This window comes from Cygnus atratus, chromosome 13, assembly GCF_013377495.2.
Source record: "Cygnus atratus isolate AKBS03 ecotype Queensland, Australia chromosome 13, CAtr_DNAZoo_HiC_assembly, whole genome shotgun sequence".
NCBI classification, from domain to species: Eukaryota; Metazoa; Chordata; class Aves; order Anseriformes; family Anatidae; genus Cygnus; species Cygnus atratus.
Genome location: NC_066374.1, coordinates 21,070,547 through 21,207,355, shown reverse-complemented (window position 1 = coordinate 21,207,355; position 136,809 = coordinate 21,070,547). Strand labels below are relative to the sequence as shown.

General features: G+C 43.0%; 3 protein-coding genes across 7 annotated transcripts; 2 read left to right on the top strand and 1 right to left on the bottom strand.

Moving 5' to 3' along the window:
• The first annotated feature begins 21,930 nt into the window (after positions 1–21,930).
• MSN (moesin) lies at positions 21,931–68,010 on the top strand. Its single transcript, XM_035542010.1, has 13 exons — positions 21,931–22,095; positions 48,483–48,566; positions 57,558–57,653; positions 57,985–58,259; positions 58,702–58,785; positions 59,176–59,322; positions 59,792–59,888; positions 60,917–61,080; positions 61,549–61,679; positions 62,326–62,486; positions 62,974–63,066; positions 63,493–63,726; positions 64,805–68,010. The coding sequence occupies exons 1-13, from the start codon at positions 22,084–22,086 to the stop codon at positions 64,967–64,969; spliced, it is 1,743 nt and encodes a 580-aa protein (XP_035397903.1). The 5' UTR covers positions 21,931–22,083; the 3' UTR covers positions 64,970–68,010.
• A 588-nt stretch (positions 68,011–68,598) lies between these two features.
• Positions 68,599–80,008, top strand: LOC118245637 (adrenodoxin-like). Of its 5 annotated transcripts, none has more exons than XM_035542011.2 (7): positions 68,599–68,828; positions 71,211–71,313; positions 73,338–73,387; positions 73,965–74,196; positions 78,666–78,790; positions 79,344–79,473; positions 79,721–80,008. In XM_035542011.2, the coding sequence occupies exons 3-7, from the start codon at positions 73,348–73,350 to the stop codon at positions 79,839–79,841; spliced, it is 648 nt and encodes a 215-aa protein (XP_035397904.1). In that variant the 5' UTR covers positions 68,599–68,828; positions 71,211–71,313; positions 73,338–73,347; the 3' UTR covers positions 79,842–80,008. The 5 variants fall into 5 exon arrangements, with proteins under 5 accessions (XP_035397904.1, XP_035397906.1, XP_050569475.1 ...); XM_050713518.1 differs by having other exon boundaries at positions 68,603–68,828; positions 73,338–73,391; positions 79,721–80,001; XM_035542013.2 differs by lacking the exon at positions 71,211–71,313 and having other exon boundaries at positions 79,721–80,001.
• Positions 80,009–81,946: 1,938 nt separating this feature from the next.
• Positions 81,947–120,998, bottom strand: LOC118245639 (rho GTPase-activating protein 20-like). Its single transcript, XM_035542015.2, has 15 exons — positions 120,789–120,998; positions 101,433–101,515; positions 98,667–98,837; positions 97,956–98,105; positions 96,159–96,200; positions 95,314–95,398; positions 94,392–94,469; positions 93,200–93,266; positions 90,549–90,737; positions 89,912–90,087; positions 89,388–89,549; positions 88,082–88,191; positions 86,972–87,161; positions 86,223–86,340; positions 81,947–85,659 (listed from the first exon to the last, which is right to left on the bottom strand). The coding sequence occupies exons 2-15, from the start codon at positions 101,510–101,512 to the stop codon at positions 83,933–83,935; spliced, it is 3,345 nt and encodes a 1,114-aa protein (XP_035397908.1). The 5' UTR covers positions 101,513–101,515; positions 120,789–120,998; the 3' UTR covers positions 81,947–83,932.
• Between the last annotated feature and the right edge of the window lie 15,811 nt (positions 120,999–136,809).

Below are 136,809 nucleotides of genomic sequence, written 5' to 3'. Positions count from 1 at the left end.
AGGAAAATCACATCACAGCCCAGTCTGCCAGTATAAACACTTGATGATTTCCTGTTATTGTAGCCTAAAATGTACCATGACATCATCTGTGGGCCTCCCAGAATCACCCAGAAGGAGGAAAAGCCAGCATTCCCAGCCCGCCCCCAGTGTGAATCCAGGGAATTCAGACCCTATAAGGCAGTGAAGCTCTGTGAGCAGCAAAGATGGAGTTTCGAAAGCTTTCTTGTTCTTGGCAATGTGGGGATTTCACAAACAGGAAAAACTGCTTTTACTTTTCCTACAGGGGAACTGTTTATGCCTCATGACATATTGATGCCTGGAACTGGCTCTGCTTGAGAAGCAGAGCTGAAATATAGTAAATGCTTTCTGCTGAGGACAAGCAGAGGTAACCCCCCCCCTCCACAGACACCCTCACCACAGTCATGACAGCTCATTGTTCTGGACATTCACTTTTTATACTACCAACCTCTATTTCCACTCTACAACGAGGATAGTTAGGTCAAAAGCTGTGGATTATATAAAACAGACCAATACAGAATTAATTTGATCACTTTGAAAGATGAAGCTAACCCTGAATATAGCAGCGATTGCCAGTGAAATGTTCTTCCTCCTTTCCTGTGCATTACATCAGGAGGCATTTGTCTGAAAAACGAAGAGCCAAGCTATTCTGAGCCTGGATACATGAACTATCCTGGAATTTGACTCAAAGGGGCAGATTTTTGTCTCAGTTACAGTTAATCCTGAATCACTGTTCTCAGTCTGCACCACTGTAAGGAAGAACAGATCAGATTCACAGTGATGGGTTCTCACAGCTTTTCTGAGAGGGATAATAATTTCGCTGATTCCATACCACACCTTTCAGCCACAATTTCTGTGGCCAGCCTTTCAGGAAGACTACAGTGAGATATCTGCAAAATTTGTATTTTCATAAGCAGGGTAATAAAATTCAGAATCACAGTACTATAACTGTAATCGTTTAGACTCATACCCTCCCTTGCACATCTGCCAAGTGCTTTGCAAACATCAATAATTATAGTGTAACTTTTGTTCTTGAAACAGGAGAAATGACTATTTTCACTTTATATGTAAACAAATGGAGGCACTGAGATTAAATGAAACACTACCTTACAGAATAGAATGTTTTTTCTTATTGCGGTTTTATACTAATTCCATACTGCCAAATATGATCAGCAAATTATATTTGTTTTACCGTGAAGTAGATTTTAAAAATCTGGAGAAAGTCAGCCAAGAGAAGAATGATAAAAACAAGTCTAGTAAATAAAGCATGCTTGGGACTGACATTAAAAAGAAACAGAATGATCTTGCAGTTTACTGGATGAATATAAAAACCATGTATAAATTCTGCTGTTATTACTCTAGCTTGGACTTACTGGAATAAAAAAGTGGGTTGTCCCACATGCGCTATTTTTGGATAGGAGAACCAAGCCATTCAATTCTTTACCATGCTGAGCTCCTTTGAAAGCTATATATACAAGATGACTATCACTCATTAAGTAGTTTACTATTCATTGCCAATGCCGCAGGGTGCAGCACTGGGAACTTAAGTGAACTTAAGTTTATGCACAGTTATGACAGGACCCCGTGTCCACTGAAATCAAGAGCTAGGAACCCAGAAGCATGGCACCAGGAGAGCAAATTGTTCTGATACCACTGTGATAGCTGTGGAGCACTGAAGCCATGAATTTACTTCTATTATTCTGTATCTCATCTGAGGACTGAGGTTGTCATGTTGGCTTGGCAATGCAGGGGAGGAGAGGATGGTTCTTCTAAGCATTGAATTTACCAGATCTAGCGTGCAGTAGTTCTGGCTCAGGGATTTTTGCTGAGTCATATGAAAACATGCAACCTGCTATATGGCAGAGGAACAAGAAGCAGAGATGCGTACCTGATGATAGACAGATGATTGCAGTATGTGGGTAGCTGCTGAGTTTGGTGTGGTGTGAATGTTCATCTAAGATGTCATGTTGTGTGTTTCTAGGATATCGATCTCTTCTCATGCAGGAAAAGATTCAGGCTGGTTCTCTCTCATTTTTTTCCCACAGCACACGAATGGCTTGCTTTACACAACGTTGGTCTTCACTTTGTGTGTGTTCACTGCAGGCTACTAACGTTCTCTGCAGGGCAAGTTAGTGTCACAAGGTTTTTGACACAGCTAGCCTTTGATGATAAATACTTCCTGTTTCAGCTTTATGGCACAATGCCATGTTTCCTGGGTATGACAAAGATAAAAATGGGAGAGTACTGTGCTATAATATCATGGTGACTTTATGAAAATACTTGACCCTTTCTGACAAATAAAAAGTAGTGTAGAGAGCAGATTAGTAGCAATGACAAAGTAGAAGTGATAGCAGTTTGTACTATGAGGACCAGGGTCGGAGAACAGCAACATATGCTTGATTCCCAATGATTTGTACAGGATAATGTCTGCTCATATCCACGGTGAATCATCCTGGAAAGTTTGACTCCATTTATTGTGGAAAGCCAGGCAAAAACAAAGTGGAAGAGAATCTGGAAGAGCAGTCATTCATCAGTGCAGGAAATCCAGTTTTAAGGCTGTAATATCTGACTGGAAACACCTCAGCCTGGTGATACAAAGAGATAGACAAGAGGAAGGTCTTGCTTCTGGTTCAAATTTATTTAAAACAACAACAACAAAACATTGCTGAATTTGATTGTCCCAGGGAAATGGATCAAACATCACCTGTCCACCTGTAGATTTACATCAGATAATCTCTGCTGAAGAGTGCTAGCATAAAAGCATGAAGTCAGCAAAACTCAAAATGACCTGGCTAATCATACAGACATATCTTTGCCTGCTCCAGATGAAAGGTTTACTGTCAGTGATCCAGAACTGTGTGGATCTGGTATTAGTGTTTGCAGAAACATAGCCTGTGTTCAAGGAAGTCCTCTAAAAAGAAATAAATGCCTTATATATTTTGTTAGTCTACTTCCTCTAAATACTGTAAAGTAGAAACTGCAAGAAAATGCAACAGAGAGAAACTGACACACTTTACATGTGTGGTTTGGCAAACCAGAAAGTACTAGAGAATAGAATCATAGTATGATTTGGGTTGGAAGGGACATTAAAGATCATCTAGTTCCAACCCACTGCCATGGGCAGGGACACCTCCCACTAGACCAGGTTGCTCAAGACCCCATCCAGCCTGGCCTTGAACACCTTCAGGGATGGGGCACCCACAGCTTGTCTGGGCATTGTTCAACATTCAATGTACATTTTTTCCTGAAACCCTAAGACTCACGGTGAAAACCATTGCCCCAGTGTTGATGATGTAGTCACTGAGACACAAAAAAGACATATGAATTCTTCACATTAGGGCAGATTTGGGATCAATACCACCACCTCAAGTATACCACCATACAGGGACAACCCCATAGCTATCAACGAAGAAAGGAAATATGACTCTGAAAAAGATGACTAAAAATCCATTTGAATGAACATCACACAAACCAGAGGGTTTAGGCTGTGTTGAAGAAGCTAGCCAAGATTTTTCTTGGGTTGAACTTCTCCAGACAATGTTGTAAATGCTGGTTTGACATTATTAAAGGTCACAATAGGGAACTGCAAAACATTCTCAAGCTGTTTCATCATCTACCTGCTAACTTAGAAGAAGAAAAAAATATTGCCAAAGGAGCCTATTTTAAGATTTTATACTTCTGTATTGTATATTCACTAAAAGAGTCCACTAAGCTGGATTTTTGTGTCTCTGGCTTTCACATTTCTTAGCAGGAAGCAGGACACCTTCTCTGCATTTTGTTCTTAGCATCCAAAATGGTGAATGTCATTGAACGGTATCACAGACGAGGGAAAAGAAAGTCACTTGTTACCTAAGAAGAGAGCCATTGGACTGTTTGGATGGTGTGGCTGTACAGATCAGTGTCTTTCTCTGAATAAGCATGTTAAGTAACTGTGACTCCCTGAACCCCAAGGGCACTCTGTGTCTAGGTATGTGAACACAAGTGAGTAGCAAAATTCAAGCAGAGAGATAACAGAAGATTGATGTGCCTGATTAAGGCCCTTTTCATGGGGTTTGGAAGAAGATTCAGGTAATTTGAACACGGATTCAGTTATCACACATGGTCTTTTAGGTGTTCCGAAGTCTATGGACAAGATTCACTTGACAAGTGGATAGGTATAAAATTAATGTCTATGTCCAAGAAATGGATCTCATGAAGTAATCTGAGACAAATCCAGGGAAGGTGTTGGCTTTTCAGTCTTTGTAGTTTACAGATGTGTTTGTGTTTTGATCTGCTGCAGGCTTGCAGAGGCCTGGGGAAGAGAGTGAACAAGTATGGCAGGGTATGGTTGTAGGACTAATAAATTATGTTAGACCATGCAGGTTTGGGTCTTGGGGGCTGGAAGGGGTTATCTGTAACATTTTCAAGTTGAAAAGCCAGGATATATGTTGTATCATGTGGCACAGAAAACTCTGAACGCTGCCTGAGACTGTTGTGGTTTAACCCAGCCGGCAGCTAAACACCACACAGCCATTCGCTCACCCTCCCCCCTCCCTCTCTGGGATGGGGGAGAGAAATGGGAAAGCGAAGCCTGTGAGTTGAGATAAAGACAGTTTATTAAGACAGGAAAATAATAATAATAATAATAATAATAATAATAATAATAATAATGTGTATGAAACAAGTGATGCACAATGCAATTGCTCATCACCCGCTGACCGACGCCCAGCCTGTCCCCAAGCAGCCAGCCCCCCTACCCCAGCTAGCCACCCCTATATATTGTTTAGCATGACGTCAGATGGTATGGAATACCCCTTTGGCCAGTTTGGGTCAGCTGTCCTGGGTCTGTCCCCTCCCAGCTCCTGCTGCACCCCCAGCCTGCCTGCTGTCAGGACAGAGCGAGAAGCTGAAAAGTCCTTGGCTTGGTGTAAGCACTGCTCTGCGACGGTTAAAACATCAGCATGTTATCAGCACTCATCCTAATCCAAAACATAGCACCCTATCAGCTACTAGGAGGAAAATTAACTCTGTCCTAACTGAAACAAGGACAGATATCCACCCCTTATTCCATACCATTTATGTCATGCTCAAGTTACACTCTTTCCAATACATTCTAATTAATCATCATTTTCATTTATGGTATATAGCAATCATGGTAGTGATGACATACAGTATTATATATAATTAACATACTACAATTCAACTCATAGGCTATTCTCACCCAGTATTAAATCCCCCTGAGGTACACACCAGACCTCCCCATTCTTTTGCATTACCCACCAAGTGCATCCAGGTCCCTGAGCAAAAGCAATCCCATGAATGGGTTTGCCTTTTCCTGAGACAGGAGTAGCCCAGACTGTTTTACCCAGCATGTTTCTTACGTGCACTACAGGAATGTTATCCCCTTCTACAGTACGTAACAGGTTTGATTGGGCAGGTCCAGCTCGGTTGGCAGATCCCCTAGTATTGACTAACCAGGTGGCCTTTGCCAAATGTGTATTCCAATTTTTGAATGTCCCAGCACCCATTGCTTTCAGTATAGTCTTTAACAGTCCATTGTATCGTTCAACTTTCCCAGAGGCTGGTGCATGATAGGGGATGTGATACACCCACTCGATACCATGTTCTTTGGCCCAAGTGTCTATAAGGTTGTTTCGGAAATGAGTCCCATTGTCTGACTCAATTCTTTCTGGGGTGCCATGTCACCATAGGACTTGCTTTTCAAGGCCCAGGATAGTGTTCCGGGCGGTGGCATGGGGCACAGGATATGTTTCCAGCCATCCGGTGGTTGCTTCCACCATTTTAAGTACGTGGCGCTTGCCGTTGCGGGTTTGAGGGAGTGTGATATAATCAATCTGCCAGGCCTCCCCATATTTATATTTCAGCCATCGTCCTCCATACCAAAGAGGCTTTGACCGTTTGGCTTGCTTGATTGCAGCACGTTTCACAGTCATGAATAACCTGTGCTATAGTGTCCATGGTCAGGTCCACCCCTCGATCACGAGCCCATCTGTATGTTGCATCTCTACCTTGATGGCCTGAGGTGTCATGGGCCCATTGGGCTATAAATAATTCACCTTTATGTTGCCAGTCCAGGTCCACCTGAGCCACTTCAACCTTAGCAGCCTAATCCACCTGCTGCTTGTTTTGATGTTCTTCAGTAGCCCGATTCTTGGGCACATGAGCATCTACATGGCGTACCTTTACAACCAGGTTCTCTACCCGGGCAGCAATATCTTACCACAATCCAGCAGCCCAGATGGGTTTGCCCCTGCGCTCCCAGTTGTTCTGCTTCCATTGCTGTAACCACCCCCACAGGGCATTTGCTACCATCCATGAATCAGTACAGAGATAGAGAACTGGCCACTTTTCTCATTCAGCAATATCTAAAGCCAGCTGAATGGCTTTCACTTCTGCAAACTGACTTGATTCACCTTCTCCCTCAGCAGCTTCTGCAACTCGTCATGTAGGACTCCATACAGCAGCTTTCCATCTCTGATGCTTTCCCACAATACGACAGGACCCATCAGTGAACAGGGCATATTTCTTCTCATTTTCTGGTAGCTTGTTGTACAGTGGGGCTTCTTCAGCACGGACCACCTCCTCCTCTGATGATATCCCAAAGTATTTGCCTTCTGGCCTATGCTTATTGAGCTGTAGCAGTGTAAGTTATACAAATACAAGATTATACAAATACAAAATGATGTGCATCTTCATGGAAAACAGGGAAAAAAATGGGAAAGAAAGAGTTTTCTGTGGTCATGTGTGGTGGCCAAAGCAGCTTCTTAATTTTATTCTGTTTGAAGTGGGTGTCAGAAGCCAAGAACATTTGTGTAAGTCAGTATCTATGTTTATATCTAGGGGAGAAATGGGTCAGGTTTTCCAAGACCAAGGAATGTCTTGAGACATCAGCTGTTCAGCACTCCAGAAAAGTAGGAAGGCACTGTTTTTTGGCATGTTTTCTGTATATCTAAGGAACAGCCTCTTCTGGCCAAAAATAAAAGGTCTCAAAAGTCAGGCTCAAAAGTCTCCAGATGGGATGAATTTCACACATGATGAGCATATCACCATTTTGAAATCTCCTTGTCCTGTTGCACAATATTGACACCAGCCATCAGACATGTGGACTGAGCATCAAAAGTGCAGAAATGTGCAGTTAAAGTAGCATACACCTTTGCCATCTTTGTTCTGAATACAAAGTGTTTGTCAGCTACTTAGTGTTTGTCAGCCAGCCACTTGTAATCAGTATCTGTTTTCTTCTTGTTGATTTTTATTTGTCCAGACAAACTAGGCTTTATGTTCCCTGTTTATTTACCACAAGCAGCAGTGCTGGGACAAAGGGAGTGGATCAACACCCTGCATCCAGGATCTTGGGCGGAAATCTGAGTGTTAAACCTTTTGTGATTACTCTAAGTCCTTAGCAGTGTTTCTAACAGTGCTTTTAACGCTCTCCCACCATAAGATTCCCACATGCTCAGAGGATTCCCCAGGGACCAGTGGTTTGACTAATAAGATATAAACTAGTTCTGTATAAGGAAATGCAGTTGTTGCTCCCTGTCAATCCCCCAGAATACTCACAATAACAAATGAATCCTGGGAAGCTGAATAATGCCATCTTTTTTTTTTTTTTTTTCCCACTCTTGGCCCTCAGAGTGCATTGCAATTGCTAATTAGGACTGTTAGCATCCCAGTAATTAAGCATTAATTGGGAAACTGAAGCAAGGCAGGAAGAATTGCAGTAATCCTAACTAATGAAGCACTCTTTCAAAGCAATCTGTTGTCTTCAGAGGGAAGGCGTCAGTTCAGGAGTAGGTTAATGAAACACAGCGTGATGCAGTGATGCACTGCTGTTTTTGCATGTTGTAGTGGGGCAATGAAGGGTTTATATTTTTGCTCCAAGAAAGCTCAAATTATCTAGGCAGGCTATGCTGGTACCCTCAGATCCTGCGTTGGTTGTTGTGGGAATGGCTCTAATAGCATGTTTGTGTTGCTGAAATCAAATCCCTACTGAAATGACATTGCCTGAAATCATTACTATGTTGACATTGCAAATATGAATGCGTGAGGACATGATGACCACTGATAAGAGCAGGCTTATTTCTGTGCTGTTCCAAGCTATTCTGTTCTACCCTGTGCTATCCTAGTCCTATACTTCTTATACTTCTGAAAGGCAGTCAGCTACTACAAATGCATCAAGTAATAGGAAAAAATAAAAAACATGAATGGACTCTCAGAAAGCTACCTACTACATATTCCTACCTGTAAGGCAAGCTCAACTATCCTACTTCAATCTTTCTGACAGTGCTAACCACATTGCAGGCAATGAAATAGCAAGGCCCTGCAGTGCACAGTGGAAGCCCTAGGAGCTCTTTGGCAAAGTGAGTTCAGTTTTTAACACAGTCCTCCCCTCCCTTTGGTGGCAGTGCCAGGATCTGCATGCCAAGTCTGGGAATGGGGCATGCCCCAGTTTCAATATAGAACTGAAAAACTATCTGGAGCAAATCAGTTGTGTTCACACAATGTGCAGAGGCTTTACCTTCGGGGAAGTGCAGGGAATGTCCTCTCCTCTCACTACATCATTTTTCTTCACAAAACAATGCATGTGGAAATATGCTGACATTCAGACAGTGAAAGAGAGAGAGAAACTGTGCCCATGGCCAAACCTGTAGCCCTCTAGCACCTCCTCATTGACCAGCCTGCCCTTAAGTGTGGAGTGGACTTTCTCACTATACTTCTTTTTTCTTTCCTTAAACTGAAAATATTCAAACCTAAATTCCTTTATAACCTTCCTGAATCCTCAGATTTCTGAAAGATGCAGATCCTATGCAGAACTGCCTCTGTTGCCTGTAGGACAACAGCTTTTAGGGGCACAGTATGAGTGGTCTATAAGGCTCCATAAAGGGTGACAAGTGTAGGAAAAAGGAATGAATGAAAGAGGAGGCAGTCCTAGGAATGAAGAAAGGAACGATCCCCATGAGGCCATCTGTTAACTCACACTTTTCAGTCTTCCACCTCAAGTTCCCCTGAAAGGCTTTTGAAGCTCAGCTGCCTCAGTCTCCAGTAGTTACATCTATGACCTCCTCACCATCTTTAACCTTCTCTCTTCCTCCCCACAGCCCCTCACTATATCATGTTGCCTTTCAGAGGATGTAGGCAAAACTACTCCTTAAGGCTGGAATAATCTGTTTTGGCAACACTTCTGTGAAGCCTTGGGTCAGTACTACATTTCTCAACGATTTAGGTAGGTAGTTAATCCCGCCATAGTGCACAGAACTGGATTTGATCAGTTTGTCTCAATTGTTTTCATCAAAGGGTAAAAGAATCCTATATCCTTTCTTGCTGTGCTGCCATTATTTATTTATTTTTAAATTATTATTAATATTATTATTTTCATTCAAAAGCAAAGTACCAGTTTGGCTCAACTGTGAACATTCCTTTATTACTTGTAATTTGTCTGCTTTTGTGTGAAGCAACATGTGCATGTCTGATGTTCTGCAGCCCACCAGTGGTCCACAAAACAAGGATCAGGTACTGCTGGATGGTATTTTGAGGCCCCTCACAATCCTACTTTCTCTTCACATGACTGCAAGTGCAAACAAGAAATCTACTTTGTGTGGGTATGGAGGTGAAAGAAAATTATTTACTTCCATAATAAACAGATCTTCCATGCATCAGTGATCAAAGCAGGTAACTTTATAAATCTTCACTGGGACCACAGGCAACCCTCAGTTTTTCTTTTCACCTCAGGAGTGTTGTGGGGCAGCCCATTGTGCTTCCACCTGTATTGTCAGCAGCTCCCATTGCAGAATAATCTAAGGCAAACACAACCATGTGGGTGAATGCCAGTAAGCAAAGAAAGAGCTAACGGACCGTGGTTTCTGCTCTCCTTATTGTTGATTTTTCCTAAACAAAAAGAGAAAAGAAATGGTTCTCGTATATTTCAGCTGTGCAATTTTAACCTTGCTGGTGTGAATCCCCTGAGGAAACAAGCAGCAAGGGTGTGAACTGAGGGAAATCCTATCATTACAGCTGCATTAGGGTTTCATTGCTGCCAAAGGCAAACAAGGCCTATGAAAGTTTATTAGCTCTTCGGGTATCAGCTTTAGCAGAAGGTGGACTTATAGGATCATAGAATCATTTAGGTTAGAAAAGACCTCTAAGATCATCTGGTCCAGCCTTTAACCTAGCACTGCTAAGTCCACCATTTTAAATAAATGTCACGGTGGAGGAGTATCAACCCAACAAGCTACTGCTACATCATTCCTCAACTCCTAGTGAACAAAATAAAAAACTTCTGATTAATAACTTGGAGAGCTGGAGACAAATTGCTCATTTTTTTCTGCTGCTTTTATCTGAAATAAAAATCTTTACTTGAAATAGAAATCTACCCGTTGGACTCCTATGACCAGATTAGAACTTCAGCTTCACTTCTGAAAAAATGTGTTTTTTCTTTATAATGTTGATATATATCACATACAAGGGAGAAAAAACAACTAGTAAATGACAAAATTATTTAAAAAGCCAAACCTCATGATTTATGAAATACCTAATTGTTTACTAGAGACCGGCTTGTAGTTTTAAAGTACTGAATACCGTCAGTAGTGTGGACCAGTGCTTCAGTGAGAATATCCAATATAGCATAAAGTTTAGAACTAAAGCTTCTTTTAGACTTCAATGGTAGTTTAAACACTTTCAGAGATATGGAGCCAAAATTTCTGTTATTTTAACTCTGGGACTGTACCAGTAAAGAATTTGGTATTCATTAGGTTAAAGTGAAGAAATATTGCCAGCTTTCAGGACTTAATCTTGAGTTTTTAATATCCTCAGCATTTTTTATGAACCTGAGCTCCTGGAACTGGTTACTTGTGGATATCATATTCTTCCTTTCCTTTCCTTTCCTTTCCTTTCCTTTCCTTTCCTTTCCTTTCCTTTCCTTTCCTTTCCTTTCCTTTCCTTTCCTTTCCTTTCCTTTCCTTTCCTTTCCTTTCCTTTCCTTTCCTTTCCTTTCCTTTCCTTTCCTTTCCTTTCCTTTCCTTTCCTTTCCTTTCCTTTCCTTTAATTCTTCTGTAATAAAAATCACGAAAACATTTTCATTAGACATGAAAACAGTGATTTGGGTGCAGCTAGGAAACAAAGAATCTCAAACTCCTCTAGTTGTCAGTGTTCTTCCAAACATGTAGGTCAGTTTCCTGATTTTGGACGGCCTGCAATGAGTGACATGATGAGAAACAAGGGAATATAAGCAAGCATCAGATTAAGCTCCTTCCAGTAAACCAGGTGCCTACTGACTGATTCTGGTTAGGTGCCCATCTCCCATATGGCACCTGGCAGCTTACAGCAGAGGACAGCAAGTGTTCTCGGGTAGTCTTCTTCAGAGCTCTGTGTGAGGCAGGTTGCTTCTCCCTGCAGATGGACAGAGACTTTAGCACCTTGCACTGATATGGCCAGTAACTGGTGCTGTAGGAAGCAGCTGCATGCTCTGTTTTCCCTGCCATCCCTCTGAAAGGATGCTGCACTTTGAACCCAGGGAGAGTTGTTGACCTGTTAGTGGAGCCTTGTGCTGTGATTCAGGGAAGAGGTAGCCTGACCCAGCCCTGCTGCTTCTCTCTGAGATCATCGCAGAAAGTCAGAAGACCTATGCACAAACACGAATTTGATATGTTGTGACTCAGACCTCGAACAGACCGTCTAGCTCCTTGGCAGCAGTGAGGACTTCTGATACTTCATGTGCTCTTGAGGAGCCGTCCATCTTGCTTAATGATTAGCTGTGCACTAGCCTTTCACTGGGAGGAACTTTGGTATCCTGATGGCTGTGTGGTTTCTAAAAGAGAATTATCCGGAGGATTTATGTGTTTTCAAAGCACTGTACAAACACCAGCTATTCCTCCCTACCTCCAGGGCTGCTGAGGGTGAAGGTTTCTGGTGGGGGTGGGAAAAGACTGCCTTGGGCTTGGGGATCATCTCAAAATATGTGTTTGGGCTTGGGAGACTAGTTTTGACTCCGGGGACTTTTTTCCTTGTCATTTTAACTCAAGGGATTTCTTTTCTTAAAATCAAGCAAGCAAGCAAACAAACAGAAACCTCCAAATCAGAAGTGGGTTGAGTGAGAGACAAAAGTTGCAACACAAAGAAAAAATGTTATGGCTGCATTTTAAAAAGGTAAGTCTGTGCTCCCTATGAAGAGAGAAGAATTACCGTGAAAGAGAACAGTCAAATCAGGACTATTCTCCTTACGTCTGTTACTGAATGGCAGCTACTTCTGGGACAGAGAATAGCTAAGAACAGTTCATGTACGTATGCATGTTTTTATGCATCTACCTACCTATCCATCTGCTATTCACCTATCTATCTATTTACCCAACCTATCCATTCCTCTTTTTTATTACCTATTCACTCTTCTGGAGCAAATATCCCAAATGCCTTAATTCTCTGCATTTTAGGATCAGAGATGCAATGGCAAGGGAGTATTTAGCAAAAACCTAGGAAAAATAAATTATGCCATCTGTCATGTCCGCGTGTGTGCTATGTGGTGCGTCATTGTGTTCAGCTGCGGGAAAGGGAAGAACTGGCTGCAGAATGTGGAGGGGAGTTAGTGTTGCCCTGGGCTGCATGCTTCTCACAGCCAGGCAACCCTGACTGTAGATCACACCTCCTAGTGTTAACAGGGTGAGAGGGAGTTCCCTTCACTTGTGAGTGAATCAGCTGGGTGGGAGAGGTAACATGAACATTCCCAGATTATACTTCAGACCTTGGCATCTCCTACAAAATAGTGCTCTGGATTTTGTGGTTGTTTTTTGTTTGTTTGGTTTTGGTTTTGAGTCTACTCTATGTCCTAGCATAGAAACAGCTTACCTACATTTAACTAAACAACATTGTTATGTGTCAGGGTTTGGTGCTCACCTGGAAAAAAAAATGTAATTCGAGCAGGAGCCAAGACTACTGTCTTCAGTATATAATGTTCCTGCACTAGAATAAAAACGGTTGGCAACTCCCTGTATATTTTTAAGGCTTCCAAAAATAGATCTAAATCTCAGGCAAAATGAATGGAGCCAAGACTTGGATGGAAAGAACTAGTAAAGGGTGGTTTGCCTGAAACAGTTAGTGCTGAGATCATCGTCCACATTATACGCCACTACCTGGAAACATGGGCCAGTTTTCTTTCTCCTCATTATGGCTAAGACCTATGTTCCAGTGCATCGATTCACTTGACAAAGTTCCAGTACAGTGGGGAGAATTGACTTAATATTAGTGGAGAGACTGAGAGTTCCTTCCTGCTCTGCTCCTGGGCTGTGTGAGCTGGAATGCCTGGAGCACTGCATTAATGTGGAGCCCTGGAGAAGCAGAGGGAAGTTGGATTACAAGCAGCTACTCTGTGAATGAGGGAGAGAAGGCTTTCAAATCACAATAGCAGGCAAGAGAAAAAGGTCGAATGAGAGGGAGCTAGGGCTAACTGAAGGGTAAGACCTCTGGGAAAGTGCACACTGATGTTCCAGGAGGAGTTTGACTTTAGTTAGTGAAGCCTGAGTCCATAGGTGAGCCTGTGCCATTCTGTAGAAGGAAGGAGAATTTAGGTGCCACCTTCAGTTTGGCAGTCAGTGTGCCATGGGCTAGCCTGGTGCCCAGCTATGCCTCAGCTGGCCTGAGACTGAAGGTGCTATTCTGTCTCCATTTGAGACTGGCTACCTTGGAGGTTACTGTCCCCACAGAGGTGCCAGTAAATCTACATGTCTCCTTGCTCCCTAGCTTAGTTCTGCCAGCTCTGATCTAGGTTAAAATCTGTCCTGCTAAAAATGCTTGAACAGGTTCAATAGACCCACAAGCAAGCAGGGATCATTTTGACAGGTCATTGTGTCAACATTAACAAGTAGTGTGGTATAATAGGAGCAGATCTGGAAAACAAAACAGCTGCTGCTGAACATTGAACATTCACATGAAATGTGTTTTAGAGGGAGCTTACTTTGAACTTGCTCTATTCCGGTCCTGTTAACCAAATGCTTTCCAATAGCTGGAATACGTTAGGTGTACTCTTGAAGAGCATCTTCTGGCTTATTTTCATCCAAATCGAATTCAGTTCACCAGGTTTGAGACTACACCATGACGGGAAACAAAGTGCAGTGAATAGGAAAGTCACTTCAAAAACAAACTCCTGATCTGAACTAAAAGGCTAGTGTAGATGCAGTTTACCAACACAGCCTTGTTGCCTGAGGAACCGGTAATTTCCAGGAGAGTTATATGTAGTGATGATAGGAGGGGTGAAAACTTCTTAATCCAGCTCAGTCACAGCCTGAATACCACATTGGCCTGCAGCTGAATGCACAGCAGCCCAAACCACCAACAACTTCAGAGGCAGGGCTGCCTGGGGGTTAGCACGTAGCTTATTTACTGGCTACTGCTTCCGGGCAGATAACTTCTGCTTATGATAGATGATTCTGGAGAAATAATTATTTTCAAAAATATTCAGGAACTAATTATTTTAAATTCGTAATTTAGACATAATGTACAAACGTTTATTAAAAAATAATTAACACAAAGTAGAGCATCTGCACTATTGACCAAAACCTGAAGACAATTTTGTCTGCCCCTCTAAGATAACCAATATTATTATATTAGTTTCATAGCCGGGCTAATCGAAAAGAGCAAGAAATCATCCAGTAGCCACTGGCATAGCTCATAGGACTGAGGAGAGTTATCTTCTAGTCTCTGTCTCTAATCCATAGGACAATACTTCAAAAACCCCATTTTTCTTAGACTGGGAGGTGTGAATTTTAAGTACCTCAGATACTTTTACTTTACTCAGGGAGAGGCAAATTTGTCATTTTTGTATGAAAAAAGAAACCTTGGTGTTTGAACAGTATAGGCAGGTCCTGTGTTTGTGGCAGTGTCAGGATTTCTGAAGAAATGACGTTTGTTATTGCCATCCCTGCAGAACTCTCATTTTCCTCTTCACTCTTTTCTATCCCCATAAAACAGGATCTTAATTTCACCGTCCACCCATCCTTTCCTCCTTTACTTTCTACAGATTCTCAGTCATATGCTTTTTGAAGACACTTTAATGGATGTTGGTACAACGCTCAGGGAAACCTTTAATGAGGTTTAGGAGAATGCCAGAATCCAGAATTTTATTTGACTGGGAAACAAAAAAAAAAAAAAAAAAAAAGAGGGTTAGGAATGAATTGTTTAAATTGCTTCTTCTTTCATAACATGTTCTTTGGAATAGACATCAGCCTCAAGACAGAATCCATTTTACTGTCATTTCAGCATAGCTGCTTTGCTACCTAACTGATTGGTAGCAGTCTCCATACTTCAAAGTCAATTGCAAGTAAGTTTTAATAATCACTCTAATGTGAAGACAGTGAAAGTGAGAATATGAACCATGCTGAGTCAGTAGATTTTTCTTTCCCTGCACCAGCATCGAATGTGCGCTTGTGTTCAGTTAGATCTGTTTTAACTCCTCCAGTAGCCTTTTCTGAGGAAGTCACTTGGTGATTTGCTCATCTCTATGTATCATGTTCCTGGCTGGTGTTAAAGTTAGATCCAGTTTAAACTCAATTCTGTAAAAGAAAATGTGTGTGTGTGTGTATGTGCATCTGTGAAGAGGCGACAGGCAAGAAAAATAATTTATAAAAGGCGAACAGAAATGTGAGAAGTTTGTCTTTCCAATGGTTTCACTAAATCTAAGTTTATAGCCCTTGTAACCAACATAAATGACAGCTCATTGTTTCACCCACCACTAAAGGGGAAATGAATACAGGATTTCCTCAAGCCCTTGCAAAAGTTAAGAAATTGATAGCCACGTGGTGAAGAGCTGGTCCTGATGTGGTGGCAAGCAGTACAGCTCTGTAAGATTGAGCTCCTGTTGTGATGTCTGACGGCTGCAAACATGGCAGTGCAAGAATACTGTTTGAATGATCACCCAGAAGATAAAGCCTGTGAAATGAAGAGCTGGAGAGGGCAGGATGTGTGTGGGGAAATTAAATACTTCAGTAAATACTGCCTCTTTGATATACCTCAACTGATGATGACAAATTTGAAGTTTAACACTTTTTTTTTTTTTTTAAGAAATTTCATTATATAGAATGGTTGGGTAAAGGATGAAGAAGTATCTGTGACATGCTCTCTGGCTGACAAGGGATGAATCAGTTAGGGCCACAAAGATCATTGACATCTTGTCACAGTACAGAGTGTCTAATGAAAGATCAACAAAGACTATCAGTCACTGTCTATACCTCGTAAGCATCCCCCTTGTCAACTAAGACTGGCAAGGTACTGGCACTTGTGCAAAGAACTCTAATATTTCTAATAAGTTTAGCAACAGTTGAAAAAATAATTTGCTGTCACTTCATTATTCTCAGTTGGTCAAATTCATCCCTCATATAATTCTGTTGATTCCACTGGAGATACAGGATAAAGGACAAATATATTTCACAAGTCCTCTTTCCTTCCTGATCATAGAGCTCTTCCTTTGTCACCCATGAACTAAACAGAAAAAGCCCTGCCCGTCTCCAGAGTTTTGTATAGATTAAAAACCTTTGTGTATGAACAGTAGCAATGACCACGCCCTGCCCAATGTGTTACAGCATCACTGGCCTGCCTCCGCTATCTCTTGTCATGATCAGGCTCTCTCCGCAACTAGAGACAGCAACACTGGTATCTGTTTGCGGGTGTTGGTGATCCACTTGCTCTTGGGTGTGGTTTTGTTTTAAACAGCCAAAACCTACTGACCTGAAAACACCTTTCAGAACCGGCTTCTCCCTGGTTCCTGTTCAGTAAGATTGTTTGGTCTCTATGGCCCATTTTTCACCCTCTTGAACTGTCTCTGTACACATTTACTCCCAATTACTAGGTTTCAAAGCCTTCAGAAATCCTGAGTGTAAGTAAATGCATTCTTGTTAGACTCCTATCCAGTGGTCACCTCTATCAGAGCAAACCGGAGCCTAGTACTTAGCCTCAGTGGTTGGACTGGGCACTCACTTTCTCTGGGAGATATGGAAGGACACACCTGGTGGCCCTCACTAGAATCTCAGACTTGCTGATCTTTGACAGCAGCTGTGGTGGCTCACTGTGGGTGTTGGTGATCCACGTGCCCTACATGGTCATTACACCAGAACTATCATCTTGGCTACACATCAAGCGTCTGAGAGGAAGCAGAGCAGGAGAGTGGGAGGGGGAGAGGAGAAAACTCCCAAAGAGCCTTCTGCTTCAGGGCACAGCAATGGAAGATCTTTGCTGAAGACTCCAAGTCACCTCCCTTTCTGCAACAAAGCCTGTCAGTGTTGCACATAAGCACTTGCTGGTCTGAGCTGTATTGAATAAAAGATTCTCCAGATTTTATGCATAGGAAGCTTTGGAATGTCCTGTTAAGATAGTACAACTTGATTTCCCCATCATCCACAGAAATCATTTCTCTCAATTTGAGATGGAAGAGATCAGCAGTCCTTATCCCCAACTTCTTGCTCTGAGAAGAAGGTGGCAGTGTCAGACTCCAAAGCTCACATTGTTCCAATTCTACAAAGGCTTCAGAGAATTTTTTACATTAGTACCTTTCACCCAAACAGGCAAAGTATATGCCCATTCATTGTTTTGTCCTTGCTAGCTATATTATCTAGTATTTGAGCTGTAAATATTTGGAGTCGTGTCCCAGAATATTCATTAGATTTCTCTTTGTTCCTCTCATTGCTGCAAGCATTATAAGGTGCAGAAAGCAAGCAACATATAACCATTTACTCCCATAAGGTACATAAAAAGAGCATCTGAAGAAGAGGCAATTCTAGCAGATGTGTGGTTCTTATTTTTTTTTTCATATGGTCATTGCATACTTTGCACACACTTGGTCTGGTTTGAAAGTCTCCTCTTTTGCCTCCTCTTGCTTAAACACAGCATGTCCCTAGACACACAGGGTGAGGTAAGTGATGTGGGCCATACAGTGAATGTCCCTAGTCCTGCCTTCTTCCCTGTTCCTTACAGGGGCCTCCTTGGCAGTGGGGGTCATATATGCAGGAGGGAACTAGGAACTAGGTCTTTACAGAGCATCTGGCAGAGTCAAATCCAGATATTTCTGCTTTGTGGAATGGACAAGCAAGGAGCTGGAACCACACCCCGTAGTGAGCTCCATTCTTCGAGGTGGAAAGTGGATCGGATAAATGGGGCCACATGTCTGATGGCCCCTTCAGCTTCTGCAGTGTTCCAGAAGCTGAGTGGGCAAGGAATTATCCTCAGCTTTTTCAAATCCTGCATCCCTAGGTATGGTGTGTTCTCTCCTTCCCCCCTCATCCTCCCAGTTTGAGAATCACTGCAAAAGATTACCCTGATGCTCAAGGCATCAGTGCTAAGGAGGCAAAGGGTATTTGGAATGAATAGAGGATAATCTAGGACTACTGTGTGTTGAAGGAGTAGTTCTCACACTACAGTAATAATTTCATTTTGTGCCCTCCTTTGGCTATGCAAATCAAAGCTAACTTTCTTTCAGCCTTCTGAATTACACCTTCGAGTATAGAATACCTTTAATTTTTCTTTTGTTGTTGTTTGTTTTGTTACATTGCCATATTGTGGATGGAAGGAGTACTCTGTCTTCTGTCAAAGCTACGTGAAGGGCAGTTCAAGTCACCCAGCATTAGTCCAAAAAAACTGTATACTGAAGAAATGGCTCCTGTTGAAGAGTTCATACTAAATAATTCTTTTATTTCAGACCAAATCATTGATGTGCTTTTTCTGCCTAAAAGAAGGTACTACAAAAGTCATGATCTAAACAAAACCAAGGCAATAAATCCCTAGTGAAATACCAGGCCTTCTCCCAGGAGAATGCTTAACGTCATCTTGGTCTAATCTAATTCTGAAATATTCGAATATTATTTAGGCTCTGAGCAGGCTGGAAGTAATGGCACTTTTGAGGCCCTGGGCAATGTTACTTCAGACTCTTCCAAGGAGGAGCTTTAGTCAGTTGACACTTTTACCCCTTGAAATCTCATCCTTCAGTTGGGGAGGAGAGATAACCCCTGCCTGTGGCTCTCCAGGAATCCACTGCTGTGCTTGTTCTCACACGTGGACAGGCAGAGATGGCTCCGCAAATGGACTGCTTGATACTGCAGTCCCTCCCCAGCAGCTAGCAAAGAAGAGATCTGTGGGTGAAATCAGATCCTGGTGCAGCACTTCCACAGCAGGAATTCCTGGTGACAGTGTAGCTGGAGCATCCTGCAGTGCAGACCTTTCAGATGTCTTATTCTCCCGCTTAACAGGGAAGGGGAAGAGGAAAGGAAGAAGCGGGAGAGGAAGTAAAGCTTGGCAATTCATGTGCCTGTCACAGGGAACCCTTGTCTTTCAAAGTGGCATGTATAGCTTTTTGTTTAGCTATTGCTATGAGCAATAGAAAACAACAAGAGAAGTGTCTATCATGCTGGAGACTTCCCTTTGCTTTGTCTCACCCCTTCAGGCTGCTTGTAGACAGAAGACATATGGTTTGTGACTTTCTGTGCACACGGCCAATGCCTGACACACCATGAGTGTGACTGCTTTGTATCTGATTGTTTCACTGGCAAGGGACTTCCTTTGCATCACGGCTCCTGTCCTAAGTACTATGAAGAAAATGTCAGTTCCCTGGATGTTAAACTGTAGCTCCTTAAATATGGCAAGGAAATATACTTTTATCATCTGCAGTTCTGTCATCTGTGTGAAAAAGAATGATTAAATCCTCCAAACAGTAACTTCGGTCTCATGATGGAACCTGGGAATACAAGTCCCAATAGAAGCAGAATCAGACTCTCCCCATCATTGATATTTTTGTTAGAATAGTAATGAAGAAGTTTTCACAGGGCCACTTGAATTCAGTGGGAAACCTCACATTTAGTGTTCCTGGATCCAAACCTGACACTGTGGGTGCCCTCTATCATTTGCCGAAATCACAAGCAAGTCTTTTTGGTACTATGGATGTCTTTTGTCAGTTTTCTGTGGGAAACAAGTGGGACCCTTTCATAGAGCAGTCTTGTTCGGCCTAGTCTAAGAAACGGTGTAAAAATTAGAAAAGGAAAAACAAACAAACAAAAACCTGTGTAAATGCAATTATATATATATATATTTATTTTTTTTTAAATCTTCCCCCTGTATATAGACAGCATAGAGATTCTACTTTAGGTGAAACCTGCATATTCTGATGAAGTAAACAAAGCTTATGAACCTCATTCCCATCTCCTTCCAGGTGAGTACAGGTATAATGGTATTGCTCTCAATAGTATTACTCCCATTTTACTCTGGGGTAAAGCAAGGCCCTGTCTCTTACAAACTTAATTTCTCCTTCCTTCCTTCCTTCCTTCCTTCCTTCCTCCCTCCCTCCCTCCCTCCTTTTTATAGGGTGAGACTATTGTGTCTTTTTTCCCCACATAATACTGTATGATGAGGAAACATGACATTGAAAAGCAAATCAACACAACTTACAAGCCTTTAGTTTAAAAATTATTTGTGTTATATTACATATGCTTTTACAACAATATTATTCCTTAGGGGAAAAAAGAGAAAATTCCTTTTTTTTTTTTTTTTTTTTTTTTTTTTTCAGATGGTTAGGATTTAACTATGGGTATTTACAAGGCATTTTAAGAGCTTTTGAATGAAGTGCAATTTTAAAGATGTACAAAGTGTTACTATGAATCTGACATCAGTTCCCAATGTGCCTCAGTTTAATATTAATCCCAGTAGAATCCTGTAATCAAATTCAAGAAAACAGTTTACTCAGCAGAATTCTGTGCTGAAATGCCTCATAGAGCTTGATTTGCGTCTTTTCCATTTTATATCTGAATTCATGTGTTCTCATGTTAACACAATCTTTATTTATTAATATGCAGGGAAAAAGTGAGTATGAAGTACAGCTACTTTTGAATGGTCTTCCCATCACAAAAGATCTGAAAGACATAGATCTGAAAACATTTAGTGGATTTGACATGAAGATAAAATTCAAGCTAGATAGGAAGATAGGTTTCTACTTTCCTTAAAAAATAAGATATGAAGCTTATTGAGAACATTTAATTTCCTTCTACTGGACACAAGCTGTCCAAGCTGTTAACTGTAAAAACATTTTTTTTTTTTCTAGGAGGAAGTAGAACTTGTGTCACTGTTTGACAGTTATTTTCAAAGTCCCAAATAAGATGGAATGGGTTCTTTAAAGCCCCGTGAAAATGTTGGACCTTGATTCCCTCTGTTAGTGGTTCCAAAACACTGATGACAAGGGAAACTTTGGCAAGTGGTCCTCAGCCTATTTCAGTCCATGAATTTGACTGCTCTTCTATACTGTGTAATTTTGGTGGTGGCCTCTGAGGAAGCTTGAGGATAAGAAGTGGTGAGCCTGCTGTGCTTCTGGCAGCCACAGCCCCTTGTGTCTTTTATGTTTTCCAAATACCTGAAGCTGGATGTGTGCTTTTTAGTTAGAGCCGGCTATGAAAACCCCGTAAAGCACAGCATGCTCAGCAAACGCCCCAATCAGCCGGGAAGAGCACTGACTTACCACCACGGCTGAGCTGTACCCAGCGTGCATGACTCAGACGAAATGAAAGACAAAAGGATCTGTCATGCACCAGCGCTGTGGTCTTATTTTGAAGAGCGCAATCGCCCATAAAATCCGGTTATTTTTAAAATAATGCATTTAGCAAGGACCAGAAGTCCCAGCGACAGCTGGTATGTAAATAAGCTCTAGAATCCAGGGCTTTCTCGGGTACCCGACGTCAGGGATGCGGGACCCCCCCGCCCCCGCGGCTTTCGCCCTGGCGGGCCGCTGCCATCAGCACCGCTCCCCTTCCGAGCCTGCCTCGCAGAGGACCGACAGACAGGGCAGGGGGGCACGTCTGTGCTTCGCCCTCCCGCGGCGGCGCCTCCCGGCCCGACTCCCGCCGCCGCACGGCTGGAGCGAGCCGCGCCGCGCCCAGCTCCCGGGGCCGGGCCGCGCAGGGCGGGGGCGCCGCGGCTCCGGCCCCGAAGGAAGGCGGCCGGGGGCGGGGTCTGTGCCGAGGCAGGCGGGCGAGAGGCGCGGCGCGGAGTCCCGTTAGAAGCGGTGCGGAGAGCCCCAGCAGCGCAGGAGGATCGAGCTGCCGTGCCCAGTCCGCCGGGAAGATGCCGAAAACGGTGAGCGCGCCGCGGACGCCCGGGCGTCGCGGTTCTCCCGCCCCGAGCTCTCCCAGGGGCCTGGCGGCGGTAGGGGATGGCGGAGCCGCGGCTGCCCGCCCGATGGAGAGCCGGAATGCCTTCCGTTCCCTTCCCGCCCGCGCCCTGCCCAGGCGGGGCCGCCCCAGCGCAGTGGCGGCGGGGCCCGGGGGGCTCTGGCGGGGCCGGCGGCAGCCGCGGGACGGCCGCGACCCTCGGAGGGAGAGAGGAAGAGACGAGGAGGGAGGGAGGGAGGGATGCGGCGGGCGGGGGGGAGCGGAGCGGAGCGGAGCCGCCCGCCCCTCCATCTTGTGCTCCCCTCGCCTCCGGCCGCTTCCTGTCCCGTCGCGGCATCCCCGCGCCTGGCGGAGCCCGGGCGGGCCGGGTGCAGGGCGGCCGGGACCGGGGGACCCCGCCGCGGCGACCTCGCCGCAGCTGCCTGAGTAACGGCGCGTCGGGCAGCTCCCTCTGGCCGCTGCTCTCCTCCCCAACATGTCTGAATAAAGAGGTGCCTTCCTCCTCCCTCCTGCCTCGCCCGTGTCTTCCGCAGTCTGCACGCGGGCGTGCTGCTCGAGTACGTGTGCTCCGAGCTCAGCGTGTCGGACGAAGCTTTTGAGAGCGTGGTGGGGAGCTAATTAAATCTATGGCTACCTCTCGAAATCTATGGCTACCTCTCGTGTGCTTTGTAGAGAGAAGTTTAGGGTTTTCACAACTTCTAATTAGTCAGTTTGAGTTGCTAGGGAGCCATGTCCCAGCTTGACTTGAAGTATTTCTTGGCTAGAGAGAGATTGGTACTTCAGAAAGTCTGTTCAAGTCTGTACTTGACTCTCCCTCTTACAGTAGTAGTTCAGTGACTAATAAGGAGCTCTTTTTTTTTTTTTCAACTTAATTTCTCCTGGTTGGAGTAAAAGAATGGGTCCTCGCCCTTCATTGATAACACAGGAAGGAGCAGGCTGGAAGGCTCTAGATATTTCCTCGCTAGGAATGATCTGAAATTGCCTAAGCACTTCTAATCTTTAAACTTACATGGGTGGGAGAGAACCAAACAAAAAAACCCCATGCTTCTGCAAGTGGAAGTTGAAATGGAATCCACCCTCAATTTTTTAAGTAGTTTAATTTTATCACTTTAGATACTAGGTGTCTGTTTGAATGACTTCTGCTTTTCCTGCTGTCTTAAATGCAGTCTCTCTGAGACAATATATCTGACAAAAAATCTGAGATTATTGTAGTTTTTTTTTTTTTTAATTGTAAACATCATCTTAAAGGATATCAAACTCTGTCACTTAAAGGTTGAGAAGACAGTATTTTCTAAAGATTTTGGAAAGTGTTTTTTCAAACAACAGCAACCATTAGTGAAGAGTTACTTCTGAAAAAAAGGCAACAATTTCAGTAAGATAAACAGAAGTGGCTCAGATTAGGGAACTCCTGTGTAAAATGTGGTTGAGATGTTTTAGCCAGAGGAAAGTTTACAATTGTGGAGTGACTTCTTTTAGTACGAATCAGCCAAAAAATTTTGAATATGTTGCAGAGAGGCTCATGAGGCAGGATTCCCTGCTAACAGGCTGAATCAAAGTGCTCTGCCACTGCATGACAAGGTACTCTTAGCCTTTGAATCTGGAGACACACCCTAGGCTGGATTCATTTTCACAATCTGCTGCTTTCTGGCTATGATGGAGCAGTTCTGCTTTCAAGAGCTTTTAAAAACTGGAACAAATAAAGACATTCGGGTACTTTGCTGTATGTTGCAGATTCTGCAGAAAGCACTTCACATGTTTGTGCCTGTTGAGGTAGAGAGTGGCTGTTATATCAGCCACTTTGGTTTCCTGCCCCATCTGCCCTAATTGCAGACCCAACTGAAATAATATTTTAAACATCGTTTTTTGAGCTGTGGTTTGCAGGAACAGGAAATGCTGGCATAACTGTGTAATCAGTTCTTCATGTGAAAGAAACATGACTACTAGTGTGCTAGCTTTAGATTTGTTAATAGCTACTTAATTAACAAAACAGTAAAATGCAAGTGACTTTCCTTAATCAAGGTCAAATGTGGGTGAAACCTGAGCAGTTAGATGTAGCTATATGTAGGCTTCATCACAAAAATAAATCCATTGTGAAGAAGACAGATGGAGGAAATGTTCCAGGGAACAGTTCTGGCTGGGCAGGAAAAACACTTGTGTCTAAAGTGTTTGGTAGCTCTTATCATTCATCTCACCAAGCTTACAGAACATGCTGCTGCAGCTGCTGTGTGGCTTGAGCAGCAAAACCTGTTGAGTTCTGAGTCCCTACTCTTTGTTAAGCTAGGCTAAATGTTAACACATGTAGCTAGAGATTGCCTCTTCGTAACATGAGATTTGTTCAGTGCCACTATGCTTTAGTGCACTATTAATAGGAATCCAAGATTAACTTTGGTAACCTTTGAACTAGTGGCACATGATTTTGCTGTTGTGAAGCATAATGTCTGCACAGTCAGAGTGGGTTTGGTTGTTGGAGGCCTTGTAGACTATAGAAAGTCCATCACAGATCAGCCTGCTTATCCTGCCATGCTCTCCACAGGAAGGCTTCCTTGTTTTATCTCGAGTGCTCTTACAGTAAGGCAACCAACTCCTGTTCGTAACTTTTATTCTGAAAAACTTGCAGGATGTAAACAGTTAAAGTGCACATGAAAGGGGGCATATAATAATCCCCACACACAATTTGTATTGCAAAGGGGTGGAAGCAGTTGGGTGGTAAGATACCTCTTTCAAGCTATTGTCAACTCTGAAACTCTCCCACTTGTGGGAAGTATGGTCATGAGTAGGCTCTGATCTCATGCTCACTGACTGGTCCTGAGTCATTTTGGGATGGGTAGAGCTGAATGTCACATTCTGTTCCAAATCCTGATAGAGGTGAATGAGATGTCATTAACAAGCCACATTGTTAATCACTTTAATATTACAAAAAACTTTTTAGCTGGAGAAGAGTAGTAGAGGGGAAGGCCACCATTTTGTACCAGTCATGTCTGACAACTGGGCTGATATTTGTGTATTTTTAGCTATTGGAAAAAGCAGCATTTCTATATCAGGATTCGTTAACTATTTTGCCTGTGAATGTACTGGCTTAGTGGCTATATGAATGGATATATCACTGAGAACTTGAAATGTGAGCATCTGCCTTGTATAAAGTGTGTATTCAACTCTTAAAACTGTCTTATTGAACAAATCAGTACTAGGTAATGTAGCCTTCACTCACTGTAGAGAAATGGATTTAATCAGAGCTTGAATGTTACAAACAGCTTCAAACTGAGGTAGTAAAGTTTGGACTCCTTACCTTGTTAGCAGAAGTAAGTTTTTCTCTAGATGTTGAGAACGTAAGTCTCCAGGTTTCTAGGGCAAAGTATTACTGCAAAAAATAATCTTGGACAAGTACAAAAGAACAGTGAGATTTGTGGATTTCAGCTCTATTATGCTAGCTCAGATTTTTAAAAATTCTTCATTACTGCTGCCTTTTTCCTCTATTTTCTAAAATTCATTGCAGTGGTGGCCATTAAGGCCTTCAAGGACACTGTAGTGAAAATTGATGGTCCTAATTCCCCATTGGACTCCAAAGGTCCCTGAAGCATATGTCCCTCTAATTTTTGGAATGGCATGGGTCTGGTTAGAAGGATGATAACAGAGATTAGGGATCAAGTATGAGGAGAACCCTCTGGATAATTAGTTTCTTGAGGTGTGGCAACTTGCTACTAAATACTGCAAGATGACAATTGTAAACAGAGTACTATGTTTGAGTAATTCCTATTTTTTTTTCTTGTGGAATTTGCTAGAGCTCTTGAAAGCTGGAAGGACAGGGGTAGACAGTGATGCAAACCGTGACTTGTAATGGATGGATGCTGTAATTTTGGTGCCCAGGATTTGAATCTTGTGCTATGAACTATGAAGGAACACTAGGAACAGTTCAGATGTCTTCTCTCTTACCCAAGGGTTGGTTTTCAGATGTTGTATTTCCCTCTCTCTGTCCCTCAGTATAACCTGAGAAACTTGTCACCACTGAACAAAATTAGGCAGGCTTTGGTCTGGCACTAGTGCTAGCTTGTTGGTCGAACTTAATCCCTTGTATCTTTCTTCTAACGCTATTGCATGCATTGAATTGCAGTAAAAAGGTGTGACTGAGAGCTCCCAAAGACCTTGCTTTACACAGAAGCCCGTGTTGCCCTTGTTGGTGAATTTCAGATAAGTTTGTACTTCGGGAGCAACAGTAACTTACAAAGCATGCGGAGAGTGCCCTGAAACCTGGTAAACTACCAATTTGGAGTACAATGAATTACCTGTAGTAAAATACCTGTCCTGGGATGTAACAAACCAGGAAAGACAATTACACCTCAGTTTGTATTGTATTAATCATCTTGGTTCCTAGATTATGCAAGAATAGCAAGGTTTTACTTCTTGTGCAGATGAAGCAATTAACACTGACAATGAGCAAAAGCTTCTGTTTAGTACTTCCGAGCCTTTTATGCTGAAGTTAAACAGGGGTTTTATAGAATAAAAATAAACTTTATATTCATTCAGTTAATGCATAATTGTAAAATTTTACTTCCCCCCTCTTATGGAAAGCCCTGAACCTAACTGGCAGTGCGCTGCAGAAGGCATCAGTTACAGTGTTTTTAAACTGTAGTGAGCAAGAACTATTCTGAGTGCCTGATATGAATTGGTAGTCATGATCCAGTTTGTAAAACTAACATTACAGATTATTAGGGTTAAGAGTGCTTGTTGTACCAGAGGTTCCATAGGACTGAATGTTAGTTGAGTCCTTTTTTCATTTTTGACCTCTTGATTTGTTACTTGAGGCAGATGAGCAAGAAGGAGGTTGGCGAGGTGCATATAATAAAAGCAGCCTAAGGAAAGCTTTAGATCTGCTACTTCTGCTATAAGAATCCTGTGCTGAAAATAGTGCCTAATATTAGGGGGCTGGTCATCACTTCTAGCAAATACCCTGTCCCCTTAGCATTTGCAGGCACTACCTTTCTTGGACCTGCAAGGGGTTGCAGCACTTTCCTTTGGGTGACTGCCTCATCTGATTAATCACCCCTGAATGTTAATCACAATTCTTGCTTTTCTCAAGGGGATACTTCATAAGATGTCTTAATATGGACTCATTTTTTGACAGGAAATGGCATCGCTGCCTCTAGAGGAAACTTGTTTCAGTTGTTTTATGTATAATGGCTGGTGTGAACTTCTCTTTGCGCAGAGCTCACTGAAGTCTCTAGGTAGCTATCTGAAAGACAGCTGGCAAACCAAAACTGAATGCTTCAAATACCTTCTGTGTTTGCTTCTTGTGAAGCTGGGGTGAGGGGGGAAAAGGACCCTTCTTGAGTTGCTGGGCTCTCCATGTCCTTTCTGATCAACTGACACTTCACTGAGAAACTTGTCTGGAAGAGGTAGCTCTGGCCCTGCTCCAGGTTATAAAGGAAACTGACTAAAAGCTTCCTCTAACTACGTCATCTCCTGGACTCTTTCCTGGCTTGGTACAGCTCAAACAGCCTTATTTGGCTGACTTGTTTTTCTGCCTCTGCGCAGCAAGAGGGCCTCCCTGAATTTGCACAATAAAACTGTTATCTGTGCTTAATTATTGTTCTGAGGACTGTAATGGGGTCTACTTCAAAAAGGGTTCCAAGATCTCAGCTCTAACTCCTGACCCCCCTCCCCCAGGTGTCTTGTTTGCCTGCTAGATGATGATACTAGAACTCAACATCACCCTGTGAGGAGTTTCCCTGCTGTTGTAGACATATTGCTGGAAAAGAGGAAATCCCTCCCTGCCTGGGAATAATCCAGGGCAATTAACTGATGTAAATGAAGAGCAGTAGTATGCAGCCAGTTAATTGCTTGCTTTTCCCTGGGGGTGTTTGAGAACAGCAGGAGTTTGTGTAGTGCAGGCAATATTACTGCATCAAAGAATTTTTTTTTTTTTTTTTTTTTAATCCCAACTGAAACATCTAAAGCAGGCTGAAGTCTAGATTCATGGAAAGCTACTCCTGGGTAAACCTCTTCATAACAACACCTATAGTTGTGTCTAGGTGGAGCATTCAAGTGTTCTGGAAGTTGTGGGCATAAAACCCATCCTTCTGACTCCAACAGTTAATGCTGACTCTTACTGTAACACGTAATAGATTGTGCAGCAAATACTTGGCAGTGGTGTAGGAAGAAAAACAGTCACTGGCAGCCTTGGTGGTTATAAAACCGTAGGATCAACTGCAACTGTTTGGAGGTTTCAAATCTGAAAATGCAGAGATCTGGGCCTTACATTTGCCTGAGGCAATTAACGGCTGTAGCAACCATGGATGCAAGGGCAGGTGATCTAGTGCTGCTTCCCTCCTGTGCATCTGTGAAATGATATCTTTACTTCTGTAAATCTGTGATCCTCCAGTGGAGTAGTGGGGCTGTCAGAAATTCCTGGTCTATGTATAGCAGCTTTTTGAACCTGGGGAGAAAACACTCCGAAGTGTTTTTTAGTGGTATGATGAGCAAGGTGTTGTTTTTTTCCTATTTGTTTTGATATCTCTGAAGCTGTAGTTGTCCTGACGAACCAGTTTTCAAAAAGATAAATTTAGGATTGAGGAATGATGTTTTGTTCTCATCCCATTCCCAGGCTAAAAAAAAATAGGAGTATTTGGCCATACTTGGTTTCTCTCCCTTTTGCCATTGTTGGTGGACTAATAGCTACAGACAAAAGTGCAGATGTGCTGCAAAAGGAGGAATGAATGAAAAAATTCTGAAGCTGATCAGCTCTGTGGAGAGACATGATTAGGCAAGAATTGGATGGTGGTGTGGGAGGGAAGAGGCAGGCTCCTTTCTCTGCCAGCAGCAATTCTGTGTAGAGTGAAGGAAATCCCTGAGAAGATCAAGAAAGGGACAACTGAAGTAGTGAAGCATAATGGCAGAGTGCGCATGGTCCGGACTGATCTATGCTCTCTCTTGCAAGCCTAACAAGTTTGTTGCTTAGAGAAAGACTACGTAAAAGAACACTGACTTCAATAGTGTATTGGAGTGTGAATACTGCAAAACCACACTTCTTTTTTTTTTTTTGAGATTAAGTCAATGTCAGAGAATCTTGCATACAGCATATTGGAGAACTGCAATTCTGCTATTGTGTGCATTCCTGTGTTCTCCAGGTATTTTCTTTCAAAGACAAAACTGATGTCTTCCTGCAGCCGTGAGCCATTCTTGTCTGTCTGTATATCACTGACTTGTCCTTTTCTTGTTAGTAAGCCTTTATGATTCATAGCCTTCTTTTTCTCTGGATTTAAGGTGGGGAAGTGACTAAGTAGAGAAAAAAATCTGCCATTACAGTCCAATCAATCATTTAGTCACACCATTTAATAAAAGTACTTGGTTTTATGTAAGTCTAATAAAGCACGAAATTATGGGCCAAATCTCCTTTCTATGGCTTTTAAACTGTACTGAACTTGGCTCTCCAGTATTAATTCTGCACTTTTTTATAGTGCAAAAACTGAGCCGACAGACAAATTATTAGGGTGAAGTGTCAGGTCCCTCAGCAAACACACATACCAGTATTTTTTTTCCCCTATGGAGTTGTGGCTTTTGGTTCATAATGTGTCTAAGAATAATGAAGTGGATTTTTTTTACCCTCTGAATATGCTATTCCGGAATAGTGGATAAAAAAAGTCTGATTCTGTTTCCTCAATATACTATGTGCCTTTTCAGGCTGGATGGACAAGAGGCTTCTGGTTGTACTTTTTTCTCTATTAAAATTCAGAACTTGCAGTTTTACGATGATTATAATCCCCAGGACTTGCAGAATGGTGGCAAATGGTTCTGGAGGTACCTTCTAAAGAAGTAAGGCAGTTCTACTGCCAACGTATTCAAGTCACTCAACATAAAAGTAGTGATACAAAATCCACACAATACTTTATGATTCACTGTCCTCTTATATGAGAACAATTCTGTTAGTCCTTTTGGTATGACAACTCCCTCAACCAATAAGCCTACTTTAGTGAATGGTTTTTATGTGAATTGTTTTTTATGCAAGTAAGCAAGAGGTGTATATTTGTCATGGTGGCTGGACTGTAAAATATTATTTCCTGGGATGACAGGCTTTCCTTGTTACTGCAGTGTTAGTGTTTTGCTCAGGAAAACAAAAAACAAAAAACAAAACAAACAACAACAACAACAAAAAAAAGCAAGGAACCTCTCTTCCTGTATTTGGTGCTCAAAAAATCCAGAAGTGTCTAGTGTCTCCTGAAGTAATTTTTTTTTTTGGATAAAACACTAAAGTGAACCCAAACTGATGGAATTTTGACCCAGCCCCTGCAAACCTGAAAGCAGTAAGTTCTAACAGTAAGTTGCTGAAGACTTGTGATTTTCTTGGAACAGCATATCATTAAAAAAAGAGCAAGTGTTGTCAGCTACAAAAAATCAGTAGATACTGATGGGCACAATGTATACCTAGGATGTTGTGGTGACAGACGTGTATGCGGAAGTGAGTTGAAGCTCAGAAAAAAAAATCTTTTGCTTTATCTTGTTTCTGTGGTTCATTGCTAACATCTCAAGATGAGAACCTACTGCAAGCTGCAATGTAATGTATTATGCTTGGAATACTTCTTTGCACACCTAATAGAACAGAGATTTCTTTCAAATGTGGGTGCACTTTAACATCATCAGCTGTAAGAACATATCCCTGTAGTGTGTCCTGAATCTCTCTGTCAAAAGACAGAACAAATGGAAGGACTTTGAGTAAATATCAGAACGATTAACTGAAGATGAGAGGCAGTACTGAACAATACTTGCTTCAGCATCATACACAGGAAATATGATGCTATTTTAGTATTTGTTCTGTCAGGTTTTTACTTGATCATTCAGCATTTGTCAGATGTCTGGATTGCTTCTCTTTTGCTGCTTCAGTTTTGGCATTCAATATATAAGTTTTGTTGATTTCTCTGTACTTCATTCACCTCTGTGCAAAGCCTCTTCTACCAGTAGGGACCAAATGCAGATGAAATGTCCAGCCACTTCTCTCATGGCTAAGCTTTGATGAAAGTGTCTTTCATTCATGTAAAATTATAATGTAAAAAAAGGCTGTTCTGCAGGTGTTTTTTGGATAGAACCCTTCAAATTTGCATGAAGCATTTTGAGTTTAGGATTCATTGCAATCATAATTTGCTTCTCAGTAAGCTGATTCCCTCCCTCTTGGTGAGGGGAGGAGGAGGCAGGTGTCACATGACTTTCTTTTTGTATTTTGCTACTATATGCTGCATTACTCTGTATTTTCAAGTTTTTCCTCATCTCTCTTCAAATGACTATGTCCAAACACCTTGGTCTCAGGAAAGTCTGGTGTAAAGGACTTCTTCAGTGAAATGCTTTTATAATATTCTAATGGCAGCTTTAGTGTGGTAGTGTTAGGAAGGATTTGAAAATAATTTCAGTCTGAAGGGGTTCAGAAAATCTTGTAAAACAAGCAATTTTGTTGGTCTGCCATTCCATTAGAGGAGGAAGGGTTATTAGATGCATTCATGTGGATCTATCTGTTTTCATGACAAGCCTGAGCAAGAGTAGTAGTTAACAGGCAGCTTTACTGTTTCCAGTGTTCTGAAGATGTGCAGTTTGGTGTGAGGTCTCTGCATGCAGGAATCTTGAAGGAGCCCCAGGCTATGATCAGAGTTGAAGTACTGCCTATAAATCCTTGCTGCTGTTCCTTGGCTTATGGGGGGTGGGGTGGGAATTGAAAATGTAAGAAAAACCAACCCTATACTGCAGGTCTGAATAAAGAGCTAAGTTCTCAAGTTGAACTCCGAATGTCCCTTGCAGAAGGTGCTCTGCAGGCTCCTTGCCTCAGGTTAGTCTAGTTAGTTCTACTGCTTACTTTCATAAGTTATATTTGCATGAACGCTGGCAGGAGCTGTGCTCAGTGTTTGGCTATTTTTCTTCCTACTGTATATGTTTGACTGTGGAGATAGTGCACATCATCTCTGTTTGCTGAGGAGAATTGAAAGACCTGGATATTGGAACTGTAAAGCATATGAGGAAACTGCTCCTGCCCACTTGCTACAATAAGTCAGTTTCCACCATGAGCATTGTACAGACTTGCGTTATTACAGGGTAGCTCTGCAGCAACTTCTGCAGTCTTGTAGAATTATTAAAAGTTAAGCCAAGAGAGATCTTTAGAAGAAATCTGGTCCCACCCAATGCTCAGAGCAAGGCTGATTTCAAGGTTGGATCATTTTCTAAGTTGGATTGGATTGTTCAGGTTCTTGAGCTGTTTGAATTGAGATGATACTTTGACTTGTTCATAAGCATAGCTTGGAAAGTACTTGGATTTGCAAAATATTCTGTCGGTGACTGGAGGTTCTTAACCTTATCTTCAGGAGTGCAAAGGCGTGGAGACAGTGAAGGAGCTAGTCATGTATAATGACAAAAATGTATCAAAAGCAACCCCTTTTAAAAGAAATACATAGTATAAGCCCAGTTACTACTGAGTATGGCTAGTTTATCTGTTCTGTTTGCTGGTACAGTTGGTCCATGCAATGTCTCTGGTCGTGTCCAGGCAGTAATCTAAAAACACTTTCCCACAGGAAGGTATTGTAGGCCAGGAGATCACATTAAACTGTCAGAACTCTGAGCAGGATAGCTTCTTAGCATTGCTTATAGCATTGTTTCAGGAGATGTGGCCCTGTAGCAAACTGGGAATAGTTTGTCTCAGTAGCAGTTCACTGGGAGTCTAAAGCTTTATTGTATTAAGTTGTAATCCAGTTTCTGTAGAGAACTGTAGAGACAACTAGACTTTATCAAGTTTACCAGATACAAATACTATTCAGGTAACTGTAACATTTTTTAAATAGGCTTTGCTAGAACACCCTGAAACATTAAAGATGAAAATACTCTGGAGAGGAATGGGTAGTTAAGTGCTTTCTTACATTCAGAACTTTTTTTTTTTTTCCTGCTGTTTAGTCAGGCTATCTGTGAAAGGCAACGTGATGCAGAATGCTATTTATTGGTCGAAATGATGCCCTCTGCTACAGCTGTTTTTTGACTGTGGTTCCAGTATGGCATCCCGTGGTGTCTGCCCAATCTATAAAATGTCAACTAACATTTGCACTTTAATCTGCATGTAGTAAAGGTGGTATGTGATGAGCTTGTACTCAAAAGGAAGACATATTGTTAATAAATCTTACTTGACCATTTGGTTTGCGAGGCATTTAGCCATGTCTTCATGTATGTATCTAATGCAAAGTGATACCTGATAGTTGATATCAGGCATTCTTTTCAAATAACTCAATTTTAAGCAATGCATTTCAAGATCGTGTAAGTGTGAACTCCTTGATCTAGTTTATTAAAGGCTGCAATTAACTTGGTTTCCTGTTTAAGAGCTTTGATGGTTTGTTGCCACTGAAGAGTTTTGCTCACATCTGTGCGGTCCTGGCTTACATTGGCTCTGATAGTTCAACTCAACAGTGAATCAGTTCTGACTTGCTAGCACAACAGAAAGCTGGGTTAATGGCAAGTTTGCATGTGGCTTGATTAGGGGGGTAAATCTTGGCAAGGGGTTGTATGAGAACCTGAGTCACTACAAAGGATCATAGAATCATCTGTGTTGGAAAAGACCTTCAGGATAATAAAGTCCAACCATCAACTTGTCCTGTCAATAAACCATGTTCCTCGGTGCCATGTCCATGCATCTCTTAAATACCTTCAGGGATGGGGACTTTACCACGTCCCTGGGCAGCCCATTCCAATGCTTGACCACCCTCTCTGTGAAGAAGTTCTTCCTAATATCCAGTCTAGACTTCCCTTGGTGCAAGTTGAGACCATTTCCTCATGTCTTATCACTTGTGCCCTCCTCACTGCAACCTCCTTTCAGGTTGTTGTGGAGAGGGATGAGGTCTACCCTCAGGTTCTTCTCCACACTAAACAACCCCAGTTCTCTTGGTTGCTCCTCATAAGTCTTGTTTTCTAGTCCCTTCACCAGCTTTATTGCTCTTCTCTGCAATAAAACAGGATAAAATAGGATTGCCTGGGGGTGAGGAATAAGAAGCGATTATCTCCTCCAATTGTACCCAAAGAGAGTCATCTTACACTTCCACCTTCCTGTCATCTGTGCTAGTAGCAGTGTCTCTGTGTCAGTATAGTGAATGGGACCAAGGAAATGATCTTGCTGGAAAAAATAACAGGTAAGTTATTCTCAGCCTGACTTACTCTTTGATCCTGCTTGTTGTGTAGTCATGGTAGTGTTAATACTGGTCCAAAGAAGGCAGTGGGAGTGTGCAACATGGTGACAGGCCTTTTGGGATGATTTGTGGTGGTGGGACCACACCCAGAGCGTGCTGGCACTGCTCTCTCCAAGCTGCTGCCAGCAGCTCTACACCCACTTGAGAGTCTTCTGGGACACAGGGCTCTCTCTATCCTGGTGCTGTAGCTACTCTGCTCTATATTAGGAAAACTCAAGTGTTTGAACTAGACAGAGCTTAAAATAACAAAAGGTACTTCAGCAATCACAAACTGGTCTTTTATAAACTATGTGCAGTCCCAACAGAACTATTTAAAACCTAAAATAGGTTGGTGGAGAGGGAAGTGAATGTGGGTGGGGGAACTTACACTTAAAAAGTAGTGTAAAACTGAGCTGTTCCAGGGAAATCCTGTATTTTAGAGAACCATGACCTAAATAGATGTGAAAAGGCAGTGAGACTACATGAGACCCTGTACTAAAAGGAAGTTGCAGGATTTGTCTAGCACACTGGCTATGATAAAACTGAAAATCACAGGATGATGAAACAGCTTTACCTCACATTTGACTCTGCCTGCAGTTAAATTTGGAGGGATAGCTCATAGTCTGGGCAGTCAGATCCCACAGTAAGGCTGTGTTATAGCTCCTAGAAATCTGGCTATTGTTCAGATATTCAGTGAGCTGGCCAAGAACTTGAAATGCCACACCCAGGCATTGCCTTGGATGTCTGAAAAAGGCAGCCCCTGTGTACAGCTGCCCTTCTTGTTATCAGTGAGCCTAAGTGCTGGATGACTCTTGGTTGAAGAACAGAGAAGCATGTGAAACAGTTGAGCACATTTCTGACTTGTTCATCCACACATGAGAATCCTTCTGGAAGGATGAGCTCAGTCACAGCAGTGATCTCTGTGCTGTCTTCCCTGTGGAAAAGTCTCTTGAATGATAAGTGGAGCTTCTGAGTATGGCTTTTTTTTTTTTTTACTGCCCTAAATTCCAAGTTACTGCTAAAACAGTTCTTAACCACAGGTGAATTTGAAGACCTTTACATAGGGAGTGAGTTGTTTAGTCTATTAGCTCATGAACCTCAGGTACTTATGGTACATGTGATTCCTTTATACAGCTCACGCTTGTATTGTTATCATCCTGTCTTGATCTTGTTTTATTTCCAGCCGAAAGCTGCTTGTAATTTTGGCAGGTATCCACTGGGTGCTAGGTTTGGAAAGCTTATTGGCTATTTGGAAATGCATCTTGACTTCTAGGCTTGTCTGTTTTAAACACTTGCAGTGTCTTTGCAGCTGCTAAATGATACTGGGAAATCCCCTGCTGGAAGGGAAGAACTGGACTTAAGCAAGTTTAGGGGGGAACAAGCTGCTAAGTCTTCTCAGAAAATCTGATATGCTTCCATGGTGGTGGGGTGGGGTAATGGAACTATTTTGTGAGTTAAGTTACTGCAGTAACAGACAGGGTCATAACACTAGTGTATGGCATAGATTTTACTCCAGTGGTGGTGAGGGAGCAAAATACTTGTTTGTAACCTGTGATTAGGATTGTCTGGGGGTGCATGCAATAGCTGTGAGGAATGTCACACATACCACTGCTGGCATTTTGAACATGCCCACTGTCCTGCTGACTGCCGTTAAATTGAAGAGCTTTAAGGAGGGATGTGGTTAAGCTCAGACATGTGAAGCACAACTGCCAACCCCACTATTACGGTACAGAGGCTAAAACAGGCATGTACTGTTTCTCCAGAGAATAGCACCTTCTAACATGCACAAAACAAATGGGTGTTAAAACAAACCACCACCACCAAAAAAAAAAAAAAAACAAAACAAAAACCAACACTCCCCCCACTCCAAACAAGTGAAACAAAACCCAAATCTACCTCAGAGTGTAGAATTTGAATGATGGCAACTGCATATGGCTAGACTTTGCTTTGAGTTTTCCCTCTTGATACAAAAGTTGTAGATGAGGGGAAAGTTTTTTTTTCCCCCATGTTGTTTTTTCATCTCCTTCTGGATTTGACTAATGAAGTATGTTGTCTCTAGCCTAAATAGCAGGTACAAAAATAGTTGTTCTAAGGCCTGACTTCAAACTAGCTCTAAAGGAATAGTAAATGGCAACATTATGGCTTGGAGCAGCTACAGGAAAGCGAATGGAGGTGTGTGAGGAATCTATTTATGCGAGAGGAAATGGCAAAAACAGAGGAATTGACCCATTGCACAAACTTGTGAATAAGTTGTGTAATAAATGTCCTGCAAACATCTGTACTTGACTGCAAATCCGGGGATCCACCCGTGGCTTCTCTTACTGGCTTAGTACTCTTATCTTGCAACTCCTCTTGTCAAACTGAAACTTGTTTGCACTTCAGACAGGGTTACAGGCTATTAGCAGCCACAATGTTGAAATACCACTGGTGGGATGTAGCTAGTTACTATCTGTATGGTTGAAAAGGAAGGAATTATATTCAAGTAGATTTAACTTGGAAACATTAATGACTCTGGAAGACTTGATGTGTAAGGTGCAGGGAAATTCCCTGCGTGATTTTTTTTATTTATTTTAAATTTATTTATTTATTGTTTTGAATGACTTACTTTATAGTAATCTTCTTATGAAATAGAACTCTTTCAGGAATAAATGTTCCCTGGGAGCCCAAATCTGATCACTAGTTAAGCTGGGTAAATGATGTCCGCAGAGTTCTAAAATTCCAAGTTCTCCAACCCATTAAGAGGCATTGATATATAGCCCTGGCTTTGCATGGCCCCACATTCTAGTGCATGCTTGGTAGCACTGTAGTAAGAAACCTGGACTTTGAAATGCCGATTATGAGAAAACACAAAAGTTGAGGCAGAGTGGTTCAGTGAAGGTAGCCTCTAAAGAAAGGCAGCTGTAAATGCCAGGCCCTTTGGATAAGGAAGAAGCTTTTCTGAGTCCCTTTTGTGAGCTCTGTGGATGTGGTTTGAAGAAGACCTGAGTTTTTGAAGAGACTGTCCTGGGGGGTAAGTCTCTAAGTTTGGAACCAGTAAGTTTGGTTCTCTACCTCTTGTGGGGTGGGGGACTCTGGGGCGAAGCCTTAGCTTATATAAGGATGCCTGAAGTAGACTCCCTGATTTAATATGAGTAACTGATCTCTTGTCTGATGGGCTTGTCCTGCAGGGAGGATCTCCTTGCATTCAACTTTTTTACCCTGTACTCAGGACCCTATGAATATCAGGTATTGATCAGTTTCGAAGGGGGATTTCAGCAGGAAGTGAATTGTGGCTTCTCACACTTGGTTTCAAGAACCAGAAAAGCAACAAAGTACTGCTGTGTTGCTCTGTTCTGTAGACATTAATTTTTCAATGGCAGAAGGTGTCTTCAAGGAAACTGCCTTTTTTTAAAAAAAAAAAAAAAAAAAAAAGTTTACCCCTGGCTGTATGGAGGAATTTTACTTTTCTTATCACTGGGGGATGAGCACTCTAGCACATCTCATAATGGAAAGGATGGAAATAATGGAAAATGGAAATAATGCAGCAGCAATAAGTGTTTAAATGCTAGAATTGATGCAGTAAGGTACAGCTTATTGCTGCACTTTATTGTCAAAACGTTTGCATAATGGATTTGTGAGGAATTGATCATGAGAAGGAGGAATTGAAATGTAGAGTATCTTGTCCATGAACCTATCACTATGCATTGGTACAGAAAAGATCAAAAAAAAAAACCCTGTGCCCTGTCTCTTCTGTCTGTTGTAGCTCTGCTGATGAGGGCAGTCATGGTAACTAGTTTCTCTTGCTAGTGCTCTGGAGTACTGCTCAGTGTCAAAGATAGGTAGACCTTCTCCGATAAGAGGCTGTTCTGCTGAGAACTGGCAGCATGGGGCATTTACTGATAGGCCTCTTAACGTAACTCAATCTTTATTTTCAGTGCTTTATTTTTTTTAAGCCTGTTGCACTCAGTTCCAGTGTACAGCTTGTGTACCTGTCACCATAAGTCTAATAAAGAGGTGTTTTTATACTGTGGTGAATAAGTATTTTCATGAATGTGTAGCTTAGATGGCTACTTGCTGGGCCAGTAGGCATAGAGGCCTTGCTCTTCAGCTAGAAAGTTCCATAATGTGGCAAGAAAAGTCTTGAAGAGATGTTTGCTGACATGATGAACTGTAATCGGTTATAGTATGTATCTCAATCTGCTGAATGAGTAGAATAAAGAGTAGAGACAAAACTCATGCAGGTAGAATGCAGTTTGTACCATTATTATTAATAACTGGGCTGAAAAAGTGTTTTTTTCCACTAAGTAGACAAGTAGGGGATTAAGTGTGCAGTAAACATTGGTCATTAACATATAAATTCTGTGGAGTTAGACTTGCAAAGCCTCTTGGTGAGTCCAAGGTGGTTGGGAGGGTGCAGGGATAATCCTAGAATTCTACTCGTGTTTATGTGGACAAACAACTTGCAATTTTAATCATTGGTTCAAAAATCATCTCTTGTGGTAACAGCTAAGTAAATTAATATTTAGGACTGTGACATTACAGTTTGACAGGGTTTGTATTAGGGTAAGTTGCTTTTTCCCCTGCCCCACCAGTGGTGCTAAATCCATCCAGAAAGTTGCATTTTGCTGGAAGTTACAGAGAGCGTTTTCTGCGCTGGCCATGCTCCCCCTGTGTCTCTGCTGAAGTGAGACAAAGTGTCAGACATGTACTTGTGTCAGGGCATGTCTGGTTTCCTCCTGCGCAGGCTATGCCTCCTCCACCCTTTCTCGGTTCAGTTTCTGCAAGTAGACTCTTCAAAGCTGTGAACTTTCTCAATCTGCACTGCTGTCACTGCAGCTCACTTCCTGTGGCAGCCTCATAGTCTTGCTGTTCTCAACAACTTTGTTCAGTATCTGTGTGAAAACTGCAACTTGCTGCCCATATAGGCCATCTTGCCTCAGTGGAGACTGAGGAAGGAGTGGAGGGAGGCTGCAGCTGTCATGTGGCTTTGAGGTGTGGCTCTACAGTGTTTTTAGGAACTGATCTGGCTTGTTGCTGTGCTTGTTCATGGGGAGGGAACAGGACTGTTTGAGCCTAGATCTAGTTAGATGTATCTGTATCACTTCTCTAGCCTGGCCTGCTGGTGCTTGCACCTGTGAGAGGCCAGGTCTTCACAGTCAAATGGAGCTCCAGCAGCTGCAACCTCCCTGCCTCCAGACTGGTCTGCATGGCAGTGGGACGGGGCACACAGCTCACAATGCCTTCAATGGCTTCAGAGGGTACCACAGTTACCAGTAACTGTGTCCTTCTGAGATGTGAGCTCATGGGGTGCCTTCTCCTAGCTTTTCCTCAGTTTACTATTCACCCAACTTGCTTTTCTATGATAATCATGCTGCAATTCAAATGATCTGTTCTTTTATCATTTGTAGTTCAGATACTGACCTAAGTATGAGATTTTATTGAAGGGACTCAAGCACATCTACCATTTGATTTTCAAATTAAGAAAGGTGTTGTTTTTTAAGTAACACGTGTGTTTACATGTAACACGTGATTCTGTGATTATACCTAGGATAGAGCAGCAGCACACTGTGTACGTTACCACAGGGCTATGCACATAAAGCCAGTGGCTATGCACTCTCCTTGAGGACTTGTCAGATCACATTAGGTCACTCAGCAGCAATAAGCACTTTCCAGTGAGGTCTGGAGGATGCTGCCAGCTTCTCATGTTTTTGGTCTAGAGCCCAGTGATGTGTTTCATAGCACACTGCATGTATGGTCTCTTCCATCCTACAAGGATGGCGGTGGTGGGGGATAAGGTAACATGGCAGCAAAATATCTGTTATTAAAGGTAGTAAGTGGAGCATCTTTCATAGCCTACAGACAACAGCTCTTGATGTCTCTGTCAGATTCAACTTGGACAGCAACTGAGCCCATTAACTGAGATTCAAATACGTAGTCCATTGTTCCTTTTGTATCTGGCTGCTTACAGGGAAGCCACTCCTCCCTCTGCAGGTGTTTTTAATTTAGTTTTACTGTAGGTGTGAACTGAATTTTTCCTCAGTAGATAACACTGTACTGTGGAATTCAGCAAAGCAATAGGTGAAACTTTCCTGTAAGATCTGTGTCAACCTGCTATTTCTTACTGAGTCCAACTCTTACAGTAGTGCAGTAATGACAGCTATATCTCTCTTGTGTAAAATAGTCTGAAATTTGTAATATTGAGCTAGTTTTAAACAGTGGTTTAAAGAAAGGTAGTATGCTTACAAGATCCTTAGGCATCTCAGTACCTTCCGAAAAGTGAGCCACAGTCTGACTGTGCAAGACTGTCCTGTCTTGCTTCTTAGTATGCAGCAGGTGCAGGAAGTTGGGATGTGTTTATAATTAGTGTATCACTGAAAGGTACAGTCAACTCAAAATCTGTCTGGTTTTGTTGGAAATGACATTAAAAATAGTTCTAACTGATTATTACTTCTGTAAAATGAACTTACATGCTGTGCTGTCAAATGTGGAAAGAGAACAGAAGATGGATGGGGAAAGGACTTTTTTTTTCCTATTACAACAATCATGGTGGTATCTTTACCTGTTGAAATGTTTTTGGATAATGATGATTGCTTGTGTCTATTTTTAGTTTTACCCAGAGATGGCTAAGAGATATGTGGAAGTAAGCTGAATTTTTCTTTAATATCAGCTTTTTATCTTCAGAGTCTGCTCTGAAATCACTAGAAATCCCTTAAAGGGTGAATTCCTTCCAAAACAAGGCCAAGACAGAATTGGTGTCTGGGATGTTATAGCACATACTATGTAGCACGTAAGCTGTACTTCAGTCTCACTGGCACTGAGTACATCAAAGGTGGGCAAGCTTCCTCCATTTTATTATGGTGACTCTATTCAAACTGTCACAGTGGAGTGGGAATGGGACACCTTCCTTGGCCATGTTAGGATCCCTATGGTTCCAGTCAAGTGAGTAGTGCCATTTCCCAATTGAATGGGGAGGAAGGTGTCTGAGAGAATGGTGAAGTGCTGGGGAGCCATCTGCAGGGTTAATTCTCAGTGGGGGCTGCAGCCTGGCAGGGCCAGGGCTGGTGCCTGGGGTGTGCCTGCTCCCTGCTGGTGTTCTGCTCCTGATGAATTTAGGGGTATGAAAAGGCCCTTTAAGACTGCTGGAAGGAGGCTGGTTTAATTAAATGTAATCCCTTTAGAAATTGCAAGCACTTTCATATGACCTGAATCCAGCCTCACCCTGACACAAAGGACCCAGGACTGTTTTCAGAAGAGTGCTGGTACTTGGAAAAGAGCCAGATGTCTGTGAGTATCGCTGGTGCTGCAGGTGGGGGTCATTACCTCTGATGCTCTTTAGAGGCCAAGCAAAGTGCTATGTGGATTGGCGTGTGACTCCTGTCCTTCCAGCAGGGCACTGCGCCCACAAGCATGTAAGGTGGCAGGGCCCATGTTAGGTGGCTGCAGCAGGGAGTGGAATATGTGGCCCTGAGAAGCATTTGTCACCTCAAAAAAACACTCGTTTTTTTTAGATAGTGACACGATTCTAATTATACCTATTAGACTGCTGTTAGTCTTGCTGAAAGCCAAAACTGGGAAAGTTTTTAGATTTCTAGGGTACCTTGTGAGATCTTGAGTTCCTCTTGCATCTTCAGATGGATATGATGTACTTCTTTAGCCAGAGCTTGTGCCACTAGTGCATGGTGTTAGTTCCAGTATTGTTACTTGCATCAGCTCTTGGTTGAACAGTTGCTCTATAAGGGTTGGCTAGCCAGGAGTTTCTTGTTAACTTCTTTTCTGTGACAGTGAAATGAGTAATAAAAAATTATTTTTCCCTAGTTGTAGTTATGCCGCTTTATCCAGAAATAGACCACTTGGTGGCTTGAACCTGGAAAACAGTATCTGAAGCTTGAGGTCTCCAGACCAGTACTGTGTAACAGCCTCCTTGCATTCAGGAAATCCAGGGAGGAAAGAAGCTTTAACTCAGGGTCAGAGTTCTGTAGAGGTTGATACTCTGTTGTGCTGACTCTACCTATTATTCTGACGTGAATTTCCTAGTGCTCTGTTCCTGTCTCAGTCTGACAAACAGAATTGTCTGTTCTACCTCTTACACTGCTTCGTACACTGTGGTGTCAGTACAAGTAATACATCTGTTATTTAGTGTGATGGTATCAGTCCTTCCTGTTTGTTCTTTCATATACAACTACAAACTCTCATCTTAGGAAGAAGTTATAGCAGGTTATTAGTAGGGATCATTTAGAGACCTGGAAGAGAACTGATAATCATTGCTGCTAGTTTATTGGGAATCTGAGTGGGGCAAAAAGTGAAACTTGAGGATATATGGGTGGGCAATGTTAACATTTCTGAAAAGACATGTTGCAAATAGGTGCATGGTACTGCTATTAAGTCTGTTTCCCGTAGTCTGCTAGACACCATGTGAGGAGGGTGCTGTTATGAAAGCTTTTCTCTACCAAAAGGAGCTTGCTTTGGCTGCTCTTGGGGCTAAAACAGTGTCTTTTCCATGCAAGAGCTTCTGTTTGTGCAGGGGGTCTTCCTTGAGCCACTGTCCTTGGCTACAGGAAGTGCTTTAATATGCTTTGGTAGTGGCAATCTGTAGCTGTGCTTAGACTGGTAAAAACAATGGTAATTCCTCAAATAGAGAAGAGGAAGAGTTGCTAGGTTTCTAGCTCTTTCCTGTAGCCATTATGAAATGAATCAGTTAAATATGGGCTTTTTTCTTGAGTATTTTTTATGTTGGTCAATGTAAAGTTGCCTGTTGAAATGCAATAGTTAAACTTGTAATGTGCAAGATGGGCTTCTCTAGAAGCTTTTCATACAATATTGTTAGCTGTTTGTATACAAAATACTTTATTAAATTATAATGGAAAGACAAAAGCCTATTCAGAGGCCACCTACCATGGTAAAACTTCTGCTAGTTTAAGATCTAAGCAAAACTTGAGGGTTTCAGACACTTGGATGCATCAGTGCGTGCATTATATATGCTAAGATGATAAAAATTCAGTTAGTTTAAATAGAGCTTCAGTATAATTTACTGCATTAGGATAGCATTCTTGGTAAATTGGTTGATGATGAAATTCAGTAAGTCCTCTAAAAATACATCCTGAAACTTGAAAGTTTAAGAAAAGAGTTTAGTAACTGTCAGTTCTGGAAAAAGGAATGGGAATGAGTGCTGCCACTCTGCTTGTAATCTGATCAGTTGTGGGTAGTATCTTTTTGTCACTGTTTTCTCCTGTTGCTAGCATCGAAGAAGTATGTGTCTTGCCTGTCTGGGGTGACAGAGCTGTGTATGCTCAGCAGTCCAAGTTGGTTATCTTATTGAGGAGCATTTTATTCTGTTTGCAGCCAGAACAGTAAGCACACCGATGGTTGTGCTTGCCCCTCAGATGAAGGTGTTGATGAGGAATCAAACTCTTACAGTCTTGTTCAGTCTCCATGTCTAACTGACTGTGTTCTAGAGTATTCTAGTATTCTTAGTGGTCTTGATACATTCACCCCTGGGAAAAGCAATTAAGTTTTTCATGCATGTCTTTATGGGGCAAAGTTTGAGCACCTGTAGACAAAAGGGTCCTTGCAGTGTCTTGATTCAGGCCTAGTGGTTAACCATTTCTGCACTGTTACTTGGAAGACACTGTTTTTTTCTGGGAACAGAGCTGTAATATATACACTACAGTTATTTCTCAAGAGGAGACACATCTATGTTTATTGCTTCGTAGATGCTAGGATATTTATTCTAATAAAACCTCATTAAATGGTTTAGAGATAAAAGTATAAAAGCTTAATGTTAGTGAATCTTGAGGCTCTTCTTGCTTAGAGTAAGCACTGATAAATTAGTGGTTTAAAAGCACTTTGGCAGGGTAACTCAAGGAACAGGACAAATAGATGAGTCTAAATTATGATGGGACTGGATTATGCTGGCTTTCTTCTGATATAGCACTGTTACACAAGGAGTACGCAACATCTGTGTTGGGCAGTACTCAGCTGTGCGTGCCTCAGTAACATGGTTTAACTAAAACTAGTATTTCAGATGATTGAGGAGAATGAAGGCAAGCATGTAGTGCCTGGCATTTACTTGTCAGGTAGAGGTTATAGCAATCTATAGATCTCTGGTAGCTTCTGTCTGAGCTGCAGACAGAACCCATTAAGGGAACAGTGAAACTGCCCGAGAGTAGGGTGATCCCTGGGTATCTTTCAGAACAAAGCTTCTTTGGTGCTTGTTTTTTCAGGCTCTTTTACATACTGGAAGAACCAATTCGTATTTCTGTACTAGTACTTAGGCTCTTGAAATGAAAAAAACACCCCAGTAAAGCTGCATCTGCTCTGAATAAATGGCTTCTTACCTGCTAACTGGGAATGCAGACCAGTGCCTCCCACTACCTGTAATGGTGGAAATCTCACTTTGTTTTTCCAGTTCACAACTGGCTTAAAAATTCCATTTGGTAGCATACGTGTTTTTTTTTTTTTTTTTAATTTTTTTCTTCCCCCACATCAATGAGGCTTAACAAAGCTCAAATTTAAAGCAGCATTTCAGCCCTGTATTAAATGTTAGTGGTACATCCCAGGACGTGCTTCAAAGTGCCACCACCCTGGTCTTTAACAGCAGTCCGCTATTTAATTTGTTAAAACTTTGTTCAGATCAGGGAAGCTAACATTACCGGGGTGTGGTTCTTTAAAAAAAGCAAGGCTGTTTCCTGTGGTATCTTAGTTCATGCTGTCTTCTAAAATAGCATAGCCTGAAATTGGAAGTGTGTACCCCATTCAAGACTTTACTACTCCTAAACCTTAGATTGCTACTCATCTTGAGCACGGAAGGCTTCTACTAAGCAAAAAAGTACATTTCATCTTACTGAATGTACTAACTGAAGGATAACTGGTCAGGGAGCTTAACTACATTTAAGTGAATGACAGTGGAGGAATTGTGCTGGTTGTACAGTGTACTGGTTGTAGTATAGGTCCGTATTTTACTGTGCTAACAAAGATGTGAATCTTACAAATAATTCTGCAAGAATTATGCAATTCTGTGATGATACTTACTGAAGCAGCTCTACTTTAAAATTTGTGATGAAGAGCTTTAAAGTTATTCAGGCACTAGTTGCAAAGAGCTGCCACAAATGTTCGTTTTCTGGTGCTTCCACTGTGCTCAGATACTTTAGTATTCAATCACTTATGCAGATATTATCAGCCAAGATAGCTACTGTGTTTTTTTTTTGTTTTTTTTTTTTTTAATCCCATAAACAGTGGAGCAAAAAGACTATTTCTTTTCATGGTAGCTGGTACATTAGTGGTGTAGGTGAACAGGAGCGACTTTAAAGCAACATTCTTGCTTAATGACTAGTTTAACTAACCCCTCTTAGCTGTGGTTTATGGACATCTTTACTCTTGCTGCTGGTATGTGGCCTAGGCAAGACAGTCGTAGAAGCCAGCACTCCTTCTGGTACAAAAGACTGCTTCCAATTATAAGTAGAAAAGATGGTTTGGGGGTTTGCAGCCCTGCTAGCAAGCAGTTGGATTTGTGGTTCACCGAAGCACTGTGAAAATAACGAATTGTCAATTATCTAGAATCTAGGGAGAATGATTTTTGTTAGAGCGAGTCCAGAGGAAGGCTACAAAGATGATTGGGGGCTGGAGTGTCTCTCCTATGAAGAAAGGCTGAGAAAGCTGGGTATGTTCAGCCTGGAGAAGGTTCCAGGGAGACCTTATTGTGGCCTTTCAGTACTTAAAGAAGTCTTATAAAAAGGGTGGAGAGGGACTCTTTACTGAAATAGATAATGATAGGACATGGGGGAATGGTCTTAATCGAAGAGGGTAGATTTAGATTAGACATTAGGAGGAAATTCTTCACTGTAAAGGTAGTGAGGCACTGAACAGGCTGCCAAGAGAAGCTGTGAATGCCCCATCCCTGGAGGTGTTCAAGGTCAGGCTGGATGGGGCCTTGGTCAACCTGATCTAGTGGGTGACATCCCTGCCTATGGCGGGGGGATGGAGTTAGATGATCTTTAAGGTCCCTTCCAACCCAAGCCGTTCTATGATTTTGGGAAGGTATAGCAAGAGAACCTAAGACGTCTGCATACTGCTGAAAACTGGTAATTTTAAATAACCTGAACTCACAAGCTACCAACCTTTTTCTCTTTCCTTACTACTTCTAAGGGATGGTTGTTCTGCAGTTTGACTTCTTTTGTGTCAAAAGGTTCAAAAATTTCAAAATCAATTTATTCCTAATGTGCTTGTTGATGATCTTTGCTACAGCAATGTCTAAATAGCTTTCCTTGTGCACTGCAGCTCTTAATGACTTCAGCTTTGCTGTGCTACCTTTAACTTCTTATAGCATATACTGAGATTTTGAACTGAACTTAAAACAAGAAAACTCCATGGTTCATCACCAAGGGTTATCAAGTACCAAGTAGTGGCATGACTAGTCTCAAGTAGGTTCAAGAAGGCTTTTTGGGAAACGTCGAAATGCGTTTGGATGTGGTAGTCTCTTTAAGCACTTGATTTAAACTTAACTAGTGCAGTGCTTCTTGCATGTGAACAGATCTGTTCATAGCTCTATTGCAGTCTGCTGTTGCAGTCTTCGTAAGGGAAATATGAAATCTATCCATAGACTTGGTAGAAAAACAGGGATCAGAACTGGCTGCAATTACAGCAGTCTTGGGTGGTTCCTTGGATATTTCTGTGCTTACTCCAGCATTTTTAGTCTCTAATTTCACACTTAGTTTATAGTGTAAATTGCAATTAGGGTTATTCTTGCTAAAATTGTTCACAGCATACTTCTCCCATCACTGGAAGGCTGGTAGACTAGGTTAAGAGGATTGATTGCACTGAAGAGCAAATAAAGGAGGATTTGGTGATGTACAGTGAATGGCTGTTGGCAAGGAAGAGAACTATGTATGCTGGAATTTGGTGCACTGGAAATCTCTTGTCTGTGCAACTTCAAGTTTCAAACTTTTGCTTTGATGGAAAAGCATTAAAACACTTCTGGTTCTAAAATATTTGGAACTTGTGTACATAAACTGTGAAATATCATTTTTCAGTTGATAGATATGCAAATAGAAACAAATTCTTGGGAAGCTTGGTATATTTGGAGGCTTTGGTTTACCTGGTTAAAAGTGAAGTAATTTGTGTTCAGGCAGTATCTGTCTCTAAGGATCTACATAACATTTTCTGGTAATAATCAGGAATTGCAGAATGGAATCAGCTATATTTTCCACCAATATTTAAGGTGAGAAGCCTCTGTTTAACTTGTTCCATGAGAACCATTTTTGAAAGATACAGGCATATTCCTGCTTCTGTGAAATGAAACTGCAAGCTCCCTTATGCAATTTCCTTGCCACTTTCATTTCTCATGTGGAAAATGAGACTCTTCTGTCAATATAGAGCCTATCATATACCATTTCTTCTGGAAGATGATTCATGATTTCACTTCTTTTTTTGTGTAGGCATCTACAGCTATGAAATTTGACTGCATAATAAGTGAAAACATAACCATTTCTTCATTGTTTAGAGATCTTTCACCTCCCTGAAAGAACTGGGTGGTAGTAGGCAACTACATAGAGACGACTACTTCTACTTCTTTGTGAAGTGCCTGCACATATTAATGTGTGTGTTAGTTCAGTATGCATCCTTTTTGCCTTAGCATGTGAGGTCATCCTTGCATCCTGTCTGCTTTGTACCACTAGCCCTGAGAGTATACCAGGGATTGTGCTTTATATTCTCTTAAAATCTCCAGGGAGACTAGAACAATATTGTTCTGTACTCACTCATCTTCTGCAGCAGTCTGAGTTGTTAATGCATCTAGGGACTTCTTGACATTCATCCTTCATATGGAAGAAGTTGGATGTCTGGTTGCGTATAACTGTTTGGAACGTCTCTGCTTTAGTGAAAGGTATCAGGGTGTTGTTCTACACTCAGAAATACAACTAAATAAGCTGTAAATAGTTGTCTCATATGTATCAGTATGTAGATGGGAATATAAATTGGAACAGATAGGATAAACTCTTACACTAGGAAACAGGAAGGTTACATTTTGTGAGCGAACTGAAGTGGTGGGGTTTGGGAACGCTGTACTGGCAGTGCAGATGACTTTATAACCACTGGCAGTGGAATTCACAGAGGCCTGGGAGCAGGTCCCTGGATGGAGGCAAATGATGTTGTTATTATGTGTAGTGTCAGTTGAAGCATCTATTGTAATGATGTCTCTTCTGTTTTCCAGATCAGTGTGCGTGTTACCACCATGGATGCTGAGCTGGAGTTTGCCATCCAGCCCAACACTACAGGGAAGCAACTCTTTGATCAGGTAAGTGATGGACCTGCAGAAGATCTAAAGTTGATACTGGTGTTGTGATTCTGTTAAGGCAACAGCAAGCAATTTCTTAAGGGCTTCAAAGATTAAATGACAGTGTGTGGATCCATTCTGAGAGAAATCAGCAAAATAAGAAATGGCACACTTTTAAAAACTACACTATTTTTTAGCTTCAGAAATGTGTTAGGAGCTATTCTTGCCTTTAACAAACTGAATAGCTCATAATATGGGTGGGATAGATGTCTGCAGTCATAACTCACAAAATCGGTCTTTTGGGGGAGCTAGTAAGCTATTGTTGGTTGGCTTACTTGCAACTGTTGTGTAATTGATTTCAAAGAATAGGTGTTCTGTAGAACAGGAGAGCTTTAGCTGGCGTTTCAAACATTGCTGCAACTCTTAAGTGCAAGTGTTATTCTATACTCTCATCAGGGCCTGAGGGAGATTTTAAGATAAGTTATGTACTGTATTGTATTAGGCCATCTTTATCTAGGTGTTTTAGCCTTCTTCTTCATTCAGTGACTAGGCATATTTCCTCCTACTTTGGCCCAAACTGAAGCAGGGAGTCAAGTGCACTCCAAATTAGGAGCAGCTGAAGACAGATTTTTATCAATTGCAGCTGTTGAAACTTCGACAGGCTCCACTATGTGTTTCTGCTGTAATCCCAAAGGCCATATCTAGGCAACTGCCCCATCAGTCAAAGCATCTGCTACTAGGAAATGATGTAGTCTTGTCTTGTAGACAGTGGAGGCTTTGTCAGAACTCTGAGGAAGAAATCAAGTGTTTCCAAACTGGAGAGTAATCTGAGCTGTAAGTTTATAGCTTAAAGAAAAGTATGATGAATCTTAGATTAATGACGGGATGAAGGAACTGTCAGACCAGATATGTCAGATATGGGTGTGCTTCAGAGCTCTACAGTGAGCCTATCTTAATGAAGAGAGGTACTTAAGGCCTGACCCACCCATAGAGGTCAGCTGTCTCATATGGGGCCAGCAAACCAAATTTAATTTTTTTAGATGTTTAACCACAAATTACTGCTTTCTCTCATACTCGTCTGGATGATTTAACACTAGATATTGTATTGCTCTCTGTAGCCCAGCCCTGAAATGGTGTGTGTGTGTGTGTGTGTGTGTGGAACAGAGAGATTGTAGGGGTTAGTGAAGAGCACCCTTTCATGATGGGAAAGGCAAAAAATGCTTTCAGGAAAGTTCTGTGCTGCAATGTGGTTTCTCAGCTGTCTTCATGTTACTACGTAGTAGGTCCTATGTATTTTAGCCCTTTGTGGTCTCAAGTCTGACAGTTCTTGCTCAATGGAAGTGAGTGCTGGATTCCATCCAGAATGTGTGTGCGCAACATGGAGCTCCACCACAGTTAGTTTATGGAACCATATTCTGATAAAGCTGACATGACGTACTCCAAAGTTCATCAAAGGGTGAACTGTTTTCCTTTAGAGAGTATGTTCCTCAGCTGAATGCTTTCTATGATTATTTTTCATTATCTAATGTCTGATGTTTTCTAGATAAAGCATCATGTGCTAAGAAGTGTTACTACTGAAATCAGTAATACTTTTTAATCTGTACATAAACTTTTCAGTCAGCTCTAGACCATCTGCAGGTTTTGCCTCACTTGACATAGAGTACAAACTGAAATTGTGGTGTCAAACTTGAACTTCAGCAACTTGTCTGTTTTTGAGAAGCATCTGATCATGTTTGCCATATGGGAATTCATGTCTTAGTAATTGATTTCACTCCTTCATGTCATGTTCTGGAACAGCTGTACATTCTTCTTGGTGCAATGTGTTTCACACAGCACCTGTCTAAACAGAAGTCTTGTTTTGTTTTTTTCCATCATAAACCCTCAGTGAAGGGAGAAAATAAATGCTGTTGCAAAACTAAGTTTTGAAGCTGCTGATGTAGATGAGACTGTTTACTTCAGCTAACTTGGGTTGTAGATAGAGTTGGAAGAAGGAATACTATGGGAGGAAAAAACTTTCAGAAGCTAGCTGTTAAACATTTGCTATATTTAAAGGATCTGGTGGACACTATCCCTTTATACTATCCATATATCAGAGGCTCGGTGGATGGGTGCTATAGTCATAAGAATTATTTTTTTATTTAATTTTTTTACAGTTTAGCATTTTAGCATATATGCTTTGTAGAGGTAGTGCTTCTGGTTTCTGATAGGACTGATTCTGAAATGAATGTTGTAGAGCCTTACCATTGGCAGATGTCCAGGCATTGACTTAGTGGTTAGTCAAGCTCAGATTCTTGATCTGTGCATAAAGAGCTAACTGTATATCAAAACAAGAGAGCGTATAGTGACCTGACAGTGCATAGCTAGACTTACTCCCTTTAATACAGGGAGAGAGCTTTGAACATATTGGACTATTGTGCTATGGAATTTACTGATCAGTATGTGAGGAATCTCTTGCTGAGTGTAAAGTGATGAAATGGTCATCAATCACAAGGAGCCTCTAGCATTCTTTTATCTAGCAAAAGTCATCTGGAGGCAGACGCATGAGTGGGGAGTGCTGCTCTCAGTGATGCAAATACTTCTGTCCACTATACTAGAACACTTGATATGTTGCAACCAAATCATCTCATCTGATGACTGATTCTCAAAAACTAATGCCTGTTCACCTCACTCTTAAGAGAACTTAGACAAAGTGAGATTTTTGTAGTCTAGCCACTTTTGGCTTGCCCTCTTAAAATTTTTTGCTGTCAACAGGCATGTATTCAATATTTCAAATGGCTGAGCTGTTTGTGTAGATTAGTTCTTGTAAAGGACTAGTCCAGAGCTGTTCTCCATGCTGACACTACTAATAGGGACTAAGGAATGACTGTCTGACTAATAATCTTCTCACTCTATCTCAGTTTCCATCCTGAGGTGTTCATGGGTCCTGTACTGGGATGTGTAAGAACAAAGTTATAGCTGAACTCAATTTAGTGTGTGTTAAGTTCAAATAAATTTAAATACTATGCAGTTCAATTTTGGACTGTTTGTTCATTATTTCTTAACACATCTTTTATTTTTCTGTGGACAATTCTATCCCTTCCTTTTTAGGAAATACCTAAAAGACATCATTTGAACTATATTTTCTAGCTCCCTTAAAATATCATGCACTCCTTATGGTGTTAAACTAGTGGTTTTTGCATGAATCTGGTTCTGAAAAAATGTCTGCCTTCATGAGGGCTTTTTTGAGGGTAGGAATTTTCTCTACAAAGCAAGTTTATGCTTTTGCTGTTGCAGCACATTGACCTTCTGGTGTGAAACCTGATTTTTACTCTTTCACAGAAGAATTTTTAGAGATCCTGAATGTTTTTGCCCCAGAGTGCCCTTTCAATTTGAATGCACGGTCAGTTCTGAATTAGGCAAAAAGGAAGCTACTAAGTTTTACCAAGGTTTCTGGCCACACAACTATGTTAGTGCATGCTGCTGGCTTTGTTCAGTAATGTTTAGACAGTATTTGTTTCCACTCGTTGAGTCTAAAGGTAGAATAAATATATTCATTATCCAAGATGTAGTTCTGTCCTACTCCGAATGGGATTCAAAGGATTTTTGGAAAAGCTTATATCTATGTAGCTTCATGAGCAAGAACAATTTGAGTTTAGAGATAAAGTTCCGTAGTATTAGTAGGTGAACAGGCTTGAGGTCCTGTCTTCCTCTATCATGCTGGATTAAGTTCCACAATGAAGTTTTGTAGCGTTGGCATCTTCTGCCCCAAGGTACCTGACTAGAAATATCCTTATGAGCTGACATATGGTGTAATAACATAATGATTTATACTAGAGGTTTTCCTACATCATCCCATCCCATAGGATTGTAATTGTATTGCATTATCTTAAATAGCTTACACGGACAAAACCTATGTTAATTGAGACAGGAAGATTATGCAAACCTGCCTTTAGCAGCTCTGCTTACGTGCCTCTTAGCATCAGATGCTGGATTCTAGTGCTTGCCAACTCACCAGGAAAAACAGCTCTGCCAAGGTTGAGTATAGGCTATGGCTATTGGGAGGGCTGCTTACATCTGCTGCTGCTTACATGCAGTGAATGACTCTGGTTACTTCATGGGCAGCTTGGAATATCGCTTTCCTGGGATGTAGGGTGCAGGTACTGCAGCAGTGATAGCTGCTTGTTTTCCTTCTTTGACCCTTTTCTTTATCAGATTGAAGAGCAGTTAGACTGGAGGCTAGTGTGTAAAGCAAAGCAATGCTTTGCTTTATATGTCTCCTATACATAGAGTGTCAGATTTTTTTGGGTGGTCCTTTGGGGACCCAGGAATTGGACTTGATGATCATTGTGGGTCCCTTCCAGCTTGGATATTCTATGAAAGAATAACATTTTTTGTGTGTGTGTGGTAAAACTGTGTAGCTACTTATTGTTTTGCAGTTGTGTCCCTCCAGTTTCAATTTCCTCTCAAACTGTTTTTGGGGAAGGGATAAACTGATTCTAGCAGATGTCTTCTGTCACTGGGACAGGGGGGCTAGCCTGTGCCTTGGGCAGGGAGAGGTAACAGTAATTCACTGGCCCAAGTGCTTCACAGCTGGCTGTCTGGAAAGTTTTCTCAGAAATGCCCTGGTTTAATGGACACTGATTTTACAAGCTCCTCAGCCTGCACACAGACTGTAGTCACAGAACCTTCATCTGTTTTGCGCACTTCTGTGGTATGAAGACATACTCCCTTCTTCTGTGTACCCAATCGCTTCTACAAGGCAGCTTCTCAAATGCTTTTTTTCTGATCACTTCTGACCTTGGATCCTGTTAGTTTCTTGTTCCTTCCCACTTTAGAGCCTCTTCTTCTAGTCTTTTGTAGAAGCGTCTTAGCTGTCTGCAATACTAGATCTATTGGGTGGTAAGTACAATAGATGGGTGAGGATCTACCTATTTGATAGGCCTTACATCAGGGTTTATTTTTTAACAATGAGTTGTGGTTACTAAACTATTTAGTCAGTGCCTCATTCTCCAACCTACAATGAACTCCACTTCCCTGACTTCAGATTTGCTTCTCGATTACATGCTTTGTGCTCTCTGAGCCCGTAGTTGACCATGTAAACTTCAGTCCTTCCAGTACTATCTTCTGGATATTTTGAAGTCCAAGAGATGGTGGCTTCAGCGTTAAGATGGTTTTGTTATCTGATGATGTAAGTTCTTGAGGCATGGTAATCTTGCATGGCCAGTTTGGATGTAGGAAGGCTAGGAAAAGAACCAGCATGGTGACAGTAGCACGAACTGAATGATTTGGGATTCTTGGGATTAATCCCTGGGATTATTTTTGGGATTAATCTCTGCAGGCTTCATCTGTGCCCATAGCCAGACTGAAGACACATGGTGAAGAAACTTGAGTCTGCTTGAGAGACATGACTTGAATCTCAGTGTGATCTACCTATGGACTAGATATATGTTCAATTTCATAAACCATTCCAAATTGGCAATTGAACTAAAAAAGAGCTTCCGCCCCTCCCAAATTCCATTCTCTTGTGCACTCGTGCTTCATTGTGGACACGGGTGTGAACACCTAAGTCACTAGCTGAGGCAACGCTGTGTTCAATTTTGAACAGTAATTGAGAGAACACTTCCCCTACCGTAATCGCTGCATGAAATGAAATGAAATAATTTCTGGGCCTGCTGGCAATCTTTTGGTAATCCTAATCCATGGTTTAATCAAGGAAAGGCACTTGTGGAGTGGCATAGAGGTTTTGAATGTCAGTAACTGCAGGATAATCACGTGACCTTTATCCACTAGGTGCCTTGGTTACTAGCCTGAACAGAATAACTATGGCATATTAAACTGCAGGTGTGGCACCAGGTCAGAGCTACTCCAGCAATATTGTTTGCTAGCGCCTTACTCTTAGAAATACTTGACATGCCTGTCAAGACCTGCTTCATCTTCAGGCAGGACAACAAGTAAGATTCAAGACAGATTTATGTACTGTGGAATAGTCCAGGATGCTTTGGCCTCCGGAGCAGGAACTTGTTCTGAGTGGAACATCTTTCTGCTTGAATGCTTTGTTATCTTTGTGTAGATATTGCTTTCATGCAAGATCCACCCTTGTTTGCAAGTATGGTAGTATGTTTCCTGGGGCTGAGAAAAAGGGCAATCTTCATTAACCATCTTAAAGCTAAAATCTACATTTAGGAGACCTGCCTATTATGGCCCTCTTGCTGCTGTGGGACAGCTCTTAATGGCAAGATCTGTAGCTGGGAGGAAGATTAGTGTTTGGTGAGGGGAAGTTCAGGAGCCATGCAGACCTGGAAAAAGTAGAGTAAGGAGAAATGAGAGAGAAGGCTGTTGGGAAGACCTTGAGTCTCTACTCTGAACATATGTAAAGAATGGTACTGTGCGCTTAGATTGTCTCTAGAAATACAACACCTACCCTAAGGTAGAGAGACAAATTTGCTCACAAAAGTGGCCTTTTAAGCTAAAGGTGCTTGATGAAGAGCCTTGTTGTGGCTGGTCAAGGTTTTGTGCAACAGCTGGATTTTAAGTCTGCCTGTAATCTGTTGCCAACTGTAGATTAAACTTTGTACTGCGTGCTAAACAAGACGCTGGGACTGACTTAATGTTCTCTGTGGCACAAAGAAAAGATGTCACTGTCCAGCCGAGAGAGTAAACTTTGGTATTTAAGTATAGCGGTCTGTGTTAAACAGTACTCTCTGTATTCTCCTGTTCTGTGTGCCAGCTCTTTTCCAGCCCTAGCTACGGCCAATAGCTGTTTGTTTTTTGGAACATCTCACGGTTCATCAGGGCTCTAAATGCTGTACACCCCCAAACAAAATTGAGCTGCTAACTGCTAGCCAGACTCCTTGCAGATGTAGAAAGCTGCTTCTTCTTCATGCATGTGGTGTGTTTTGTTTTGTTTTCCCAAAGGGAACTAAATATACTGTTAAAGCAGAGGTGGGGAGGACTGTCTTTTTTTCCTTCTCCCCACTCGACAGAGGCTATCATAATGTGTCTTTACTTTCAGGATGAAGGCTAAATGGGCCCGATTTATGCTCAGGCTAAGAAGCCACAACATGCCTTGCTTTTTACAAGCTCGCATAATTCCTAGAGCAGGAATTGCACTGCATTTTGCTTTGATTTCAATAGCAATCTGGGGGTGTGATGATGTGTGCTGTGCTCTTCTCGCCCCGTCCGGGCCATTGTTATCACCGCTATTGCTCTGCTGTGGAATAAAAGCCCCTTTGTGCGGGGCCGCAGTGTGATGCCATTCAGTTCCTTGCTGGCAGTTCAGCTTGTTGAATTCCCAGGCTTAAGCTGCTGACAAATGAAAATGAGGCAAGCAGACACATGCAGCAGTGGAGGGCGAGCCTCCATCCCATTCAAATGTTAATGTTACCGAGAACAGAGCTTTCCTTAGGCTCTAGGACAGCCCTTCTTCCTCTCCTACCATGTGCTTTCAATACATACAGCAAACTCTAATGCTATTCTGAAAGCCTCCTTAGCTGTGGGCATCCTGCTATGTGATATGTGTAAGTGAAGGCCCACAGATCCCTGTGTTTACTCTGGGCTTAATGCCAGTTCTCCATATTCAAGCAAGGACAGGCTGAATAATTTCATGGACTTCAATGGAATGATGTATATACACTACATGGCCTTGTGTAGGTTTTGTATGTGCTACTAATAGCATGCCTCTGCTGAAAACTCCCCCCCCCCCCCTTTTTTTTTTGTGCCCTACTGCTGCTTTTGTAAAGCCAGAAGAAATGTCTGATCCAAGCCCTTAGTAATCTAACTAGTAATGTGTTTGCAGGGAACCTATGTCCTTAATGTTGTATATCAACAAATCTGGAGACCACATTAGAAGGAAATATAGTGCGTCCTTAGGAATCAGAATCAGTGTGGAAGCAACTTAAAAGAAAGTAGGGGGTTAGGGAGAGATCATATAAAACATGGGACAAGGCAGTGCTAAATCTACCTCAGCTATTTGTCAAGTCCTTGCGCCCTGAAGGAAGGAAGCTGTGAGGGAGCACAAGGGGTGGGAGCTGTGTTAAAAGCAGTTCTCCAGGTACAGTGTAGACCTAAAGACAAGTGTCTTCTCCTTCCTCTGTTGTCTAGTATTGGAGGTTACAGGTAAGTGCCTCATTCACAGGTATAAGAACAACTCGGGGGGGGGGGGAGGTCAGGACGGATGTAGACGAACTTCAGTTTCTAGATTTAGAATTATAGAATATCCCAAGTCGGAAGGGACCCACAAGGATCATCGAGTCCAACTCCTGGCACCACACAGGTCTGCCCAAAAATTCAGACCATGTGACTAAGTGCACAGTCCAAACGCTTCTTAAACTCTGACAGGCTTGGTACAGCGACTGTGTCCCTGGGGAGCCTGTTCCATTGTGCTACAACCCTCTTGATGAAGAACCTCTTCCTGATATCCAGCCTGAACCTCCCCTGACTTGCTGAACCCCATAGCAGGCGGGTCCCAGACTTGCCAGAGTACAAAGCGGTGGCCTCATGCTAGTGAGCAGGCTCAGCAAAGAAACTTCCCCCCTCCTTTATACTAGCATAATACTGCAGTAGTCTTGCCCCCCCATGAGGCTTTTGTCTCCTGTTACAGTATGTCTGTAAAACACTTTTAACTCTTATTTATGCACCCCTTACGGTGGGCTAGAGGCATGACTAAGGAGAGAGCTCCTGTATCGGTGTAGTTAATTCCTGTAGAAGCTCTTAAAGTTATTACACCTGTCAGATTTGTATAGCTAAAATGCAATGCAACAGATTGGCTTATAAGTGGCTAAACAATACTCTGTCCCAGCTGCTGTTTTTACATAGCAACAAACCTTAAAGATAGGAGGGAGAGGGATGAATGTATTTTCCACGTGGGCCTCCTCTGTTGCCCTGTCATCTATGTTTGTGAAAAGTAGCAGGGGTGTCAGAATGCTATGGCCCTGGTCGTCTCTGTGCTTGTGTGTTCTTACCTCTGACAGGTTCTCCACCACCAGTGAGATCAGCCTGTCTGGCTGGGATTCCTGATAATTATCTTTCTTCCAGGTCGTCAAGACAATTGGTCTAAGAGAGGTCTGGTTTTTTGGACTCCAGTATCAGGACACAAAAGGATTCTCAACATGGCTGAAATTAAATAAAAAGGTATGTTTGCTTCAACCTCTCATTTATCTTTGGTTCCCTTTTGTTGAAGATTCAGTCTCTGTACTTTGATCAGGGATCTGTTCTTCTCTAAACACCTGAAATTACAGCAAGTTGGTACCACCTTCCTTCAGTCCATCTTCCCCACCCTGGAAGATCTGTTACCCACCCCAATAACTGTTAATATGATGCTCATGTGAATACTTGCCCATTCACTACTGGGTTGGAAAGGAGACATTTTTCAAATGCATGCTTGTCTTCTTTTTCTGTCCATAAACCTGATCATCTTCACTTGGTATGTGGGCTATAAAATAGAATAACTTTGTTGCTCCAGGTAACAGCACAGGATGTACGCAAAGAAAGCCCTCTGCTTTTCAAATTCCGAGCCAAGTTCTACCCAGAGGATGTGGCAGAAGAGCTGATCCAGGACATCACACAGCGCCTATTCTTCCTCCAAGTAAAGGAAGCAATTCTGAACGATGACATTTATTGTCCTCCAGAAACAGCTGTCCTGCTGGCTTCCTATGCTGTCCAGTCAAAATATGGAGACTTCAACAAAGAGGTGCATAAGTCTGGCTACCTTGCTAGTGACAAACTGCTTCCACAGAGGTGAGTGAACTTAGTCAGTCTTAGTTCTTCTTTGCCTTAAAAGGTTTGCAGTTTTTTGGGGTCTTGACTGCACTTTTCAGAATAAAATAGTCTGGTGCCTCTCTGAGGATGAGGATTGGTATTTATTTCTTTAAGAGCTTTAATCTTAAAGGTCCTGTTGCTACTGAAGAAACTGTGATTGGAAGTAGTGGGAGAAGCTCCAAAACAAACAAACAAAAATATTATGGTACAAGGTGAACATAGCTTGTCATTTGTCAGAAGTCTGGAACACTGACTAGTGTGTCTCTACCTAGCCTTATTATAGAACTCTATTTCTTGGAACATTTTTGTGGGGAAACTGTGATGCCCATGGAGTATTTAATAATGTGTTGTTCTGGAGTGATGCAACTGTGTGAGCATAAATGCAGTGGCTGGTCTAAATCATCCAATGTGTTCTTTGTAGAGTTCTGGAGCAGCATAAGCTTAACAAAGACCAGTGGGAGGAGAGGATCCAGGTGTGGCACGAGGAACATCGAGGAATGATTAGGTAACTGATGCATGTGGAACTGCTGTATTTAAGGTATTGTGATATATGCTAGTGTGTAAAGTATGAAGTCGTATAAAAATCTGTGGCTTACTCCAGGATGAGTTAGCGTTCTTCAGGTTATTCTGCTGGGAGTAACTAGGCCCAGCTGGTTGTCCTTAGTGTAGAAAACAACAACAACAAAACAAAACAAACAAACAAAAAAACAAACAAACAAAAAAAAACAAACCACAAAACTGAGCTTGCAGAGCTTGTTTGCTATTATCTTCAAGCATGGTTCTTGGAATCTTTGCCAGCATATCACTGCTCTAGCCATGTAGGAAGACAGCGCCTTCTTGATCTAATGTTTTATTGACTCAAAAGGAATATCTGCTTTCTTTTTGCATGCTGCAGAGAAGATGCTGTCTTGGAGTACCTGAAAATTGCACAGGATCTGGAAATGTATGGTGTGAACTACTTCAGCATTAAGAACAAAAAGGGCTCTGAACTCTGGCTAGGTGTAGATGCTCTTGGGCTCAATATTTATGAGCAGAATGACAGGTAATTAACTCTCCCCCCCCCCCCCCCCCCCAATCACTGCCTTCAACTCCTTTCTAGTAAAAGTAGTCTTTTAGTCTTTTCTGGGATTCTAGTCTTGTACTAAACTCTACTACTTCTGTATCATTCTTGGCTGTATTTTTGATGCTGCCAGAATGCTCCGTAAAACACGCTGCTTTGGACCAGAAAACATAATACATTGTCAAATGTTATCAAGCTGGTTTTACTTCCATCCTTAGTCTTCATGATGCAGATGAATTCTTCAGTTATGTTTTCCATAAATAAATGTATGTAAAACTACTCCCTGTGTTTGTAGTTCATTTAAATGATTCTAATTTTGTATGCTTATTCCAGTCAACCTAAGAATACTGAAATATGAGGGCAGGGTTGGCAGAATTTTAAGCTTTTTATTGTAGGTCAAGAATTTGGAATGACTTGGGACTTTCATCTCCTTTGCTTTCTATTTCTGCAGGCTAACACCGAAAATTGGATTCCCTTGGAGCGAGATCAGAAACATCTCATTCAATGACAAGAAGTTTGTTATCAAGCCTATTGACAAGAAAGCACCGGTAAGAAGCAGCATTCAAATTAAAGTTTTTAAACTTTCAGTTTCTTCTTAGCTGAATGATCAGTTGATTGTTAGTTTTTTGTTTTTTCTTGTTGTGTTTTTTTATTTTATTGTACATTATCTTTTTATCAATAATGTCAACATTGACTTAAGCAGTGCTCTACTACCTGATATGTTTGGGGCAGTATGCCCAGAATGGATCTAATAACAGTAAGGGGATAGATGGAGCTTGGTTCTGGCCACGAGGGGAGAAATTTGTTCATTGTAACCTTACTTTGTTTAAAGTCAGTGGGAAAGCCAGGCTTTCTGCTTAGGGTTTCTGGTTCTCCTAAGACCATACCAATTTTCTGATACAATTACTGGTCTGAGCTACCCATGTTAACCTTGAAAGCTTCTGTTGCATCTTGTTGGCTTTAGTAGAGTGGAATGTCTTTCACAGTTTTCCACCTTATTTGAAGCTGAAGATTCAGGTTGTTTTGTAGGGTACACTGGGAGCATTTTTTCTTACAAATTTTTAATGGACATAATTCAGCTTGGTTTCATTTATACGGCTTATTAATTTCCTGTGTGAGCTGATACCTTCTGTTTTTAACAGAACAAAATTATTTATCTGCAGGGCATAACGTTTAACACCCTTTCTGACAGACAAAGCATTACACTTGTTGTGGATGGCCAGACTATTATATTAAAGAGCTAAGTGGGAAGAAAGATGGGAGAAAGTATAGTCTCAATATGCGTGGTGAACTAACTCCTGATTTGTGTTTGCAATGAAACAATGGAGCAAGTCACTCTGCACTCTGTGTACTAGAAATGCTTTACAGTGAAACTGAGCACACTGTGACGAGGACTTGTGCACTTCTGCCCTGTGTTTATCAGGTTGAAATTCGCTCCTGAAAGAGCGAACTTAGATGCTGAGCAGAAAAGCTGGCTAGCAGTTCTAGAAAGCTTAGGGTCTTGGAGCGTATTGCATATTCAGGGGGTTATTATGCGAAAGGAACAAGTCTAATGCTGCCTTTTCCTTGTCCCAAGGACTTTGTATTCTACGCCCCTCGGTTACGGATTAACAAACGAATCTTGGCACTTTGCATGGGGAACCATGAGCTCTACATGCGCAGACGTAAACCAGATACCATTGAGGTGCAGCAGATGAAAGCACAGGCTCGGGAGGAGAAGCATCAGAAACAGATGGAGAGGTTGGTGTAGGATTCTGAGTAACCTGGACTTGGTTGGTCACAGCATGATAGCACCATGTGCTAGATAAATTGCTGGCAGCACACTAATCTGCTTGAGCCAAAAACAGGGCAAATTTCTTTCTGCTTCAGTAGATTTAATGGGAGGATGGAAATAGCATTCATCACAAGTGTGACCCACTGCCACTTTCTTGGAGTTAAAAATGTGTCTGACTATATGAAAGGACTAATCTGGATCTTGATATAAGGAGCTTTCCCTTAGTATCATTGCTATTGTGAACTTCCCACTGAGGTGAATGCTGGCACAGCTTTTTGTTTCTTTGCTTCAGTTTAAAGGGATACAGCTGGAGTAAAGCTCATCAGCTGAGTGATCTAGTGCACATCTCTTGTGTGCTTATAGCTTCACTAGGAAGCACTCCAGACTGGATATCTGTTAATTGTAAATTGCATCATGATTTTTCCCATCATCAGAGCCCTCCTGGAGAATGAGAAGAAGAAGAGGGAGTTGGCAGAAAAGGAGAAGGAGAAGATTGAACGTGAAAAGGAGGAGCTAATGGAGAGACTCAAGCAAATTGAGGAGCAAACCAAGAAAGCCCAGCAAGGTAAGATGAAATGCTCCAGTATTCCATTTAGATGCACAATCTGAGTGAGAAGGTTTCAAGGAGTAAAACTAGAAGCATCTCTGAGCCATTCAGACTCTGGTATTGTGCCCAAATTGGTGTGGTAGGGCCCAAATTTAGCCTTCTGAAGCTGAATATAACTTCTCCAACTGCACCTACTAAAGTATGGCTTGCATTAAAGAGGTGGGTGGCAGCTAAGTTGCCTCTCTGGCAGCCAAACTATGTTGCAGTTGTTCAAATAATGACTGGAAGCTTTATCTCAGCACACCTGTAGAGGAAGGAGTAAGAAAGTGTAGCAGGGGTCCCACCAGCCAGTGCTCTGGTTCTTACAGTCTAGTTGCATAGTAATGTTGCCCAATCAAAGTGCTGTATGCTTCTCTGTCTTTAAGGACATCATTTTGGGATAGGTACTTCCCTACAAATCAATGAGGTAAGTAATCTGCTGGTTTGGAACAGGTCTTTCAGCTTCCATTTACAATGTGAAGGAGAAGAAAGGGGACAGTTTCTTGCATCCTTCTTGTCTCTCTGAAGGAAAGGTCTCATTCAGGAGGTAGAGATAGGAACACTTTCCTCTTCTACTGCCATTCTTTACTTGATCTCTCTTGAATGTACTATGCTACTCTTTCAGAACTGGAAGAACAGACTCGCAGAGCCATGGAGCTGGAACAGGAAAGAAAACGAGCTCAAGAGGAAGCAGAAAAACTGGCTAAAGAACGTAGAGAAGCAGAAGAGGCAAAGGAGGCCCTACTGAAAGCATCCCATGATCAACAAAAGACCCAGGAACAGCTGGTAAGTGGGTGAGCTGAAAATTGAGTAGGGCAAATAGTGACAATGTAGGGGTCTAAACTCATAGAACAAACCAGGCTACGAACATAGTAAGGAAGAATAGTATGGTTCATTAATTTTTATCCTCAAGTAGATGAGCTTATATCTGAATACAGGTGTTTGTATCTTTTTGTACAGTAGGTTTGGATTGTTGTGCTTTTTGCTTTCAACAGTATGTGATGCTGAGAACAGCATGTAGAACTCACTAATTGCTCTCCCTGGCTTGGATTCAAAGAAGCGAGTTCTCCAGTTCTGTTTGGAGGAAAAAACAAACACAACAAAACCCAAAACTTTAACTTCCTTTTCCCTTTAATCCTGTAGTTATCAGTGGGACTGAAGTATACAGAAAGATGTTCTCCTTACCCAAACGATATTAGAGAGATACTGTTTTTTAATGCTTCATTTAGCAAGTATATGTGTTTTGTCCCCACTTAAAGTCTTTCCTTTGCAGGCTGCTGAGATGGCAGAACTCACAGCTAGGATCACACAGCTGGAGCTGGCCAGGCAGAAGAAAGAGAGTGAGGCCCAGGAGTGGCAACAGAAGGTAAAGCAGAATCTGAACAAACAGCAGTACTTTTTGTGGGGTTAATCTTTGTTTTGTTTTGTGACCTAAACTACTGCACTAGGTACCATACTAGACTGATTGTCTGCAAGCTTCAGGCTGTTGTGGATATCTAGCTTTGCTTTTTTAGGTAGATTGAGTGCCCCATATCTAGAAACAATTTGACTGATTAGACCTATAGCTAATTTTCCATGAGTTATAAGCATTTCTCAAATCTCTGATGTGCTAGCCAGCAGAAAATTTTGCAAGTGATTGTGTCTGTGTAGCTTTGGAACGTACCATTTCAGTGTGCAAGAACTACAAGGTTTGATATAATAAGCACTAAGTAGTGCTTCTGTGAACTTGTGTGAGAAGTCCCTCATGCTCAGGATTGCATTCACTAACTCACTGTGGTATGTCTTACTGCAGGCACAAATGGTGCAGGAGGACCTAGAAAAGACCAAAGAGGAATTGAAGACTGCTATGAGCACCCCTCATGTCACCGAACCCATGCAGTCTGAGAATGAGCATGATGATGAACAGGATGAGAATGCAGCAGAAGCAAGTGCTGAGCTACGATCAGAGGCCACCATCAAGGACCGCAGTGAGGAGCAGCGTACCACTGAAGCAGAGAAGAATGAACGGGTCCAGAAACACTTGAAGGTAAGAAGCTGGCAGGATAGAGTGTGTGTGCCTGGGTGTTGCTTCTGTTCTTGACATTAATACAGCTGGAAGGTTTTACTGATATTCCTCAAAAAGAAAGGAAAAAAAAAAAAAGGAGGGGGTGAGAGGTGGTTGAAGTAAGGTGATTGTTATCTTATCAGATAGCTGCTTACCTTACCGTTGGGGAGAGGGGCATAGCTTGTTTCCTGACACTTGACGTCCATTTCATTGGAAACAGCAAAGTGTTTTCAAACAGTGCCAAGAAGCAGCATCTGTTGGATGTATTGTGCTTGTGTAAGTTTTGCCAGCCATCTGACAGCTGTTCATAGCCCTGGCTGCAATGTGTCAGAGGACTTGGTCAAGTTCTTATCATGAAGCTGGCTGTAACTGTCTTTCTTGTCTGAATGGGCTTCACTGCAAAATCCTGAGAGCAGTCCGCTAGGGCTCAGCATGGGGGAAGCAATGCTGCACCTCCTTCATGTAAGGAATGGGAATGCCGGTGTTCCAGTGTTGATGCTTACAAAGTGTTTTTGTTAGTTTTCGTCTTTTTTTTTTCCCACACTGCCTGCTAGCTGCCTGGCTTGCGGCAGACTTTGTTCTGTATCATGCTGTGATGGTTATGCACACGCAGAGTGACAGAGATATGCCCTTTTTCATCTACAGCAAGTTTCTTTGCTAGAAGATTGTAACTGCTTCGTTTCTGCAAAATGCTCCTGAAGTCTTTAGGGATTTCTCCACTGGACTTTCTCATTCTTCTTCTGAAATAAACTGATGACTATCTTTGCTACTGTGCTAGACAAAGATAAGTAAGGTGGAAGTGCCTGAAATTTTCTACCTTCAAATGTTAGGGAAAAATATTAATAACTTTCACAGTAATGTTTGGGTTGGAAGGGACCTCTTGAGATCCTCTAGTCCCACTGCCTTGCTTAAGCAGGGTCAGCTAGACAAGGTTGCCCAGGACTGTATGCAGTTGGGCTTATCTGTTTCCTGTTTAGAAGGATCAGCAAGGAAGCTCCTTGTCTAGCTTTGAGTCTCTGGCATGGCTAACCCATTGCTGTCTGTTTCCTTTTCTACAAAGGCTCTTTCCTCAGAGCTGGCAAATGCTCGGGATGAAACCAAGAAGACAGCCAATGATATGATCCACGCTGAGAACATGCGGCTGGGCCGAGACAAGTACAAGACCCTTCGTCAGATTCGGCAGGGCAACACCAAGCAGCGCATTGATGAGTTTGAGTCCATGTAAACTCTCCTCTGCACCTGCTGCCCTGCACTCTCTTCTCCCCTTTCCCATCCTCTCCCATCACTCACTCGTAATTGTGCTGCGCTGGAACCACTACAGAAGAGTGACCATGGTCTTATTTATAGAGTTTTGGGCAAATGCTGGAGTTCAGCGACAGAAGAAAGAACAACATTTAACACCTTCCTGGGGTGGCTTGGGAAAGCAAACTTGTATTGGGGCAAATCCGAAATTCTTTGGCTTTGGGTAAAGTCTTACTGCATTTAGTTTTGTATTGCTTACTGAAATGGCTGTGTTGCTGTCCTCTCCCATTGGGTAGGGAGGCCAGCAGATACTTTCACTGAATTACATAAAGTGCTAACAGTTTGACATTCCTACTAACTTGCACAAGCTTCATTATTAAGCTTAGAGGCCATTTCTGACTTCATTAAGGATCTGAATCATGTAGTCGAGAAGGAGAGGCTGGAGTGTGGCAAGAAGGGTTGGAGGTAGAATATGGACTTTCTTTATAAAAGACCAAAGCTTTTGTCCTTTAAATTTAAGCAGACCAAACAGAATCTGTGGCGTTCCTGCTGTTGTTACTTTTTATTTAATGATGAAACTTGGAATTTCCTAGTCACATGGAGGCCTTTGGAGTATTTCCACTAATGAGGGGTATATCAGAGCCTTGAATTCCCTGTTTTACAGAAGTTTTCCTCTGGGTAAATGGCTTTGTTCACTGTCATTTGTCTGACTTGAATGTAACTAGTGAGGCAGAGATAGCTAAAGAACACTGCCTTCCGTTACTGGGTCACCACTGAAAATGAAAAGAGGTAAGCAGAAATGTAAACGACTACAAAGTCCTGTAACTATATTTTCTCTTGCTGAACCAGTTCATTTCAGTCATGTGAATGGGATTTCAGTTTTTTCTATGAAGCCTTTTTAGCACATAGTTGTCAGTGCCTTATGATGGTGTATAGATCTACTGTAGCTCAGGTGTCTTTGTTTAAACTAGATACAATCATAAAGTGATTAGCAGCTGGGGACCAAAAACTACTTTTGTATCTGGGTCATGTAGAAACAAGACTGTAGCTGTCTTCCTGGCTACCAGCAGCATTTGATGGGAGAGGGTCATGAAATATTTGTCCAATTGTTGCCTTAATCTTCAATAGTGTTTTGCCAGATCCCTGGCTCAAATGGTTTTCCTTCTCCAGAAGGATGCTTTGCCCCTGTTATAGCTTTGAACACAGAATCTGTCTCTTAGAAACAGGACACTAGTGGTTGTGGGGAGACTGGTCCTGGGAACCATTTGTATCCATCATTCTAATGCCCATCACCTCCGGTCTTCCAAGCTATCTATTCCTACCCATGCTTCTGCCCCACCCCCACACCCCCATTTCTGGGGAGAAAACAGCCATGTATGCTCAGGGTTGAATTGGATTTTGCCTTGATCCTTCATGGAAGGAAACCTTAACCTTTAGAAGAGGCCTCTTAAAATGGATTCCATCTACAATGGAGTCCTCCTTTGCTTTACCCTCCTTGGATTAGCCTGTCCCTATAGGAAGTCATTGGGCTAGCCTGTGACTTATTTTCTTGCCTAACATGATCCTAAATCTTGTGACTTTCTCTTTTGTGGATGCCCCCATTGTCTGTATGGTGTCACTGTTCATGGTGATGGAAAGAAAGTATCTGAACGCTGAAGCATTTTCACCTCCCTGAAATATAGTAAAGGACAAAGGGGGAGTGTGCCAAAAAGAAATGTCCATGTCAGTGTTAACAAACTGCAGTATTTCCCCAAGAATTCCTTGGGCTGCTAGAAACAACCTCACCAATGCTGCTTTTTTTTGGAATCAACACAAGTCTGTGGAAATCCACACACCAACCAACCAAACTACTGTTGGGAGCATAACTTAGCGTGTTACTTCTGAACATCCAGATTAGTCATGTGAGAGCCCCCTTCTCTCCCCTGAATACAACATGCTTTTGGGCAGGGGAAACAGGAAGTTTTTGGTTGGCCAAAAACACATGCTCCAGTCCTTTGAAAGCCACAAATGAAAGATTTGCAGTTAAACTTGTCAGAACTGATTTGTGTATTTCTGTACTGAAGGGTTATTGGCACTGACTCTGCATGAGTCTCATTACTGGCAGGGCAGACAACCATTACACTTCTGTTCTGGTGCTTTAAAGCTGGTTCTCAGCACTTCTGTTCTGTCTGTAGCAACTATTGGTGCATTTGCAGGGAAAAAAGCCCTTATTACATTTAAACAATTTCCTAACAAGCTGATACACAGTGCCTGAAATGTGTTCAAATAATGAACTAGTAAGCCTTACTGCTTTGAGTCACACAACGCTGCTGAGCTCATGTTATGATGCTGGCATGACTTCTGTTTATAGGGTTTTGATTTTTTTTGTTAAATGTCGTTCTAATTCCAAAAGATCCAGTACAGGAATAGAACGGCTTGTGCCAGTGAGTCCACCTAACTCTTTGTAGTTGTTTCAGCCCTCTCTTCTTCTTAACCAGTATTATATTCCAGTGGTATCTAATGATATTTGATTTCAATACTTCTAGCTATGCACAATTAGAAAATATTAGTCATGGGACGGAGGATACGTTTATGGTCCCCCTTCCCTTGGAAATGTATACTGTATTGTAAAGAAATGATATTTTGCAAGAAAACTAATGTAAGAAGCTTTCAGTATTATGTTGAGATTTGTAGGCACATTTTTTATCTGTTAGAATACAGTGAATTTTTTTCTTCCTCTCCATGTCCCAGTTTAATTGGTTAACTACTCCTAATGGGGGTGGGGGGGGAAATACCTTATCAAGTGTTTGCCTGGCTTCATCTTTGTTGTTGTTGCTGTAAATTATGGTGTTTTTTTTTGACCAGTCTTTTTATTGGATTATAATAAAATGTCAATTCCTTAGGGTTGTGGAGTAATTAATGGGTCCATGTGGTTATCTGCAATGAGAACCTTGATGTTAAGGCTTTTTTTCCCCTGTTTGGAGGAGTTGTTAAAAATCCATACCCTGTTCTTCCTACAGTGCCAATAAAGTTTAGAGAAATTCAGCAGATGGTGTCTGGATGATTGCTTAAGGCTTGCTTTGAGTCTAGCAATGTGTCTCCAAGTTAGAGGTCTGCCATGTGGCCCCTGAGAGGTCAGCCATGATCATATCACTCTCACAAATAGGGATATCTTACTTGCATCCTTCAAAAGTAAGAAACTGCTTGAAGTAATGCCCATTCTGACCTTCCCAGCCCTCCCAGCTGTCTGACTGGAGCTAGTACTGGAATTCAGATTTCTGTGTGGAGAAATTGAGTGTATATTTGTATCATGTTTAACTTGCAAACTGCCTGTCAAACTGGGGAAGAAGAGCTGCTGCAGTAGTTTTCCACTGGTGAGTGCCTGCTGTGCCTTGACTTATGAGGAATCCAGCACCAGGTGAGCACACAAGAGGGTGGCCAGGCTCGGTGCTGCTGCTGCATGTCCCAGACTTGCTGCTGGGGTCTGTCCAAGACTAGCCTTGTACCAGAGATTTTAATCTGATTTTTTTCACAGGTATTTTTTCCCGTCTTTCATGTTTCATGAGGTCTCAGTACAGGGCCCAGTGATGGAGGAGCAAGGCTACTGCCACCTTTCTGCTAATGAGCTGTGTGATCTTCATTTGTATCTGCTTTCCATGTGGTTGTCAAGAGGGGCTTTGCAGAAGCTGCCTCATACTTGCTGCATTGTAAAGTAAGGCAGAGATTTCGTCAAAATTTGTAAGTGCTCAGAGATCTGCTACTGTGGGAGAAACTTGAGCTTGTCTACAAACACAATGTGAAGTGTGGAGCAATGGAGACTTCTGCAATCCACATCAGGCTTGACATGGATCTGTTTTCTGTAGGTGGGTTTCCTCATTCCTTCCAGGATTCCAAAAACCTGAACACCACTGGATTAACTGCACAAATCTACTTGAATACGACTGTACTGCATTATTCAAGGGAATGCACGCTGGCCTGGGGATGCAGTTCTCACAAATGGGATTCTGTCTTTTAATGCATGTACATCTAGATGAACAATACCACCTGTGCTTACATTTCTGGAGTTCCTGAAGACTCTGCTTGCAGTCAGATTATTCTTCTGCATGAATGCCGTGGCTTTCATGGTGTTCCCTTGCCTGTATTTGGAAACTTAAGATGTTTACTTTTTTGGAGAATTAACTATAGTTATACTAAATTTGTGCTTGAAGAATTGGAAGTGCAATTGCACTGATGGCTGAAGGCTGCTGTGCAGGACCATATAGTAAAAGAAATGCCAGATTGTTCTAATCTGTTGGAAGATATTTTATAGTTTAGAATCAAATCTGTATTTAAACTCTAGTTTACATAGAACAGCAAATAGCAGAAGCTGTCAGTGATAACGTTTCTAATCTAGGCTACACCTACAACTGTTGGGGACACATGCTTTTGTCTGTGGAACAGGGACAGACTGGAAGTGATTTGGTGCGAGATTCTCAGTGAACAGACAAGCAGGATACAGCTCATCTGTAAGAAAAATGAGTTGGACCTCAATGCATTGAGCATTAAAATGAGGCTGGCTTTAGTCTCGCTGGTCTGCAGCTCTAATTTAAGTGCAGCTTGTGGACAAGCATGCAGGTTCCTACTACAGAGCAATGCCTAAACAAACATCTGGTGCTAAGTAATAGCTCTCTTAAAGTTACTAGTAATTTTAGGATAGATATTCTCAGATGATAAGATGAAGTTGGTATACAGAAAATAGGAAAGACTAAGGTGGAGAAAGGAAAGAGTGTCTCTGAGACTTAAGGGAATATTGGGAACTCCTGGAAGGGGCTGTACCTCCAGCTTCTTTTGCTCTGAATAGATGTTAGTACCATTGATACAGCTTGCTGGTGAGCAGAGCTAGTTGGAAAATTACAAGTTCTCATCATGGTTATTGCCTCTGATTGTGCTCTTTTAAAGCCAGGGTTGCTCTTCCATCAAGACTGACTTAAGGGTCAAGGGGATGTGGAATGTACTGCTCTTGAGTGGAGAGGTTACAGCGAAGCTTGTCTATACTCCACATGTAGCAGTACTGCCCTCCCATCCATCTCTGAAGCATCCTTGACTGACAAGGAGAAGCAGCTGTAGTTGCAAATGAAGGCCTTGACTGGGGCACCGTAACTTCTAGTGGCCTTCACCCAGACAGGCAGCAGCTGCTCTGCCAGGGGTGGCTGCTATCAAGGAGCCCTGTTACGAATTTGTCAGCTCATCTCTGATAACATAACTGTCCTCTTGTTTCCGGTGGTGAAAATTTGTCCCTTGCTCCTTTTCTTTATAGCAATACTAAAGAGGTTGCTGAACATCTAGAGAGAGGTCAGAGTGGGCAATTGGTTTTCTCATTTGACAGATGTAGAAACTGAGGCACATTGAAAGCCTTCCCACATACCTTTCAGCCTATAACACTCAGTATCTGAGACTTGAAAACACTTGATGTAAGCACTTTGCAGGTCTGAGTTCAGTACATCGCTTTTGGGGCAGCCCTCTGTACCTGGTCCTGTGGGCTTGGAGAAAGCAGGATAAGCACAAGTTGTCCAGTTTGCTTTTATTAGCAGTTTGTTTGGGGACAGAAAATGGTCATTGGTGGGTTTTTGTGGTGATGATGGGGATGAGGATTTTCAGTTTTGTTTAGTGGACTTAGTTCTGTCTGTGTAAGCAGCCTGTATCTATTTCCTTACTGCAGTATTTGTGAGGTGATGGGCTTTGGTAGGAGGTATTCTGGTAGCCTTCATTATTCCTGGTTCTGTGTGTCTGCTGCTCTGCAGTCCCTGAGACTTCACCTGTGGGAGCAGCACAGGCCTGACTCCCTCCCTGACTCTTGGCAGGGACTAATCCAGAGCAGCTCTGTACAACTCTCGCAAGAGAATTTCTGTCTCAGGTATCCATTTTATCGATCATCCCTCATTCATGCTTCTCAGAGGCCAACCAGGAATCTTTTTCTCCATTTTTCTGTGCCACGTTTTACCTCTCAGATGATGATGCCTTTCTTCCATGGCAGTACAGTTGTGAAGGAACATAGTGGCCCATTTCATGGAACTCAGCTCAGACTTCCAGCTCTGCCTTCACACATGTCCAGACTGCCTGCCTTCCCACAAACCTGGAGGAGAGCATGGATCAGTCCTGCTTGCTCCAAACATGAACGGAGCCACTTCTTTACTGGAGCAGAGTGCTGACCTTCAGCTTTGTCACGATTTATTGAACTGTTTACTCAGGTTCTCTCTTTCCTCTAGACATGTTTCCTGTTCCACTGTTGAGCACATTGGAGCGAGTGGGTGCCGATGTGCTGACCTGGATGATGTTTGTACTCCTGCGTGTCTTGCAGCTTGTTCATGGGTAGGGACTAGGTTATTTCTGATGCATGTCTGATTTCTGTCTCTTCCCTCTCCTATCTTTGTAGCTGATCTGCTGCAGGACAGGCTGCTTTTTCTGATTCTTCCTCCCACTCCCTCAGGAGGGACTAATTACTCCCTTAATTTACTAGATTTGTCAAATGTTGATTCAAATGGTAGTGGATTCATTCCGACGAAACTGTGGTGCCTTTTTACATTAATAACTACAGGATTAAAGCATGATTTTATTTTCAACCTGGGAGGTCTTTAAAAGACATTTAGATGTAGAGCTTAGTGATATGGTTTAGTGGATGACTTGTTAGTGTTAGGTCAGAGGTTGGACTAGATGATCTTGGAGGTCTCTTCCAACCTAGATGATTCTGTGTTTCTGTGAATCTGTGCTTTCAGAGTGGCAGCAGACTAGTAGAGTAATTTTAAACCATCCATCTAGGGTCTCCTGGAAGCCGCAAAGTTAGCAGAAGAGCTCTTTTGGTTAGAGTTGTTTGCACAGAGTGCTTTCTGCCTAAGGGAACAGATGCAAGTCTACCTTGTGCTGACTGTGCATACATATTTGCTGAACTGGCCCACAGAAGGATTGAAACAGTGGTCAGAGGAGCTGGGTCTGGTATCCAGGAAGTCTGAGTGCTTCTGGCTCTGGAGGGCTGCAGTACCACTGTATAATGTCCTGCTGGACCAGTCCTGTGCTGATATTAATATGTTTACATCTTATGTAGCAATCGGGGACAAGGGGGATAATGGTGCCTCTTAGCTGTTTTGGCCGTTTTTGTGAGAGCCCCTAGACTGGGGAGGAGGGGAAACTGTTCTTTGTGTGGTGCAGAAGAAACTGGGTGATGTATTTCAGGCTAGAAAACCACTTCCTTCCCAGTGTGTGCTAAGACATTACTAAACATGTCAGCACAGCCACTGCATTGATGGCAGTGTGACCTGCTGGCAAGTGAGATGGGACGTGTGTGTGCATGTCTGTGTGTGGTTGCTAGTGGAAACATGGCTTCTGCCAAATTTCTATGAAATGGAGCTAAAGATTCACTTCGGCTCTGCCTGTCCTGCTCATAAAGTATTGCAAAATTCTTTTTTTAAAAAAAAAAAACCAATGTTCTGAGTTTTTTTTTCAAAACGTGAGATTTATATTTGCTATGTTTTGTGAGATGAATACTTATTTGATTGGATTTCTGTTTGTGGCCTGGACTAAATGAACAAAGGTTTACTCTGGAAATGCTGAGTTTACTTCTAGGCTTGCTGTTAGATGGAACTGGAGAAAAGGGGGGGAAAGACAGACCTTACTTCTGTTTTTTCTTTGCCCTGTTTCGAAGACCTTAAAATAACATATCAGTCTAGTGCAGGGCATGGTTCTATCCTGCCCTAGTGGTGGTGTTCCTGTTTTCACCAGAGGACAGTTGTCCTCTTCGCTGCTTCTCACTTCCCTACAGGACTGGATGTGTTGATCTCTGACCTAACTTCCCTCTCTGTGCTCTCCTCTGGTGGCATTGACCTCTCACTTGCTGTGTTCAGAGTTCCTGGCAAGGAGAGAAGTCAGTGCCAGGCAAACACATGAATGTCCTTGCTGTGAGAACTGCTGCACATATATCTAGTGTATCTCTTATTTCAAGGTTTGCTAGAGAGATAAGATGCTTTGTGGCTTGTTTGTTTGGATAGCTGAGCTGCCTGCTGCATCTCTTCATGGTGCCTGAGAAGTAAAGACAAGACTGGGCAGGGCGTATGTGTAAGCATTCTACCAAAATATGAGCTGTTAATTTGGTATTAGGGGCAATTAAGGCTCCTGAGATGAGAGTTGTTCTCAAACTCCACAAAAAAACAGGAAGTGAACCTGTCTCTACTGTAGCATTTTGGTCCTCAGGGCCAATTTTAATTAGCCTGGGGCAGAGGGTGTAGGCTAAAGTAGTGTCAGTGTTTCTGAAAATAAAGTATTTTCTTCTGAGGAAGTCTCACTTGCATGAAATATCAGTTAGCTTGAAATGAGTGATACTTATCTATGGCACTTTTCAACAGGATTTAATGAATGAACAAACAGTGGCTGCTTCTCATGACCGTCCTGCAAAGTAGGTGAATATTCACATTTTACATCTCCTGCAGTATTGGAGAAGGCAGTATTACTGGGACATATTTACTGAGTCTGCAGTATTGGGGAAGGCAACGATGTGGCCAGATGGTATCTATGTCAGGAGCAGACTCCATGAGCCTAACTCTCACTCTGTTGCTCTAAGAACTGGTACCCCAACCTGCCTTCACAAGGTGGCGTCATCCAGGCATTCAGTGTTCCTGTTAGTCTGCTCTACCAATCCTCAGCTTGCAACCCCTTCTGTCATTAGATATTGCATTGAATATCGCTCCCCAAACTTGTATTTAGATTTAGTTCCTAAAAGGGAAGTCTGTAAGGCAAAACAAGATGAGTCTGGCTTGGGGGCAGGTATGTGGTGACAATACTTATTACCATAATTTTCTCAATACCTGTGCCCTGATACAACTACAAGTGGGCTGGACTGCAGCAAGATCAAAGCATAATCCCACTATCCATCCCTCATTTTCCTCCCTCCCTTCCTCCACCCCCAGGGAGGCTGTCCTCGTGTTGTTTTTTTTTCTTCCCCTTCTCAGCCATATTTATAACTCTTAATCTAGCTGGCCTTGCAACAAAAGACAGCCCAGGAGACACGAAGCAAGACCTAAGTAGCATGATAGCTCAAGGCATCTTGGGGTTCATGCGACCCTTGCGCAGTGGACTGAATGTGAGCAAGACTCGCTTTATTTTTCTCTGTGGGGTGACAGAACAGAATCGTGTGCCAGCAAAGCAGATGTCAAGAAGGGGTTTCAGCTCAACGTGCAAGCTCCAGGGTGCCCCCAGGGAGTCAAGGTGAGTAAAAGGATGAACCATACATCACTGTGTTGGGAAGGGCCTTTTCAAGAGGGAAATGCACTGACCTCTACCTCACCCCACAGAAGGGAGAGGAGAGGCTGGTACAAAACATGACCTGTAAAGGGGTAGTGAATGAGGAAGTGTAGGCTAAGCAGATGCTGATGAGATGAAGATGGTACAGGGAGCTGATGTGAGAGGTGCAGCTCCCCTGCTACTGGAGCCACAGAGGCTACAGCTGGTGGCATAGAGATGACAATATGACACATGAGTCTGTGGACTGCTGGGGTCCAGTCATGAGCCTTTGAGGAATGGGGATGGTGGGCATGGCAGGTCAGTCATCTGGGCAGAAATTGGGATGACTTCTGGGTTACTCTGGGAATTGCAGATTCTCTCAGGTTTCATGTACCTGCTGCTGGAAAGGCGGAGTGGGGAGCTAATGTTTTCTGCAGTCCCAGGGAGCAAAAACACCATCTCTAGGTCATTAGAAGCCCCACTGTAAGCTCTCATGCCTTTCTGGCACATTCCTCCTGAAAAATTATGCTGATGATGCTACTTAAGGGGTTTATGAAGTCTCATTATCAATGGGTTTTCTTTCTAATTTCTTTGTTGCATATGAAGTTATTGCTGGCAGTGTATGGCCTATATGGAGAGTATCTTTTAGGGAAAAAGACTGTCAAGGAGAAGAAACACCATCTTTAAACCCCTTCACTAGCTCCCTTTGTCACAGAAAGTTTAAGATTTTTAAAAGGGGAGTAATCAGTTGGCATGTGCTGAATTTGCAGGGCTGAGCTTGTGTCTGGATGACATCTTTCCAAAGCCCTGAACATGTGTGACAGTAATGCCATTGTAAAATAGTTCAGCCTAAACAAAGCAAAAGTCAGTCTCATCAATTTTGAGTTGTTTTCAGAATCCTGGTTCAAAATTATTAACAAAATGTGAAAGGATTTTTTTTTCTTCAAGATTTCTTTATTGGTATTTTTGAAACCAACTTCAAACAAAATCAAATGCTAAATAGAAAACAAAAGATATCTATTTTCTTTCCTGTCTCTCCTGAAACCTTGGCTGCCCAAAGCAGGAGTCCACCAGAGGAGACTTGAGACTGGGGCTAGTTCAGGGGATATGAAGATGGCTAGGCCAGTATGAGTGGATCTACAGGAGATAACAGTAAAAACAGGGACTAATCAGGTTGGGTTTATGCCCCCAACAGAGGCATCTATATTTAGAACACAAGCAACTTAAGTTTCCCCTACAGCCAGCAAATAAAGAGAAGATGCTTACAGGTGCTTTCTATGTAATGGTCTAGGAGTGTTTGTCATCATCCCTACATTGTTCTCTAAAATGGTGAATTGTTACAGCCAGGCTTGTCCAAAGTCATGCAGGGGGTCAATGACAATAGCATCTGTACTTCCTTGTATCTAAGTGAATACCCTGTGTGCTTTCCCAGGCTGCAACTCTGCTCTCTCATGGCTCATTTAACTGGTGGCAACAGCTAAAACTGTTGCAACTGCAGGGAATGAATTCCCCTAGCATTTGTGGGAGCCCAAGCGCAGGGATTCTTCTGGCATGGATGTTGGCTCAAGATTCAGGTTGCCTCCAAGATAACATGAATGGGTTTTTCTACCCATAAGTCTCTGTGCGGTTTTGGGGACTGTTGAATCCAGAAGTCTGTGCTTGCAGGCAGCTGTCTTCTATAATCCTTATGATGAATGTGTCGAGTTGTAGCATTAAGTGAAGTCCTATAACTTTACCATATCTATTGTGTAACAAATTATTTCACCCATAGCTGTAAAACGAACATTGAAGGGAAAACTGGATATTTGCCATTTAAAAGTAAACAGACAAATAAAAATAAATGGATCCAATTCATCAAAATAGAGGAAGGGTGTTTTTGCTTTGTTTTGACAATTGAGAACTAATCTTTAAATTGCTTATTTACAGAGAAATGTTTGTGGGTCTTGTTATGAAGGAGACTGAAATGTCTTGGAGATGTTCTTTGGCTGTTTGCTTTGTGAAATAGGGGGGGTCCTGCTTGGTCATGTGACTGCAACATGATCTTTTCTTTCTGTGCATGGGAAACTTCCCTCTGCAGCATGGCTTTAGTGCTAACTTCACAGCTGTTTTCATAACCAGGGGACCCTGTCACAGACCAATGGCCCAGGCATTGTTTTCTGACTAAGCTTTCTGAAAAACAGGAAGCTGATCTCCTCACATGAAGGTACAGTGGCCCCTGTGTTCCGTTCCTTTTAACTGAATCAAGCCACAGCTGAAAAAGGATCAGAGAAGGCATGAATATTAATCTCTTTTCTCCACTTCTAAATTTTGATGAAATAGAGGGACCACCTTTCCAAAGAGAGAATTATTTGAAGTTTTCTACTCCTGTAGGCTTGCTGATACAATCTGTATGTCAACAGTTTAAGTGATGGCATCTTGAGTCACTCAGAGATATTCTGCAATGACTTGTTGGCAGGTAAAGGGGATTAGATCTAGATGGTGACTGTGATTTATGGAAAGGGGGATGAACTGACCTGCAAACTTGAAAGAAAATAGTTCTTCTCCTTTCTCCATTAAATTTTTACAGGATTTCTTTCCTGTGTCCTGTTCAGCTGGATACATCCCCTGTACTCTAACTGTGCTGATTTCCTTTAAGTACAGAAATATATAAGAATCAAGTCTGAGCAATTTCCTTTGCTCTCTCTTAACTTACACGAGCAGAGATCTCTGCACATTTCATTTTCATCTGCCTCAGAGCAGAGAGGGATGAGCAGACAGGTTAAGTCCTTCCAGTTGCTGCTGTTGCTACCTCAGACACAGATCCCATTTAACCAATTCTTCCTCCTAATCTCTATGACTTTCATGAGGATGCTCAGCACAAGGAGTGCAGGTGCTGTCATGCTTCCTTGGCCAGAGGATTTGCTGTAACGTCTTTTTTGGCAGTGACAGCTTGTATTCATTGTGTACATCAAATGCATTGCTAAAAATCGGGCCATAATATTAGAAATTCTCAGAGCTCTGAGCCACACTTGCTACATGTTTCAGTAGCCCCAGGGCTTCCAGGAAAGTAATTTTAGCAAGCTTTGCTGAGCGTTCCAAGCAACACCTTTATTGGAAAAAGTGGATGTTGCCTCATTCAACCTTTTATAAGTGGGACATCAGGGGATTGTGAACTTGGCCTGTTCTCACTGTGAACCTTCAAGGCTATAGTTCTTTCTTCTGATGTCAGAAATGACAGCAGAAAGGCCGTGGGGCAGCACTGACACTTCCAGTCCTCAGAAGCATACCAGAGCTGTGGGGGAGAGCTATGGCTCTTTCCAGAGATCTGGGAGACAGGTCTGCATTGCTGGCCTCATGGAAGAATGTGGCCCAGCTTCTGCCACTGGAGAGTGTCCTGGACTTTGAGATGATGGGCACTTGGGCAGTGCCACATTGAGAGATACTGAACAAAATACCCACTGCTGCTGGGGTGCTGCCCAGTGTCAGCACAGGAGGTAGGGTTTGGGATAACTGGGACCTCCTGCTCCTACATGACCGTTTGGGTACGGGCACTAAGAAAGACTGCTGTTTTGTTGCTTGGTGCTTTCCATGACAAATACAACAGATAGTCTCAGAATACACAGTCTTGTTGAGAAATCCCTGGCACTGCTCTTCAGGGTGGCAGCCTCCACACTGGTAGGGAGGGCCTAGTCTGGAGGAGGTGAAGTGGATGCTGTTTCCTTCTTGTTTGTAGATACAGTTTCTGCAAGTCAGCACTGAGTGATGCTGATGGCCTTGTCCTTAACACATCACCAGATTAAATTCTGCAGGCTGTCAATACAACTAGTGGTTTCTCACAAACAAGGATTGTGTTAGCTCAGAGGAGGTTATTCAACATGGTTGCTCTGTAAACTGGGGCTGAGCATGTCTCATCACAACAAGGCTCCCTGAGACTGAGTTCGGGGAAGGAGTGGGCACTTCATGAAAGAACAAAGAGCAGAAAAGGAACAGTCAGCAAGTAATCCCATTGGGAAACACCATGTGAATGACAGCGTCCCTTATTTCATTATTAGTACCTGATCCTAAAGACTTTTTTATTACTCCAACCAGGATTACATCCCAGGCTCCAGGAGCTGCAAATGCTTTCCTTGTCTACAAATGCTTCCTCTGCCAGCCAGACCAAGTAGAGGCAGTGCAGAACATCTGCACTTGTTGACTCACAGCCAACATGTATTTTGAGGGAAGTTTGGTAAAATGGAAAATATTCTGGTCAGCTCATATTTGAACTGTTCTAGTTTGTCCATTTCCACTGGGAACCAACAACCTTAATGTTTTTTAGCACATGTAGCGTAATCCTTCTGGAAACAGTATTTGTACACACATTTCCCTCTGAATGCCATGGCTCTAGTGTTCAGACAAAAGACCTTGGCAGTGGATGTGCAGAAGAAAGTAGGTTCCTCTGATATGTTTTTTTCTTTTGCAAATTTTTATTACAGCTCTGCAGACCAGGTGACAGTGCATTTTATAAATCGGGATGGAGAGCGACTTACAACCACAGCCAAAGAAGGGGAGAGTTTGCTAGAAGTGGTAGTCAATCAAAACTTGGCCATTGATGGATTTGGTAGGTGTTGCAGAAGGGTACGTACTCTTAAGAGTTCTGTGTCCGTGCTGTGACCAGTGAATACCTGGGAAGAGTACAACTGTACACATGCTACTGTGCTCTGGTGAGAGCATGGAGCACAGGGAGGATGCATATGCTTCCTTTGCTAATTTGGTCATCAGCACTTTTGCTCTTCAGTCAGCTTACTCAAATTACTTAAACTTGGAGTCCTAATTTGTATCCACCCACTGGCAAGCTTCTCTTCCCCAACAGCTGTTTGCTTGGGCTGGCTTACTGCACTGACGTGGCAGTGTGACTTCAACCCTGTGGCTGCTGGGATTTCAGTGGTACTGTGGTTGGTTGGAATTGAAGTATGAATTTGAAAACTGATGTGATCCTCCCAGAGCAGAGGCAGGCTGAAGTCTGCCTCCATCTATTTTGTCTTCCGGCATCTATTTTGACATGCTCTAGATCTGTTAAAGGACACTTTCTCCCAGTATTTCCAAAGATGATCTCCATTTACCACCTTTTTTTTTTTTCTGATTTGCTGTTATTCCCCCCACTTCTGCACCAGGTGCATGTGAAGGGACATTAGCCTGCTCCACCTGTCACCTTGTCTTTGAGAAGGATGCCTTTCAAAAGCTGGATGCCATCTCAGATGAAGAGATGGACATGCTGGACTTGGCATATGGACTCACTGAGACGTAAGCATCCCTGCTGATTGCGGTAGATACTCAAACCTCTCAGACAGAATCTCAGCACCTATTTCCAAGGAGACAGGATTTATCCTGTATTGCAGTTATGCCTGCAGAGCTGCTTTCTCCTGGGTCTTTTATCTTTAACAGGAACTTTTATGAAAAGTTAGCCTGGACCAGACATTCTAATGTGGGTTGGGAATTTCTTCCCTTACTGTGGGAACTGATGAACCTCACTTAATCTTTTTCTTGCCAGATCTCGCCTCGGTTGCCAGGTGCGCATTAAGAAGTCGATGGATGGTCTGACAGTGCAGGTCCCCATGGAGGTATCAGACATCAGGAGGCAGCTGGAGGTCGGAAAGCAAAGCAAACAGTAACTGGAAACAACTCCTGCCCAACCCACTTCCTTTAGGTGTGGCAGGGCACTTTGCTTTTGGTTAACGCTGGTGCTCTTTGGGGCTGGCTTGCAGTAGACAATGGAAGTCTGATTTAGTATGTACAACTGTTCAGCAAATCTCTTCTTTAAATAAAGCTTGATGCTAGGATCCTCCGTATGTGTTTTAAATTGTTTGCTTAAGTGCTCTGCTGAAGCAACTGGATGAAAACATATGGCAACTTTAAGCATCCTGGTGCAGAGTAGAAAACATTTTTAAAGGCCAGGATCTCTGCAAGTATATTAAATTATTTTGCTTGGGATGGCCTTGTAACTCTGCCTTCTGCTGGAGCTTTCCCTCCTTACGCTCCAGGTTTGAGCTATTGGTTTGCAAGGCAGGATCCACCTGGAAAAGTGCAGTAAAACGAGAACATAATCTTCTCCCCTCCCACAGCTTTTTAGTCTCTAGCATCAAATGCCAACACTGTGCAACGTGTCTCACAGTGTCAGATTGCATCTGAACGACAGGGGCCGAGGGATGACGACGGTTTAGGGCTTCAACCAGACACCAGGTGGAGCTCTCCCTACATCAGCAGCTCGTGAAACAGCAAGCAGAAGGGAAGAGGACGTGACTTGAACCTGAATTTCCTTGACTTCGCCTTATTTCTATTCTTCCTTCCTCAATCTCTTACACTGAGTCATGACTAGCTCTGTCTTGGAAGGCTCAGAGCAGTTATCCATGGTTTGATTTCAGCTGCTACCTCCATACCTTTCCCTAGGGCAGAAGTAATGTTGATGTGAGTTCTGCCTTGCTAAGTGTGGTCTAGTGTCAGTGTGGGGCTCACAGGTGAAGAGTGACAATCATCTGTATATCCCCAGGTACAAACTTTGGTTTCCTCTCGGGTCCATTCACTGTGCAAAAATCTGTACAAAATTTTATGCTGGGAGACTAAGACAAGGGTATATACAATGGGAGGATTTTTCTGGAGCTGCACACTTGCTTGTGACTTAACATAAGTTGTAAAAGAGGTTAAATGAAAGCAGTGAAACCACCGGTTTCAGTACCACTTTATGTCTCCCTGATTCTGCCACTATCCCTTTGCAAAGCCGAGATGATTTGTGACTTTGCAGTCCCTCTCATCAGTCACCTCCTGTTTGTAAGCCTGAAACTGGACCACAGTTTGTGGCTGAAAGACATCACTTCCCTGCACAGAGGCATTGAAGCCATGTGCTGTTGGGAGGGCAAGTGAGGCACTAACTACTGGCTTAAAAGGTCTGAGTGGCTGTCACATTCCTCTTCAGAGCATTGTTGCCCTTCAAAGAAAAGGTTTCTAGGGCAGGCTGCTTTGAAATGCAGGTAGCAAAAATAGCCTGTGCTTCCCTTCTGCAAGTCTAACCCTCAAAGTTGCCACAGGGTAGCAGTGAGTATGCTGCACAAAGGGGCTATCTGCAAAGGATGAGGGTAGAATCCTTTCTGAATTTGTCTCTAGAGACCTGGCTTTTCTGACTCTATTGGGATATCAGAAATGGAATTAAGACAGTTAAAATAAACAACTGTAGTTGCCCCTGGGCATTTCCATCAGTTTCGGTCAGCCTGAGGGATAAGGGAACAAATTATACATGCCAAACAGAATTGAAAAGAGGCTAAAGTGCGTGACTCAGTCTCCTCAAGGTAAATGAGCTGGACTTGCTTGGCCTATCGGGGCAGAGTGCTGCAGACACTGTGCTGTACTCAATGTGCCCTCCCTGACCTGGAAGTATTCACATCCATTTAAACCTCCCCGAAAAAGACCAACATGTACTTTAACCACAGCCTTCTGTGGGCTACTTTGTTAAAACAGCAGTAATGTTATTTACTGCATTCTCCTTGATGCTGCGTGGGTAGCTGTATTCCCCTGGAGGGGAGCTCAAATAATGAGGGCTAGAGAAGCAAGGGAGCTGGGAGAGGGTTCCTTGTGAGCAAGACCCAGTCTCACAGCTCGAGTGGGATGCACGTGCGTGTATCAAGGCATGGTTTGGTTCATGGCATGGTTGCAAGCACGCCCACCCAAGCACAGAAGAGAGGGAAAGTAGGAGCAAAGAGGGAACAAAAGGCAATCGTCATATCACAAGCAAACTGTGTCTCGTTTTATTGAAATAGTTGCAACCGTAGCTCTGGAAAAAAAACTGAATGCCTCTGTAGTGTTTGTGTGTGTGGAAAACGATGGCAGATGGTTTGTACTACAATTATATATACCATTCATCATATAAGGGCCACCAAGGTGAGCTGGGACAAAGAATGCCACGTCTGAGAGTTAAACACTCTGAACATGACAAATCGTTTTCTATACACCTGGTAAAGTAGACTTGGGGCTCCCCCCATCCCTACAGGAATGGGGTGTGAACTTCGAGTGCTGGGCCAGCTCACAGGCACTGACTGTCACTGACACCTGGAAGATACTTACTGGATCATTTTACAAAGGTGATTTCCCCTCTGTGCAAGGACTGAACCGCAGCTGATGCCAAGCAATCCCAGGCATGGCTATGGCATACGCTTGGCAACCTGCATGGGGCACTTACTCCACAAGGATAGCCATTTGATCACTAAGATTCATGTATTTCTCTTGTCCTTCACCCATTCACTAGTAACTGAGTAAAAGGGCTGTCTCTCTCTGAGAGGAAACTACTGTAGAAAACTCTCACGTAACTTTCAAATGAAACATTCTGAACATTTTAACCTTTGAGACTTTTCCCATCATTTTCTTAATGCCAGTCAAGCTAATGTGGTGCTCTTAGCTTTTTTTTAGAGTGTAGCTAGCAGCATCAAAATCCTCTAAGTCACATCATAGCAAAAGCCCTTCTGAGCATTGTCTTGAGTAGAATCATGGGGATGCTCCAGGAGTTTACTGGCTGCATTTCTTTAGTGGTACAACAGGCTTCTTAACACATCCCTGCCTGTGACTTTTCCATATTTAATTCTGCTGGACTGCAATGGGCTATGCACTTTGATGCGTGGGATCTCATTACTACTCTAACACAGCATCAATGCTGTCAAAGCCTGGACAGTCAGCCTATAGAGTGTCTGTCAGCTTTCTGGCTAGATGGGACTTTGCTACAGCATCCACTTAACAACATTCCTGACTACTTCCACAGCTCCTTAACTTCATGCTGAAGCCAAATACTGCTTGAGTCCTTCTCAGAATGACTAGGGATTTCATTAGGATTCCCATTCATACTGCCTCTGGAAAGGGCTGTCTGAAATGTCACCATCATTCACAGAAAAATGTCACCTTTTACTGAGACTGAAAGGACCATCTGCTCCCAGAGAATACCATAGAAGACAAATATTCATAGCCCTTCTGAAGTGACAGAACTAGTGCCCTTTATAGTAACTGTGGCTCTGTCAAATGCTAGCTTTGGAGGAGTTATGACAAGAGAGAATCAATATAAACTTGGAAAAAAACAAAAACATCTTGGGGTTAAACATCACACATGCCTTGTCAGTGAAAGCTGGGCTTTAGGCTCCATCTGGTGTTTCTGCCTCAAGCAGTAATGAACGCAAATTGTAACCACGGGGGGACAAAAGGAAGCAGTGATTTGTGGGATAGGGGGTGAAGGGTCTTCTTTTGGATGAATGAACAGCACTAACTGTTCATGTAACAATGAACAGCAAATAGTAGAGAATTTTGTGCAAGCTTAAATTCTTTAAACTAATGCTGATGCAGTATTTGCTGTCCTGGTTCTCCAGTCATCCACACACATTGGTGACTGGAGAAAACAAAGCAGAGTTTCCCTTTCCTGCTTTAAAAAGAAATGGATCAGACTCTGTACATCAGCTAATTCAGGGATGGAGGCTGGTGGCATTCAGACCAATTGACACCTAGTCGGTGAAGTCTCTGAAGTATAAAAAGCATGTAAAGGAAAACAAGATGCCCTCCCCCCCCAGCCCAATCAAAATGAATTGTAAACCCCAACATTATATTACATACACATTAGAGTAACTTTACACTTATTGCCAATGCAGCCCACTAGATTCTTCACACCTTGATCATATCTTACAGAATATTTTCTGCTGCATATACACAAAAAATATTCAGTTCTCCCACAGCCATCTCGCTAGACAAACGTCTCTTCTGCAAATGCAACTGCATCACACTCCTCCGTGGTCACCTCTGCCAGTGGCTGGCTCCTGAGCCACTCCATCCTGCTCCGAAGAAGTTCATTTTCCACTGCTTCTGCCTCAGCCATGGGACAGGTCTTGGTTTCATCATGTTTGAAATATTCCCTGACAGTGTTTCGAATGGAGGCAGGGAGGATGATACGGATGGTGTGGCTGAATGTGTTGAAGCCCTTACTCTGGGCTGGTGCCTGCACCACTTCCACTGGCTTGCTCTCCAGCTCAGTGGGAGTGGAGGCACTTTGGGGACTCTCTTTGTGCTCTGCCTGTAAGGACAGGATTGTTGGTTCATGGTGGTGTCGCCTGGAGGTGGACTGGAGGACAAGGGGGGTATTCTGCCCATAGAAAACTGTCTGGGGGATATGGACTCTCACAGTCTGCAAGCTCTTAGACAGGCTTTGCTCATTGTTGCTACTGGATGAGTCGCTGCTGTTGGTGTTTGCCTTGGAACACTCCTCTTCCTCTTCCACTGGAGACCCCTGACAGCTTTCTTTATTTGGGGCCATGTAAAAAGTTATCTTGGTGCGCTTCAGGCTTTCCTGACTTGGAGGGCAGTCATCAACGCTTTTGATTTCAATGTGCTTCACCGCCTTCTCCCTGTGCTGCTGTTGGCTGATCGGTGGGAATTTCTCACTGGTTGGGCTGCCAGTTAAGGGCTCGGGATTTTGTTTTAGCTCCTTGGCACAATCCTGGCTTCTGAGCACTGGACCAGAGCCCCCTGCACAACTCAGCTGTCTCTCCTCCTTTTCCCAGTCAGTGTTGGTTAGTGGGCTTCCCACTGCAGCTCTGCTGACAGATGCAGAACTTTTCCTCTCCCCCCCAAAATGGCTGCTGTCTACAGCCTTGGATTCATACTCATGGAAACTGTCCAGGTCACACAGATGTAAAGGCATAGGAGAGGTGAAAGACTTGTGCCACTCTTTTGGGGACCTCTTGGCAATCTTGGGAGACACAGCATGAAGTCTGGCAGACGTGCCAAACATGAATGGCAGGGAGGAGACATCTGTAGGACTAACAGCTGATGACTCTGAGCAGTAGGAGAAAGCACTGTCTAAGGAGCTAAGTGAGGAGGCAGATGGGGATGTGGTGGTGGAGGACAGACTAGAGAAGCTGGACCTGTTGGATAGGCTGGATTTCTTCACCCTAGAGCTGGTCTGAGGTGACTGCCACAAATTCTGCCTGACCTTATTACCCCCAGCGCTTAGGCCTTCGTCAATCAACTTCTGGCTCTCCACCTGTAGTTGCTTGAGCCTGTGGATGTAGTCTGTATGGCTGTGCATGATGGTCGCATCACAGCTAGACTGGCGAGCCACGGGCTCATGGCTCTGAGCAGGAAGCTGGGAGCTAAGGCAGACACTGGGCTCTGACGAGCACCGGTCCCTGGCTGGGCTGAGTGAGCGTATTGAGCCAATGGAGCAGAAGGAGCCCTCCTCTTCTAGGAGGTCATAGCTATCCGCACTGGTGTTATTCTGGGCTTTGCTTTGGTAGCAGGCTGTGATCTCACTGAACAAGTCCCAGTCTTCTTGCTCCTCATCGAGTAACAAGCTGCTAGATTGTTCAAAAATGGCATCTGTTTCAGGTACCAGGCAATGCTTTGGTCTTTCTGGGTCACAAGCAGAAAATTCCAGCTCATCGGAGGAATCATCATTCTGAGCCAAGCCTATGCCTAGGGCAGAGAACACAAATTAATCTGCTACCTATGTCTCCCAACTCCATACAGCACCTTACAATCAAGGCAGGGGAAATATTATCATCTGCATTTTGCTGACAGGAAAGCAAAGATGAGCTATTATTTTCCCAGGGACTAGAACAGTACTGGGAACAATACCAAAAATTCTGGGTTGACAACCCAGGATTGTTAACAACTGGATCTTTTTCCATTCAACCTTTTGGTTTAGCTCTACAGAACTAATCTGGAAGATTGCTGGACCATGGCATTGCTAAGGCTACACTAAACTCCTGTGATAGTGCTTTAATCTGGAATGGTTGGAATAGGTTGAACAGCAGCCACAGAGAAAGACAATCATTCAGGGACACGTTTGAGGTGTCACACCTCAGCCCTCTGTTTTCCCCTTGCTTTTTGCCTATGTCTTACAGGGAAAGAAAATCCAAACCTGTTGTTTTTCAGTGCTTTTCTTTGGCAGTGAAGGAGAAAAACTCTTCTGCATGAAGAGTTTATCTATTAAAAGATTTTAACCTTTTCTTGAAGATACAGTACCACAAACTTACCCAGAGATTCCTCAGAGTTTTTGGACTTCTTTTTATCTGATCTTTGAAACAATGAAGCAATGTCACCTCCGAAAATCTCTGCTGAGTTTTCAATCAGAAACTGCACTAACATAGCTACCTGGCAAAGACATGAATTTACAGTCAGTTTCATGAATATATAGCAAATCAAATAAGTCCCCAAAAGTTCTTTCTTTGACAAAGATGCAATTTCCTACAGAATCTTTTGCTCAAAAAGCTGTTAAGGATACAGCAATACTTATTTATTAACTACACCTGGGGCAGGAATATGAACTATGTGCGTTGGTGAAGTGAGCCAGATACAGAACATTCTATGATTTTTCTATGATTTTCCTTACTATTGGTAACACCTCACAAACCACAAGCAAGCATTCCTCCCCTCTGATACCCCATCATGTTTATTGCTCACTTTGTCTCTGTAGGCTAGCTTTAGACCCAGCTGAACTGGCAGTGTCTAACTTCAGCTGCCCCATCTTTCTTGAACATGCTTGTCCAGAAAGGACTTTATCTGGTAAAGCAACCATGGCTTCCCTTTCCATCTTACATAACCTGAGTAGCTAAATTGACCCACTAGCTTGGGCATGACTGCACAGGGGAAAGGATGAAGCTCAGATGCCACTCAGCTTACAATATCACTGATAACTATGCCTCCATTTAGTCTACAAAATACAGTGCCCATAAAAGCAGTAAAATGGAAAGACAATCATGAGGCCAAACCTATGACAAATTACCTTCTTTGTAGACCTGCTCTCCTCCTCAGGCCCAGTGGGACTAGGTAGCCACAGCATATTGGGTGCTATACAAAGAGCCAGGTTAAAGGCATTCATCTGATTCACACCCGAATTCTGCTCAATGTGATGAAGAACTCCAAAGAGGTGCCTGAGTAAGATGAGGTTGGCGTCTGGGAGCTGATTGACTAGGCTGTTAAGGGAGTGATAACAGAAAAACAGCAAATGTAACAGACTGTAAAAAATCTGGTCTTCAAGTATTGGAGGTTGCTTCCCAAAGCTTTTGTCCCCTTCTGCTCTTTTGTAACCAGTCTGAGACATTCTCATCTGATAATAAAGTAAGACACTTCCCTCTTCAAAGTATGTGAGAGCCACAGTTTTACATTCATATTGCCCAGCTATTCTGTTCACAAAGCCTGGGGGGGGAGACCAAGGGACTTACACCCAGAACTTGTGGGTAGAAGTCCACAGTGTCTTAACAAAATAAAGACCACCCAAAGGAGTTGCATGCAGCTCCATGCCAGCAGCGCATGAGACAGTGCCATTGCCTGTGTCCTATGCTATAGAGACAATGCAAGAAGGAGATCCAGGTCAAACAGCAAGGTTCAAAAGCCACTAACAAGAAGAGATTCAATATACTGCTTATTCCGCTTGCTCCTAATACACTTTTCTTGCTTGGGGCAGCAGTTTCAAGGCAGTAGAGCTGTTTTCAAGGTTCCAGTCACCATCCTGGTAGGGCTATTTCTTCTAACTGCCAATATGATTATCTTTATTTTGTGCTCATAGAAAAAAAAGTTACCATTGTTAAAGATCTAATTCCACTAATATTTGATGTACTTCTGGTGACTGAACTACTGTGGTTTTTCAGTTTGCTGGTTCTGGTAATTTGAATTGGTCATCAGAAAAGAATTTTCTTTTTCTGTGTCAGAAATGTTAACAAAAGACCAGTGAAAGGTTTTGACCAGTGACACTGGCAACCAGCAACAGCTCTACTGTGGCCTGGAGCAGCAACAGGAGTCTCCCAGAAGATGAAGTCTATGATTAGGGCCCTACGTTTCCCCTTTTCCCACCAAAAGAAGCTTTTACAAAGTTTTTACAAAGGCTTTTACAAACCTTTTGATAGCTTCAATTTTATGTGCCCGATTTTCTGTATCCACAGCTTCCATCCACAGTCCGTGCATGTCTGAGGATAGAACACTGTCAGGTATATTTCGGAGAAAATCCTGAATTAAATATATATATGCAGAGCAGTCTGGTCAGTTTTGAATTCCTTGTTTTGGTTTTATGATGCATATAGTTAGTGTTTATTCATATTAAGAAGATAAAATGAGATGCGACACAAATACATTTCTCCTTCCCTCCCCACTTCCACCAAGCTCTTCATTTGCAGCACTGCAGAACTGTGTTTATAGTTTATGGCAGAAGAACATGCTCATGCCTGCCCCTCTTCCAGAACAGGGTTGATCTCTGCTACAGTAGGCCAAGGACTGGTATCTAAGGTTATGCATAGTTCTGTCTGAAATATTTTTAATCAATAAGGATTGCTGTTTTTATGAGAGGACTTTGTAACAACTTAACATACATTTTGCATTGTAAAATGCCTGAATATCCTCCCAGTCAACAGCTTTTTATATTAGGCCAACTAGAACAAGAGGTAGGAATGTTTTTGGCACTTTAGTGTCTGAATTGTTCTGACCACATTTAATTGACAATGCAAAAGATAGGCTTTTTCTTATCAAAAGTTGTGTCTTATTACAAGCTTCATCCCCCATTCACTACAATGCCTCTGCTTGGACTTGGCAGCAGTTTTCCTCTTGCTTGCTGTCTGATTAGAGGGTGAAGGCTCAGAGCCTAGATTGTACAAGCCATCTCCTTTGCATGGCCTCTCTGTGGGGAATACAGAGTGGTTGCAGTCAAATGGCACTAGTCCTCCCACATCTCCCTCCACGCTCTTCCATGTGTCCAAAAAGGACAAAAAACAATTACACTGCTGTCACCACAAGGCTTCATGGCCTGCTGTGTCTAGCATCTGAATTGCTGAGTTCAGGCACTGTCATGGTATTTGGCACTGTGAGATAATTCCTTCGTAGAAGCCATGGTTATTTTGGAGGTAGATGTTACTAGAACTGCTGGTGAAGGCTGTTTTGTACAAGGGAGGTGCAAAATGAAACACTGGCCTGAGGACCACTGCACATACCTGCACGTTAAAGCAACCACCACTGGGTCAGACAGATACCTTTGTGCACATAGAGGACAAAGCTGTCAGCTGAGAATGCGCCTCGCTAGAAATGGTTTGTGCAACCCCCCCTGCCCTTCCCTGCTTTGAATCATCCCTCCCCATAAAGACTCATGTTGCTTTCTTACTAAAAGAAGGAAGGCATGATTAGCTCAGACAGCTGAGTTACTTGGCCCAACATACCGTGATGACAGCTGCAGCCACAAAGACTGACTCTCCGTCCACCTGGACATCACCTCCAGAGTTCAGCTTCTCTTTCAATTCCTTGCAAGTCTTGGCATTGGCAGAGCGTCTGAAAATGCCCCTAGTGGAGGGACCTTCATGGTACAGCAGGAGCAGCATATCCTAAGAGAAAGCTCAGTTATACGTAAGAACCTAATATTTTATCCTGTTGTTTGTGTATGTTATCCCTCACATATAATTAGTGTAAGACCTAGTCAGCACTGGGAAGAGGATAGATGTAGAAGAGGTTTGTCATGACTTAAACAGGGACAAGAGCCTGTCACCTTAGTTGCACGTACAGTTCACATGGGTGCTCCTATCCTGTGGCAAGCAAGAGTCCAGTGGACTCTTGTAGTGAATGAGATTTAGACAATGTAGATGCATGTAGTCCACTGACAGCACAGGCAAATGCTGGTTGTCTTCTTTAAATTCTTGACCGAACGCATCACATTTATGTCAGAATGAACGCCTAGACTGCTCTTTACCATGATTGGCTTGGGAAGGATCCCGTCAGGACAGACAGAGGATAGAGACAGGCCAAAGAGCTTCCGTGGGGTGGTAGGCGACTGTGAAGGAGGGCTGTCTGTGGGTGTGCTGGTGCTACGGCGCAGGGCCCAGTCAATCAAGGACTTCTTCCTCTTGGTGTGTTTCTGCAGTGACTCTAAAAGGAAACAGACCTTCATTACACATGTGATCGTCCTTCCTACTGGCCAGTGACTGACCTGCAGGGGAGTCAGAGTTCCCGGCAAAACAAGAACTTTCTACCATCTCATCGATAATAAATACACCGTTAAAGGGGATAGTCAGGTAGAAACCACTGCAGTGAAAACACTTGTTCATCTCTCAACCATCATCAAAACTCTTACTCATTCACTGTTCTTTAGGGAACCTTACCATCTACGCAATGTTTGAATAGCTTGCAGTTGAAAGCTACTCAGGAACTGAAAGCTAATTCTGAACATTTGCACCAACAAATTTAGCCCCTCTGCAATCCCATCCTCTATGCATGCAGTAGGATATGGGAGTGACTCTGGGATACATGTACAATGCTTGGAAGAATTTGGCACTGCCACTGAAAACAGAAAAATCTGTCTGGTTGTGAGGCACTTCTGCAGCTCCTACCTCTCTTCAGCTGCAATGGAACTTGGAGCCTGGGTTTCAGGACAAACTGACACTGTTTTTCTTTTGGAAGCTGCTCAAGGAAGGAGGTTTCTGACCCATCAGCCAGCAGGGTGTTATTGTTGGTTCCTTGTTGCTGGTCAACAGAATCTCGGAGACAGTACAATGCGATGCTGAAAGGATGCTCGTGCCCTGTGGAACAAAGAGGTGTGTAAAGAGCAAGTAAAGATGCAGACTTATGTGAAAACAGATCTAAACCTTGGCGAGAGGAAGCAGCCACATCCAATGGCTCTCACTGCAGCTGGGCCTTTAAGCAATGTTGCTCAAAACCTCCACCTGAGGACTAAAGAGGCTAGGGTGCCTCTGTGCATATATGATCATTGCTTTACAAATAAGTTCATCAAGTTAAACCTGGCCAGTCACTCTTCATTAGCAGCTCTTCAGAACATTATGGTTCAAGTCTTCAGTAATAGACTTATGAACCCCATTACACTAACAAAATACTGTAAGCATTGCTCTGTGCTGCAGTCAGCTCCCTATGACAGTCTAGTATGTACTGGACAGATACAAAAAATAAGCATGTGGCATGAGGAGTTGGAAAACATCTTTAAGCACCCACAAATAAACAAACGTGCAGTCTAATGAACACCAGAATAATAGTTTTAATACGACTATGTGGTCTTCAGAGCAAGATCTCCTGAATAAACTAACAGGCATAAACTTCCTTGGACAGCCTGGGGATATATTTATTGAGTTATCTCTGAAAATATAATGCAGCATTAATGCAGAGATTACTTGTTTGGTGTAACTAAGCAGTATGCTCTAGGACAACACTGTGAGCAATGGCTGAACCACTGACACATCCGTCAGAGAAACAAGAAGCAGTTTAAATGCATCCAACAGCTTTGGTTTACATGTTGGGTAAATCACAGGATATCTTTGCTTCCTCTCTGGTTAAATCTAAATAGTGAGCTGCTTAGTGCAAGCTCGGGCTGTCTATGAGTACTGTCAGTGCTACCTTGCTCTCACCTAGCAGTAAGGACAAGAGAACAGGACCCTCCTGCTCTTTCGGTCCCTGATAGAACTGCAAACTCTCAAGAAGGTATTTAAAGAAAATGATCCTAAAACACCACCACCTTTCCCAGGAAAATTAACCAAAGTGTTCTGAATTTCAGGAAAAGTTCAAATTGGGATTGATTCTTAATTTATCTTAATGGCCGATACCTAAATATGGTTATATCATTGAATACAAACATAATAATAGAATTTGTTATGTATTACAACAGGAAAAACAGAGACATGTTTTGCATCCTTTGCCAAATTAAATATTCTGCCTTATTTTAATTTTGCATTTAACCTTACACTTTGGTGTCTTGTTTTTGCCAACAGTTCACAAATGGAAATTATTATTATTATTACTATTATTGGAAAACTCCAGCTTCAGTGATCGATGCTGAGTACTGAATAATCAAAATTCAGAGTTTTATTTTAAAATATTTATTGTTTTCTGGTATCATCTGCTACAGATTTCCATCACTCCCCTCCATTGTGACTGTCTTCAAAACCCTCTAAATATACACCTGCTTTCCCTCAAGCTTTGGGAGTTCCTATAAACAAAACACAAAATGTTAAAAACGGAAACTTTTCAAATAAACAGCCTGCAAAGGGCATTGCCTTGGGTAGCCCATGTCTTTGTGTGAGATCAGATCAGTATTGGATTAAAGTGGAGATTCAGAGGACAACAACTATAAGGAGCCTTATGAAACAAATTGGCTTTGATCTTCCATATAAAGATCTTCCATATAAAACAGTTTCATTATTTGTGAACTGCAATGCAATGAAAGATAAATAAGTACCAAAAAAGTTAGATAAATATCTTATCTTCTTCATAAAAAGCTTACAAGTCACCAGTGGATCCACCTAAAAATTCTGCATTCTTCTGTTACGTCCAGGGGAAAGCTGCTCAACTGCTTTCCCCTGGACCTAGCATGCTTCTGCTGAGTGGCCACCTAACTGCAATGACTTGTTTTACTTCTCATAGGGCCTCAATACAAAATGCTGAGAAGGTGTCCGGAGATGCTCCTGATGATGTTTGGATGGACATCAGTGGATATCTCTATCACAGGTAGTGAAGGCAGACAGAGGCTGCCCCAGACCACAGGCACTTTCTGTAAGGAGCAGAAGCCTTCCAAGAAGTGCTGGACAGAATGACCAGTCACCAAGCAAACAGACCTGAAAGCTCATACCAGCAGCCAGGGGGATAGGAGCAAGCTTTCTTCTATGTCCTACCTACAGCCCCTCGCATCACAAGCACCGAAAGGAAAGAGATTCTTCACCCAGCTTAAAAATCTCCTGTAAATTTGCTTTGTCTACTGAGAAGTGTCATGATTTCAGATCCAGAAATGCACAGATTTGCTTGAAAAAGGGACGTAAGTGTGAAGATATTCAAACATGTCAACATACCTTCATTAAATGTGTATCCTGACACCATAAGAGCCAAGTGACATTCTACATCAGCTTGATACGGTCCCCCTACAATTGCCCTTTTATGTGAAGAATGCACTGTTTGAGATATTTCTCTGCTACATAAACCAGTGTCATTCTTCACTTACTTCTGTGGTGCTAGAATTAAGAGAAAATGGGAGAGCTCTTACCAATGAGAGGGTAAGCAGGCCCATCTTTTCCTGAGATCACCCAGAGATGATGGTCATTTGTCCTGCCCTGGTGGTTGAAGAACAGAAAAGAGAATATCAGGTGAAGCGGACCAGGATGAGGGTCCAAGGGGTTGCATTCTACTCAGAAAACGACAGAGATAATGGCTGAACAGGCCAAGAAGCAGTAGACGTGTATAGCTAACTGCAGGACACAGGGATGGGAGGGATGGGTGCTCTGGGTCACTCTGTCTGATAGAGAGTGGAAGGGAAAAGGTTCAGAAGAATAGACTGAGCGCCATGAGGTTGTAAAACCACGTAATGGTTTCCTGACTGTCCACCCAGTAGGCTCTGAGTGAAGAAATCCCTACACACAACCAGAGAAGCACTACCAGTCAAGTCAACATGCTTTTTCAGGAATGCTGGTGTCCCACACTGTATATGGAGAACACAGAGTGCAGTACCATTTTCAGCCTCAACAGTCCAATGCATTTAGGTGTTGCTGCCAGGTCAGATTACAGATTGGCCTATTTGGGTTCTTGCTGTCCCAGCTATTCCCTACTTCCCAACCCCCTAGCATGCCACAGCACTGCCATACTTGTATGATGTATTGGCATCACATGTTCTGCAAGCTGAAGAAAGACGAGAAATATTAATGTCTCTCTTAAGACTGCAATGCTATGGAGTATGCCCAGACACTTTTCCACAGAATTACACATAAGCATATGACACAATAGAAGTGATTTCCTTTTTACAGAAAGAGAATGAGACTTCCCAGGACTATTTTAGCAATGTGTTCCACACCTTTCCTTGGTATTATATTACTGGACACTGTAAAAGCTACCAAACACTGTAATTGCTGGACCATTGCAATCGGAAAGACTCATCTGATAACATCACTGATTTGTTCACTGTTTCATGGCTATATTAATAATTTTTTGACAAGCTAGACTCAAGCCTAATGCTGGATCACTTTACAAAGTTTGAATTTAATGTAGGAACATAAGCATGTGTGTCTTTCTAAATTTTTGCATCCACACAAACTGATTTCTTCACCTTCTAGTCCAGAGAGTATCAATGTCTTAATGGTTAACTACAGCAAACGTAGACTTCTCCGTATCTGCACTGTCCCAAAACCCAGATGTTGCCAGCTCCCCTAGCTAAGATCTGGCAAACCTATGCAACAGTCACTTACAGGAAGTCCAATCTGTAGAAGCGTCTTCCTCATCACACTCTCTGCAGTTTCCACATTGGACACATTGACTGCAGTGGTCTAGAAAGGAAAAGAGAAAATGTAGGAAGCCATTAAGAAGGCATGAAGATTGGTTGCAGTTTCTTGTAGCTTGAAAATCTGGCAAAAAAATATCACTCATCTGTCTATTGGCTGTCTTTATTAAATGTTGATGTTTAGAACAGTTGTGTTAATTTGAACTACAATGGAATCATTGTTATAGGTGAGGGTTATACATTGTGAAAACTATTGTCAGCTACTTCCATCATTGGTTTATTAGCATACAAAGGCTTCATCCTGTAGAAAACAAAGGAACTGGGTGGTGTTCAGATACTGTATTTGATCACATTTGTATTTGACTGACAATAGTGCCATTGTCAGTTCAAAGGCTGAACATGGCATAAAGCTAATAAATCAAGAGGGCCTGGGGTCCCTCTCTGAGAGAGGGCTTGCTAAAATGTAAAGGTGACCCACCAAGCTTGGTGTGAAGCCTAGAAATGAGTGCTATAAATATGAAGAGACCAGGACATGTTCTAGTAAAATAGTTCAGGAGACTAAGCCAGTGATTCTTTCAGGATCAGTATCTTCACTTACTGCACTGAAAATAGGAATTACTGGGCACTCTACCACAAAACATCGCCAATTATGAAGTAAAGCAAAAGGAAAAGAGTACAGAAGCCAGAAGCCAAGAATAATTTTAAGACTTTACTATTCTTTGATGAGGGTCTGGATACCTCATGATTTCCCAAGCCAAAACCCTCTGAGTGGGCTTCCAGCAGGAAGTGAGCAGCTGCATAGATATGCACCCTCTAAAACCTTTTCAGGTGGGACTTGAATTTTAAACAAGGATAGCTGTAGCAGCAACAGCTGCTGTAGTTTTACTTACAGAAGAACAGTTATCAGCATCCAGCACAAAGATTTGAAGGGTTAGATTCTTCAGATATTCATTCTGTTTTATCTCACTGATATGCCTGAAAGTCAAAGGAAAGAGAGGGGAGAATATAATTTCCTAAGCAAACTCAAGAAGGACCCTAAAGTTTGGATCCAAGAGATGCAAGAGACCTGCTCCTTGGCACTGCAACAAATACAGAGTAACTACAACAGTAATAATAACATGCAATGTTTACAGAGTGGTCATGTGCTCTTACTAACTTATTAATCTTTCTTTGAGGCCCCAGGCTAGGAAAAACCCACATGGCAATGCTAATGCAGATAGACGTGCCTAGCTTAACACCTTCCATCATTGTTTGGATCATTATTGTTCTCCAAGAATCAGGAGATAACTTTTTCCCCCTCTCTCTATCTATACAAACACTTCTGCCTGAATGTTAGTGGAAATGACATATAGAAACATAACATTAAAAAGAAACAACTGGAGCCTCCAGATGCCATGAAATACAAACTTTAAATCAAATCAAAAAACATCTGAAGAATCAATACCAGGTATGACATTTCCACAGTGATTTGCAAAGCCAACCTCCAGCACCAAAGGAATAAAGATGCTCCAATAATAATATCTTCTAGTGGAGTTCATCTTTTCTGGACTGTAAACACTACTTTTGCTTTCACCAATGGATTCTACAATCAGGCTTCAAAGGTAGATTTTTCAAACAGTAGCTAGACACTCTCTGTGCTGAAAACCAGAGGGCAATTTGATATCAAGCATGACAAATTTCCTCTGAGTATTGTAGAGGAACCACCCCAAAGAAGGATAAAAGGAGAGTCACTTACCATAGTAATGCAGACAGCCATCGTTCCTTCACGTCAGCTGAGCTGAAGATAAAAAGGGAGGCAGATCATCAAACAAGTGCTGAGTGGGTAACAGCCTTTGGAAACTTTACCCAGTTTCATTTATATATAGCTGTAAGTCAAAGTTCCTTCCTGCAAAGCCCTGGAACAAAAGCACAGTCCTTTCCTACTTCTGTCCTATTTCAACGAACAACAATAATAACCACGACAAAAAAAATCCCAAGAACAAACTAGACTACATTTCCCACCCAGGCTGGCATGTGTTCAGATAAGGAACAAATATCTTCCTGTGGTTCTGGAGTTAACTCATTTTGTGGGCCTTTATTATTTTTGTGGTGACCTTTAATTACAATTTTCTTTCTACTACTATTTCCTTTCCAATGTCTGCTGTTCTTAGAAGCTTCTGCTGCCAACATGGGTTACCCAGGTCTCAGTGACATGAAGGAATAGCAACTGTTTTTGAGTTTGGACTAAGACACAAATAGCTGCTTCCATGTCAGAGCATGAGTCCTAAGGCCAGGAATCCATCACCCAGAAGAGACCATCCTGACCCTTGGAAATTATGAGGCAGCAAGTGCAAAAGTAGGGTATGGTTCCCATTTCTTTTCCCACAAGGACAGCTGCCCCACAAAAGGAGAAGCATCAGGCTAGATCAGCCCTTTCTAGCCAAGTCAGCAGAACCCCTAAGGTCAGAATGACCCTTGAAGATTGCTGGCCTCCCAGTTTCGCAACCAACTGTGAAGCAGAGATGCCTGAGCTAGCAGCGACCTGAGCTCCTTGTGGATATACCAGCTCTAGATTCAATTTGGCCAGGCTAGACTGAGCTCAAGCTAAAAAAAAAGTCACACTCTTTTTGGTGAGCTTTATGAGCTCAGGAGCAACACTTGAATAGCCTTTCAGATGGCATTTGGACATGATCTTGCTTCTCTCTAGCCTGCTTCACACTCCCCTGCATTTCTGATGTTGGGGTTAGCAAGGACTAAACAGGTCTGGACTGTGCTGCTTGTGCAGACCTATCTTGACAATCCTTGTCATCTTTACAGACTGTTGTTGTGGGCACGAGACATCCTGGAAGATGACTCCAGGAGCAAGGTTTACCCAGGAGCTGCCCATGCCACATTAGTGGTGGGTAAAGGAATTTAATCCCTGCACAAAGCCATCTGGCATTTTCATTAATGTAACTAAACCATCCTTTGTAGTGAAAAATTCCCAAACTAGGATTAATCTCCTACAGAAATGCCCAGAAAAGTAGTAGATGCCCCACCCCTGGAGGTGTTCAAGACTAGGCTGGATGTGTTCAAGACCCTTGGCAACCTGATCTAGTAGGTGGTGTCCCTGCCCATGGCAGGGGAGTCGGAACTAGATGATCTTTAAGGTCTCTTCCAACCCAAGCTGTTCAATGATTCTATGAAATGTCTGCTGGCAGGTGCTGAAACAACATGTATGTAGGTTACATGATGGCACAAGCCAGTTTGCTATGGCTGATTTGGATGCGATGTTCCAGTACGTTCTGCAGCAGGGCCAGCCTTTGTTACAACACCACTTGCAAGGCATGGTCCTCTAGTTTAAAAGTCTCTCAGGGACTAGCCTGCAGATACTTTTAAAATACGACTGTCTCCCAAGATCTAAATTTTTACCACACTGCCTAATATGAGTCATGCACTCAATGGGGAGAATGGCTGTGGTAGAGTTCAGGGTCCTGCATCCTCAGTCATCATTTCTCTTGACACATGGAAGACTTGGGCAGCTGCCTGGTTGGAGAGAGGTCTGATGTGATACCTGAAGGTGACAACATAGTTGATGATAGGCCAGCCGATGACAAACGAATTCTCAGGACTCATCTTTTTCTCTGTCACTTCGCTGAGACAGGTGCCGGTCCACACTTCACTCAGATGTACCTGCTTTTTCAGCTTCAGGCTGGCAGAAGACCTGCAATTCAAATTATGAATTTCTTAGGCCATATTCTAACAACTATGCCTCCAACGTTTGTTCGTGCCACCGTCGTCCTGCAGATGCAGCAACACTAACAGTCCTCCAAAACTAAATGTCTGGGCATGTGGAGGCACTGCAGGAGAGTTTTGCAAGTGGATTTTGGTGTTGGCGGCTCCACTTGTGGCTTAGGGCAATGTGTTTCACTACAGTCACAGGCAGGTAATGATTTGGGCTAAATATTGTTGTAACCATGTGTTACATAAAACTGTGGCAGAAACAGTGAGACCAAGAATCAGTTTTCTGTACTTACTGTCTCTTGCCCTCATGTGATTTCTTCAAGAAATCCCATGAGGAATAGGGCAAAAACTACCTTTTCCTTCAGAAAAATATAGTGAAACATTAATACCAAGAAGAATTTCTTTAGGTGGAAGGGGAGATGCCGGATTTTAGATCCACATTTGTAAAGAAGAGTTGTTTTGATGCCCATTACACAGATAGCTCAGGGTCTAGCTTCAACAGCACGTACTGGGGAGAATGAGTTGAGTGCAAATTCCTTACTTGGACTTGGCGATGATCAGCATGTCACTGAACAAGATCAAATGTCTCTCCTGGGTCTGTAAGCCCACAGTTAGCTGTACTCGCTCATCCAGGATGAAAGTGGAGCCTGGGCTGCCGAACATCCAACTTGGCAGCCCATTGTCTGAATGGGAAGAGGAGAGGGTAGTTTCCCTGGAAGAGGACAAAAAATTATATGACTGTCAGCAGCTTTTCTCATAAGGTTTTGTGACTGAACACTAGTGACTATTTTGCAACAGCCTGTCATCAGCAGTGCTGACCATACAACAGGTCCCACACCATCATTTCCTGGGTCTACCCTCACCCTGCAGGTGGGATTGTGCTGAACTAACAAGCAATAGCTCTCAGCTGAGTCTTATTCAAAGACCTTGTTTGTGTACCTGATCCCGACTGAACTAGCTAACCTCTGAGAAATGGCCCTATATTTATGTAGATCGAAAGTAACAGAGATCCTCCTGTCTCTACACAGACAAAAATGTGCATCTTGCCTGCAGGTAAGGGTGCATGTAAAACAGATACTTGCCATCCCTCCACCCCTCTGCAATACTTCTCTAGTTGGAGGGCAGTCTCTATACAGGCAAATCAGACATATGAAATTTAGGGGTACTACTTTTGACATCATTAGTCTAACTCAATTTCCACCGATCTCATAATGAGGCCTCTCTGATTTCATGGGAGTGAGGTTAAAGCTAGCTATTAACTGCTTTTGAAAATCATTCCCCAGTTACAGAAAAACTACATTCTTTCCTCCTCACCACAGTCACCACCAAGTGAATTCTTGGCTTATACATCTGTTGCCACTGCAAGTGAGAAGCTAAATCACCTTTAAACTTGCTATTAAAATCTTTCCATGTGCATTAACTGAGCAGTGGGAGCCACATCATCACACAAGCTCAGCAGTGGACTTCCTAAAGGTGGAGGAGTTACACAGCTTTGTAAACATAACAGCAGGATAGCAAAAAAAAACTCACCGATATTCTGGTGGCCTAAGCAAAGATGGCATTGTACCAGCTCCTTCCACAACAATCCATCATGAGAAATGCTTAAAGTTTCCCTCCCTCACAAGGATATTCTTCAGCCAAATAAAGTCAAGAATTTGTCTCTCTCGCTCTCTTTTTTTTTTCCTTAGTGCAACTTAAAGGAGGGAGGAATGGCAAAGAAGCCACATAATTTGATCAGGAGATGACCAAATGAAAATCAGTCCTGACCTTTATTTTAAATGATCCCGCAAGATTGACCTCAGGTGGTTGTTTCAGAAAAGCAGGATGTACTATGCATCAATTACCTATGGTGTAACATAAAAGGTGTATTCTTCAGGAGGGCTGGTCAGCATCAAAATGTAAAGCAGTTCAGCTTTATCAACTTTTTCTTACAAAGAAAAAAAGATCAAACTAGACTGATACCTCAGGAAGCGTTATTTATAAGATCATTATCAGCGCAAGGCAGAAAGGAGCATGGTGTCCCCTTAGCTATGTCTAGTAGTTACATAGTGCTGTAGGAGGAAGAGAGCATGACATTGACTAGGGTTCAGTTCCCATGTAAGGATGAAGGAGCTCAATTCATAGCTGGCACTTGATATTTCAGTGGAAGATTTGCAAGTCTGGCATGTTTGTACCTAGCTCTATCTGCTGACACTCCTGGTGCTTTATATCTTAACGGGCAAACCATCACGACAACACTGGATGGCTCTGGAGCTGCAGGCAAGAGAGGGAGCTTTTCATGTCAAGGTTGTCAGTTAACCTGTCCACCCAAGCTAGTAGCAAGTGGAAGCTGCTGTCTTCTGACAGGGGACATGATTGTCCTAGAGGAAGGATGGATCCTGTCTCACCAAATGGCCAGAGATGATGCCACACACACAGTTCTCGTAGAGACTTCCCAGCACTGCCCTTGTTCCCCAAAGCAGCTCCCAGCCTCTTCACACTCCCAAGTGAATTTGTGTCTGAAACAGAGCCAAATCTCAAAGCCAGACCTTCCCACAGGCAGTCCAACAGGCAGAGCAGAGGGCAGAGAGGTCTCCTGTGGAGAGTCCCCCAGTGGAGAGTCCCCCTGGTTGCAGGGCCAGGATGTGTCCCCAGGGCTGCCTGTTCTCCTGAAAAGACTTGTGGCTTGTGCAGCCTTCTTCTCCCTGGAGCAGCTCCTTCCACACCTGCTCAGTTGGGGACTGTTTATGGTCCCTTCCCCATTAATCCAAACTGCAGCCCCTCACTGCAGTCAGGACTAAGGGGACAGGGATGACTGCTCTCTCCCAAATCAGTGGACATTTGCAGAACACAGGCAGGCCCATATGCAGCTTCTCTACACTGAAGTCCGCTTTCTGACAATTTGCAATTGTGCTTCTCACCCACGGCAATGCACTGTTGAACAGAGGAGGCCCTCGTGTACTGGTCTCACTTCCTGAGACATCAGCTGTTTCATTTCTTAGGGTACCTCTGTTCACCTTCTCATACCGCTGCTTGCTGCGGGTTAGACGGCAGACTAAACAGCCATGAATGTGTCAGCTAAACACACATTGACTGCCCAGCTAGAATGGCACAGGAAGTTTGTCTCATTTGCAGCTCATGTCATTGTCTGGCACTTTACATCCTCTGCACTGCATTTTTAAAGTGTGTTGCAGTAAAAAAGAAAATCTTCCAGATCTGTCCACAAACCAATTGCCCTTGACACTGCTAAATGAATTTTAAAAGCAGTTTCTTTTCAGCCTGTATAGGCAGAAAAGTGAAAAAGGAGTTGGAAAGCTATTTCCTTTACCTGGAATGGTACTTTGACTTGCTGAGAGCTTTAGTAATGGCAGAAGGTGTAGATCGTCTTCTTTGGACTATGGGCTTCATCTTCTGCAAGAGAAAAATATTTTCCAGTTAGTTTGGCCACCTTGGAAGCAGATTTGCTTACTGCACTCTACAAGTTCTCTTTTTATCTTGCCAACACTTATCATACCTCACCACTGAAAGCCATGATGTGAGACACTTCCCCTTCCATACTTACTTTTCAAACACTTGTAAAGTCTTGCATTTATGTGAGACACTTAAATCTTTCCTACCTTGAAACACTTCCAGTTTTCACAGCCAAAATTCAAAATAATGACACGAAATTAGGCAGAGAAAAAAGCATGGGATGAAGGTCGGGAAAACTTCCTAACACTCTTATCTAGTAGACAGTGGAATAGTCTTAAGGAAGGGCATGGACATCCCCTTTAAAACTGGACTGGACAGAGCTATGGACAGCATTTAATGCCATAGGTAGCCATATTTTATGGGCTGAAGGAATGGATGAGTTTACTTATTAGATTTCTCTCTCTCTTTATTTTCCATGATTTATAGATTCATCAAATAGACTATTATTATGTCCCTCTCCAGGTAATGTAACCTCGAGACACTTGTATCTTTTTTAACAGCCTTAGCCACAGTCTTGTATGACACATAAATGAGGTGACTGTAATGGTGAGACTTGTGAGTTAGACATGATAACCATCCATAAGTATACGTCAACATACAGACAGAAGGTCACGGGTCTTCTTTTAGTTGCTAAATGAATTTTGTGCTGGAGAAAGATGCCATATTTTAGCCTGGGAAACAAATCCGCACTTCAGTGGCTCATACTTAGTAAGCATGGGAAAATCTTTCCCTTACCTCATATCTAATTTCAGCATTCGCTTGTGCTAGAGCTTTAAGTACCAGGAGGTTAAGATTATGTTCAGAATTATTGATCTTTTGACTTCTGAACATATTAAAATATGGACTATCCAAAGAATAAAAGAAACTAGGATTGCTGGTTGAGGTCTTGTGGATAAAGTGTGTTACTTTTATTAACCACATACTTTTCAAACTATGCTGAATGTAGAAATAGTCATTTCATGTGAACTCATTAGTACAATCTCTGAGTATTTTACGCTATTAGAGCTTGGTACCTTATATTAATCATGTTAACATGGCATTCTTATGATGTTAGAGGAAGGTATTGTCCCCATTTCACTGATGAAAAGGCCAAGAACAAAGGATTACAATGAATTTGGGTGCACACTGTTCTACACATTGGATCTGCTTTTTCTGCGTAGACAGAAAGACTGGATTAGGGGGTTTGTTTGAAGCACTCTCCCTGCTCATTTTTTGCTAGAGCTACAAGGGCTCAGCACATCTATAAGTCTGTCTCCTAGCATTTACGTGAGGAATCCCAAAAATTAAGAACAAGACATTAGTAACCACTTCAAAAGTTGGTGGAAGTGATTTACTACACTAAAGAAAGAAAATCTGTGGCAGAGGCAGGGGTGGAATACAGCTGCCAGGGAAGGCTCATGCTTACTCACATCCCATTTAATATACAACACGCTTCTTGACTCCTGTGACAAGACACCAGGGAACTCAACAGGTAAAGGTTTTCTACAACACAGACTGTTGAATAATACCTGATCATGTCCATCTGAGCCCTCCAAAGCACAGGTGGCTTTGTGAAAAATAATGTATGGTCATATAACTCAAAGTTGGAGTAGGGTTACAAGTGCAATTTAATTAAGTCATTTTCTAATGTATGAATGCTCAGCTTTGCAACATTCCTAATGCTCTCCAAGTAATTTCCTTATGTATGAGTACATATGTAGACTGAGGGACAGATGGACAGCAGTTTCTCCCTCATTCCTTGATATGACGTTGCCAAACAATGTTCTTTCCTTGGAAGTTTCACAGACAGAACTAAATAAAAATAACATGAATATATATATTTTCAGTATGGACTTTATGTATATAGTTTTAAAGTCCATACTGAAAGAGAACATCTGCCTTTCATAGGTGCCTTAACAAGATAAAATGTTCCTACAAAACATAGTACAGTAAAGCATCAGTAATGTCATATCATAGGGCGTGGTTGCTTCGTGGAAAACCCCAAGTGGCTGTCAGCTGCAAAGGTCTCTTGAATGAATAAAGCAGGCATGCAGGGAGATCTAATGCATCTCTGGGCCAGGGACTTTATTTTAACATTTTGAATGGCACTGCAGAAAAACTTTGCAAGTGATGGAATCCTCTGCTCTGAAGAATCCTATGGCATGTAATAACCTCACTGTAGATAAAACAATCATTTTGGCCACCCCAAAACTAGTCTTCTCTGTAGTATAAGGTGGTAAAGAGTAGCAATGATATACATGATGTGTGTGTAGCGTAGGAGGACATTTTACTCAGAATACGTTTCATGGGAGATATCAGAGAGTCGGGATTTACTATACAGCTGATAGAGGAAAAAGTACTGGTGGATTTCTTCTTCTGACCTTCAGGAATGGTTCCAGATTGTATCTGAATGTTGGCAGCAATGCCCTCCAAGAAGCCTTGTCTTTGCTCATGCTTTCTCCAGAGAAGTTTGAGGACCTGTTCACTAGCACTGCTTCTAGCAGGCACTGGACTACCTATGAAAGCCTCTCAATCAAGACAGAACTTTTTTTTTTTTTTTTGTGAAATGTTGTGACTACAAGACACAAGTTATTCCCCATACTCACTATCTCCAAATAAAACACTGAGATCATCGGTTGCACAGAGGTCCAGTTGTCTGATGCAAAACAGACTCTAGGGAAAACACCAAATTGCTTTCCAAATCCTCATCCAAAGTCTCTGTGACCTCAGCCAGTCGAGCAGCCTTGGCAGGACACCACTGAGATGATGGCCACAAGATCACACAAGTGGCATCTTACTGAGGGAACAGGACACAGCTGAATGGCATAATCTCACGTTTAATATACTTTATTTGCATATTTAGTAGAGGAATAATAAATTTTCTGTAGCTGTGCAAGGTTAAATAGTTGCTCACTTCCTCCTTCCTTAGCTATGTACCCCATTTCACGCAATTTTGGTTTGCATAGGCTAGCCAAAGTAAATGATGTATCTTTAAGAAGCTGCTGGACAAGGAAAGAGTCTCCTAACACTTTGCGTGTTCTTTCAGTGACATGTAAAAAGTGCTCTGGAGCCTGCTTAAATATCATATGACTTTTAATACCAACATCTGTTGTCATATGTCACTAATGGAAGGACATTAAAAACCACACACGACAGCTCTCTATCATCTCATTTATCTGCACTCTAAATCTCATGATTACAGGACAGGACATGCCACTGAATTCAGTACATGCATCTCTGCTCTAGCTCTGCTGCAGAGAATAGTCTTGCCTCTAGATGTTGAGCCTCAAGCTTTGCAGGAGTCTGATTGGGCTTTCATTACACCAAAGCCCTAAGGGAAACCTTGTACCACAACTGGACCTCTTGAATGTTCTTCTTGTCTTACAGGTCATTGACACTACGGACTGACAGATAAAAGTTGTATGAGGCTGAACTCTTGGGTTCTTGCTCTTGCTTGGCTGCTAACGAGAGTAAGAAGACTAAGGAGAGTCACCTTCCTGGTGCCTTCATTTTCCTGTTAACAAGTGAAGCAGAACTTTTATTTGCCTCATGCGGTTGTGATTAAACTTAAGCAACTGATGGTGGTAATGTAAGCTATGCTCTTTGAGGTGATCTCTGAACATGTCAAGAAATCATTTGTAAGAATTAAACTGAAATGCAATGTAAACATTTTCACAGGTGCAACAACAGGAGAAAAATAGGTCACGTATTTCTTTAATGTGATCAATACTAATGGCTAATTATTTATTACTATACACGTGAACAGCTCGGAGACCACTCCTGTAACAAATCTGAAGCATCACACTGCACCGCCTTTAACGGATGCTCTTCACTAACCAGAACTGGAATCGCTGAACCAGCATCGCCATCACTGACCGGCAGGTAAGCGGCCCAGATACTCGCTTCATTCCCATGAATGCCGTCCTATGGGACGGGCAACTCCAGCACCTGCCTCCCTTCTTACTACATGGATGAAACACCACAAGGCCTTTGTCTCAGTCAGGAGCTCTCTACATGGCCATGGCCTCCTTGCCCTCCAGAACTGCTGGAGCCTGGAGGCAGCTGCTGGTGAGCTGCTGGGGCTCACCTGGACACGGGACAGCATCACACATTTCCACAAAAGCAGTATTCTCACATGAAGAGAACACTTTGCTGTGCTCCATCATGTTTGAGCCAGGGAGTGTTTTTGCTGGAAGTCAACTCTGTTCACACTAACCAGGCACTCGAATTAGAGAACCGTCAAAGGGCCATAATCTGTGCTGTTTTGTTACCATGGAAACAGATACTCATTTACCCAACATACTCTGAAAGTGCTTGAACACTTGCAACACTCCGGACTGTGTTTGTGCATTACTCATCTCAGAGCTGCCAATTTTAGCTGTGTATTTCTTGGCTCTGGGAAAGTTGTGAGTCTAATACCCCTCATTCCAAACCCATGTAAGGCCTGCAATATCGGTTCAATTGGCCAGCACGAGCAGATTCCATGCCCCTGCACCCCTCCCTGACCTCTGTGCTTGAATGTTATTCTTCAGACAGTTAAGGTGGGAGGGAGCTGAAAAATAATGACACCTGCTTAGTACAGGGTGGATTTTCCTTCTCTTGATAGCTGGTCAAAGTTTGTAATGTCTGGTTTAGTTCATATTTGGTTTAGTTCATATTCAGAAATTGAATTTTTTTAATAGTTCAATTTCTCTGCAAAACATAAATTAAAATATTTGTTTCAGAAACACTGATGCATGTTTACAAAAACACCATGTGTTTTCTTGGACCCCAGCAGCTGGTGCAAGTTGACAAGACCAGTGCATTCTGCCAGCAGCAGTGGGAAGCTGCCTGGTCAGACTCATCTCTATTGGTCAGTGCAAAGCAGCAGGGAAACACATCTCTATCACTCACAGGCTGCTCGTGCTATGAAAGACTGTAGGTTATGAGGGCATGGATCAGAGATCCTACTTTTAGACTGAATGTGGGAGCTAGACAGCCAAGGCTGAGAGTGGGTTGGCTTGGCCATCTGCAAGCCCAGGACTTAGGGTGGTGAGGCACTGGCAAAGGTTGCCAAGAGAGGTTGTGGATGCCCCATCCCTGGAGGCATTCAAGGCCAGGCTGGATGCGGTTCTGGACAGCCTGCTCTAGCGGTTGGCAACCCTGCCCTGAGCAGGGGGGTTGAAACTAGATGATCTTTAAAGGCCTTTTCAACCCAGGCCATTCTATGACTACCTGCATGGTAAGACGTGGCAGATCTACAGGACTTTGAATTCTATGTTAAACCATACAATACGGGCTTCTGCAACACTAGAGACTATGGCACAGGGTGGGTAAGCTGGCACAAAACAAGGATGTTTTCCCATAGAAACATGTTGGACAAAAAGCTTTAAGATCCTTTGTGGTAGGAAGAGTTCCCTCAGAGCCCTCCTTTCATTTTACTGGAAGGCTCTTCCAAAGCAGTGTTTCCATAAAAGTGTTTGTTTTCAATGAATCTGCATTTTCCAGGGAAAAAATATGCCATCGAAAAGTTTGTGGGTAGTTCTTTGGCCATGGGGTATGTCATCACTAAAACAGATTGTCAAGCCAGTCTGAAAACAAATAGCAGTGTAGAAATAATAGTATGGAGCTCTGCAGAGTCTCTGCCACTACATGAGGTTAGCTAGCAACTTTAAAACTAGCCTGGTACATCCATGCCACCCTGCAGCTAGTAGTGGAAACATGTTCTTTATGAGCACTGAACGCAGAAGATCAGTCAGTTAGCCTATGTCCATCCCATATGCTCTCTGCAGAAACAAAGATGATAGCTACCACCTCCCTTTTCTGGACAATGGAAGCATTGTACACTGACTTTACTAGTTGCCCCTTGCTACTGATGGACATAGTCTAAAATTAAAAATTAAAAATTAAAAATTAAAAAGTCTAAAAATTAAGACAACTTTAGATCCAGGACATTTCACCCATCAGTGTCTAATCTGTTGTGAATGAACAGTCCACCTACCCCAATGAGCTCTGAATTTAGTTTAACCATTTCCCCCTCTGTTCCTTTCTATGTGATTGTTTATTGAGCTCTTACACTGACAAGCAGGATTTAAAGAGCTTTGAAGCTTCATTTTATTACAAACCGTCATATGCAAGTTAGACCAACTTCACACCTGACACTGGACTAGCTTTCCTGTATTCAGCGGAGTTAAAAGCAGTATGATCAGATGTAGGGAGATAGTTAATTTAGGTCTACCCCTATTTTCAGCATATTGATGTTTCACCATGAGTTCTTTGCATACTGCTGAACGGAGAAAAAGAATTGCAACCCTACCAAAATGTCACTAGTACGGCTGTAGGTACCCAGCTCACAGTTCCAAAGGAAACTCACTTCTCCCACCACTCTGACCTTTTAATTTCTGCTACTTTTTCACGTGGAGGATTTGGCTCTCCATGTCAATCTCCAAAGTCTTAGACATTCTACTTTCTAACTGTGAAGACAGTGAAAGAGTATCATATCCTCTTAAATATATATACGTGTGTTCATAAATGTGGACTCCAAATCAATTCCATGCTGACATTTAGATCAGTTAGGGAGGCTTACATTGCTAAGGACACTGTCAGAAAGAACAATACATCAGCCACAATGTCTTTGATTATTTGGAGTATCACAGATTGCTCAGAGTCAATAACACCAATATTATTCTCATTCTTGGATAGATCTCGTGAAACACTCTCTTCCTATGAATACTCTCATCACAGTATTGGTATGTTGTGTTAGAGCAGATAGCTGATCTCTGTTATTAATCAACTGATCCTGGTAAATGCACATAAAAGCAAAAGTTACTGCAGAAACGTAGCACATGGCTATTTAGCTCTAAAAAATATTAGAGAATCCATTTAAGAATGCAGAAACAATTAACTGATGGCTTGGGCTTAGATCCATCCACGTGAAAAAAACTGCTGCTGCTCTTCCATCCAATGAGTTTATGTTAGCAGCAGCATTCCTGCAGAAGTATCTTAATGTGAGATAATGTGAAACACTTCTGGCTTCAGCTCTGTTATATCCCTTGTTTATGTGAACGTAGAATGATTTACAAAGCGCCTGGATAATACTGCAGTTGCATTTCTAGTTAGAAAATTGAATTAAGAATTGAGAAGGAGAGATTGCTCACTGCAAAAAAGGACATCTCGCATTAGGTTACAAGAAGTAGGCTTGTCATTTTATCATGCTGATTTGCATTTAAAATTACTGTAGAGAAAAAAGTGTTTGTTTAATAACTCTATAAATGAAATCCTCCCGCAATCCTCAGGACTGGTGTAAGACCAGGAGGAACACTGTGCATCAGAGCGGTCCACTGGCATAATTCACCATGCACAGCGGGAAGGAAAATGAAGCCATGTACTATCAGCCCTCCCTGCACCACCAGCACTACCTGCTGCTGCAGTCCTTCCACCCTCTTGTGTACTGTGTTTGTACAGCTGCTGTGTCCTTCCCCCTTGTTTCCAGATTTTATCTGCCACCTGAGAAACTGCAGACTTGAATGTGACCCCATGACCAGGAGCAGTTTTAGCAGGGGCTGTAACAGCTGCTGCCTTGGCATCATCCCCCGTTTGCCCTTAGATGGCAAAATCCCCTGCAAGATGCCCAGTACCACCTTACTGGGAAGCAGCCTCAGACGTGTTCCTGCTCTGCATCTCATCCAGGTGTGCCCATACAACTCTCTGCCAGTCTGATCTTGGGTGATATAGGCTTGAAAAGCCACACTCTTTCCTACACCATACCACCAGCCCCTTGGAAGAGGACTTGTTTTCTTTGCAGCCTTGATTTCCTGCCCAGCTTGCTACCCATAAGATAAAACCTCTCTAATTCTCCTCCAAGCATCCCTTAAAAGGTTAGTGTTTGGAGTCCTAGGACTGAGACGAAGGCCTGGGCTGCGGCTCGGTTCCCGTGCTGGTTTCCCCATCTTTGACCAGTTCCCAGTCAGAGGAAGATGCTATATATAGCAGAGATCTGTTATGATGGTGGTCATGATTAGGCACTGTTAATCAGCTTCCTTCCAGCTTGCTGCCAGTCAGGCAGGCCAGTACAGCCTGACGGCCAAAAGTGAGAAGGCCCTCCAAAAAACACACTGCATGTGAACCTGGAGGTCCTGAGAGGACCAGCTGTGTCCTGCACAGACTGCTGGCCTGAGACTTCCTCTGCCTCCTGCTCCACCATCCCGGCATGAATGTAACCTCACTAATGGTCCCAGAGAAGTTGGGCCTCGAGAGGCAGGCTGAAAACACCCCCAGCTCCGGTGTTTGCAGTGAAGAAGGTCTCAGGGGCTTTGTGGAGGGGGAGGGAGATGGAAAGACAGGAGACTGTCACAGACCTTGCTAAGTATCTCCAGGACTGAGCAGAGGCCAGTAAAGATGACAAGATCCTCAGCTGAGATAAATCAATTCTGGTCCACTGTAGTCAGTAGCATTACGCACATTTAATGTAGGTGTCTTCAGAAGACATCCGGAAATTATGCTATGCCTAACATTTTTTATCTGTGGAAGTGTAGTGCCTATCGACATTAGCAAACAGGAATGATGTCAGAAGGTGGATCAGCAGTGCCTGCAGCACATGCTGTAAGGCATGTAACAGGGAGTGAGTCTGCAGATGCAGACAAAGTGAGCCAGGCAGGAGATGAAAACATTCATGGAAGTGGTGGCTAGAGGAAGGAGAAGCACATTTTAAAAAAGACCTCCTGTATCTGTCCTTCCCTTAGTCTCCCCCAAGTTGGAGTGCATATGACGACCATGAGTGTCAACAACTGCAATGGCTGGCTTCACCAGGGAGCACGTGAAATCTCAGGGCAGAGAGCTGAACATGTTGCTGTGCAGTTCAGTTTATTTCCTGCAACTTCATCACTAGTTAGGTTGAACTGTGTTAAATGGGTCTCTGCTACCTGTGGGCTATCTTCTGCCAAGGGGGGTGTCAGGATCACCCTTCACAGCAGTAGGGCTGTGAGATGCCACAGCTGGATTCCTTTACAGAGCCTACTGCAACTTCGCCAGCTGCTGAGACCTCTCTGCCCACCAAGTCGGGTGCAATCCACCAATAAGCTCAGACTTTGTTGGTCTGAGCAATCCCCTCAGGGTGCAATCCCCTCTCAGTCCTCAGTGTGACAGCAAGTACCTCATTTTGAGAGGAAGCCAGCCAAAAAATAATGTATTTTGCCTGCTTGGTGCCTGGCCAACAGCACCTCTACAACTATTATTCACAGCTGCAGTTGCTCCACATTCTCTGTCTCTGTGCAGAGCTGGGCTTTGCAGGCAAGCTTCACACCTCTGTCATATATTCCACCCCAAGATACCAGATGAGCCTTTTCCCGCAACTCAGAATAGCCAGGAGAAAATGAAGCAGGCTCAGACATCCAGCTCATAGTGCTCACGCGCCAGCTGCCCAGCTTCTCATTCCAGGGACAGAAACGTTTCCAGCAGCTGTAGGAGTGGCTCCACACCTTGTGCCGTGACACCACCCCATGCCCAGCTCCCAAATGGATGCCACGTGGGCATCCCTGCAGTGCGTGTGTCCTTTGTCCTTGCTCTAGATACACTCCAGGGCAGGTGAATGGGGGAAGAGAAGCAAACCCTGAATGTCTAGAGGAATACCTACTGCTACAAGTGGCCAAGTGAGGAGCTCTCTTAGGACTGCGACTAGTGTCAGTGCTACAAGGACTGGCACAGCCTCTTTTCCAAAGTGTCTGGTGTCCTTAGCAAAGTGGCTTTCTGCTTTTCCCTCTATATAACTGTTTCACCATGATTCCTTCTAGTTCATGGGTTCTAAAACATACTACAGTTTTTGCTCAGCCGAGCACTTCTTTACCCATATCCTATATACGTCTACTTCAGCTTCAAAGTGACTGCTTGGAAAATGGAGCAACTGAGGCTCAGAACAAAGACTTAAGTAGCATATCCACGGTGGTGCAGAAACGTACTGACAGAGCCAGACTTGGAAGCTAGGTCTTCCTTCTGGGAGAGGTCAAAGCTAGATCTCCTTTCTCCTAAAATCAAAAGTTACATATTCCCCCAAAGTTGTTATTGTGACATTTTCATTGAAAAAACAAGACCTACATGGTTCCTGCCCAAGGAGCTTATCCAAAGAACAAACCAACAACATCTGTGAGCAGACAGAATCATAACAGATCAAATCTCATGGCATATTACTAGGAATTCCCGATACCTAAAAATCTGCCATCCTCCACCTGTCTGAAGAAGCAGGCTCCTTTATTAATACTGGGGAAGTTTCTCCGTAACAGAGGTGACTCATTCCATCTAACAAGGAGCAATTCTAAGCGTGCACACATCTCAACACTACACTAACTGCCCTGTGCCTCCTGACACCGAGACACTGGCAGTCCATTACATTTTCTGGCTAATGCAACACTGTTCCAGTTCATCCAGCCTATTTTTTCCATATTGCTGCACTCAGGTGAGGACATGCCTGTCTGTCCATTTACATTTTAATGGTTCACATTACTTCATTCCAAACAGGGTGAAAATTCAGGGTACAGAAGATAGAAAAAAAAATAATAGAAGTGCAGCTGTTTTATGATCGCTTTGGGGTGAATTTTGTCAGCAAGGGCACATGGTAAAGCATTAACACTGCCACCACTTTAACCCTTTGACCTACTTTAGATCCACAGTTAGCTTAATCAGAGGAAGAAGAGTAAAATAATGTTGAGTGGCCACAGCACAGTATTTTATTGTGGATGCAAGTCCCTTCAAAGAGATGGAGTAGAGTTTAACGTGAACTCAGACCGATGAAATTTGGGTGTAAATATTTATCTGAGATGTTTTACACAAGTTCATCTTCAGATGTTGTTTCACTAATTGCTTCCCTCTTCCTCACTGTTAAAAAGCAGCTCCAAACAAACTCAAACATTTCTTAAAATACGCAGGGCCTGATGGCACTAAATCAGTTTGCAAGGACACACTTTGAAACATTTCCTTTTCCTTCCAAGAAATGAAGTCCTGCTGGTTTATTTTTAAATGTCCCATATAAGGGGCCTGGGAGAAACAATTCTCGTCTGCCAAAGGCCAAGTGAGTTTTCCACCCAGAGGTGACTGGGGACTAGTTTGACTCACACTAATCCATTCCATCTCATTTTTTCCCCCTGCTTCCATGGGCTATTTGTGCCTGCAGGGCCTTCCTTCCTCAGGATTGCTGGCACAACATTTACAGCAGATGACAAAGAATGAGGATGTCCTGAAAAACACAGAGGACTGACACCTCATGGAAACACCACAGACCTTCCAGACTGAAGCTGATCTTTCTGAACAGTGGATGTATTGGCCCATGTTCTTAAATGACACTGCATTGGATCCCAAATCAAAACACTTTGAATTTGTCAAGGCTTGGACCTGTGTTTCCAGTTAGTGAACCCAGCCTTGCTTGCATAGTGCCAGCCTCCACCAAGAGAGCGCGGATGCATGGAGATTAGCACAAGGTTTTGGTCCCTTGTTCTAACACTGCCCAGGGTGTCCTAAAACCAAGCAAAACTCTTAGCTGCCACTCAAGCTGCAGGACAGGTACCTAAAAAGGGACACCAAAAGCTTTAAGCAGGAAAATAAACTGTCCCTCTGTAAACACCTGGGTACCCAAATGGAGTTCTGTGCTTCCTTGCTATGGTATCCAGTACCAGACAGATGTGATAACTGGTGAATACAAGAATGAAAAAAAAAAACACACTGCTAGCCCCTGTCCAATGATACAGTGACAGTGGACAGAATTTGTGAAAATGATGGGCAACTGCTTCTGAAAAATCTGTTGTCAGTCTTTTCTCTGTAAATCTGAAGGTACAGCACAAGAGCATGCATCTACATATTGTGTGACAACAACAGAAAAATGCACTGCAGGAAGAAATGCTTAGTCCCGGTGAGGATGATTACTAGCCATCACCTACAACAGGATCAGGCTATGAACATTTGAAGGGTGCACTTGGACGAAACCTTTTTTCACATTGATATAAATCTGAAAAGCTCTGAACAACACAAATGCAAGTCTCTTCTCCGTAGCCAGCACAGCACAGAAGATGCTAATTGATGGAAACAGAAGAGATCGATAGATATCAGTGTTGATTTAGAAACGTTTCTGTACTTTGTGCATCTGGGCTGCAGAAAAACTAACAGCCACTGGAGGAAGCACTTCCCCCTGCTAGTAACCAACTCAGGAGGCCAAAAGTAGTGGGAAAAGTAAAACCTTGTTTTGCAAAATATTTTAATCTATTCTTGGAGGTCCTGAAGGTTTGGCAGCAATTCTGATGTCCAGGGCTAAGTAAATTCGAAATATTTACTAACAACAGGTTAGACATCGTCACCTGTTGGGGTTTTCCTGCAGTGCTCATGCCCATGGTGAAAACTCACTGCAACTGACTTCACTCACATGTTTTGATACAACTTTAAAATCTCTCACAGTAGTAAAGGGACTCTTTTCTCATCTATTTCCTTCCTTTGAATCAATGCCAAAAGCTACCCCAGGAACCTCTCACTAAGAACACCTTCTTGCCTCTATAGCTCTAAGGAAAACCTCTGCATAGCTCTACACATGCATTTGATCTCTAGCATCAGGTGACTAACTACAAGACCCATGTAGGAAATCAGTGGGTGCACACTTCTAAAAAGCCGTTTAAACCATTTAATGCAGGCAGGTAATTCGGAGCAGAAGTTTCTATTTTAGAGTTAGATTTATATATATAATATTGGGAGGGAGCTTACTGGATTTCACAGCATAAAAATTCATCACTGAGGCCAAAGTAAATTAAGAACCAGGCTCTTTTTTTTTGAACCAAATAAATGGTTCACTGAATTGATATTTGGAAAAATGAAAAGCTTGCAGAGCAGCCAAACCTGAAGAACAGAAGAATGTAAAACATTCCTTCGTGTCTTTAAAATAGCCCCCTTTTTCTTTCCTTCTCCTGGTTCAAAACTCCTCCTCCTGCCATATTAAAAATTAAAAATTCAAAGACAGCAGGATCTGCCCAATTACAGAATTACTTCAGCCTTTCCAAAGCAGAGCTTCTGAGCTTGAGTATGCAGGCCCAGCCTTCACTAGGGACCAGATTATCTACCAGCACCTGAAATGCACAGTACCTGTTCTCAGCAGGTGATAGAAGAAGATACAAATTGCATGAGGAAGTGAAAATGTTAACTACAAAAAGTTATGAGACAGCAGTGCTTAAGGTCCATTGAGCAGGCAGCACATCTCCACTTGAACGCACCTCTCCTTCTGCCTGCCACCCCAGAGGACGCACATTCATTGTGAGCTGACAAGTTCTTACTGGACCTCCAACACATCCTTGACAGAGACTGACCAGACACACATCACCTTTATATTTGCCTTAGCTTTCTCTTAGGGGTAGAAGCAGGCTTACTTCCAAGCCACCTTCCCTTAGCCTAAATGAAAATATGTGCATGAACGGTGGTCCCCAAGAAAGGTCCCAATTTCCCACCTTATGAATAATCAATCTTGTTGCAAGCAAAGCACCAGTGGGTAACAGTCCTCTCCAACAGGTAACTGCCAGCAGACTTTGGTGCCTGTGAGTTTAAGCCTGGTGTTTCACATGCATTTACAATGATTAAATCATTTTATTGGCAGCTTAGCCTTGGAAAAGAACTTGAAAAGAGGCAGCTCTGTGCATCTGGATTTCATGAGAGCTGAACATTAATCCCTTTATGACTTATACGTATCCTGTTAGCACTATACAGACCTGGAGTTGTTAAATGGCATTCTTAGAGCTGAGTGGCTGAAAAATGGGCTAATAACAACAGCTTTTCTAGCACATGCACCATGAAAGGCAATTTCTGCTTTCTGTTGTTTGCTCATCTGCCTGTCAGCAACAGGACGGCTAACACACTTAATATCTTAGTAATAACCCCTGTTGAACCCCTCCTCAAAACTCATTTTAGGTTTGTGCTGAATTGCAGGATTTAATCCCACAGAATTTTGCAGTTGATGAAAATGAGGATCCAAACATCATGAATTTCAGGGGAGCTGCAAGTCTAAAGTTAACACGAGCTGGGCAAATAAAAGCAGACTTTGGCTCGAACAATTGCACATTTTTGCCAGTTTTTTGTAGTTGCAGGAAGACGTTAGGGGTGTAACACCGAAAAAGGCCAAGAGAGACATCACTGAGCAGCTAGGCAAAGATCAGGAATGGAAAGGCAGGCTAAGGTACATGTAAAAAAGAAGCTGTGAAGGAGGGGCCTGAAAACACAGCCTGAAGAGATGTCAGTGGACTGAGAAAGGGAAGGAGAGAAGCTAATTACAGAGGACAAATAGCTGAGATCAAATAACCTGGTAGTCAGGATGGTTGGCCAAGTGAGGCTCACAAGGAAATATGTACATTCTTACAGTAAAAAAAACCTCTTGCTACGAACCAATGCAAGTAAAGTTGTGTGGTATTAAAGAACGTGTTCCAGTTTTTGGATGGCAGAAGAGATGGAAAAAGATAAGCAGTGGAATGAAATTATTCCCATTAAGAACCTTCCACGAGGCTGTAATAATTATCCCATGGGAGCAACTGCTGCAGGCTACTGCAGAAAGTCATAGATGAGCCAAGGAGAAGAAATGACTAAGGCAGAAAACACCTTGTTCCACTCAAGTCCATGATACAATGCCAGTGCTTTGCAGGGGCTACGATTTATAAGAGTGGGTACAGCATCACCAATGAATCAGACAAAGGCTACATACATTAATGACTCTGCATATCCCATGCACGGGCACAAGCTTGGGTCAGGGAGGCATTTTTGCTCTGTAGCACAGGCAGGCATAAAGTAGCCATGCGGACGCAGAGGTAGCACCCAGCCTGCAGTGGCACTGGGGAGCGCAAGCGGCTGTGGGGCTTTTCCGACATGTCACTCTCTATGCCTGTATTTCTGGTGCAGCCTAAAGAAGCTGGCAGTGGAAAACTCCGAGAAACATTCTATTTAAAGACGATTCTTCTGATTCATATATTTTTCCTCACCTTTGTTTTTCCCCAGTACTTTTTTTTCACTTTTGCCTTAATCTTTACAGGAACTAGCATGAAAACTCTATCAGCTTAAACCAGGACAAACATAGGGCACATTAGAGGGCACACAAGACCCCAAAAGCTTCCTAACCTTCCCCTTATACTTCATTCCCCATCACTTGGGTTTAACATAGGTTTATGTGTAAACTCATACCTCCAGTCATGAGCGCTTTTGCGGGTCTTTGAAAAATACTTTATAATCTGACAGAATGTTTCTGATTTTGAGGAATCCAGAGCAGAAAACAATTGTCCAGCAGGATTTACAGTAGAGCCATAAAGATAGTGCTTATCTTTTCCACTACTTAGCTGTTAGTCCCCTATCAGCTTCATTAATTTTTCATGGAAAAAAATTGCCATGTGTAGCCTCTTTATTTATTTTCCTTATGCAAACACATGTGCACAGACACATGCACACATAAACATACATGCACAAAGCTCTTTCATTCATAAAATTCCCAACAGACACTGCAGCCAACTTCAAAACCAAACCAAACCAAGCCTTTCAATAGGAATTATGAAAAATAAGTTTTAAATCACAAAAACATCCTGTTTTGCTTCAGTTTCTCTCTCACGTGCCACAAGCTGGACTCCACCCTAACTGTTTTCAGAGGGGCTAACTATGAGTGCCAGGTTTTGGAAACTTTCATGTCATTATCTGTCCTGCCATTTGCTCTCAGAGAAATGTAAGAAGGGGTAGCACAGTGTGGACAAGAACAGAAGGACTGACCCCATGCCCATGCACACCCATCCCTCTTCCAGTCCTTTCTCCCACAGCTCTAACACCCCTCATGAGAAAATGCCAAGAAGAAGATGAACAAAAGTGTTTTTTTTTTTTTTTTTTTTCATCACAGCAACTGCCTGGTCTGTGGCTGAAACGGAGAAGGTGCTGTTAAGCAGACTTTCTATATGCTGTTCAAGGCATAAGTAATCATAGTGAAGATGCTTTCACAGGTAAGTCAAAGTGAGTATCCTAAGGAGATGCCAGGTCCCTTACCAGAACGACATGGAGAGGTGGGGAACTAGCAAGGCTGGATTTCCATGTTTTATCTGAGAAAGTGTCCATGCAGATCACTTGTGTACCATACTGTAGTAACTCCTCTAGATGACCTCTGCATATCAGCTTCCAGCCAGAGGATACAGGCTGTCTCCTGAGCAGCGCTGCCAAACAGGTGATGTGCTGCTGGTGCTCTGGAGGCTGCTGAGGGTGTTTGTTTGAGATGGGTACAGTCAGATATAGGTGTGACAGTACACAGCTGTAAGCTGGATGCTGATGCAATAACAGTACGAGTGACTGAGTGCCGCTGTAGGAATTTACAGAGATGTGTGCTACTGGGGTGCTACTTGCTGTGATGGTTACACCAGCAAGTATGGAGTAGTGAGTACTATTGGATGAAGTTGAACACAACAAATACAGGAGTCTGGGGTGTTTGTGAGGGTTCTGGCATGACAAAGAGAGTGAAAGAGCAGAGCAAAGGGGTGGTGAACCTGTGGCAGACAGGAAGTTAGAGTACAGCATACTGGTGTGATACTGTCCACGAGGGACTGGGAAAGGATCCAGGAGAAGGATCATCAGAGCTGCAAATTTGCCCAGCAGCTTCACTTCTCACTTCTGACAGTAAGATACAGTTTTCATATTGAGAAGCCAGTCTCACAGCTCTGGTGTACTGATGTACAAACTACCAAGGAAAATGCCCCCCCTTTTTTTTTTAAAAAAAAATCAGAGTCTCCCATATTACAAGCAAGAGGCAATCTGGGTTCCCTCATGGCTAGTCATAAGGAACAAATGCATAGTAGATCTTAAAACTGCTACGAGAAACCATATCTCCTCACACTCCTCAGCATCTCACACACCTATGAAGTAAAACCAGCCTGACTACAAATGTTTGAGTCACATCCCCTTGTTACAGTCTAGAACAGTTCTAGGTCCTGGAGCCTCATCTTCAAGGACAAGGCCACAGGCTTCCCATTTCTGGGCCAGCTGAAGTATAATGAACACAGCAGAAGCACCAGGAAGCATAGATTGTCCCTTCTGACAATCCATGCTGACCAAGCCTAGCCACATTAAGTGATTTGTGTGTGGGTTCAGCCAAAACCTAGAATGCAGCAGCACTTAAAGACAAATCAAGAAAAAGCAACTGTGTTCAATGCTATTGGTGGAAAGACCTTCACTGATCACCACTGAGAGTCTACAAGGCTGGCTGAGACTATCAATGCCTCCATGAGACGCCTGTCGATAACAAGGTTGTACACCGACCCAGCGTGTGGTGTCGTGTTTGATAGGGATTCCCTGAAGCAGTAGACTTGCAGCAAATGTAAGTTTGTTTTAACCAATAAAATTTAATATTTGTTTTCCTCTTGAAAGGAATCTATGTTAATTTTTAAAACATCACTAGAGGGCGTTAAATAAATAGGTTTCCCAATCAACCCAACTGCCTGTATAGGCGGTGAGATCTTGGAGAAAGTTTAGTTGCAAATCTTGCTGGGAGGAGAGGGGTTAAAACATCTGTGCATATCACAATGACCTCCTGACAACTTTCTCTCATATTCACAAATGAAATGCTTCTCTTTAAGTGTGTGTCCTGGAGAACACCAGCCCAGGGACCTGTGAAATGCACCCCAGAACTTCCCTGAAGCTGGGCATGAGCTGTGTCAGGTGTCAGCAAGATAATGGGGCAGCTGTCCCGTGACAGAGAACACTGCCATTAATACAAAGCCCATCGAGTAATGGTGGCTTAATTAGCTTAAAGCCATGCTGAACAAACTGATGATCAGGTTGTTGAAGAAAGCACTGCGAAGGCTGGGGTGCTGTGCCCTGTGGCGCCCTATGCATCCCAGGGAGCACAATTCATGGAGGAGCTGTGTGCTCCTGCAGAAGTGGGCGCCCACAGCCCAACTGCTCTGGCTGCGTGAGCTAACAGCCAGCTGCGGTGCTGCGGCAAAGAACAGACTGTTTGAGGCCCTTGCTTTCCGTATCTGCAGGTAAAATAGATCACAGCAATGCTTTGGATTACACAAAAGGCATCAGCAGAGGCTCCCATTAAGAAAAGGAATGCTAAGGGATGTTCTGAAAGCAGAAGACAGGAAGGAAAGGGAAAAACAGACATCTCTGTCTCAACTGCTCCAGTTAGGGCTTTGTAGGTAAAAGCTACAAGCATACCCAGAACAGGCAGTAAAAGGTGCAATAATACTTCACTGGATTGTATGGATCTTTCCAAGTCCCTCTTGGTTGTGGGCACTCTCCAGCCCTTGGCAAGCACTATTAGTATTCCAGCTAACTGCAGACCTTTTTTTTTGTTGTTGTTTAATTGAACTCGCTATTTATTCCAGTGGAAACAGCCTCCAAAGAAATTTGTTCCACTCAGCTACTGTTTGTTCTGGATGATTTGTTCTAAGAATTTCAAACTGGCATTTTGAGTAACATTTACGGTTTTTCCTTATTTTCCATTATTTCAGCCTAACTCCAAGCTAGTTTGATACTCTATTGTTTACTTTACTGCTTTTAAAAGCATCACTAGAGGCAACTGCCATTCAGTACGGGCTGAGCATCTCTTCCCCACCAGCACGCTCTCTGCTTTGCTGGAGCCAGCGCCACATGCTCTTCACACCAGAGGAGACAGCAGTTTCTTCTGGTGAGTCTAAAAACACGAGGCAGTAACACAAGGGCTGTTTTGCCTGTCACGATGACCTGACACAAACGTAAAACGCATTCGATGGGTCTCCTGCAATAGCACGTAGAGGCAAAAGCGCTGCGATTCTGCCACCACTCCAGAGAAGCCTACTGCGAACACGCCTCAAGCAAAACCGCTCTCAAAACTGCGTGCTGCGGGAATTTTCCGGCTGTTTCCTTCCTGACCCGTCCCACGACGGACGGATCACTGGCTCCACGTGCGCACCCGCACCCGCACTCTCCCGCCTACCCCTGCCTCCCTTCCCTTTCGCAGCCGGGCTGAGCACGCCAGCCCCTCGGCCTCCCCTCCGGCTGCCGGCGGCTCCCCCAGCCCCAGCGCCTCCTCGCCCGGCTCGGCGGACCCTCCAAGGCGCCCGGCACCACCCACTCGACGGACGCCGCCGCCTCCGGGGGACAGGCGGAGACCCCCGCCCCGCGGGCACCTCTGCGGGAGGCCGGCGGGGACCTGCCCCCGAAGCGCGAGCGGGAGCCGGCGGGGGGCACCGGCTCGGCGGAGGGCGGCCGCCCCGGCAGCCGTCAGCGCTGCCGCCGCGGTACTTGCCTGGCTCCGCGCGGAGCCCGCGGCGCAGCTCGGGGCGCTGCGGCCGAGTCATGCCCGCGGCCGGGGCGCGGCGCGCCGCATGGTGCGCGGCGGCGGCGGCGGGAGCTGCGCGCTCGGTGGCGGCGGCGGTGGCGGCGAACGGAGCTCCGCGGGGCCGCGGGGCCGCTGCGACCGGGGCAGCTCCGCCCGGCGCCGGCATTGGCCGGGCGCGGCGGCCGGGGCGGGCCGGGCGGCGGAGGGAGGGAGGGAGGGAGGGACGGAGGGGCCGGGCGGCGCCGCGCTCCTCTCGGGCACGGGCGGCATGGGGACGCGGGGCGAGCGCTGCGCCTCGCTCGTGCGGGGCTGCAGCTCGGCGGAGGCGGAAAACCCCGTGGGATGAGCCCCGTCCTCTCCCGCTCACCCGCCCCGGTGTGGGTGCCCGGGGGAACGACCCGGTCCGTGGGCGAGCAGCAGCAGCAAGGTCTGCCGGCACTCCCAGCCTGCGCTCCCTCCCGAGAAACGCGACGGGGGAAGGCCGAGTGGGAAAATTCACGCAGCGCGAAGACGGTGGTGGGTTGGCATGTGCCAGACTCATTCTGCTGGGATGAACCCACCCCTCTCCTTGTTCACCTGAGGGTCCTTTGTTTGCTCAAAGCATTGCGGAGAAAAAAGAGAAAAAAGGACTCGTGCTGGGGGAAAAGGGCAGGATCTGCTTGTTGAAAGTAAGTGTTACTGGGTAGGGTTTAAGCACAAGTTATTGCAGGCTGGAAAACTACGAAGCAACGCAAAGAGAACCTGGCATAGAACGCGGGCTAGGAGATGTTTTTGCTACCCCCAGTGGTGCAGAAACTCACTTTCCACTGTGGGTATTGCCCAAGAGTGGAGGCAGGGACTAAATACGGCGAAAAAGCTACACAGAAAATCATGCTAACAGACAGCTTTTGCGGGCATACTGAGCAGAAGAGCCAAGAACTGATGGGGCCAGAGATGGTCATGTTCTTGTTCCGGAAAGCAGTTGTCCCTACAAGTCAGGCACCTCAGCATGAGGGCATTAACATAACTCTACAAGGTATTGCCAATTTCTTCCTTCACTTTCATGTCCAGATCTACTGGCCCATATAGCAGGAATAGCCTTGCTCACCTGATTTTCCAGCTTGTAACACCAGTCAGCTTCCCACTTTGCTGTATCATTCCTTACATGTTTCCATAGACAGTCCCCCAAAATCTGGCCCAACATAGCAGTCCATTCATTCCTTTGGGAGGAAAATTTTGGTTACAGCTGAATGGTACACATTAGTGTATTTGTGACCATCAAGTTGTAGCCATTTCCTCTGTATGACATGATCTTTTCCTGACCCCCACTCTTCCTCCTTCCAGCTTTCTCACCTCTTTCATTTCAGGCTTTCCACTTTGCATCTTTTCTCCAGTTAGATTGTGGCTGTTTGGGGGAGAGACTGCAACCACAACCTACCAGTCATAATTCTGTCTACAATCTATTGCAATACAAATACTAAAGAAATGGTCAGAAATTTTCCAGTGGAACTTTTTTTTTTTTTTTCTCCCCAGTGGAAAGAGATGAATAGTTCACATTTGGGGAAACATGTTTGTTCTGGCAAATCTGATGGAACTCGGGCAAAAGCCCATTAAGGGAAGACTTTGGCTTGGACAGCTTAGCTCAGCTTCACAGCTGTCTATCTGAAAACTTTGTGTTTCCAGAGCCCATGAGTACAGGCCGGGTCAGTTTTCTGGGGGTCGGTCAGATGCAGGAGGCCTTGTGAGTGGGTTCCTACTTTCAAGGAAGGCATCTGATGCCTGGTGTCTGGTCAGGAAGACCAAGGGTCTATGATGATAATGTTTCCATGAGGGGCATGTCTCTGTGCTGGCAGTTCTGATGGCATACAGAAACAGACACAAATGACAGTGTCCTTGGGCTCTTGAGCAGGTAGAAATTCCATACATTAATTCCGTAATTCCACCATGATTGCTGGGCAGAAACTACTATGGAAAGCATATGAGATTCCTACAGCTTCCCCTGTACTAACAAAAGTCATGACTGCAGCACATTTTATGGGATCAGAAATAACGTATGTTGGCAGTCATCCAATTTTCCACTCTTCTGTGCCTTTCATGGAGAACTTGCTATCCAGTGACCCTCCCTGCTACTTGAAGCAACCATACGTGTAATGTTCACAACACTGTGGTAGAGCTGATGGATGAGAAATGCAATGGGTCTTAAAGGGAGTATTGGTAAAAGAGGAAAGACATTTAGCAATGCAGATTCTTGTTCTGGAGAGATTTCTAGATTATCCTGTTGCTTTTTCCTTTCTAATTATTACTAGGTGAATATTTGTGGGAAACCATCATTTAGCAACATATCTTCTAGATCTTTCATGTTTCTTCTGTGTGCTGGCAAAGCCTGTATTGTTCCCCTTTGTAGCTCTCTTATTAAATATCTGCTTGGAACATTTTGTCATTTATTTACTGCGTATGATTTTTTTTTAAACTGTACTCATTTATTTATATTTTAAACAACTCTTTGTGCATTATAGAAGGTAGAAGACTGGTAACCTTGCAAAGGGAGCTTACTGTGCTACCACAATGCAGATTGAATACATGTGCTTCTCCTATATCATTCCCTTTTAATGCTTGACCCTAGGTGGAGAGTTGCTATCTCATTATGAGAAAGTCTTACTTATCTTCCTTCCTATATTTGTTTGACCTCTTATCTTCCTGCAAGGAAGCAAGTTAATGACAATTGTGATAATAGATTTTATCATTATGGTATTTGTTAGTGTTACCATAATGTATAAGGCTGGAATTTTTTGAAAGAGACTGTTAAGCAGGGACTTAAGTCCTGCTGAAAGTTAAGCTAAAGCCAGTAGGTATTCTATTAAGTTGTTACTCCAAGATTTTTAAAGATTCTGTCATGGGAATGTTTTGCCATCATAAACAGAGTTGAGAGGTATGTAAATGCCCAAATTCCTTGCCATCCTTCATTGCTGGTGCTGCTTAAAGTGGGATCTGCCCGTGTGGATGTCTCACAGGCTGAAGTATCTGGGACCGTTCATCACTGAGAAGACATGAAAAGCAATAGAGACCAAGTCCAACCCCACCCCCCCCTTTTTTTTTTTTTAAATAGGAAATTCTGTTTAGAAAGCTTTCTAATTTGCTCTGCAGGAAAATTTTGTCTCTGAGGGGAACTCTATTTGTGTTGAGACAGTTCAGAGGCTATTTCAAGGTAAACATGTACCGAGGGTGGATACTTTCACAGTTCTGTCACTTTGGGGAAGTATCTGTTCTATAAAATCCTCTCTGGAGATGTACTGAAAAGAATACATTAGAGAGGGAGAATGTGCTCTAATATATGATAAGATTTTGATCTCTTCCACATTAAAAGTTCAGTCATGCAAACACATACTTAAAGTGTTAAATAAACTGAACTCTTAAAAAAAATGCACCACATCTCAGTCACACAGACTGTCTTGGAAAATCAAGTGATTTTTAAAAACTATAAAGAAATATGAGGAATGCTTTATTTGCCACCAGGTATACTGTGATCTGATCTTTATGTTTTCTCTATGAATACGAGATTTGAAAAGTTGATTTTTTTTCCGTAATGACATCTCTACTTTGTCTCTAAACAACTCTTATAAATATTTTCCAGCATAGGATACTCAAGGGATACTTTTGGAAAAAAGACAAACAAGGCAGCCAGCATAGGTTCATGGAGTATTACAAAAAAAAAAAAAAAAAGTAATCCCTCCCTATCGGCTTGCGTTCTCATGGGAAATACCTTTGGAGGCATTTCCTGTAGGCCAAAAGGTACAAACGGGCCAGACAAATTTAAGATTGCAAACAATACTAGAGCTTTCTAGTGCTTTCCGTTCATATTTTTATATGTCTGATAGAAGTGGATCTGCAATCCTGTAACAATTCTGCCCATTATCTTGTTATAGCAACAATGCTATAATTAAAATGGTACAGCCTTTTCCAAAGGAGATCTCCAGATAAAAATTTCTTGAGCATTTCTTTCCAAAGTGCTAGTACCTTTTTCCTAATAGAGCAAGCATAAAAGTTTTTCCTTGTAGTTGGAAGTTCCTGTGACTTCTCAGTTGAATAACACTCTTTATATTAAATAAAGGTGCTCTAGAGCCTCTAAGCTTATTATACTTATGGTGGTAGCTTAATAGAGTTCAGCTATGTTTTATTTTACTTCCATTGCGTGGGCATAGGATTTCAGGATATGTGTGTCTTATAGATCAGCAAAGTTTGTCAAGAGAACATTTCTCCTAAATTTTCAAGGAAACTTAGAGGATCTTCTTCCCTCCCCTTAGAATCCTTCCCAAGAAACATGCAAGAACAATCATTTTCTGAAGAGTGGTACATCTTCATAAGAGTGGGCTCAGACATAGCCTGCTGGTTTCTCAAACTGGTTTGTTTTATGATATCACAGCAGCTGTGTAGAGGATCAGATATGGAGAAAGGAAATACCATGTTGGGATACAAATGCTGAGGCACTCTCTCCAAGAGGCAGAACTGATGGTATGGAATTTAGGAAGGAAGGTCATTTCTTCTTGGGTTGTCTTTGATGTGGCTTTGTTGTTCTACTCCATCATATGCCTGTCTTTCTGAATCATTCTGCAATCTATTTCTTCCTTTATTTGTATTTGTATTTGTATTTTTTTTTATTGTGAATACACATCAAGCATTTTTAAAGATTAAACTGCTCCAAGACAGACAAATTGGCTGCAAGCCTGGATATTCTGAGGAGGAATTCAGCTTTTGAAATCTGAGAGCATCAATGATCTTTAGGTCCCTGATGTCTTTCAAAGGGGCACCAAATGTCAGTGCACCACTGAAACAGCCTTTTCCAACAGAAAAGCCCATTTGCAAAAAGATCAAAATGAATGCAGAATAAGTTTTTAGAATTATTCACTGCTCCCCGCCCCCAAAAAAACAACAAACAAATAAAAAAACACCAACAATTCACAACACAACCAACCAACCAAAAAACCACACCAAAAAAAAGCGAACAGCAACTGTTGGGAATTCTTTTTCAAAAGGACATTCAAGAGAAATTGCCTGGCAACTGTTGTTCCAAATTGTTGTGCTTTGGAAAGATGCAAGCTATAGACTATTACATCGGAGGCATCTCAGTCTGACCTAATTCCACACCACTGGCCCCATCTACATTACAAAATAAAGGACCAGCCAAGGGATTCCACTACAATACAGTTCTTTCCTTTGCTGGTTATGGAGTTGATTCAAAACAGAGTATAGTCCATTCCTCGTCCTCCTGTGAAGGCAGGGAAGAGCCCTGGAATACTTCTCTAGTTTATGGGACATGGCTGAAAACTTCTTTTTTCTCCAAATTTCTTGACCCTGCTGCATGAGCAGATGTGATGAAGTGTCTGTATGGCATGAGCAACTCAACCAGAGGCAGGCTAGTGCTGACCAAAAGTAAATTTCTCAACAGATAGGATTTTATTTTATTTATTTTTTAATTGTTATCTGAGAAGCCATTTGAAAGAGTTTGCCAACACATGTGATCAACAAATAAATTTACTGTGCTCCTGGATGTGCTTTCCTTACTACAGTGCTGAAGAAATACTACTTGACTCATTATTGCATACTGCCATTTGCCATACTGCTAACATTGCTACCTATATTTGTAATGAACTGATGTCCATCAGTCTGTATTTGATGCTTACAGAGTAAATGCAGGGATCACCTAAGAAACTTGTTTGTGTCTAGTGCTGCACTGTCTGTGAGCTGAAACACAGGGAAATTCCTCCTTCCCTTGAAGAATTAAGTCATAGGCTGTGACTGGGAGCAGGAAATTGAGTTAACCAGGGCATGGATTAGATCTGTACAAAAGTCTGTGTTCCTGTGCCCTGAATTTTGATGATAACCTTTGATGCATGAAGGCTCATCACCTTCTTCCTACACAATGTTGTTTAAAATGGCTGCTTAGGCTGGATCTTGTTCTCAAGCCAAAGGTTTAGCTGCCCCCTGCTATAGAAAGAATGCATTCTATATTCATTGTGTATTCCTCTCCCTGATTTACATCGTGTTTCCTTTAGCAGGACTTGCTGGCATCCTGTTTGCCTGGTTCATTTTTCTCCTGTAGCTTCATTTGGAGCTGAAAATACCATAAGGATGTCTCTGCAGTGATTTGGCATGTCTGAAGATCATGAAGGCTACTGAATTAAGATGTTTCCTAAGGGCAGATACTACTTTTTCTTTCCTTCCTCAGGGCAAAAAGTCTGTTTTATAACAGCCCTTCTTGCCACAGTCTTATTAAACACCATTTAAGGTTTGCAGTTTCCAGTCATTGCCCTTTCTTACACTCAGCCTGTGATCTCACACAGAACCATGGCCAATAAAAAGGGAGGGGATGCTGTAAGGGAATGTGCCTGGGAGTGTACGTGGAACTATGGGAGAATGCAAATATAGCTACATCCCTATGTGAGTGTACAGGAGAGATCATGCTCTGGGACTGATGCTTTGGAGGCCTCTTTCTTTGAGGTGGGGCCAGAGAGAGAATGGAGACTAGATATACTTTAAAATATTAGATGTGTGTATGTATGTGTATGTGTCTGTAGGGGTCCTGCAAAAGCCAAGAGGAAAAGGACTGATTTTCTGCTTTATGAAAGTTTTTTTTTTTTTTTTTTTCCCAAACAAGAATGTGAGTGGAGAAAAGAATCAAGGGATAATTTAGATGAGGAGAAAAACGTGACTACAATACATTTAAAGTTCTCCCACAGGTACCACCCCCATGCTCCTTCCTAGCATGAACACAATGAGACATCAAGAAGATCTTTAAAAACCATTTCTTACTATGAGTTGTGCTCCTGTTTGCCATATAAACACTCAGTGTACCTTGCTACACAATTAAACAGGCAAAAAGGATTAGAAAATACCTTGCGCTTGCTATTTGGCCAAGGTGTTGTTACTTCTGGAATCTTGTCCTGTGTATTTCCATGCACACTGAACTAGCCAGTTCCAGTGTGGTTAAGCGTAAGAGTAGCTGGAAATACTCATTCAAATATCCATGACCAGTGGGATAACTCATGGGTTGCTCCTTTTTTCTCTGTTTCAATGAAACATTAATCACATGAGTAAACTGAGTGAGCTTTGGGCTGTGATTTTATGTAATGTGATTAATTAGGCTTTGCCTTGCCTCTATTTCATATTTGCAGTCCTGCAAATTCAGACAAGAATGCCACCAGATTAGAAAAGCTGTATTTTCTAAACAGTCTTGCACTGATGTGCAAAGAGACTGGAGAGTGAAAGAACTGGAGAACATTTGGTCTTTAACAGTGATGGCACAATGAGGGCTCTTTCTTCATGCTTGCTCTTGTTATTGCCTGGCTGTAAAAAGCTTGACACAAAGCTGGTTTGAAAGGACAGGAATATGTCTGTTTATGTGGTGACTGCTTTATCTCAGGTAGAATAAAAGATAAAAATCCAGGGCTTGATTCCCCACTCAGACAAGCACATCTCCAGCAGTCTATCTCCTCACACTCTTATGTTTCGTGTTGAATGGAGATGAAATGCAGGAGTTCCCTACATGCAGGGAGACCAGTGACCTTCTTTGATTCCTGACCTGGGGACAGGTCTGCTGAGGATTCTGCTTTGGGCAGCTGATGTTGAAGTCTTCTTCATGCAAACTGTCCCAGCAGGAGCCCTGAATCAGTAGTGACTTGGTCCACAAGACTGAGGACAGTAAGCTTTATTAAGGTGCATTACAAAACTCTAACAGACACACTCACAGGGAATTTTCAAGCACTGGTAATGATTTCACTTCAGATTCCACCCTTCTCTTAGAATCATAGAATCACAGAATCATTAACATTGGAAAAGACCTTCACCTGGTCCAACCATCACCCTACTATCAATGTCACCCACTAAACCATGTCCCTAAGCACCAGGTCCAACCTTTCCTTCAACATCTCAATGTAACAATGTAATGTAATGTGCACGAAAGATGTAGTAGCCTTGGATTAAGTACTGTTTCCAGGCCTGATCCTGAGAACTACCTTTCATCTCTCCTTGCTGGAGGCTGTCTGAAAAAAGTACAGCCTCAGTATTTTTCCAGAGGAGAGGATTGCACACTGGGGGGTTTGGGTTTGTTTCTTTTCATTTTCCTTCAACTTGAAAATACCTACTGGGATTTTGTTCCCAGATTCAAAACAAAATGACCTCTATTGAGAGAGACCAAACATGGGAAATATGAGGTCAAATATTCAATGGAAGCATCCTAAGCAAATGTTGGATGACAATGAGCATTGTTTTGCAGCCTTGTCTTGGTGAGGCTGATATCTGCCATAATAACACACTGAAATACACACCACTTTGAGACAAAATATGCTGAATATTAGAAAGTTAAGGGAGCCTTTTCAACACTCACTATGCACCAGAGATTTTGAAAAATAGTGCGATCAGTTAAAGCTATATTTTTTCTAAAATAATTGCTATGATTGTTAGAGTGTACTGGTACATTGTATCTACTTAAATGTGGTTCATTTAAGTCAGGGGATGTGGTCCCATACTGTCAGTACCCAGGTGGTGCTGCAGTCAGTGGAGTGCACTCCTCAGTCTGGACACTCAGGGCATTGTTGCAGAACCTACATGCGCTAAACAAGGTCTCTAAATTGACTGCGTGTGAATTACTCCCTGGTACCTCCCCATGCTACTCTCACGGCATGGTAAGCGCGATGCTGCCTGTCCCTGGTGGTTAGCCACCTCCTGTACCCACTGGCTAGAGCACGCTGCCAGGGCCTGCAAGGTGCTAAGTAGCTGTGATGGTCCTGAGTGGCCTGGCTGCCCTCCCTGGCTGGCTGGGGTGGCGGGACGGGCATGGCTCCCCGCTGGGCATGGTGCCACTCGGACCCAGCCAAGCACCTACTGCTCTTGAAACCTCCAGAGGCTTGCAGACCCTGGGGCCCAGCTGCCCTGCTTCCTCTGTACTCCCCAGCTGGAGGGAGAAGCGCGGTGCTGCCCATGGTTACCACCTTCCTGTTCCCAAAGGAGGTGGTGAGACTTGGTATCTGCTCTGCCTTGACACACATTAGCTCAGTGAGCAGGAGTGGCCCACAGGGAGAACAGTGCTGGTATCAGAGATGGCTGTGGTTTGGTTCCTCCACATCCCTGGGGGGACACTTGGCAGATAGAAAGTCTCAAGCCCCGTGTGCTGGCTGCAGTGCCCCAAGCTCTCTCTGTGTGCATTTCAGTGGCTATGAAGCCACCTACAATCCAAGCAAGTCACAGAGCTGCTCCCTCATCATAAACGGACATAAAGGCTCCTCCCCACGCCCCTATCAGTTCATGGTGTGTCTTAATGACTGGCCATTTATGGGAAAATATGTGCTTTTGAGAGTAGGAGCTTTTGCCATGGTAGCACTCTGCCCACGCAGACAGGGCTGTTCCTCTTGCCAACTTCCAGCCTTGGCCCTGCATACATGATTTAGCCTTTGGAAAGGAAGAGGCAATCGGCGCATCCGGTGTGTGTTTGGAGAGGAATGCACAGCAGCTTGTGAAAACGATTTACTGCATGTGTTGAGCACCAAGAATGTCAAGCAGGCACAGCTCTGAGGGCTCCCTGTGGGATCAACCTGTGCTTTTTTTTTTCTTTTTTTCCCAGTCATTATTGCAGTTTTAAGCAACCACCATTCATGGCTGTGAGGAGCACAATGTTCAGAAAAAAAAGCCTAGGATTTCCATTCTTTTCCTTTCGCTATTTGTCACCTTCTAGGATTGGATCATTCTGAGGCTCTGATTACCTTCCTTCCAGCTCCTTTCTTTTCTGCTTTCACATTACTGTGATTTCAGTTCCATATTTTCTAACTTGGAGGGTGGGACTGCCTAAATATTATGATATCTAAGGAGAGGGTATAGAGAAGACAGAGTGTTCTCTGAGATGCACAGTGGTCAGATGCCAGGCAGATATAAGCTGCAAAACAGTAAATTTCAATTTGACATTTTTTTCATCGTGAGGGTAAGTCAAACACAGATGAGGTTATCCAGAGAGGTTCTAGAGTCTTGATCCTTGGAGATATTCAAAGCTTGACTGAAGAAGGTCCTCAGCAATCTGAACTAGCTGGATCTACTTTTAGAGGCAGAACAGACTAGATGACCTCCAGCAGCCCCTGACAACCTAAATCATTTTATGGTTCTATGGTGTTTTGCCAGTATTTCCCACTGAATCTACAGTATCATCTCATAGTGTTTATCCAGAGATTTAGCTTCTCTTGAGTACTGCATTTTCTGAGCCTCACCATTTTTCCTACTTCTGTTGGCTCTAGGTGACAGTTTGGGCTTCTGTAGGACTGTTTGCTCCTAAGCGTGGGGCCATTTCAAACTTGCTGAGCTACAAACACATGAACACAGAAGTCAGATGGGGAATACAGATCTGGATATCTGCATTCCTCACAATTTGGGGATGCACAAAGCAAGAACTTGGGTTCATGTTCATACTTAGATGTGTATAAATGTGACTTTAGAAATATGCAAATAGCTGCTACCATTCACCATGTCTGCCACATTTGGTACAACAGGGACAAAACAGTGAATGGAGTTAATAGCATGAATATTAAATACTGAGACTGGCTGTTGGACCACATTTTTCTCTGAAGAGGACTATGGTTTTCATTTCAAGTTTGGTTTGATGTCTGCTCAACTAACAGAAATCATCTGTTTCTAGCACAGACATGCAACTTTCATTGTGTACCTCTGCCTTTCCTATGCTGTATGAAGACAGGTGGGAGCAGGCGAACTGGGCAAGGCCACTATAAATGAGATGCTGGGAACAGGATCAGGACAAAGACATACCTACAGGGGTTCTCACTGCATAGCTTTGAGCCTTTAAGTTTAGTGTGCCTTCTGTTGGTTTCATCTCTGATTAATCTGTTGATGCAGTGGATCTATAAACCTGGATTAATTTGTAGGCTGGGATTATTAAGTGGTAAAAAATATTCTGGTACAATTCAGAAATGTGCATGTCACATGCCTTATTAAATGCTGCAGGGCCTGAGCTGGTATTCTGTGAGCTATTCAGAGCAAAGTTCTGCTCTAGGCAAAAGAAATGTGGATTTGGAATAACTGGGAATTTAACTGGGGTTAAACCTGTACAAATCCAGAGTAAGACAAAACAGAATTCAGATTATGAGTTTTTTCCTACTTTTCTCACTTAGTACAAACCAGGGTCAACTGCTGTGCAGTTGATGGAACTATTTATATAAGTTTTATAGCTTATGTAAGTGAAGCTGTGGTAATGAAATACATGTATTATTTAGGAAGTCTTGTTCTTAAGCTTTTTGTCATAAAAAGGGTGCAAAATCAGTTTTATTCTGTATGGCTAGCACAGAATTTCTCCTGATATGAAACAGCTAGGTGAAAACCATTGTAAAGAGCCTTAAGCAGCATCCTTGGCATTTGCAGTACATCTGGAACCTGTTGAACCTGGACCACTTATCCTGTGGGAAAAGAGGAATAAGTGGGTTGAATGAAGGGAATTAGCATGAAAGGAATGATTTGTTCCCAATGGACCACTGGGAACACCTTCCTTCTTGTTGAAAATGGATTAACTGTGAGGAGCACAGTGAAGTTCAGATTGCTTATCCTAGAACTGGTTTTCAGCCAAAATAAGACAAACAGAAATAGGGGATAGTCCCCCATCTGGGATCCAGTGCCATGAACTGCACAGGAGACAGCTGTACCACACAGCATGGGTTACAAGCTGATGAGCTTGTGTGCTCTGAACTCTTGACATTTAAACTGTGTTGGGGCACCTGAGCTGCGTGATAAATAGCAGCGACAGGTTGACTATGACTGCAGACCCCATGTCTTCCATCAGGAGCATACGTAAGTTTTTGCAAGATACATGATGTGTGTTTGTGACTGTATGCAGCATGTGTTTTTGGATGGGTGTGTTTACAGATGTTTTTGGCCCAGTTAAAATATCTTTGGCAAGAGCTACTTCTGTGAATCTGAACCAAGCCAAACACACCTCTGAGGTCATTGCTGCCATGAGATCACCAGCTCGCCATAATGTTCAGGACCTTTGAAGACTCCCTTTGTGTTGTTTTTTTTTTTTTCCCAACATTTTCCCTCCTATTTGAATTTTATCCAGAACAATTAGAATCCACCAAGGGAACAAACAGAAACCTTTTGCAAACTGGAATCATAATAGCTAGGCATGGAGATCACATGCAGGGCCTGAAATAAAATGTGTGTTGCTCTGGTCTGATTTTTCAGGAGGACTCCAAACACGTGATGTCAGTGTAAATATCAGATTACCATGATCCTCTGGAATTTTGAATACAGCCTTCTTCTACCTCACTGTTTGTATATTTTTATTCTCTGCAGAATATTTATCAGCACGCTTGATTTTCACTCTCTCTCTCAGCTTCAAATGAGTTAATTTTATTTAGCAATCTACTTGGCACATGCCAACTCTGATTCAGGACCCTGGCTTAGAGGTGTGTCCAATCTTAAACATGAGAAGTTAGCACCACAGGGTGCTAACCCTAAGCCTTTTTTTTTTTTTTTAAACCAGACAAAACAAAGCCTTGAACTGCAAAATGACAAAGTTGTATGAAAGAGTGCCTTTGGTAAGAAGATGGTTCAAAAAAGATTGACTCAAAAATCAGGAGAAGCATTTCTGGATGGGCTGTTCCCTAATGATCCTTAATCCACCAGCACTACAGTGACGCTAAAATCTCCCTGTTCCCTCAAGGGAGTTTTGAAAAGATGCAGCACTTATTCATTTGCAGGGATGGACAGCTCTTTCTGAACCCTGGCACCCTCAGCCTGTAAGAATTTTCCAACTTCAGAAGAGGACATTGGATGATACTGAGTGTTAACGGGGCAAAATAAGCCCATGGGATTGCAAGGGGCAGCTAGAGCATCCGTGAAAGGGTGTCCTGTTTGGCAGCATGGTGCAGGCACTGCACCCATCTCTATGCCACCCACAGACATTCTGCCTCTCATCTCTCTTCTGCAGTCCTCTCACACAAACTCTCTGCTCCCAGTTCTTTTTCAGCAGACTCTTTCTTTCACAGCCATACACAGACTCTTTAGTCCTGTTCCCACTCCCTGGCCACCACCCACCCACCCACTCTCTCTCAAATACTTCCTTCTCCTCTGGTTTTCATGCAAACACCTCCCCTCCATACTCTGTCTCGCACAACATCCCCTTTTCCTGGACACACAGACACCCTCCCTCTGCAGAGCATATGCAGAGCAGAGGCATTTCCTTTTATTGTCCATACAGCCCCTGCAACCACACCCATCTCTCGTTTATTCATTGCAATAACACATTTGGAGTGGAAGTAGTCCTGCTGAGAGCAGCCACACAGTCAATGCAGGACAGCCAAACCTTCACCCCAAATTTCTCCTGCTTGTAGGCTACTGCTTCCTGCCTGCACACCCAGAGGAAGAGGCATGTTCAGGCTCAGGAGATGTGGTGGTGAGCTGTCCTTTGCTGCTCCAGGACTGTGAAAATGTTCACAGAACAACTTTTCTTTGCCAGGACAAGTCTGGCCCAGGCAGCTTTGACAAAGAGTTTTCCAGCACATGCTTTCCTGTGACATCTACCTTATCTGTAAAACGCATGAGTATGGAAGGGAACAGAAAAACATTGGAGTGCCTCCATGGTCTAGCACTTATCTCCATCTTAAGGGTGATGGCAAAAGGGCTGGAGAGGACCAATTATGCGGGACACCACAAGAGACTAACAGCTTATGTTACACAGGTCACCAAATTATCTCCCAGTGTGGCAGCAAGTTCTCAGTTGTTGTAAGGCAGAACAGCTTAAGCACAGTCAAAGAAATAACACCAGGATGTGCGAGCCAAGGGAATTTACCCCAGAAAAAACAAATGATAGGAGGATATATGACTGAAAGAACAGGAATGATATTAGCAGCAGGGCACTGCCCATATAAACCATCTTTTCCATAGAAAAAGCACATTTTGAGGCAAGCAGTGTTTCTTTACTCTGATAAAATACAGCCTACAGGTTTGTACTGGACTAGAAGACATTTCCAGCAGTGTCTCTGAACTGTTTGCCTCAAGACTTCCCCATGAAGAGCTCCTGTGCCAGTCATCAGCTGGGAACGCTTTTGTCTCTCCAACGCTGTCCACTCATGACCAGCAAATGAACCAGTGTTCATTGGGGCTGCTATTTATAGCTAGGGTCACAAGCCCTCTTGCAGTAGAACCACATTTTTCCTTGCTACTCCTCATTACCAACAGGCCATGTCAATGCGTTATTTAAGGTCTAGTGTTCCTTGTTTTACCTTTAGTATTGGTGTGCATTATTAGCAAGGTGCACCTTGCCATTGAAGGACAGGTGATGCTGTACAGGATCCAAGGATCCCACTGAGATCAGTGCTACGTCATGTTAGGGTGCTGTATACACAGTTAGTGAGACACAGTTCCTGTCCCAAAGAGTTTGGACTAGCACGACACAATTGAGAGATGCTCTGGTAGCACAGTCCTCGTGAGATGGCTTGCACAGCTGCTTACAGGACTGATCTCTGGGTAACGTATATACATTATTTTGCTGTGTTAAATTGAGCTGGGGTAAGATCCCACACTGGGATCACCATGCAAACTCTTTTTTCAGGACTGCTTCTTCTGGCAGAAAAAACAGATTATGCCACTTTAAAGAGAGTATAAAAATACAGGCAAAGGGTATGAAGGAAGCCAGAAGCCTCTGGTGGTCAGAGCCACAGCAGGGAGTGTAACAGGCCTTGCTGCTTACTCCTCATCCAGGGCCATACTCACTCGCTTAAGCTTTCTATAGAAATACAAAAGAAAAAGAAATGCATCAGGGAAACTGCAGAATCTGAAAGGCACCACATGTCTGTCTCACCAGCCTCTTCCCCTCCTTATTTGGCTTGATACATTTTGCAAGGCATTTACTGCCAGATGAGATAAATAAAGATGCAGCCCCCACTCCTTCGTTGTTTACAGCCCTTCCTGAACTTGGGGACTGTAGCAGCAGGAGCACAAGACATGAAATGAAACCAACCCCAGTCTTTGAAATACTGAAACTGCCTGAGCATGATGAGGACAACTGGCATGTGGCAAACCTGATCGCTGCCTGAAGTTGGTTTTAATAGAGAAACTTGGCGTCAGGATCACTTCCAGGATATTAACATCTCTTTGAGCTGCCTACAGCCAAGAAAGATGAAAAGGAGCCAGAGGATGCTGGGGAGGGCAGGATGAGCAGGGCTTGTTGTGAACTTTGAGAGATGCTCAGTGCTGTTCTCTGGAAAAGCCTAACGACCCAAATCCAGTTAGGACTGCTGACTGTTTTGCCAGGCACTGTCATTGCCAGAACTTTGTTGGAAGCTTAATTATGAGCTTAATTACTTTCGGGTTACATGCTAAAAGAAACCATGTTAGCAAGAACTTTTCCCACACAGAGAGATGAGAGGCCAAAATTTGTCCAGTCAAAACTGATGAATCTGATGAAAATTTGATGAAAAAAATCAAGTACTCAGATGTACTCAGTACTCCCAGTGTCTAGACCTGGTTTCAAATTATGGCTTGCCAGACTCAGACCACAACACTTCCCTTCCTGCTCCATTATTTGAGGAGTGAGTAAACGTAATCCCAAACAAAGAAAGTGTTGAGAAAAGTTGCTCTTGCAGCATTTCCGGCCATAGTTAACAGCAGGAAGCCATCAAGAATTCATGGCAGATCTTTTGGCTCTCATGAGCTTTTCTGTCCAGTTCTTCACACTCACATCTTTGTGAAGGTCTGAATTTGGCCATGGAGTAGCTCCATCTTCAGATAAAGCTCTGTCTGGCCCTGGATTCAGCTTATTCCTCAAAAACTGAGTCTTAGGACTCTCTTCCTAGCAATATTCAAGTCCACTAGCCTTGGAGTCTAATTCCGTTAAAATTCATTAAAAGCACCATTTTCAGGTGGATTAGAGCTTTCTGTTTTGTGTTGTAATGGAATTGTGTTTTTCATGCTCAAAATAAACAAAATTATCCCTTTAGAGCCCTCCCTGCTTCATGTCACGGAG

Bases quoted from the DNA above. Each gene is read 5' to 3' on its own strand.
- LOC118245639 (XM_035542015.2), bottom strand. From the start codon at position 101,512: ATGAAGCCCATAGTCCAAAGAAGACGATCTACACCTTCTGCCATTACT. The intron at 96,201-97,955 runs GTATCACATCAG...TTTTATCTTCAG, and splicing joins AACTATGTTGTCACCTTCAG to CTCAGCTGACGTGAAGGAAC. The intron at 90,088-90,548 runs GTAGGAGCTGCA...GTTTCCTTTTAG, and splicing joins TCCATTGCAGCTGAAGAGAG to AGTCACTGCAGAAACACACC.
- MSN (XM_035542010.1), top strand. The intron at 57,654-57,984 runs GTATGTTTGCTT...TTGTTGCTCCAG, and splicing joins GGCTGAAATTAAATAAAAAG to GTAACAGCACAGGATGTACG. The intron at 61,081-61,548 runs GTTGGTGTAGGA...TCCCATCATCAG, and splicing joins CATCAGAAACAGATGGAGAG to AGCCCTCCTGGAGAATGAGA.
- LOC118245637 (XM_035542011.2), top strand. From the start codon at position 73,348: ATGAACAAACAGTGGCTGCTTCTCATGACCGTCCTGCAAA. The intron at 73,388-73,964 runs GTAGGTGAATAT...CTCTTAATCTAG, and splicing joins TCTCATGACCGTCCTGCAAA to CTGGCCTTGCAACAAAAGAC. The intron at 74,197-78,665 runs GTGAGTAAAAGG...TTTTTATTACAG, and splicing joins GGTGCCCCCAGGGAGTCAAG to CTCTGCAGACCAGGTGACAG.